Here is a 121,896-nt window from a genome sequence, read left to right on the forward strand (position 1 = left end):
TGCTTTGAATGAGACAGCTACGAGCTTTAACATGTGTAGATTGGTTCCAGAATTTTGCTACGGACATTTATGTTGCTACCAAGCAGTTAAGCAAACGGAAAAAGTCTGAGCGATTATAATAAATTATTTTTTTCCACCATTACAAACTGAGACAAAAAGGAAACAGTTAAATGAGAAATCAGAGTGGTACCGTGTTTAAGAAAATACTGTGTGCGCAAACAGTAAAATTCCTCACTTCGTTGAACACCAAAGTCCAGTGTTTGTAAGTCAAAGTCAGGTGATTATTGCTCTGTCTTAATGTCAGCCACTGCCCCAGTCACACACACTAAGTCCTTTTTATAGCCTCCGATTACATTAAGCATATTCTCTTCCACTCGCCCAATCGCACTCGCTCGACGAGTAAACAAATCAAAGTCATCGGTGAGTTTTTTATACCTTGGTGGCAACTTTTCATTACCCAAAGATTGTAAATCATCTGAGTGGTTTTTCAAAATTTACTCGTTCAGCGAATACCCACTCCCTGCGTGAGTGACATCGGCGAGACTCTGAACGAGTTACCTCTTCTACGGCTATCTCCTGCTGGCCGTCGGTGCTGAACGGACTAAGTTTTAACTGGTTTGAAAAGTTAAAGTCCAACTTACTCACTTCTGAGGCTAAGTCCAATGTGCAGGTCGTTGTGATGTCGCGCAGTGACGTTGCTAGATGATGTGATGACAGGCAGCATTATGGCAGGGCTCAGCTCTCCGTAGACTGTGTAGATTCTAGGCAAACCTGGCTCTTATATACTCCCTCAGCTGGTATCGACTTCGTGGGAGAACCCTCCAGAAACATGGAGTTACTTCCACGCCTCTAAGGGAGGGTGGAAGGGTGGTGAGGTCAGGTGATTAGTCATGTGGTTCGCCTTTCAATTCCACACCTCGGGCGCGCCTTGAAGTCGCTGTGTATGAAGCATGCTTGAGGGTTAGGCAACCAGAAGTACCTTACTATCCTGCCGATGATGTCACATCCAGGGGCTAACTCACAGAACATCGTTACAATCGGTATTACGTTGCAGGCGGAAAACCAACTGCAACAACCCGACCAGCACGACTTACTATGTCAATCATCTGGAGGAGCATATGGCACTCATACATAATCAAGCGCGTAAGAACCTCCGATGAGCAACAAACCGAATGAAGACGAGGTATAACCTGAAGGCTAACTCGACTGGCTATCAGGAAGGCGATTTGGAGTGGCTGTACAACCCGAAGCGAAGAAAGGACATGTATACTAAGCTTCAAGAGGCATGGAAAGGCCCATATTAAGTGCTGAAATGGATAAATGATGTGGTCTATCGCATCCAGGGGGGAAAAGAGGACGAATGAAAGTGGTACATTTGTACCGATTGAGAGAATATGCGAGTTATTTATAAACATACATTAATTGTGGTGATCTAATTAGTAACGTATATAGGCCTATTAGTAGTAAATGAAATGGTGTAAAAATTAATTGGGCTATCATTGCGAGCCTGATTTTCCCCACTCGCAACTATATATACACAGGTCACAGAAACACAGTAAGGCAGACTGGCAGCTATGTTCAACGAGCAGTGTTTTCTGCTTCCCACCACCACTGTTTACATGTGAAGGCTTTCACCAGGGGACAGCATGGGCCGGTCCATGCACCCGCCTTCGATAAGGGATCTACCAAGTAGACGATCAACTACCATATTGCACCTTAAGACATTCGCCGCGTCTTTACTAGAACCAGAGACATAGCCATGTCATATAATATGCTATATTTTTTTCGTATCCGGAGATTACGGAAATTCACATAATCCTACCAGAATTTAGAACCAAAACCAATAAAACCCAAAATAATTTCAGTGTTTCTGTTGTGTGGCAGATATGAATTCAGTGTATTATATTGGATCCTGTAGGTTTATGCTTAAACACAATGGCCTTACTGGGTTTTAGTAGTTCCTGATATGACAAATTTACCATAAAATCATAATAATTAACATGTTGGCCTCTGTTATATTTTCTCCTTTTCACGCATGCCCTTTTTCTTACTGAGCGTCCATTCTCCTATTTTAATGCGTACCCAAAATATTTTTCTAGGCTTCGTTTTAGCTTCTCGGGTCCTCTCTTCAAGTCTTATTTCTCAAGCTCAGCTAGTATGAGCCATCTTTTGATTTCACTTGCAGTTTGTTAGTGTCGTATCTTAGCTCCCTACGATTGTGCTTCTTTTTTTTTAGTCGTGAGCTTCTTCATGTAAGCTGACTTCATTTAAGTTCGCCTCTCAGCCATGCCTTGTTCCTCGGTTTTCCTCATGTCCAGCCACTATCCAAGGTTTTAATGTAAGTCATGTGCTTTGTCTTTTCGATTCATGTTCTAAGTTCTATTTGGCTTGCCTCTTTTAAGAATCCTGCAATCTATTTATTTTTCTCCGACTCCCATTTGGATGCCGAAAAGTTCTGAGATCTTGCCTGTAAACTTAACATTGACTTGATCTCGGTCAGGGAATCTTTGATCAAGAGCATACCCGGAATTTCATTTGGGTAGGGTGGTGGGTATAACCACTTTGTTCGCTGTTTGCTTTCAAATTCATTTCACAATTCATCCCTTCTGTGTGTGCCCTTGTCTTTGATAATGTTTATATTCTTATGGTACCAGTCAATTTGTTCCAGAATATTTATCACAGATAGCCTGTCTATTAAGCCATAGGATTTCTTGAAGTTTTCGAAAGTTATATTAAGGTATTTCTCTTAAATTGGCTAACAGGCAAGAACAAAATCTCTTTGCAATTGTTAACATCTGTTTTGGAGGCTTTCTCGTATCGGGTGTGTATGAGGGCTGATTTCCTGTCACCAAGCACTTAAAATTTGCCAAATCTCTTCTAAGTATTTTGTTAAAGACTTAAGCGAGGCTTCGTTAGCCTTCTTCCGAATTTCCGCCACAATGGAATCCTCTTCTGGGGCTATGTTTTTTTTTTACACGCGAGATTGATAGCGCGCTCTGTCTTAGCTTGGTGGTTCGTATACTGGTTTCATTATGATGTTTTGTGCTTTTTCAAAGTTTACGATCTGTGGTTCGCATTTCAGAAAATTACCAAAGCATTTTTGTCAGCAGTTTTCAATCCTCAAGGTTTTTATAAGCGACTTTCCCCATTTATTCTTTAAGTGTAGTTTTGGGATTTTTTTATTTGTATTTGTTGAGATAATTTTTGAAGGTTTTGTGTTAGTCCCTCGTGATTACACAGCAGGTTACCCTCACCCTTCCTGCGAATAGGGACTTTCAAATATCGACTCAGGCGCATGTCAGACAAAATAAATAAATACCACTAGCGCCCCCTACCTGCCATTCTCGGAACATAGATGGAGGCCGTCAGTAAATGACAAGATGGCCGCCTACTGCAGACGAAATGGTCTCTTCGTAACTGTGATAGTGCATTTTTTCCACAGCAAAAGGGAATAATCTCGAAGGTGTGAGAATTGTTAAAACTACTATGCAGTTCTCGGGGGATCACAAGCATCTCGAAGTGATCAAGCAGGTCAATGAGCTTGATTATAACTTTTAAAATGTCGCGAAGAATGAATGGTTCAACAATTTCAATTTAGGTGATAAATGGAGTCCTGCACCAAGTCAGAAAAATTGGGTGTGAGTTATGAGAACAAAATGTTTACATCCGAGTGTGACAGTTAAATAATTTAACGACTTTTAAGAGGTGATTAGATCCATGAGTGCAGGGACGAAAAATCAGTATGATTATATGGAAAAAGGGGGGGGGGGGGTGAAATTACATTTATCTTTCTCTTTTCACAGTTACGATTTTGCAAACGCAAGCGAGCATTACACTGGGGGCTTTTTAATTCCAGGGGGCTGGCCCCTCTCTGCCCCTTTTTCCATATTTACGCCCATGCATTAGTGTGTGTAGACAGAGGATCTTTCAAGTTATTGTAGAGAAAATGTGTACTGATTTAAAAAAAAACAAAAGTGAACATAAAATAACCAAGATTAAAATATTTTCGAGACATTGTTAGTTTGTAAACAGTAGCTTTGGCTGTGTAAATAACCATGATAATAGGCGTGTTTGGGTGGATTCATTAATTAATTAGGAAAAGCGACACTGAGACCTTTCCATAGTTTTAAATGTAAGTCAGGTGTGGATCCAGACAACATCATTGGGGGTAGTGGGTGGGGAGTGACTTATGTTACAAAGTCAATTGCTACTTCGTACATTTATTTAACGTTTTAAAGGTGTATCATTTGCTTACATTCACATAAAGTGTGTTTTTAATGATACCTACTTAAATAAGATTTGTTGTTATTTTACTGTAGGTATTTTTGACGAATAAAGAAGCTTTATTGGGGAGGGAAAATTATTGGCCTCACCCTACCCAGGATCCGCCCATGAGGTACGTATTGGGTATTTAGACTTGCCCCGGAGGTCATTAGAGCGCACACACGGGCGCATACATCCCCAAGCAGGCATGTTGTAACACTGTAATAACCGTCGCTACATTTGTCTAGTGGTTTCAGAAAACCCATTGAAAAAAAAACTCAGAATGGACGGCCTGTGATTTGAGGCTGGGTGCTCTAGCTTACGAGTCTAGCGTTCTACCATTTAGCCACGTCACTCACTTACCAGCATGCTGCAAGCAATAAACATATAAAAGAAAAAGCTACAGTTAACGGAAAGTTAGTGATGATCAGTTATTTAAAGTTGCAGCCAAAACAACAAACGCTGAAGCTGTCTGGTGGTGCTGACCAGAAGCTTGTAGTTGCAGCTACATCAACAGCACATTCCTCCAAATGTTCGTTCATTTTTCGTTACGCTAGCAAAAGTGTTTGAATTTCATGGTGATGGATTCCATTTTGCTGCAACCTTTGTCTTTTGGTAGGTTTTTTTCTAGTAGGACGCCGATATCTCGTTTGCGACAGTGTGTCCCAAATCATGGTTATTTGTTTAATGCAGGAAAAAAGAGAACCCCGCCTTTTAAATGTTTAGGTTGCTAAATTATTTGTGTGCTTTTATTGAGAGCAACATAATCAAGATGTGTCCGTACACTTGCTGAACAATAAAAACTGTTCAATCCAGCACGGCATTTTCCCTGGTTTCAGTGGTCAGACCACTCGTCTCCCACCAAGTACACCCGGGTTCAATTCCCGACAGTTCTAACCTGAATATTTCCACTAGTGGACATTGCTGCGAGCCTGTGGGTTTTCTCGAGGTACTCACATTTCCCCATCCATTCATTCTTGCAATCGTCTTTCATCATGTATAGTCGACGAGACATTAAGTCCTGATTCATTGATGCATTTCAGGTTTTATTTCGGGGAACGCACATTGATTCTTATCGAGGATGTTTTATAAGCATAAGTTAAAATTATTTAATTTTTCAAGTATTGTTTTGAATTAGTTTTTCCTTAAAACTTTCCTCTTACAATTAGAAATGTTTAATGTATTCTGGAGTTGATTGTGTGTTATCATCCAGAATCAACAGTGAATTAATATCGCCTTACATATGATTGTAACGATGTTCTGTTTGTACACTGAGCGAACGTTATAAAATAAGTATAATAAAGTCAATCAAAATATATTTAATGTTAATGCCCAAGCTTATAAATCAAAATGGAAGGTGATCTATATGCAAACGAAATGACCCGGCTTTACGTTGAGTTCACGAAGAAACAATTGTGAGTGCTAATGTATTGTCCCCATCCTCCCCACATTGTCAAAGCATATGTTCAAAACAAGCTCAATTGCTCTCTGATGAATTTTTTTTTGGTTACAAATTTTATCATGAAACACGGCTCAATTTTTAATGTATCATTTGCGAGGTCCAATGATAATAAAACATAGGACGTAACACTAAATGCAGCCAATAAAAGTTGTAATTAGCAAAGAACAGCTGCCCCAGTTCTATATTCTTTATCTACAATTAACTTTTATTTGGTTAAAATACGTAATCTAAGTAAAGAAACACAAACAATGCAGTTTGCACAGGCACTTTATTTATATATATATTCCATAAAATAACAACTTTAACATATCATTTGGGAACAATCACTTTACGTATTAATGACAATTAAAGGCTAGTATGAACAACCATACTGATTATTTATGACTTGAGTCAAACTATTTTCTCCCTGATATTGTTGCTTCTACACACGTAGATACTTATAACATACATTTCACATCTGGATAATCCTATGGTGCGTTTGCGTGGACGATGGCTTTTGGTGCGAGACCTGGATTCGAATCCCGGAAAAGGCTAAAAGTGTGCGCCGTTTTAAGGTGCTGGATAGATACTGTCCGCGCAAACATGTTTGCGGGTGAAAACTCGTGGTGCGTGGCATTAATCGCCACAGGAAATATTTATTAGTTAATATTTTTGTAACACTCTGTAAACAGCCGTACCGTCACGAATGTCACCTAAGATTAACCGTAAAAATATCATATGAAGGCAAAAAAATATTTTCCATCACCTAACATGAGCCTCCAGAGATAAAGAACGACAGGTCAATACACAGATCAAAAAATGAACAAAGGTCCTAGCAGTGAAAAAGTCATCGTAAAAATGACGGAAACTAACATAATCACTTAAACCAGATACTTTCAAAACAAATAAATTAGGATATTTTTGTGGTAGGTCATGTTTTTCAAAATTATTTATTGTCAATTTTACATTAGCTATTAGACTGCAAAATGCCCTGTGTATTGTGTCGTTCGTTATTTTCGCAGGCTCATGTTAGGTAACGGAAAAGTTCATTAAAATGTATATGATAGCCACACATAAGCACCGCCACGAAGCTTGGAAGATATGTCAATTAACAATGACATTGAAAAAACCGATAGGTGGGCTAGTAGAACGGCTAGCCGCCAAGATGTTTGTTCGGACAGTACGTGAAACAAGATCAGTCTACCGGCCATGAAGCAACGGCTCTAACAAGCTATAGTACAAGCAAAAGAAAACAGACGACATATTCACTATCACCGTATGTTCTCACTTCCTTACGATCCATGCTGAGTTAGATTTATTTCATATAAAATTGTAAGATGGTATATTTTGAAGTTTAGCATGTTTATAAAATGTGTACCTAATAGAATTTTAAAGGAAAAATCTTCCCATATTTGTCCGTGTCGCAATCAAATGACCTGAGCACACTGAATGTAGCTACCTAAAAAAAGGCTACAAATAAAAAATTACACTTAGAAATACATACTGTTATTTCCTATCATCTTATCACATCAGCTATCAGTGGCACATATATTATATAGGCCTTTACATGGATTTTACATATATATATATAAAATTATTAAGGATAAGGCAACTCACGTGCACAACACACAACATAATATACAGCATGACAATAGCATGAAATAATTAAAATAAATATATGAGCACGAAACAATCACACGTAGGATTTGCACACTGGAACCATAGACTGTAGACGGATGTACACAGGCGCGCCAGCTACGCAGTAGAAATGTCGTGGCCCCAACATTGAACGCTTACCTGCCAACAGAATTGTCGAAAACAAGTGTCATGGCGGACGCAGTTGAAGTTATAAAATATCATAGCACTTTGTATGTCTGACTTTCCAAGGAGCAAATGTCTGATATTTCATTATGTTCGGCGTCTAATCACAACTTATCATGTGATATCTGAAGAAGGCTGAGCTGGACAGTTCTGCTGGCAAGGCTGCAGGCGCGCGCAGAACACACGACCAGCCCTCGACGGACAGGGTCGCTCCTGCTCCCTCGAGGAACACGGGGTCGTCAGTGCGCCGGCGGCACGGCCTCGGCGCCACAAGTGTTCTTCCTGGTGAGGATGCTCTTGAGGTTGGCGACCTCGGAGGCGAGGCGCGCCAGCTCCGACTTGAGCTGCAGCTCGTCGCCGCCGCAGTCCAGCCCCAGCGAGATGCCCGAGTCGCGCTCGTCGCCGCTGCCCTCGGCGTCCCACGGCGGGCTGGCGCGCGCCGGCTCCTGCTTGATGCTCTGCAGCGCCAGCAGCGCGCTGGCCGCGTCCTTGTCGCCCAGGCGAGGCTTGTGGCGCAGCTTGTGCGGCAGGCTGTGTCCCAGACTGACGGCCGCCACAGGGTGTTCGTCGCCGCTGGACACCTCGTAGGGCGAAGGCGCGCGGCCGCGACTCAGGTTCAGCACGTCGCCACCGCCCTGCTGGAAGGGAGACGAGTGCAGCGGCGGCAGCGGGTAGGGGTAGGGGTAGGCCTCGGGCTCCGACATGGGGCTGGCCTCCATGGGCGGCTGTGGCGCTGGCTCGTGGTAGCGGGCGTAGGCCGCGGGCGGCGACACTAAGCCACCGCCCACCGGCTGGTGGATCACCGACGTGGGGATGGGGCTGGGCACTGGCGGGTACATGAGCGGCGGAGGCGGCGGAGGCGGCCCGCCCCCGAGCTTGGCGCGCTTGGTCACGTTGAGCACCTGCTCGCTGGTCGGCAGAGTCGCCATCACCTGCTCCACGCTCACCACGCTCTCGCCGCTGATGCCGAACTTGTCCTTGATGGCGGCGAGCTGCGCCTTCAGCACGTGGTTCTCCTTGCTGAGCTCGACGACGCGCGTCTCCAGGATCATGTCGTTGAAGCGCCGCTTCTCGCGGGACCGCTTGGCCGCCTCGTTGTTGCGTCGGCGCCGGTCCCAGTAGCTCTCGTCCTTCTTGTTGTCGGGGATGAACTCGCGCTGCTTGCGCTGCGAGAAGAGCTCCTTGCGCTTGAGGTGGCCGGCCAGGTCGAAGCCAGGGCCCGGCGAGAAGCCGTGCTCCAGGTCGGGCGAGGCTGGCCGCGAGCCCTCCACGGGGACGGCGCTGTTGTGCGCGTGGCTGCCAGGCATGCTGCAGTTCAGCTGCGGGGTTTCACCATTGACGGGCGAGCCGCTCTGCCGCGCCACGAACTCGGCTACCATAATTCGATGTCTCAGCACATCTGCAACAGCATGGGCCAAACAACACGTCAATGCTGGCTTTCACACTTACAACAAAGTCACAAAACTCCACCTAGAAACTAGCTAATTACAGGCTGGACATAGTAAACTTTACGAGCATTTATGTGCAATATAATGCATGGAGAAAAAACGTATATTTTGTACGTCCCAATATAATGTTTAGGAAAATGTACAGTATTTTGCTAGTGATGTTTCCAAGGAAATATTTCTGAAAACTATGCATGCATCGGCTCTACATGCAGTATATGTCATACATAATACCTCACGTTAGTCAATACACATCTGAGGAATTCAAGCACAATGTGCATTGCTGGAACCCAGAGCAGCCTACGACAAAAACCAACGTATAGGCCTTATACTATACTATACCTAGGGTAACAACCCTGGCAAGGAGTCCGTCTGGTTTACGTACATGCAGACGTGTTTCTGCGCCTACATGCATCGCCATGTAATTGTGGGAGCGGACTTATCAAGAGTCTGTCCGCAATGACACGCAATCAAGCAGCTGTCAATATGTCACGCTGTCATTTCGCTTAGCGGCGCGTCCAACACCAGCTGGCGTTGCAACTGGTGTTCTCTTACAGACATCATGTTGTCCAGTGCACAGCCCTGGGCTTCAGCTCCTTATGCCCCCAGCACATAATATATCTGAGACCGACTCTGCTATTGAATACAAGAATGTGTTTAAACTACCACAAGTCAGTGGGAGTTCACTGGAAGACCTAAATAAGAGATACAAACATTCAAACGATAGCTGTTTTAAAGGGGCCCGCCTAGTCAGGGCTGCATTTGTGTTGGTGTGGCGAGATGATAAGTGCGACGCTTGCTGGTGCTTCTAGCGCGGCATCGCCTCTGAATTGGCACGCAGTCTTCTCGTCGTGAACAGGCCAACTAGGAGACTGAGCGGTAACCATAACATTCAATGGCGGAGAAATGAAGATAAAGGTGTAATGCAAGTCCCTTGAGTGCTTTTAAGAATCTATATCGGCTGTTTCATTTCTAAAAATTATTCTGAAAACACGCGTTTTAGTCATTTTAACTTTTATAAAATACTGTAAGCACCCGAAATACGGAAACAGAACTACTCGTCCAACTTCAGCGAATTCTTAAGGGGAATTAGACCCCGCCATCTCGGATTTTCCATATTTTTGCTTTAATTATAATTTTAAAATATTTATTCCACTTTTTGGCATGTCAAGGCATAAATCATATTTCCCAGAACATCTATTCTTTGTTACCACACATTTACTAACAGGCTCTAGTCTGTTAAGCGCCGCGAGGAAATAACTAATTATTTTACGAGGGCGACTACAAATATCATGATAATCACACCAGTTCACAAGTTTTGACTTCAACAAGTAGCCAAAGCTAAGTCGTATGCCGTGTCAAACAAAAAAAAAAAAAAAAAAAAAAAAAAAAAATTACCACGGAAGCTTCATTGCAAGTGGTATAGAAATATTTGAAACTGCAGGATTGGTTTTTGTGAACAGGCGTCACTCGGATGTGTTGAGCGTGGCTACAGCTGCACGCTGAGAGCGTGAGCCACGCGGAAGAACAAGCAGGAGCGCCCGACCGTTAGTCCCCGCGATGACGTCAGCGCCGCTTGCTGGTCACGTGGTCGCCGCCACGACGTGACCCGGCGGTCACGTGGTGCGGTCCGCACGCAGCGACATTCACCCCGGTCCGCATTGTTTGGCCTCACGCTTCACAAGCAGTGGCGTAGCCAGGATTCGTGTATGGGGGGTGTTAAGCATGGACCCCCGTATTAAAGCGGGGGGGGGGGGGGGGGGGGGGGGGTACGGGGGTTCTCCCCCGGGAAAATTTGAATTTTAAGGTGTAAAACAGTGCTATTTTAGCAGTTTTCGGTAAAAATTTAATTAATTTTAATAAGAAATTTTTTTGAGTGATGAATAAGAAATTAATTAAAGATTTGGTGCTCAGGGGGGGGGGGTTGAACCCTAAACCCCCCCCCCCCCCCCCTCTGGCTACGCTCCTGTTCACAAGGCATAGCCGACGAGACTTTCACCACTACGTGATTGTAATTTTCCGTGAGCATTTGCAACAAGTGTTCTTTTTAAGAGGGTAGAATCCTAAATTAGTTTACTTCTAATATTTCATGTTTTTGCGCATGATTTAAAATAAATTTAGACGTGGCCATATTTTATTTTTTTATGAAAGGCTTTTTATACTAACCAACTCCTTCTTTTATAAATCTTTTATAAATTTGAAGACATATATTTTGTCAGTCCTAGCAAGTACTGAAAGCATAAAATCACGTGGTATACAAATTTGGATTAACCGTTCGTATGTAGCCTTCTTCTTGTAACTATTTCTAGAATATCATTCATTAAATCAATAAAAAATAGTTTTTTTCCATAACCTGAAAACTCATATTTCTATAGTTTTGAATAAAACTAATCTTTATTGATTTAATGAATGGTATACTAAAAATAGTTTCAAGACTAAGGATACATACGAATGGTTAATCTCATATTGTACACTAGATGATTTTGAATACATGCTAGGACTAACAACAATATGCCATTAGGTTCATAAAAACATAAAATAAGGACTTACTTAGTTAAAGAAAAAGCCTCTCATAAACATTTAAATGTAGTTATTTTAAATTTACTTAAAAACATGTGCGAAAACAAGAAACATTAGAAGCAAAATAATTTAGGATACTACCCCTTAAGTGATGTTTCCAAACAATTTCCAGATATTTTCCCATATTACTACGTTGTTTAGTATAAGTTCACAATTATTTTTTTTGCGAAATGCATAAAAAAGTATAGCCAATAGCTAGAGCTGTGAAGCGCGCGTCTTGTTCTGACGCAATTTAGACCATACAAAACTGTATGTGCACATACTAGTCGGTGTCATGTCTTCAAGGTTGTTGGCATGCTTTTATCCCCCCCCCACCCCCCCACCAGGTTGCATGGACTCGGTCGTTCGGTTTTTTTGCAAGATCACACTTGCTTGTAGCTATTCTAATACGTGACAAATTACCCATGATAAGAGACCGGACCAATTCTTGGGTTCATTTAGAGATCTGCTAAAACTAAAATAATTATAGCCTTGCGATTCTTAAGCTTTTCGCTCAATTTTAATCTGGACGACTCTGAGCCAATGAGGAACCCTCAACCAAAGAAGTATCGAATCACAGGCAAACCAGTTGAGACGACTCACAAGTCAGCAGCCAATGAACTGGCGTTATTTGCCCGAGTAAACAGAGGATTGCGTAGAATATTCTGTAGGTCATCGAAACCGCGAATTATAACTTATAAGACGTGTGAAAATAACAAAGGACAGGTACAGTCACTATATGGGAAGAACTGCGTGGAGGCCTCTAATGAGTTGATTTGGATTTGAGTCGCGACCATCCTAGTTGGCCTTGTCAACAAAGATTGTGGAGGTGTCACATTTATCACACTGACACACCAAGACTAGCTTACTTCCTTGAAGTGAAATTTAATGAAGTGATAAAATAAATAAAGGAAACTATAAGGAACTCCCGATTTGAAGAATGAAACAAAATATGGCGGTAACAGTGAAAATTAATTGATCCCCATATGTATATTGTAAATTTCTTTACTTTTTTCAATCTTTCCAATAATAATGACGGTTAACAGTAAAAATATTACGACTTAGTAACCTCCACAAGTAAGACAGGAAAGACATTAAAATTTAAAATGTATATGATACATATCATTAGAGGTACGGAAATTTCGCGGATTTATTGATCACAAGCTAGAATCAGGTAGTGCCTAGTAAAGAGAACACGAAGGTTATCATTTAGGAATCAGCCAATGGAAAAGCAAACGTTGGTAGAGCAAACATAAGACTTTGAATTTTAACCTGACGACGAACGGATTCGCGAAATTTCCGGGTCGCTACATGTAACTACAGTGATAGACGTATTCCAAATAGAAACACTGGTCTCCTAGACAGAAGCAGGTAATGAAAGGTCAGGAAACATCTTGTAAAACAGGAGTTTAGCCTAGCGGTAGAAATAGCAGAACTGTGCACGTCTACGGTCCCACCTTAACGTACTCGCAATCGATCCGCCGGTCCTTGATGGCTCGTCTTACAGAAGCCATTTATATGTTTGAGTTGACCCCGTCAGTGGGACAAGGTCTTCCCAACACATGTGGAATAAATGTACACAGTCGGAGCTCGGACTGTTGCTTAAACACGCCTCTAAACCATGTGGTTTATTACTCATATTCCAACGCGAGTGCCTACTTGAAGTAGGGCAACCCTGCCGATGACTACTCGCTCGGTATAGATCGAGGTTTAAATGTCGTAAGAACGCTGATAGCGAGTGGACGATTCGGTAACCATGTCATTGTTATTAACGGGATTACGCTTGAGAGAATTAAGCGTACAGAAAAATCTCGAGCTAATGAGAAACAGAAACGTTTTTGTTGTGTGTAGGTCGGTTCTATATTCATTTTACTTGAGAACATTTTTTTTGCCTTACTTGTTACGTGAAAATCGGCCTCCTGTACCTAATCTGGAATAAGGTGCAGACAAAAGTGTGTTGCCGTAGCCCTTGGCTACGTACAAGTTTAAAGCGTGATTTAGGCCTGAGTAGACGCAATTTATGTGTATAAGGGAGAGAATTGTGGGGTGACCTTGAATTCGGCCATTCACCCCGGCCAATATGTTTATTCTAATATGCGGTAGTTCTAGTTGGCCAGTCGCCATGTCGGAACACTCTTTCATCGAGCATAACCTTGACATTAGACCTGAAATGGACTGTATAAAGATAATTTCCAAATCCTAAACATAGTCAGCAAGTGTTTGCTTAAAAACTTTACAATTTTTTTATTATATTGATGATAAAATGCTATTCATTATTGATGTTTGTTTTTATTTTCTGATGTTTTGAGTAGCCTAAGAGAGCATAACATTGCGAGCTTTCTTTTCCCCCTGTTATTAAAATTGTACCACAGTATACCTAAATAAATACGTAACATTAAAATTATAAACAATTACCATGCACATCAAAAATACGTAATTAAAACAGTTTTGCTCTTAAATACAAAGTAACTTGTCAATGAAGGCATCACCTAACGTCCACGGCATGGTAATTAAAAAAAACTACACCACTCATCATTGAGCTGAGTTTACATACATCAGCTACCGACGATCCTGAGTCACTGCCAAGAGGATTGCTATATAGCTTAATAAACATTGAAAAGAACATTAGACCCAAAGAGTAAAGAGAGTCTTCACACTGGTATCACCTTAACGGTACTTACTAGGTATATCGACATATAAACTACTCTTGCTAAGTACTTTCATTTATGTACCTATATGGTAGAAAGTTAAATCACTTCTTGCTTAGATTATCACCTATTTTCGTGTTGCGGGTTTGACTGAGCCTTTATAATGCATCAGAGAAAAACTAAATGCATGTTTCATTTTCGTGGATAACTAAATTCGTCACAATACCACAGATTAGGTTTTTTATTTTAATTTCGCGGTAATCATAGTGTTACGAACTCTAGAGACAATACCGCGAGGAGCGCCAGTTTCGGATCTGGCTGGCGGCCACGCACGGCCACTGACGTCATACGCAGTCAATTGACGTAAGGCATACCACGCGTGCCTGGCCGGAATACAAGGGAACTTGCTACCCACAAACAAACACCCCCCCCCCCCCCCCTGCTTCACACGCACCGTCCCACCTCGGGCTATTGTCCCTTTAGTGGCCTGGGAATTTCGGACTTACAGAGGCCGCTGCGAGGAGTGGCGTGAATAATCGTCTCTGTTATGGGTGTTTCGGGCGTCGGGTCGGCCCTGGATGACGCGACACGTCACCGCAGCTCTCGTCCCTTCGAGAAGGACGCCACGGGTATATAAGTAACGACGCCGGCCATCGGCAGTGTTCCGAGGGTTCGGAGAGTTCTGAGAGATGAGAGGGTCTCCCCCTCGGGGAGTGATACTGGCGATACCCGTGCGATCAGCGAGAGGTGAAGAGGGCAAGTGGCCCTTGCTGAGCTAACCGGGCCTATCGGGAGGCGATACCTGCGAGACGGCCTGGCGAGCCAGTCGGGTGCGGACGAGTGATAGTTGAGAACTGTGCTGCGGCGCGGTGTGGGTGAGTGTGCGAAGTAAGCGGACAGAAGAGCGAGCCACTGTCGAGCCAAGCTCCAGTGGAAAGTGTTAATGTTTCAATGATCAGTGTAAGACTAATTGTTGTGTACACAAATCTGAGTGCAATAATTAAATTTATAGTGTAGACATTAGTAATAAATAAAACTGTACTAATGAATTGGGATATCCCTTACAAACCCAGTAGTTCTCCCCACATAAATCGTAACAATACAGTTAAATAGTGTTAGCCCTATTTCGTGGTATTTTGTGATCCTACAAGTACACAATTATATTAAAATGAAAACTGAAATTGGAGTGAATGAATTTTGAACAGTTGATATCGTAGCCTCATTTATTTGGCTGTAACCTCCATATGTAGGTTTACATATATGCATGGTAAAGCTTTCATGAATATCAATATAGTTAGAGAAAACAACAAATAGCTATATTATTTCCGGTTTCTCCGAGGTCTAGCTTTTAAAACACTATCATCTCGCCAAGGTGAGCAAGCCTTGAACCTTGCTCCGACCTTAGTTGATACAGACCTTGAAATGTTTCTTAAGTCAAGAGTACCTAATGTACTTTACCGAGATACATTGTGTTTAGAGATTGGCTGTAAATAAGATTTTCTCCTGTGACTCATTGGGGTTCAGTTACGAATTCATTTTATAAATAACTACAATTGAAATAACTATATAATGAATAAACAAATCTAATGTCTCACAAAAATATGTTAAATTTATAGATCTCTGCCGTTATGAAGTCACATTGCGAACGATAATTGTTATGACGTAACGAATTTTGACTCCAAGGTGGCATCTATACGTCTCTAACTCAGCAACACCCGTAATGTTATCTTATATTTTAATGTCGTTTTTGTTTCAGGAGAATTTGTACGAATGTTTCAATTTATTAGCATTGCATAGGTAGGTATAATGTTTTGTTGCTAATTTTGTCGTCAAATACTAGGTCTACATACTACACACCGTCTCCTATTATAAAAAGTCAGGTCGTATTTGCAACTAAAACCTTTCTTTGTTTATTTTGTTTGTTGTTACAGATGGAGCTGGAAAACGCATATTATTAACTTGTCTGGTCTAAAAATGTGTTCCTCAAAACGTGCACTCGGCAATAAATGGAAAGAGCAAGATGGCGGGCGGGTAATCGCGGTGTGGCGTAACAGCGTTGCGTAATGCGCGGCGCGGCCGGGTCGAGGTCTGGCTTGCGCAACGGCCGTAGTCGGGCGGCGCGCGCAGCCACGTGAGGCGGTTCACGTTGGTCCTTGCCGCGTCCTCCGGCTACACTTCCTCGCTGACTCGCTCCCAGGCGGCAAGGACGCAAGGTTAGCGGCTTGCGTAACTCGCCGCGTGCAGCGCTGCTCTCGCCCGTCCGCCATAGAGTACACACAGCGCTAGAACCCCGCTACTACACAACACTGACAACTTAACAAACATGAAGGCGGTTGTGTCACTGTTTTCAACGCACCGTAGGCTAAAAAATGAGGCGTAGTAATGTTGGTATGCAATAAATAGGCAAAAGTGTATCAAATCCTTATGTGGTGTAGCAGCACTGATTTAATGCACCCATAATACTTTATATAGCTAACATTACGTAGAAGATTGTTGTTTGGTCTTCTGTGCGTGTAGTATACAACATATTGTATACAATTTAAAAATTATATTGTTTCTCATATTCAAATGTAATAAAAATATTATGGTTGATTTAGTTTAAAATAAAGAGAGCTCTGAATGCCAAAATAAAAGCAAAATAAAATGGCTTGGAAAGTTTTATTTATTTTTCCAAGGAAGAATTTAGCGTGCAGGTACTGTAAAGACTGTTAACCCCAGGGCAGAATCAGCACGGATAGATATTGGAGAAACATATTGGCGGGCGTTACAGCATATTCTACGTCCCAATCAGGTTGAATATTTCTTTGTTCCTTTTATGTCCTTCGGCTTAATTTGTCACATGCTTCTCCAATAGGAACAGCAACCTAAAGTTCATTGAGTTTGGCGACTTTCAGTAACGAAGTGCACTGGATGCAAGAAGGAGAGAAATAAGAGGTGCATTGGTGAAACACTGGAACGAAATTGGTATCGCACGGGTTGAATCCCGGTGTGACCAATAAGTTTTCTGGAACCAGCCCAGACAAAGGCTAATGGCTACGAACGACACCTTCCCAACCCATTCCCTGCCTTGTGGTCGTTGTAAGCGCCGTCTCTTCATGACTTCACTGTCGATGAGACGTTACGCCCAATTGAGAGGGTACTTGATCGATACATCCGCGAGCGACCCGGGCCATTACCAGTCAGTTAATACTTGACTAAGCAAAGACAACATTTTGCGTCTTAGAACATGTCTTGTGCGACTGCGCTGTGAACATAAATGACTTAAACCAGTGAAATAATTTTCAACAGAACTTGAAATAATACGCTTCTTCGGACTGACGAATCAATGGATTTCAGTGAGAATCAACGCGTGAGGGGGTGGAATTTGTTGCAGAATGTGTCAGAGCTGTCGATTCATTGAAGAGATGACTTGGTAGGACCTCGTCGACTGACTGATTAGGTTGATTTGATCGAACTGTAGGAAGCTGTTGCTTGCGTGGGAGGAACTACGGACTAGAGCTATAGACGTGGCTACCCAATAACGTGAACACCGATAAAAGACGTGGCCTTGTTATTGACCATTGAGCACTCTAAAAACGCTTATTCACGTATAGAAAAGGTGAATCTAGCCTAGAGGGAAATAAATCCCCGAAATAATCGTGGCTGTACGCTATTCTTGTCTCGTGCGCACAAGGCTTTATATTTACACATAGACAAATATATTTCAATTCAATTGATGTGAACAATGTGTTGTTTGTATGTACAAAAACTATCGAAAGTTATGTTATTGTTATTGTTCGGCACAGAAACCAGGGAGCGCTAAGGGTTGGGAGCTGTATCATTGTGTTGTATATTCAAATGTAGCCCACGGATCTCATAAATGCGAATTCCAAAGTGAATCAATTAAGTACAGCCATGAAAATGGTCTGTTAATCTGAAGGTAGTCTCTGATGAGTTTTCGTCCAACATGTCACGGAACCACGTAGTCGCTCATTCATTATGGATTTAAACTGTGCTTCATCTGCTTTAGCAATCGGATCACCTAATATTTTTTTTTTAAATGATGTAGTCGATGTTTAGCCACAAAATACAGTCACGTGTTGTCAAGCCAAGAAGGAAACAGGAAAGGCAGTGTTCGAAATGATCAATTACAACAATTAGCTACTTCGTAATTTGTTATTTGGCAGGTTTCAACTCGAAAGCATTCTACATTCACGTATTTCGTTATCATGAAAACACTTCGCTAGATGTGGCTATTACTTAACTTTTTTACTCACATTTACACACACGTTATTAAAAAATTATCAATTTAATTATTCACTATTTTTATTTCACATCTGAGTTTTCGAAAAATTTTCAAAAAATGCTTTTAATTGCAATAAGCAACTTTTTAACTTTTAATTAATTAAATTACACAAACGCGTTTTTAATTCGAAGGTTAAAACCATATGGTGATTTCGTACTGAACAGAAACATTATACGAAAAGAAGTTATCACAAATTACGGGTCAACAGAATCTGCCAGTTCGAACACCGCCCGACGACTCCTGGCGAAGACGGCTAACTATTCGGGACAATGAGCCCGCAGGTTTTCCGCCTTCCATGACCACGGTTCCAGCAACTAACCTCTGTCGCCCGTCAGGAACACACACCACTTCAAAAGCCAGCGATTTCTGACAAAGCACGCGCTTATTGGGAACCGGTGAATCAGCGTGGAAAGTGTTGTGGAGCGTGGCCTCGGAGGGAGGGGTGGTAGCCTGCGCTCCCCCCTCCCAAGTCACATGGCCGCAGCTCCGCTTCTCCTCCTTGTGACGCAGGTGGGGGTAGCACGTGGCACCACAGCGCAGTGACCTAACCTAGCCTCGTGCCTCGCCCGCGGCTGGCCGCGTGTAAACCAGCAGGGGCCCCCACTTGAATTCTACTTTTAGTGTCCTTCCGCCACGTGTCTAGAGCACGAGCAACGAGCAAATCTAAAACAACTCGACTTACGTGGCTATCAGTTTTAAACATAGAACTTTATACACGAAGTTATGTCAGGGAACGGATTTTCTTTGTATGCCGCTAGCCTAACTGCGATTTACATCACGCAAAAAAAAAACTTTCATGTACCTACCCAGTTTACCAGCAGTGATATTTTATGGATGATTTAAAAAGTGATTTCTCCTTTAATCTCGCAACTTGGAAATGTGAATTTAAATTTAAAATTGGTTCATGTTAATTTATTTTCTACTAGCATTCGGTAGGGGACGCCCCTTGCTCGTTGTGAAACATTCCAATGCCAAATTATACGTTGAGCTTCTTATTTTTTAATTCATATAAAACAAGCAGTAACTAAACTTACTGTCCCCCAATTAAAAGTTACACTTTTGATAAGGAGTACAATTACTGCAACTGTATTGTAACCGCCTACGGTCGCTGGCTTGCTTCAAAGAGATGCAATTTACCACTTTAGTATTAAAAGAATGGTCACGTGACCAAATAATGGCTTGGGAAAAAAATCGATGACGCAATTTTTGTTATCTCCGGTTTTTTATTCTGTCAACTTCGACGCTGAAAAAATATCAGTTAAAATAACTAAACAGCTTTCAGTGTTGGTTCTATCGTGTATTAATTCTGTACACACACAAATTAAATTTAAATTAACAAACGTGTTTTATCGTAGCGAAGCTTCTTTCAAAGCTGTCACCAAAACAAAGCTATCACGCCATTTAACTAGAACTAGTGTCCTGAAGAATTAGTGATTTAGTTGAGAAGTAATATTCTTCTTTTTAGAATAACTATTTCACATTAAACTGTGTGTAACATGTCATTTTGTGTTGCTCGTGCGAAACAGCAAACAAGTAACGATCGAAGCATTTTAGTATGGAGTGTGACGAAACACGTAACCAGCAAAATGCCAATTGCAAAATCCCAAACCAGTAATTGGAACACGCCCTCAATTCATTCGTGTGCACGATAAACGCTCTGCTTAGACCTAAAGTGTCCTTACTCTTGGCCACATTCAACCCTATCACATGGCTAACCCTTCCCTTCTCCACTCCTTGTACTATTTATATCTCTTTCCTACAATGCATAACGTGCAAATGTTTATCTAAATATCACTGAATGGTATTCGAAGATTGGGTTATGTTAACACCGTAAACGGCCTTTATACTTCAGTAACTGCTTGGCGGAAACATAATTGTTCGATTCAAGGGGTTCTGGGTTTGAATCCCTGCTTAGTAAAAGGAGCGTGTTCCATTCTGGATAGGTACCTACATACGTTGTTAAAAAATAAGGCAGTTATATATTACAACATAGATAAGAAAGAGATATAATAAAAATGTAAGCATGGAAGATATGTAGAATGAGGGTAAAACGGCCTCATTTGCCAAATAGGTTTGAACGACTACCACGATACAATAAATAAATACCTTCCTAAATTATTAAAAGAAAACAATTAATAATTCACAAATTAAATAAAAATACAGAATATAACATGTATTAGTTAAAACGAAGATGCTGTAATAAATATTAAAAAAATACCTTCGCGTGCAATATTTAAATAATTTAAATTAACTGAAGTTATATTGGAATATAAAGTAAGCGCTACCTTTTATTTTTATGAAAATCTGAACATTAGAAAAATGATTAGTGTGATTGACGTCAAAGAGTTGCCTACTGACATAAAAGTGTAATTAACAAGAAGCATATAAATGATAAATGTCTTAGTTATTGTTAACTGTGGCATTTGCTATAGCGCGATGTTAAATTTCTATGTTTTATAATGTTTAACCTAATGCATGCTTTTTTTTTTTTTAGTATTCATTGATATTTGATTAGAGAAAGTCACACGAGACATCGCTATAGATCACACGAATTTCTTATACAGTACTGATTAAAATTAACTTCAAAACATAATATAATTTATCCCCGCATTATGGAAAAATTGTAGTGACAGATTAAATAATTAAAAAAACAAGTAATCGTAGACGTAATCAATGCTAATTTATATGCGCATCGTTTATTGCTACAGAGAACTGATGTTTGCAAAATGAGTACACAGCGCAGTTAGTTTGTTCTTTGTGGTGAGGCAAGGGGAAAAACACACGCACAACAAAGAAGCCGAATTCATGTGACGCGGTGGAGGTGGCTGTGACTAACCCATTTAGCTCTAATAATAGCCCCTATGGCTGGCTGTTGCACCATCCTCAAGACCAAAGATAATTTCTTTGTGGATGATGCAAGTCAACCTGAACGTCACTGCATCCGTCAGGGCTACGTGCGCCACTCATTGGCCTTAGTCACTTAGTCCCAGCGTGTCATCTCGTGACGCAGTCCAATGTGTGGGCGTTCGTCGTCGAGCCTACGTGCGAAAGCGAACATTTTATTTTAATAACTAGGGAAATTCTTTGAGTTACCATTACAGATTATAAAACTGTTTATACACCATAAAGTGACAAACAAGGATAGTTAAATAAAGCAAATACAAAACACGCAGTTTACCAAACCCTAGTATAACTTTACAACAATGCAGAAAAAAACAACCTACACAACAGAGAATTTTTCTTTAAAAATTAAAGAACATTATTAGTTAAAAAAATTTAAGTTAAACTCACCCGTTAGTTTTTCCTCAGATATTTCACTGCCAGTGTTCAGAATTAAAAATGCACAGCACTAAGTTTTAAACAACCAAGCCGAAAGAAAAATAAGGAAAAAGTTGGCGATATGTGTGTGTTTGAAGAACGCACAGGTACTAGCTGTCTGTAGTCACGTAGAGACACGCGCGACACAGTCCGCGAAACAAAGGAGCCAGCAATAGCACTCACGTAATAACACAACCTTGCTCGTCCACTTCCCGCGGGCAACTGCTCAACTACAGGCGGCTGTTGCGAGTTGTGGCGTCACCGCTCCTCAGTGCCGAGAAACTTCAATGTCGCGCGCGGTGGTTCCGCCTCCGGGGGAGGGGAGGGGGAAGTAGGGGAAGTAGGAGAAGGAGGGGAATAGGGGCCTGAAAGAAGGGGGGACTGCTGCCATGGCCCGAGAACACCCTTACTGAGTCACCAATCAACGCTGTGATAGGTCATCTATGCTGTGCATTACGTAAGCGAGAGCGTGTATGCGCGCGTGCGCTCATGCGCCATGTGTTTGTGTGTGTGTGTTTGTTTGCGCGCCTATGTGTGTGTTTGCAGTGTTACGTAAGCCCAGTCCCGTTTTCGCTTTGGACTTTTTGGATTCCCCGTGACGAACACGAACGAAGTTTCCCGAACGCGAGCCGAGCGAATAGATGCGCAATACAAGGTGACTGAACCGAATCATGAAAAACGAAAAGCGAACAAAGGAAACAAAGTGCGACAGCGGCTGGCAAGGTTATAAGGATGTTTAAGACAGGGAACTTTGATGTGGAGTGTTAGATTTAAGCGAAGGAGACTCTTTGTGATAGCGTTTTAATAAGAGCACTGGTGAAACATTCGTTAAACGCGTGCACTGAGATACAAACAGTTGAGCGCGTTGCTTGTTTTGATCTTATCTCAGAGTTATGTAAGTGATGCGGTAAAAATAGTATTATGGTTACATATGACTTGAACATGTTAAATCACTGTCCCTCTTCTTGACGAATGACCGCTCGAAGTCAATGCGTGATACTGCTCCACGTTTATGTGACTGGGCAAGCCTTGACAGTTAGGACCCAGCTCTTGGCGTCAATTATTTCATAAGCACTGAGAAACAGCCTCCATAATCTTTGGCGGTCATGCCGCCCAAATAATTTCCTTGCGTAACAAACGGTTAATTTTATCCATTCTTAACTTTTCGCTATTAGGTAATCTAGGAAATACAATGAACCATAACTGTGGTCATTACGGATTAGTTTTTATAACTCACTTAATAATTATTTTCTAGTGATGAAAAATATTTCGTAGTGGTTATATATACGATGTAGACTGTTGATGTAATAATTATTATAATATCGATTTAAAATGCCACGTTACGGTATTTAGTAGGCCTAAGAAATGATGGATATTTGAGACACCTAACTGAAGTTGGCAACTGACCTTGGTAATTCAAATTTTCTGTTGATTAAGAGTGTCCACTGTTATAGTGCCTATTTATTTAAATTTAACCATCTATTCCGTTGGAATTAAGCTGCGAATGACATTGGGAAGATTTAACGCAATAAAATGGTCGTAAGCTATGAGCGCGTCATAAATTTCTCGGCTACTCGTCAAACTTCACATGCTTGAAAGCGCGGGGGCGCTAATGGCGACTTCGGTTCGCGCTTCGCGTGTCTCGCAGCCTCTACGCGCAAGGCACTGACTGGTGTACAGTATTTACGTCAGTGACGTACCTCAATGGAACCTTTGAGTGCTGGCTTTGTGATTTTACGGAGGAATAATAAATATAGGTTAAAGGGTTATGCACCAGATTAAACCACTTAAATAAAGTGAGTAAAATTATTCATACCTGAAAACATTTGTAAAAAAACACTAGTTCCAACCATTTTTTACAGGACACATCAATATTAAAAGAAAAAAAACTATGAAGTCAAACGTGAAGCGTGAGTATAATATTCTAAAATGCTATTCGTAGTGAAACACTTGCCAGAGACCGTGAGCGCTTTTTAAATAGCGCTTTTTCATTTAAACCTTTGCACGTCGCTCAGCGAAATAGCAGCCAAGCGCGTCAACCGAAAACTAAAAAGGACCCGAGTTCATTAACTGTACTGTTTTGTCTGAAGGACTAAGGCATGGTGCTGACTTTGGTAAAGAAATGTTGTTGAAAGTGTAGTCAGTATTTTTTGCAGGGTTACGTACAGCAATGGCAGACTCACGCTGTATTCATCGTGTTTAACTATAAGTATTCAGAGATTTGTTTGTTTGGATTGGTTTATAAATGCCTCCAGTAGCACTCTTTGTGAACCATTGTACAAAAACATTGGACGAGTCACATCCACATGACACTTTCACACTATAGCATAGAAAGTAAAGACAAAAAATGCCTTTCTCCAGATTGAAATACTTTTTTTCCTATTTATCAGCGTCCTGCATGAGTGCCCCATGTGTAAGAAATACAGAAGGGTCGTAACAAACAAAGAGTTGGCACACTCTACGTTTTACTTCATAGATTTTGTTTTAAAGGTTTTACGTATAGATTTTTCTCGAAGAAGCTTTCTATGTAACATTTTAGATATAAAAATATTCTTTTTCTTGAGAATTTTTGAATTAAAACTCCCCGAACTACACAAAAATATTTTGACTTGCCATTCCCCCCCCCCCCCTTTTTTTTTTTAAACAAATATTTTTGGACAAAAAAATTGTAGTCTCAACAAATCCTTATATTTATTGATAACATTAAAAATATAGTAATTTGCGAGGGAAGGTCTTTTTTTAATTACTTACTGACGATAACTCTGTTGTAATGCACTATTTAATACGGAAAACTCACGAAGAATAGAATAAATAATAATAGAATACATTTAACATTTCTGTATTGCCGTGCCGTTTTACACGCTGCTTGCAACTCCACTTACTTTTGTTTTTGTTTGTATTCATTTATATTTGTTGTTGGTAATTGCCAAACAATGAAGAACGGTAGTCAACGCCGTTTTATAAAATATTTGGTACAGCATATGTTGTAACTAAAACAAATTTATTTATTTTAACGGATTATCCCCATAGAAGTGAGTACGGTTTGCTATGCCGCTGAAGTTGAACTCATCAGAAGTGTTAGCTACTGCTAAAATATTCCCTTTGTTTTTAAAATATAATTTAAGGAAGTCAGCAAACACTCTTGAGGTTTATTATACAGAAAACAAAGACCGAGCTCTTAATTCAAAGCATTTCAAACCCATTATGCAAATGAAAGCAATTTCTATAATTTAGCTCAAAGCATTTTTGCCGTGAATAACCACGCATTATTAAACACAGATTTAGAACAGATTTAGCTGGGTGCACAATTGAAAAAAATATCATTAGCAGTAACAGTATGTCGTGCGCACAAGATTTGACCGCCATGTTTTCGAACCTACTTACTGACTCTCAACAGCGCATAGGACGGTAGTGTGCATGGGAGAGAAATGAAATTTTTTCTGAGCCAGGCGCATGACGCACAGTAAATGAGAGTAGAGTTTGACACCATTTTGGCGGGATTAGAGAACGGTTTATATTCATCAAGCATATTGTGGCAAGAAATTGTCGAGATATTACACTGCGCAGGTGTAATTCCAGCTTTAAAAATTAATTAGGCTAATGCTATTACTTATAAAAAGTCACTAGCAACAAATGAAAATAAAAATGTTTCGTGGTTAAAATTATTTACTAAAAATTTTACATAACCGAAATTAATTTATATGGTGACAAACTGTATTCACAAATTGCTGTTCAGGTGTAACGGGATAATCATTTGGTGGTTAGTATAGCTATTGTTGACACTACCAATAGATGTCGGATACATATCGAAATTTCATTGGCTGAAATTAAAGCCGCGTTTTGAGGAAGCCAGTTGGCGTGCAAGTAGCTGGCGTCCTGCTATTGGGCGGCGTGAGCTCACGGGTCAGTAGCGCCATTCAACTGTCCCGAGGAGTAGCTTTGGTCGAGTAGCGCCCCCTCCTCCCCCAACCAGCCTCCCACGTGACCATTCCAGCTCCCAGTTTGCACTGCTCAGCCCGAACTGACAGTCTGGACTGAACTGAGGCCTTCCCCACACACGATCAGTAGGGGCGTGCATATTTCGCGAATAGATTCTGAGACTAGCTGAAAGTTAAAACAATGTATCATCGTTTGTGTGTCATGATTGGATGAGCTTCTTTCAGCTACATGTCGATTGTTCAACCACCAATCACAGCTATTCAGTGCGGAAGCAAACGCGTCCTGAATGGCTCGGCCAAATGAGGCAACGACTTCTCTCGCCGACGGCCGCCAATCACAATGAGGAAACAGCTGGTGCAGGTATACCTTGTTGCAGTCTAACAGGCGTTCTGATTTTTTCGCGAAAAATGCCTGCCCCTAACGATCAGTCTTGTGGTTTCTGTTGCTGTTGGATGTATCGTTTCATCGTAGAATATGGATGTTACATTTGCAATTGCACTTTTAGTTAGAAAAAGGAAAAAAAAATAGCAAAGCAACAAAGAGTATAAACAATGATGCCTGCCACGACACTCAGCTGATGGACTGATGTAGTGATTGTTTGGACTGGCTAGACGCTGTTCCCACCAGGGCCGAAGCCAGGAGTTTGTGAAGTAGGCGGTCCAGTATAACCATTATATCAATTTTTACGAGTAAGTATTCTTTATAATGTAAATTTTAAAATTTTAAAAAGAAAATTGTTTGTCACGCCCAAATCTCAGGAAATAATAGAATTTTAGTACTCTAACGTTTACGTATAGAGTTATGATGTAATCGTTTTGTTTGAGAAAAAATTCTGTAAATGTTATATTTTGTTTATTTTTATTTAATTGTTTTAATGCCTTGACCTTAAGTCAATTATTTGATTTCATCAAGACATGTCTTAAATACACTTTCATACACACATACATATATATGTGTGTGTTAAGTTTGTATGAAAGACATACACATGTGCAAATTGGCATGAAATATATACTCTAATTGGAAACACAATTCCTGCTGTTCCTGTGTAATATTGAGGAAATAGGTTAATGTTGCCCACTAAGAATTACAATAATATTTCAAAAATGGTATCTTTGTAACCTTATGTAGCTAAATTGCTGTTATTTTCTAATTCGGTTTCCGCACCCCAGGACCTCCCCTTTGTCTACGCTACTGTTCGGGCTCTCGAGCCGGCCTGCAGTCCGATTCGATGGAAAGTCATCAGTTCGTCAGTCCAAGAGTTCCGACTGATTAGACCACCGTCCTTGCACACACATGCCATTTTCGAGTGACAGTTCGGACTGATCGCGTACGGGGGCCTTAACGTTTGCCCACGGTCGAGCTAGTATGTAATAGTATATAGTATAGAGTATTATAAAATAGTTTCTCTTGCGACATGAAGTAGTGTCGGGGTACGCCACCTGGGATTTCAGCATCACGGCCGAAATCTTAGTGTTCTGGAAAATGCCGCCATTTTGATTTATAGAACTTTCCACCATCTTGAAAATCTTTCAAAATTACCAAAAATGTGTAAATTAAAAAATACATGATAATAAAAAAATTCATCGAGTCACGAGTCCTCGGTTCTAACCCAACGAGTGAAAATTTAATAATCCTTCCTCAATGTATCCACAAGCACAGACTGACCCCACTACTACTACTACCAAGGCATATATATTACTCCTACAAGTGTGACGTCACAGCATCCATATTAGATGCTGTTATATAGTATTCTCTTGCCGTTTTCCAGAGTGCGTTACCGCCATATTGGTTTATTTTTTACTCTCCAGAGTGCACTAACACCAACCACAGTTTGTCAGCTATCGTGACGTCCGCCATCTTGTCGGCCATCTTGATTTTCATTTATAAAAGCTGTAATTATCAACCAAATATTTCAGAAAAATTCTTTAAAATTCTTCAAAAATTACCTATTAATATATTCGTTAGATTGATTTCAGTCTTTGGTTCTAATATTGGTAGGTGCAGAAAGGTAGTTTTAGCTTAAAAACCTTATTCATTATTTGTCTTATTAAATATGGCCTCACCTAATGTTCATTGATGCTTGCAATAAAAAGCAGTGGTTCTGGAATCAATCCTACATGAGATAACAAGAAATAAAAAAAACACTTGGAAAAATAATATTTACTAACTAGCTGAAATACCTGGCGTTTCCCAGCCTTTGCGCAAAGTGAAAAGGCTTCACTGAAGGGAATACAGATGTTTTTTTTTTCTTTCAAAATCTCAGGTAGACAGTCAATTGCCTTTTATTTTCATCCAAGTTCAACTGTGAAATATTTCACCAAGCACAAATAAAACTGTAGAGCGATGAAGACAGTAATTTTCCTCTTATTTTGAACATCAAGAATGGCAAATTCAAGAAGTACCAAAATTCAGCTTTCAGGATAATGTTCGTATTTACTATTTAATTTATATATAATCTGATAAGTATAAACATGTTTTAGAAGATTTTGACTTATGTTTCCTGTTTCTCTAGCATTCTAGAACGTTCTCGAACGTTCCGGTACAGGAAGTCCCTTCGATGGTCCAGAACCGCCAGGAATATTACATAACATTCTCGAACATTCCGGAACCGGAAGTCCCTTCGGAGGTCCATAACCGTCTGGGACATTCTATAACATTATTGAATCTCCTGGAACATTCTATAACATGTTTGAACATTCTGGAAGATTATAGAACATTCTGGCCACTTCGGTACTTCATTCCCACCTGCTTCACCAACTTCCCATAACAAGTCCATTGGTGCGGTGCCATCTTTTGACATTCATATCTTCGAAAGCCAACCCCTGCAGTTCCAAACCCGTACCTTCTTCATGGGGTTAGAGGATGGATGGCTACCATACCATCTAACCCCTTTGGGGCCTGTGGGGCTGCGGGTGTGGGTGGCGGAGTTATAGCGGCACACGGACAAACCACGCTTACATTAATTATACATAATGATTAACATTCTACTCTACTTCAAATACAAGCAAGTATTGACCCTTAAGCGTTTCTCGATCCTCGCATTTGCTACCCACTAATTGACGTGAGATAGGAAACCCTATTATTCGTTATAGGATCGTCCATTACGTCGTTTGAACAACTTCTATAGCAAATACGTGTCGGGATGCATCGTAGGCTGAATCTCTTCTGCATAGTATACGCCGCGAATAGGCGCGTGGTCCAGATCTTCACGGTATAGCTGGTCCTGTTCTCCGATTCGCGAAAGTTGGTCAAACTTAGAAGTTCGGGACTCCAATTGGCAGTGAAGCCTTTCTTGAAGACGCCTTGCTGCTTTGAGGTTCGCACAATGTCGCCGACATTAGCTCAACACTTTCGGGTGTCATTCAAAAGCACGCCCTATATTCTGTGGGTCCTCTACTCGCAACTCGCTAAGTAATTTGGATGAGGTATCATGTGTGTTTCATCTTAATATTCTTTCTAACTCGTTTATGAGCCCCAATCATGATTCAGAAATAAATTCGTGGAACAGTTCATGTAATTTTAAATTTGTATCTCCTCGACACGTTGGCGATGAGCATCCCGCCATTTTTATGTTCAAACTGTAAAGCCAGTAATGTTACAATGCGTGAACCTACGTAAATTAAATGGAGAGGTCAGCTACTGTCCTCCAGAAACTGGGCGACAGCTATTGGTGTGTCAACTGGCTTCGTGAAAACTAAGCTTAACAGTAAGCTTTCAATTGTGAACCGATTTCGCAAAGGTCTTGTGCACAGTCGTGTGCATGGCTTTATATTAATACGCTCATGTTTTTTAATTGTAAACCAAGCTTAAGTCTATTACAGAAGACTAACTTATCTCTGAGATAAGCAATCACAGGCCTCAATGTCATTAACACATAGACCTTTAGCTCCCCACTTCATGAGATCGGCACACATACCATGCAAATAAATCCCAGCATCGCATCACAGACCTTTTGAAATGTGGGAACGCCAGATCACAAATTGTGTAACTTTCACACCATACTGCCAATTTCAGAGAATTCTTGATGAAATTTGTCATTCTTGTAGGAATAGAGCATGAATATAAATGAAATGTCACCAAATTCCAAATACTGTGCTTGGATGCATATTTTAAGCCTGTCCCTTTAATCACGAGGTCTCTAGACACCACACTTAGCAGGGACTTCTCTTCTCCAAGGTCAAATATCTTCATGAGCCAAAACTATTAAAAATAATAGTTTTACCCAATCTGAACCATAAAAGCTACAAAGACAATACTTACCATGTATAGGCAATAAATATGAAGTATATTACCTATGGACATCAAAATAATCCATCTACTAATCACGATTTAATTCCATTTCCTGTGTTTAATAAACCCATAAAGTTGCTTGTTTGAGACAGTTCACAAAACACATGACCTACAGAAATAATCAGTCGAAATCACAGCATGCAATCTCAATGCTGAGTTCATTACGCTAGCCACATCTCAATGCTTACTTGCTTTTTGCCGTCGCCCATACATCGATACTACACACATTTGATGCTGCCCACATTTTGACTCTATACGCAAATCTAGATACTACCCAAATCCCGGTGCTACTCACATCTTGGTGCTATCTATACCTCATTGCTACTCACGTCTCAATCCGTCTCTCACCTGCATACACAACTTACGTTTCTGTATTACTCACATCGGGATAGTGATACATTTTTCTGCTTTTCACATCTCTAGCTATACTTATATATCAACATTAACACCATTTAAATGTTACGTATCTCAACGCTTATATTATGTCGATGCTATACATATATCACTGATACTCTAACTAAAACACCAAACAGGCCTTGTTACTGCTGTCCAAATTTCGATGGCATGCATATCTAAATGCTACCCACAACCCTATGCTACTCACTTCTAAATGCTACTGAGATCTCGGCGCCCCCACATCACGATGTTACTAAAATCTTGACGCTATTTTTTATCTCTTTGTTACCCACATCTCAATGCTCGTCATTTCACGACACGTACGGCACAACACAGGACAAGGTTTGTATTATGGATCATATAAATTTATTACTGACTCCGTGACTCGCGAGTCACGACTCTCACTTCGCGGCTGTCGTATCGACTCGCGATTACACACGACGACTGGTCGATACGCGATACCTCGCTATCTCGCACGTGGAATGAGTGACGGTATCGCCACTTCCGGTTTAGCGCTCACACCGAGTACGTATGAGGGTTCGAGCCCCTGCTTGGGTAGTTTTTATAGTGACTATCGAAGCTGCGAGAAATAAACAAATGTATAATACAAATAATTAAATACAGGAAAACTTTAAGACATGTTTTGATTCGTTAAATTTTGTAATAAATTTTACCGAACTTTCCACCAACGCACTTAACAATTTGAAGTATCAATAAAAGATTATCTCATCTCTAAAAAGCCGCAGAATCTTGGAACGGAACATTTAATGTAGCATTAGCTGTTACAAGCAGGCTGCTTCTGTGTGAGAATTTGTTGCACTTAATATAAGCTAGGTTGTTAGCTAATATTCAATAACAATTAAATTGTTTCACATTCACCCCAACACAGTGTAGTTATCCCTAAACTATATAAAATAATTTCGGGAAATAAACAAAACCACAGCATTTTCAGCTCCACAGTGCTTAAAGCTGAAAAAATACACATATTTAATAACAAAAATACTTGTGAGATACTAAAATGTATTATTCTGTTGTAACCACAAAACATTAGGTAGGATTGATTGTGTGAAACAAATGTTTTGTAGCTGCCCACAACACATTTGCCACGGTGTGAACACTTTGAACCATTAAACAAAGTTTTTTTTTTTAGAATTATTTATTGCTCAAGAGCTATTGGTCATAACTTTAACTAATCATAAGTTTATTAGACACTTAAAAGTCTAGAAATTTGAAAAATATAAAGTGAATTGTTAAATAAAATGGTTTGAATTCGCTACATTTGTCTACGCCTGCGCATATCGATGTGAGAATCAATGAAACAGCATTGGGGCATGATGCAGAATCGTTTAACTATCGGTTAGTGACGTCACACAGCGTGCAGTGCGCCACGTAGGTCAAGCCAATGATGGAGCAAAGGGTGGCGGTTGTGGGACCCATGCCTGGTGACCAAAGTGCACCTCCTGGTGCGGAGTAGAGCAGCGAGATGGGTCATGGTCGTTGGGCCATCGGAGCTGCTCAAGAAGCTGCTGTGGGAAACGATGAAAGGTTGCGAGCAGGAGGGTGCAGATGGAGGAGAGACAATGAGAGGGAGCGGAGGCTCTCGTCCCTAATGTGGACAGGCTGGAGGAAAAGGTGTTGGAAGTGAGAGGTGTGAAGGACCTGAGGAGAAATCTTCAAAGGAGGTGGGGAAGTGGGGGAAGACTCCTTGCCACCGGGTGGAAGCTCAATTGCAACCGAATGTCAAAAAATCAAAAAGGTTAAAAAAAAAATTGCATACTAGATATACAAAAAATAGTTTACAGAATATCAAATCAAGGTTCGACTTTTTATTTTTTTTACAGATATGACACATCACTTTAAAATTTAGCAAAGTCACTCCTATGAAAAACGATTTCTTAGCTGTTCTCGAAACCATTGTGGACCGAAATGGCGTATTCCAGAGGGCGCGAGTTCGAATCCTGTTCCCCGAAGCACTCCAGGTGAATGTTGGGATGATCACTGGTAGGTCTTTTCTGGCCTGTTGTATGTTAGCGGCTCTAATGAGCTCGCTGTTCACGAGACATGAACCGTATAACTGATCCTGCCACACCTGAAACTTAGCCAGTTATAAAGCATTATGCATAGTACACTTTTTTTTCCTGTAGTCATTTCTGTGCTCGTTTTTCTCCGTGCCATTCAGGAGCGTAAGCAGAATTTCTTTTCGGAAGGGGAGATGTGGGGTGGCGATAGAACCAATTTTCCCACTATTTGTTTTCAAACTGTTTCCATTTGTCGGTGGAATTGATGGATTTGTTAGGATTTCGGGAGGGGATGTATCATTTCCTCTCTCCCCCATCCTCACCCCCCCCCCCCCCGGCCACACCGGCTAACGCCTCTGGTGACAATTATTACTGAACAATTTGATATTGTAACATTCTTTAACTGTAAGTACATCGTTTGGCAAGTCGGAATCACGCCGACTTCACGTAATATTCCGAACGACACAAATAAAACTTTCACGTACAATTTAACTTATTTATATCGAGCATCGTAATAAGATTTTTCACATTTGCACATTTAACTGCACTAAAAAAAGAAAAATGTCACGAAAATTATTATATTTCATGTGTTAAAGGCATGTTTGTGTTATAATCCCCTCTAGATTTTTGGTGTTCGGTAATTATTAAAAAAATGAAGACGTTCATATATTTTTGGTCAGTAAATGATGAAATTTTTTAAAAATTATTCTCGCTCAAATCATAAAACATTTTTCTTAGTAAAATATTTTAAGTCTTGGTTTACATCGTTTGTCATGTTTTTAAAATGTATTTAGTCGTAATAAAGTATTTCATTGTATTTGCGAAGACAAGTATGCAAGGAAAACATTTCTGCACTAGGCATGTTCGATAGTTGTGTTTGCGTGCACGTATCGGAGCTGCATATTGAGTACATTGATTAGAACTTATAATCTCTCAACTATTAGTGCACTTACTTGGTGGCGTATTTGAATTAGAGAATAAAATTGCATTTTCGAACATGTCTGTTGTATAAAGTCTCCTGAAACTCTGCTTTTCACAAAACTTTGGAAAACTTGGATAACCTCAAATATAAACCAGCTCGAGGTTGTCAGTTACCAAGCCAAAAAATTGCACAGCCCAAACACAGCTAGACGTTACTGTTTTGCAAACTGTGATTGGTATGACGTTCATAGATACATAAAACATAAATCACAAAAGCAGGGCATTTACGAGCTTTCCCTCAAGTGAACGTAAGTATTTCGTTACACAAGAATAAAGTAACAGGTCACGTTGAAATTTGCATGTCAATCTTACACGCATCTCGTCAATGTTTTACATTTTATCGTTTTTAACTTGTTACAGTATTTTGTATCACTTCTCTGTCTTATTTTTATACTTACAAAAATAATTTAAAAAATCCCAAAACAGCTGTACACTACATATGAATTTGGTAAATGAATAAATTATGTTATTCCTTCTAGTACCATCGTAAACAAGACTTATAATACGAGACAGACCTTAATTGGCTTGTTCTCGAAAAATATTTTATTTCCTAATTAATTTAGTTAAGATGTTTTAATTTTTACTACACCAAAAGTAATTTTTTTACTTATAGTATAAAACAATATTCAATTTAAAAACATTTTTTCAGCTGTAATTACACCTTTCTCAATAATTGTTTGTATCGGTTATTAACTCATGCTATCGTGACCTCGTTATTATACACATTGTACCTACTCATGCGCTACACCGTGTAGCTGAGAGCCTAACATTACCCCAGCCTTCTCATTGTTTCACTAATGGGTAGAGACCTGAAAAATTCGCAGATTCATTTCGTGACATGCTACAATTCAAATAATTATACCTTAGTGCTGCTTCTGCCATTGGTTCCCGGTTAATCTGGAGTAATGACGGCCAATTAGAGACCCTCACTCATAGAAGTGTCGAATCACAGGCCGCCCAGTCGAGACGACTCACAAGTCGCCCAGTCGAGACGACTCACAAGTCAACAGCCAATGAACAGTTGGCATTTTCCCGAGTGTGTAGAGGATAGTGGAGTCTATCCTGGAGGTCATTGTACCCGCGAATTTTTCCGGTCTCTACTAATGGGGCATAATTATACCGGCCCTACAAGTTATTTACTCAATAAACAAACAAGTCAAGTAAGTCATAACAGTCGGTAGGCTCTCCCTAGTCTAAAAAAAAAAAAAACATGTAAAAAGCGCGCTTTATAGCTGTTTTAATTTAACAGTGCATCGCAAGTGTTATACTATGGATGGCATTTTCATCTCTATTTCCTTGCCAACTTCCGAGACTTCAGTCCTCTAAACATCGCCTACTTGTCGTTGTGAATTTCTGAATCCATAGGTTAGCCACTCGTTGCATGGCAAACAAGATCAGCTTCCACTGAGCCAGCTGCATCCTTGAAAACCAGTCAGCGCCTCTTTTCTATGCTGTTCGCCTTCCGGAATTCACTCCTTGGAACGAAATGCAGAAGGCCTTTAATTCCCATCGATTTACTCTCTTGCTCTATGCTTTCAAAGGTGTCTTGTTTCGACCTGAATCAAAATTAATCTAAAACTAAACTGAGACTGAATATTCCTGGTTTCCTTTGTTTTTTGAGAACACAGTCAGAAGTTCTGGGAAGTGAAGTTCTTAGCTTCCTGTATTTAATTTTCCTTCTACATAGGAAAAAAAACAGACCGGCGCTGCAAGACGAGTGGACTCTTGCTTCACATTTTTACTTCCCTGGAAACCAACATAATTTTACTTAAATACAAGTAGAGATCATGTATTGGATATATCGTTCTTATGGCCTGCCAAGGTCACCCTTATGGCCTGGAGAGATCGCCCTTTTGGACTGGATAGGTCACCCTTATGGCCTGAAGAGGTCACCCTTATAGACTGGATAGTTCATCCTTATGGTCTGGAGAGATCGCCCTTATGGACTGAATTGGTCACCCTTATGGCCTGGAGGAGTCGCCCTTATTGACGAGAGGGGTTGACCTAATGGGCTGGAGAGGTCTCCTTGTTCCCTGGATAGGTCTCTTTATGTCCTGGAGAGGTCTCTTTATGTCCTGGAGAGGTCAACCTTATATCTTGGTGAGGTCGCCCTTATGTCCTAATGAGGTCTCCTTATGTCCTGGAGATGTCGACCTTATATCTTGGAGAGGTCTCCTTATGGCTTGGAGGGGTCACCCTTATGTCCTGGAGAGGTCGGTTTATATCTTGTATAGGTTTCCTTATGGCCTAGAGGGGTTGCCCTTATGGTCTGGAGAGGCCACACTTGGACACTCGTAGTGCTGAGGTGGTGTGTCTGTAGCCGAGGAGGTCTAGGCCACTGGCAGTCGTCCACATTTTCAACACCAGCCAGCCACACATGTACTGTTTCATGTGCCTCACTATTCAAGGTTGCCAGTTTTAAAACCTCATAATAAAGATATTTTCATTCTTGCATAAAAGTATGCTACATAGTTGAAAGCTTATTTTTATTTAGTCTTATATAAGAAAATACATCTCTGAATAGTCGGCAGTCTTATGTAATGCGATTAAACGTATACAGTACTTACAAAGGGTAGTGTCCGGACGTACAGTATAGCGTATTCGAGTGACGACTCACAGACGACTGAAACTCTGCGCCTGCGGGTCAACAGTCAAATGGGCAGCTGTCTCGAGGCCCACAAACGGGAGAGAGTAGACAGTAGCTGTGGCAGGTGGGTGCACCCATGAATTAGAGGTTCGACTCGAGGAATAGTCTTCCAGTGGGCGTATGTTCCATTCACGAAGGCACAGGTTCGTTAGCATGTTTCATCTTAATAAACTATTAGCCGCATCTTTGCATTTCAAATGGAAGCTCCGGCCTGCGGACAGGACCTACAGATGGTTATTGGCATGGGGTTCGGGCCCCTGGAATCAAAACGCCCCTCTCCGTGGGGGTCTAGAGATCAATTACCACGCCCCAAACTCTTAGGCCCCAGATTCAACCCCCCCCCTCCCTCCTTTTCGCCATTCCATTTGCGCCCCGGTTATCGAGTGTATTTTCTCACCCGAACACAGACGAGAGGATTGTTGTGAGTTTCTCTTCGCAAGCTAGCGGGAAACTGCCCACCAAGAGAGACAGCACAACGAAGAAAGAAGATAGTTGAACTTAAATGAAATTTATAAAATCAGGTGGTGCCCGGAGTCTCTGGTTTTTCCTAGAGCCAGGAATATTCCACGTACGCAGGCCAAGGGTGCTCATTGGCCGGTAGCGGTGTCAGAGGCTTCCCAGCCTTTGGACTTGGTTGTGCAAAATTTGTCTTTAGAGTCACGGACATTTCGCAGATTAATTTGTTGCCAGTCTAAAATTCACAATTCTATAAATATTATATCCACATATTCTTTCCTATTGGCTCATTCCTAGTTGTAGAACCTCCCCATCTATTGAATGGGTCGATGCGATTCGGTCAGTCTACTGCTAGCAGGTAGTTGACTGGTCCACAATTGTAGAGATTCAATCGTCAAAGCAATAGAGAGGTATACGTGTTTACAGTATTTTTTCTGGACAAAATTATCCGCGAAATTGCCATGTTTCTACTTCTCTTTGTTTATTGCCTGGTCAGGACAGTTCAGGGTGTTTCAAAGAGATGTGAGCCAGTCACCAGAGTAAAGGAGATGTATACGTGAATGAAGTCTATTTTGCTGCCGGATAAAACCTCATAATCAAGCCTATATTTGCTTGCAATGTAGCGCGGTCTTTAACAAAGTCTCGCAACCATCTTGGCGCAAACAAATTGCTTGGTAGATGAGGGCGTGAATGATATAGAGCGAGTTTGAGCTTAAAGGCACCATGCAGACATGTAGATACATAACTGTGTGGGCAAAATATTGGTTTCTCCCTATGACAGTGAAGCCCAGGACCAAATCAAGGCATTTTCCAGTTTTGTGGCATTTGTATTTTAATGTTGAATGTTTGTAGACATATTTTCTGGTGATGAAATGCAAATATAATATGACAAGAATGAGTTTCAAAGCAGTATTATTTATTAACGTAGAGGTTTAGTTGTGTCGTTATAGTTATGTTTACGTGTTTTATTTTACGGCAAGTGTCCTTGATGCTGAATGATGAAAGGAACTTGTGATGTGGTTGTGGGCACTTGCACGTTGGCCGCAGAAAATGGCTACTGAGCAGCCTTGGCCGAGCTCGTTTTCTGTGTTTGTTCTAAGGGGCGTGACGACTGGCGGCGGTGTTGCCAACAATTAAACAGTTTTCCAAAAAAAAAAACATTTAGTCTAAAATAACTAGAATAAAATCCCCAAACATTTATATTTCATTTAAAAAACTTATATATTTTTAACAATAATATAATTTATTATTAACAGGCACAGAAAACACCATCGGATCCATTTGTCGTAAACTAGTGAACTCAACTGCACATTAATGAACTTCCCCCTTCTTACTTCCTAACCCGAGTCGACCACCTTAAGCTCCTTGACTTCTATCAGAAAACATGCTTCATCTATCATCAATCTCTACAGAGGAACTGGACAAATTAGATGGTTCAATGACCTCTAGCAAGGGCGCAAATCTGTAGGATTCACTGAGGAGTGCCTGGCGATGGGCAATTAGGGTACGTTTGTCAACCCTCTTTCACCATTACGATTTTGCAAGCGGAATATATGCCTATAACCTCTAGGATAGAATCAAAAGTCCTATGCATACACGGGTAAATGTCACCTATCCACTGGCTGCTGACTTGTGTGGCGTCTCCATTTCTTTTATCGAGGGTTTCTCATTGGCTCATCGTTCTTCACACAAACTGTGAGTCAATAGCATATGTAGCATAGTGGTATAAATATTTCAATTTTAATATATCATGAAATTAATTCGGGAATATTTTTGGTCTTATCTATGTTCATGCCTCTCTCTTTATCTTACGTACTAATAAGTAATTAAATAAGCATTTATCTTACGTTAGCGCATTCCATTTTATCTGAACATTTCTGATACTTACTACGTGCTGTCTACTGCCGAGAAGGCATACATATGTTGTCATCTGGAGCACGTGTTACATGGCTATGTTTTAATTTGGTGCAGTTACAGAAAGGAATGGCTGTCAAGAGGTTAATTACAAATTGTTTGATACTAGCTGGAATGCAGCATATATCTGTGACTTCCATAAAAAACGCAAAGAATTTTTCAAGATTAGTTATTTATATCATCGCAAAAAAAAACAAATTGATTCCAACTATACAATATTTAAAAAAACGATTTCCTTCTAGCAACTATATGTACATTCCCCTAACAATAAAATCATTTAAAACAACCACTTTTTCCTCATCCAATTATTATTTCCCCAAACACAGGATGTCCATAAAAAATGTTTCAATTTCAATGGTTTATTAGAACAGTTTAATTTAAACTATAAACAACAAAACATTAGTCAAACTGAAGGTAAATTAACCTAGATTTTCTTACAGATGTTCAGTATATGCACCTTCAGTTATGTGGCACACATCCAACTTAAAGTCCAATTCTTCACACACTTTGGTTAACAAGTCCGGAGTAATGGAAGCAATAGCCTCTTCAATTCTGCGTATCAACTCTAACAAATCATTAGGAAAAATTCGTATGGTGGTATCTCAGGTGAACGTGGAGGCCAGCGAAAAGAGCTCTGTCGTCTCGACCATTACGACCAATCCAACGGTCATGGATTTAGACGTTCAACCACTCTCGTACAAAGAGATTCCAATGGGGAGGGGCTCCATTCTGTTGCCAAGTAAAGTTTACAGGTTCACCACTCTCTAATAATTGAGGGAATAGCCATTATTTCAACATAGTTGGCGTTGCAAGCGTGAAAACAACGAAGTAGTACTCGCTCATGCGTTTATCTAAAACTGTTTGAGTTACTCTTTAATTGTGATCTTGAACCAAAACTCTACAACGCTAACAGTTAATACTATTAAAATTTATAACTGGGACATTCTTTTATGGACTTACTGTATATTATTTATAACACCTAGCTGATCGTTTTCCCAACTAAATATGGCTTTATTTAGAAGAACCAGATGTGCCATTAGCAAATGGACGATCGTTTCCCCGACCACACATTACCAAGGACGAACCCAGTGGGGGATATACCCCCTTCCACCGAAATCTTAAAAAAAAAGTGAGCTAGTCTTACAGTACTTGCCATTGATGTGTAACATCTAACCTATTGTATCACAAACTGTTTATTAACACAACACGCATTTTAATACAACACTTATAATATTATTAAATAAATATTATATTTTATACCTTATTATTTCCCAACGTATTTATAACGTATTGGTATTAGAAAAGCCGCATGACAATGCGTTGCGGTGCTGTTCAAGACTACTGTTAGCGGAACGAACGGTAAACAGTTGTGCCTTCTTTCTCTTTCTCCCTTTCTTCCTCTCTTTTCAAACACCGTGGAAATGTTTGCACTCGCTGACAAGCGCCAACTGTAGGTCTAGCAGAAAAATTGAATGGCGCGCGTTTCTTTCTACTTCCTGTCACACATTACTGTCGCATTCACGAAATTACTCTCACCATATGCCATATACCGAGAGCGAAGATGTTTCACACACAAAACAAATACTAACACTACTATAAAACACCAAGGATGCTTTAACACTCTAAAACGTGCACAGTCGAGCTTCTTACTTGGGCACGGCTATAAATAGTCTTTATTATGGGGTGTTAAATTCTTAAGTTGATAAATATGTATATTTATAAATACATAAATACATTTATATACTGTCACACATAGTTGTTCTATATAAAACCATCAAAATTTATATTACACTATTAATGTACCTATATGCAACTCAAACATTTCTCATACACAACTAAAACTTTATGTACTCATATCTTTGAAGTATTCGTTTTAAGACAAAACTTGGAAAATTTTTTCCTTAATAAAATTGAACTATATTTCTGCTTAACAGGATGACACTATTGGTTGTTAAAAATAAGTACTTATATCACTTTTGCACTGGAGTGATTCATTGGTTCGTTGAAATTCTTAAATGTTTTTGTACCATTTTTGCTTCTGGGTACACTTTAGAGAAGGAGTTATTTTAAATCGTAAGATGGCTGTAACTTTTTAAGTATTTATTTTAGGGAAAAAACCGGTAAAATTGTTTTCCCTTAATAAACCTAACTATAATTCTGTTCAAGATGGTAAAATTGATTTCTCCAAATAAATTTGAAAAATGGCGGGTGCTTCTCCTTACTTCCTGTTACACATTTCCGTTCCTTGACTTATTCACATTCATGAAATTACTACCACCAAATACCGAGAGTTTAAAAAAAAATACAGTTCTACCATTCCCACAAACTAAAGGAAAGAATCTGAATGGAAACAACGGGCAAAGCGGTTATGTTCATCTGTCCCTCCCGAGATGAAATTCTGCGTACGCTTGACGTTATTCACGAGTACCAACCCTGGGTTGTGGCACGAGCAAGGTGGCAACACTGGCCTGTGTCACGGGGCCGCGAGGACTGCACACCACCGGCTGCGCATGCGCGGCGGGTCACGTGTCGCCGCGTGACGCAAGCAGCTGCCCGCTCGCAGACGCGGCGGCCCGAGGGCGGCACCAAGGTCGAATGCACGCGGCGCACCTCACGTGCCTTCTCTCGTGCCTCGTAATTGACCCGGGTGCACGTGCGTTACGCAACAACTAGCCTCGGCTTCCCTCCCCTCCCTTCCGACATCCCCCCACCACGGCGCCCAGCACGCCCTTCCCCCCTCGCTTGTCCTGGTCGAGGGGGCCTGTTAATCCAGTTGCTGGTCGCAACACGCGCAACTTATTTCTGCTCATGTAACGTTACCAGGTGCACAGAAAAGTACGGGGAATACCAGGAGAATTCGAACAAATCACATAATGTTTCTATGGACATACACCAGCAATGGCGTACGTCCATAAAATGTTCTAATCCAATCTTCCCCAGTGTAAGAAACATATCTGCAATATTCCCTGGCTATAACACAAAAATGTAGTATAATATTCCGCCGACGATTAGGCACATCATGAAATTACAATACATGAAGTATTACGAAGTTCGGTTGATTTTCCCACTTTCCGCAAAAACGCGGGCTTTTTTTTCCATAGCAAGCACGGAATTTAGTAAGGGAAATAAGTTTTCTGCATGTTTTCATACAGATTCGATATTTTTAAGCGAGTCAACGTCAGTAGTTATACAAATACGTGTTTCGAGATCTAACACGCGTTAACTTTGCTTCCCGGGCCATTTATTTGATCCGTCTGCATGGAGTGGCACGATGCGACCACTTTGATTTGAAAGGTCGGGGAAACTGAACTACTCCGGCTTAGAAAACTTGGAAAAGACAGAGAATGTTTGTATTAGCAGCTTGTAGCAACCCTGCTTATGCATCTAGCTTTGCTTTACACACGATGAAAAGATAAAACTGTCACTGCAAACTGAACAAGAACAGTTCAGCTACTTTCCTTATTTTAGTGTCACTGAACATTTCTTGCTACCTATATTTGACCTCCAGGCTGCAATCCACACTCGAGAAATGGTCAACAGTTCATTGGCCACCATCTTCTTCTTTTACTCGAGACGCACGAAATTGGCGCAAACCAGATTCTGCAAGGACGCGTCAAATTGCACACGGGTTGAATGAGCGCGCAGTTTTTCAAGGACAGCCTTGACGGTAATATATTATCACGAAATAATAGGGTGTCCACGTATTTATGTCACCCTCGTGAACTCGTGGTCAGACGTGGTCATTTATCGCGGTGAAATCTGACTGCTGGACTACGATTCACTTTGTTCATGTTCGCTACATGTCTTAAGCTAAGGCGCCACAGAGAATGGACTGGAGTTGACGTAACCTGACTTGAGTGCGGTAAGAAATTCCATTTGCTTGTTCTCTATGGGCGCAGCGCCACTGCAACCAGACAGGACTCGATATGACTGGAGTGGAGCGACAGGACTCACAGGTTGGCTTCGTTCCCGGGCGCAAACGAAACGGACTCAGATCCCCCCCCCCCCCCCCCCTTTAACAACACTATTCACGTGTGTGTTCTCCAGTTGCTGGCAGTATACACGTTGGCAAGATGGAAGGAACATCGGTAGAAGAACTTCTGACTGAATCTGTGCGTGTTAGTAAATTTAGGCATAATTCCGGTGATAAACGTTGTTTTGACATTATACTAATATTAAAAATATGGACAGAAATAGCTGTTTAATGCATAAATTAATGAGGTGGTAATTATTACTATTATTATTACAGGGCAGTTAATAGTGTTATCTTATTCCGTTTGTTTAGGTTTACAATTTTTATTCTTAGCCTGAAATTATCGTGGATTTATTTGATGTCACGTTAGAAATTACTGTAAAATACGTTTATTTCTGTGTTACGTTCACGATTGGTTAAAAAATTATTTGTCACACCCTGTATGACTGTGAGACAGTAATAAATAGTTTGCAGAAGAGCAATATAATAATGTGTAATTTTAGACTTAAGTTACCTTTACAATAAAAAACAAACAATAAACATTACAGAGCGTCCGAGTCTACAAACAACTTCAATTTTAAGCCTGACTCTCAATGAATCCGCAAAATATCCGGGCCTGTAATAATACCTACATGTGTTATAGTTATGTAATAGAATTTTATTTCAGGGGATATGGCCAAAACAATATGGACGAAGGTGCGGAATCCGTACCGAAGTAGTGTAAAACGTTTGAAAACTAATTTTAAAAGTTTTAACGAAGCTGCTTCTTTCGAGCCGTGGAAATATTCACAACAAATTGTATCTCTACAGACATACATGAAAGATAAGGTCAAACACACAAACGAGGATACATGCCGCCACTCTGAGGGAGACAACACAGAGGACATATCAAATGAAGTTGAAAACTGTATGTAGCCATGATCTGATGCTAGGTCTTAGCCTGCCGACGCTTCACAGAATGAGCAAAAAGTAAAAAAAAAAAACAATGCTTAGGTTTCCGAATTGGCTTGCGAGAATTAGAGTCAAAGGGCTCAAGAAAGAGACACAAAGAGACACATGGAGACGTGAATCGATGTAACATCCTGATATTCTCAAACTGATTTTCAACTCTATGTAGACGGCAACAGAAACACTTACACCAAACCTTCCGAAGGTTGTTTGCTGCTGTCTCCAAAGCTGGAGACCAGATGGAGATTCTGTCTTCGTCGACAGATCCACAAGTTGTAGTATCCTGATGTACACGCAGCTGTACAGAATTTCTAAACGCAACTCCTGCCAGTGAAAGTATGAGTGGGCTACCAATAAGTGACATTTTGACGTGACAACGTCTAATAAGTCGATGAACGCCGGCTGCACGCACGAAAAAGTGTCCCGTTACGCACATTGTTCCGTTACGCTGTGTCCCGTTACGCTCATTGTACGCTTGCGCCGCATCTATCTCTCTTCCACACGACTGTTTATAAAGTGAAATGAAAAGTTAATGTTGTTTTCATTGCTTATTACAACAATTTCGGCAATAAAGGTTAATTATTCTTGCATTTTAAAAACCTTATTTCTAGTTTAATTTCAACTATTTATTCTTTTATTATTAAAATAAAAATGATTCAATTTTATTCATAAAGTATGCAATCGTTTCATCAATGTTTTGTTACGACGTTGTCACGTTAAACTATCGTTCGTAAACCGACTTTACAGACAACCAATTTTTTGGAAGTTACATGGAAACTGTGCATAGTAAAGTTTAGTTTCTATGTCTTCTCTACCTCAACATATGTACGATTACTTATAATTAATTACGGTACTAAGGTTTTCAATGTTGTGTCGTTTCAGTAGATTTTTAAGTATTTCAACAATGTATGCGGACATTTTAAATTTTATAACTACACCGCCATTTATTGTATTATATTTTATTCTCTTAGTTTAGAATAACATTGTTTTTATTCTTGATGGTTTTCGTACTTTCTAAAACAATTATTCGATAGTAACACACTAGCTGAAAATTCTTCATTTCTGATTCGGATTCTGAACTCAAACCCAGAAGCACACGTCTGTTACACATCGTCACAGTTCGCATGCCTACCTCAGAATGAAGTGTTCATTCGGGTCTGTTGGCTGTGGCGCATAGCCGCCGTAGTGCGGTCCAGACATGTCCGGTCAAGTCGGGTCAAGTCAACTAAACTCCAGTCCACTCTCTGTGGCGCCTTAGCTTCAGTCACTGGCTGCGATTGACGAGAGGATCGTCCTGCGCTAGGCTGGGCCAATGAGGACCAAGTTACCAAGCTGCTGCATTACAGAACAACTATGATTTGCCCAAATAAAAAAAAAATTACACGTTTAAGTATTTTAATCACAAAAAATTGAACATTTAATTGTTTGGTAAACTTTATTGAAATAAAACTTGTCGTCATAAATCACAATCGCTATTTATATGACTAAGGACTTGAAAAAATCGCAAGGTTAAATTATCTTTATGATACGGTCCATAATCCTATATATAGTTACGCTCATCACTGTCTTAATGATCGCGTAACGCTGCAGGCTATATCATTTTTATTGCTCTTTGCTAACCTGTACCTCTTAGCATTGCGACCGAATCCGTGGCGCAATTCTGTTTTCCTGCGCTTACAGTGTTAACATTTTCATTACTCTTTGCTAACCTGTTCCTCCTAGTATTGCTGCAAAGATAATATTTTGGCGCAAAGATAATATTTTGTCTACATCATGGTGTTAGGTAAACCATTTTCCTGCACATCATCGGTGAGTTAAGTATCTTAAATGTATGATTCTGTGTGTTAGTTGATTTGTGTAATTCTGTGTGTGAATGATAATGTGGTTAACCATTATCTTCCCATATACATGACCATTATCTTTCCAAATGTATGCCCATTATCTTCCCTTATGTTGTTCTATGTTTGATTAATGTCATAAGGTAGATGAATGGTCTTTCCTTTTTTGTTGGTATCACTTTTATATGCAATGAAATATGAAGTACATATTTTATTTTTCAATATAGCTTCACACGTGGCTTTGTCACGACCAAAAGTTGCAAGTCAAGTGAAAGTGTATATTGAATCAATCAACAGCAAGGAAGATTATTGAATCGCGCTTGCAATATATTAAAATTAATTGAATTTTTGATAAATATTTCGTGCATATTAATTTAAAGCGTTTGATATAGGTATTCATCATTTTTCGACGGGTGCTTCAGGCGCCTTACAGATGACTAAAATTGCGTAAGGAATTAAATATTAAATTCAAATTTAATGAATATTTTTTTCAAGTTAAACGTCTTTGGGCGCGTTATGAAAAAAAAAATGATGAGATTGAATTTTTATGATGCACGCGCAGCATGCAACTAATAATTGCTAGATGAAATAAGGCTACATAAATAAAAAAAAATATGTACTTTTAAATCATATACCTGTACCTATTTTAGATAATGATATTGAATAGTGGTCCATATAATTAAAAACATTTTTATTGTAAATATTAGTGATAGAAATTGTGTTTATAAATTTTTCAAGTGTTTTTTATAAGTAAGGTTATGTTCCCGTAATTATTATTTATTTGCATTATAAATTATTACATTATTTTTTTAATTCAGTGTGTTTATTGAATTTTATTAACAATTAAAATTTATCTCGATTATTTAACTAAATTAAATAATTAATTTTATACGCGGATTTATAATAATATTTAATACTGTGTATTTAATCAAATTTATTAATTTGATTAAATTTAAACTTTACCAAAATTATTTATAATATCACTCCAGTAGGTTTTATTATTTTATTTCTATTAATTATTTACATGCAGAATTAAAGTTATTATTTCATTAAGGAAGGGCAGTGGCGTACCGTCGAGGAAGGACAGTGGCATACGCACGAGAAAGGACAGTGGCGTGCTCACGAGAAGGAGCAGAGGGGGGCTTAAGTAGCGTAGCAGTCACTCACTGACTTATCATACACAGTAAATTAGAAAATAAAATTCGGAAAATCGATTTATTTTCATTATTAATTAAAATTTATCTTGTTTATTTTACTAAATTAAAAACAAATAATTTTATAGACGTGTTTTTGTTAATATTGAATACTGAGTATTAATTTAATTTAATTTTTGGAACAGTGGGCGAATGGTCAGAACACTCGCCTCCCACAAAGGCGACCGGGGTTCGATTACCGACGGGGTCAAACTCGGATTTTCGCAAGTGGGAAACGTGGCGGACGTTACCGTGGCCTGTGGTTTTTTTTTCGGGGTACTCCCGTTTCCCCCACCATTTCATTCTTTCGCTGCTCCATAACAATCTCGTCTCGCCTCACGCATTATCCAGGCTGGCCGGAACGACAGGCCTGTCCCTCGGGTAGGGCAGCCGGCTCCTGTGAGTGTCAGCCCCGCTACATCCATGCTGACCCTGCCTCAGGGGGAAACTACGTGTCGATTTTCGTTTTCATTTCAAAATAGTTCAGTGTCTTAAATAAAAAACATGGATAACTTCCAACGCGCGTACGTAAGTACACACTCCTTTTTCCCCCCTTATACTTTAGCCAGTTAATATCACTGATCTAAAGCATCATCAAGAATCGTTTGTATATTTGATCATTATTTTTTATTCTTCGATGCTCTTGATCTTACCTTGCGTATATGCCCATTTTCTTCCCTTATGTCGCTCTGTGTTTTAATGATCTTTCCTTTGTGTTATTCTGTGTTTAAATGATTTATGTGATTGGATGTTTGAATGGTCTTTCCTTTTTGGTTGGTATGATCTTAATATGCAATGAAATATGAACTATCCTATATATAGTTACGCTCATCACTGACTCACTGACTCTGACCTTGGAGACAGGCGTATCGTGAAGCATAAATATTGGCCTACTCCATAGAGATGTATATAAAATAGAAAATGGAAGTGTAACAATAGAGTAACATTTGAAATACCGCTACATAAGTAGAACACGCCTTATTTATTAAATTAAAGTGTTTGTTATATTAATCATTTTTCAATGGGCGACTTAGGCACCTTACGAATAACTATGGATGTAATCAGGGGCGCAACAACTAAATTTCCAAAGGGGGGGGCAATATACCTTTTTATAAATCATCATCGATCCCCCCTATTGAAGCTGGTAGTCCGGGGGTCCTCCCCCGGGAAAATTTGTATTTCAAGGTGGAAAATGGTGCTATTTAAGCAGTTTTATTATCTAAAAATTGATTACACAGCACTTTCTTTGCCCCCGTTTGCCCCTAATTCAAGGTTTCAGAAGGGGGGGGGGGAGGCAAAATACCCTTGCCCCCTTGTTGTTGCGCCCCTGCATGTAATAACTAAAACAGGCTTATATCTCAGAAAGTTTAGCTCTAAACGAAAAACGGTGAACGTTTTTCCTTATTTGGAAATCTAAGTTTGCGTCACTAGAAATCTTTTGATAATATTTTGCATTCTGTACTTATGCCCTTTCGAAAATCTTTGTTTTTATTTTTTTATATGCTTATTTCATTGAAGTTTATAATTTTGTTAAAAAAACGTTTATTTTGTCTTTTTTGTATCTAATTTATGTTTTTATGCCCGAAAGTTTTTTTTGGTAGATCTGATTTTTTGTTTTTACGCCCTTTCGAATTTTTAATCTGATATTCTTCTTGTGTGGTCACTTATTTCTTGCTGCTTAAATTATCAGTAAATAGTACAAATGTACTTTATATATATTAATATAATTCTTTGTCGAATAAATTTTTATCATTTCATTTACATATATCATAAATAATTTTCATTTGCACAATATTAAAAGAAATTGAATTTTTGATACAAATTTTTGTGCATACTAAATTTAAGGTTTTATTATATTCATCATTTTTCAACGGGAGCCTTAGGTGCCTGACAACCTCCAAGTAAATATAGCCTACATGTGGAGACCGGCAAAATTCGCGGATTCATTTCGCGAAGGCTATAAGCCAAACCCGTTTACATTCTTCCTGCTTCTGTGATTGGACCACGGTTTATCAGGTCTCCGAGCCAATGAGAAACACTCAACGAAAGAAGCATCAAATCTCAGGCAATACAGATTACAAGTTTCACACGTCAGTAGCCAATGAGCAGGTGACATTTTCCCGAGTAGGTAGAGGACTGTGGAGTCTATCCTAACGGTCACTGAAACAGCGAATTTTTCCAGTTTATATGTATAACGTCTGTGGGAAGCATATGTAGTCTACCTAAAATTCGTATTTTTATTGTTGCTAGATCGATGGACACTGGGAAAATTCGCGAATTAATTTCGCGGCAGGCTGAAATTCAAATATGTGTACCTTTGTGCTGCATCCGCAGTTGGCTCGCAGTTTACACGTTCTCTGTTTTAATGATAAACTAGCAACCGAACAAGTGCCGAATCACTGGCTAGCCAGTCGAGACACACAGGCAGCAGCCAATGAGCAGACGGCAGCAGCCCGAGGATGGAAAGGACTGCGGAGTCTGTCTTGCAGGTCAATGAACCCGCAGAATGTCCGGTCACTCCAGATGGGTCACAACCCTCGCCATGATTCACAACGAACAATAACGAGCGCCGAGTCTGACTTAAAGAGGTGCCAAACCCGATAAAATCCTGGAGGTCCTTTAGTTATGAGTAGGGACAGGCATTTTTCACGAATAAATCTGGACGCATATTAGACTGCAACAATGTATACCCGCACCAGCGGTTTCTTCCTTGTGATTGGCGGCCGTCTGCGAGAGAAGTCGCCTTATTTGACCGAGCCACTCAAGACGCATTTGCTTTCGCACTGAATTACTCTGATTGGTGTTGTAACACTAGACATGTACCTGAAAGAAATTCGCCCAATCACGAAACAGAGACAGTGCTGCAGTATTTTAACTTATATAACTAGAGACCTACAAAATTCGCGGATTCATTTGGTGATAGGCTAGAATTCAAACACATATACCTCTTAGATAATTTTGCTATTGGCTTACTGTTCATCTGGACGAATCTCAACCAGTTATAAACCCTCAACCAAAGAAGAATCGAATCACAGACAAACCAGCTGAGACGACTTACAAGTCGGCAGCCAATGAACTTGCGTTATTTTCCCGAGTGTACTGGGGTATGTGAAGTCTATCCTGAAGGCCATCGAAATCGCGAATTTTGCAGGTCTCTACTTATAAATATTCTCGGAATCTTGTCACGAAATATGCGTGGCCCTAGTTATGAGCCTTTCTGCATAAACAAGCGACTTCAAACCTTACACATACCTTTCTCTTTACCTTACGTTTTGCTAAATGGTAGACGTCTACCCTAGTGGCTTAACCTGAAATAGCTGTTCTTGAAGATGGCGGCTGCATTGCTTGTCAAAACGTTGGTATAAACTTCGGTTATTCATAAAGCTGCTTTCCCCTTCCAAATAGCTGAGTAATCATTGTCGGAAAACAGCAAAAATGACTTTTATAACTCGACTTCTTCACTTGATAACAACCACTGTCTTATCAACTGTTATCTACAATAAAGACTTTGGACGCCTATTTTCGAATTCTTAGTTGATTACGTACGAATGGAATGTTTATGATTCCGACTCACATGCACGGACGAAAACAAAGTAAACGTGGGATAGAATGCGAAGCATTCCGAAAATCACGAAGCTAACCACATTTATTTTTCTCAACGTGATACAGGGAACTGTTGATCAGGAAGTTGGTATTTAGTGTTTGTTAGTAATATCTGTGGCAGGCGTGGACCAAGAGCAGAACCATTGCCTAGTTGCGCTGGGTTTGGGCCGCTTGGCGCATTAATCGCGTCATATCAAACCGTGCTTGTGGGTACAGTCGTAGCTTTAACGCCACTAATGCGCGAAATTATTCTCGGCACATTTTTAGGGTCATTTACTTTTCCGAAGACATGCATTGACCAGCGTGTATTCAAACTTTTAGCAATTTCTGTGTTTCGTGGCTGGCTGGGTTTCTTTCAGTTCCATGTTCACTGTCAGCACACGAACCACAGCCATCCAGCGCGGAAGCAAACGCAACCTGAATGGCCCGGCCAAATAGGGCAATGGTTCCTTTTGCAGACGGCCGCCAATTACAAGGAAACAATCGCTAGTGCAGGCATACCTTTTTGCAGTCCATACAGCGATCAAATTTTATCGCGAAATATAAATGCCCCTACAAATGTACCTCACGCTAAAACAGATCTTCGATCTCGCAATGTCGATCACGTTACGTCACAGGAAGCCACCCATTTAAGCCTGTTTTCCTTCTTTGATCGTTTTTTTTGGTGCCCAAATTCGTCTATTTTTTCTCCACCTTCTTCGTCTATGCTGTCTCCTTTGATTTTTCATAGATAAAAATTTATCTGTTTCAACTTCCCTCGATGTTTATCACTTTGAATATTAATTTCGTTGTTTCGTCTCATATTTTGTGCCCACTGGATAAATAGTTTCAACTGAGTTATCTGTGTTGTATCCATGTATATATTCCCGTGTTTCTGTGTGTAGTATAGGAATGGGGCTCCGAGAACATGGAGCTGGAGCGAAGATTGAGTATGGGGTCAATGACCGTCCGCTATGACATCACGGTGGCCATCTAAGATGACCTTTACCTTCAAAATTCCTCAAAATTGAAACAAAATGACTTAAAATTCAGAAAAATTTCTCTAATTCGAGGTGAAAATTCCTGTTTTAGGAATAATTTTACGTTTTCATTTCAGAAAAATTTTAAAAAAATCGAAATGTCCTCATTGAGGCATACGTTCCCCATTGGGAAGTCTGCAATAAGCCTCTGGTGGGGAGCTTTGACCTTAACCTTGACATCGACCGCCACCGTGGGACCTTTCGTTACTTCTGTTATATTGTAAATCCGTAATTATTATCCGGTTTTAACGAGAAAATGTTTAAAAATTATAAAAAAATATTTATAAAATTTAAATAAAAATAATTCCGGCATCTTGGATTATGACGTCAAAGCCGCCATCTTGGATGTTACACTTTTCGTTACGCTCGCTATCGTGTATTCTAGAACACTGAACGTTTTCGTCACGATTGCTATCTTTTATGTATATAACGTCATAGATGAATTTTCGTTACGGTTGCCATTTTACAAATCCGTAATTATTATCCAATTTAAAAGGGAATTTTTTTTAATTAATAAAAAAATTTCATGAATAAAATATTATTAAAAAATTACACCATTTTAAAAACTGGCCGCCATCTTGAAAATCCGTAATAAATATTAGATCTAAACAGGAAAAAATTAAAATTAATTAAAAAATTCATTTAATTACATTTGAATAAAACACAATTGCTTCATGGAATCCTCTTTTTTAACCAGGCGAGGGTGATCGATTAAAAATGACGACGAATTCTTCCTCCACACAAGCCTCCGGCAGACTGATCTCCAACCACTAATTCCAAAGCAGATATTACGTCAGTCAGTATGACTTCATGACAGCCATCTTGTTTTCGTCTGCTGAAAACCGCCGTCTTGGATCTGACATATTGCTTTCGTCTCCTAGAGTGCGCTGCTGACATGTTAGTTTAAATTTTGTGAGCTAGAGTGCAGGAATAATTTATTACTGTGGCGTTCGCCATAGTTTTACTTGCAAAAATATATAGTTTTTTAAATTTTTACTCACGTAACTACTTACTCTCTAAATATGAAACTGCTAAAACTACTGCTAATCAGTGGAATTTCTTTGGAAAACTATTGAAAATACTCCATGTTGACTCTGTATGTCAGTCTTAACAATTTCCAGTGAAATTTCATTAATTTGCAGTAGTTTTAACATTTTCATATTTAGAAGGTATGTTTACACGTGCAAGATCTATCTCTTAAAAACTTTTATTATTATTTTCATTTTTGAATATTTATACAAACACAAAAATACTTGCTCGTTATAAATGTATAAATACAGGATAGTATAAAAATGTCAAATCAGCTAGCAGGTCCTGAAAGCAAGCCACCAACCAAGATGAAATATAAGAAATAACTAGCAGGTCCTGAAAGCAAGCCACGAAACAAAATGAAATATAAGAAATAACCCTTTATTCAAAGTAATAACCAACGTTCTGTCCATACGAAAAAAAAAGTAAAGAGAAAATTCATTACAGTCCTAAAACCAGAATATTTGTTGGATAGCTTTCAAATAGCACCTAAATTTTGGGTCGTATTTGAATAAATATTTGTATGACGGTAAAGAACAGTACAGTTTAAGACATTGGGTATTTTATATTTTTAATTTCCCGGGAAGTTCTCGTGAAACGGTTTTTTTTTTTTTTTTTTTTTTTCGAATTCCCTCAATATTGCTTAAAAATAGATACATCTAGCCATTCTGCGTGAAAATACTACTCATATACTAGCTAAAAGAATATTGTAATAAATATATTGATAATCGAATTTAAGTTGGTGAAAAAATGTTGTTTTAGCCGAGACAATAATGTTTTCAGGGTATGTCTTAAATCTCTTTGAACCCTATTTATTATAATGCGTTTTTGACAAAAATTATACTTACTCAAATACTACAAATTCTTTTTCTGGGTTTAGTGTAATTTCTGCGGCTGAAAGGGAATAAAAAGTGTATAGACAGATTTCACAATATTTTGCTTGAGAACATGAGGTTATAGAACATGATTAGTCAGTAAGGTAAAATCAAATCATAATTCTTCAAATAATATTTCAGCCATCATTCATTTATTATTTTGGTAAAGAAATCAATTAAATTGATTTTCATTGTCGATTTGGAAAACTTGAAAAAAAAAAGTTGTGCCTGAAAATCAATGATGCGGCCTGACGTGTGAATGGGATATTCACAATCTCGGCTGGTTTATGCAGTTTTCGCAAGACTTGCTTGCAAAACTCGTCAGGCAAGGAAGTCCGTGAAGGAGGTCGCTTCACTCGGCGACAATAAACCCGTCGCTGCGTTCAGCAAATTAGTTTCAGGGAGCTTAGGGAGGCATTTTAAATTTCAGTCTTAATTTTAAATTATTTGTTTTTTCAAGACGAACTTAAAATAGCGCATAGGTCAAACATTGGCTGCAATTCAAAACTTGGATTTCCACTTAACTGTGACTAGGTGGACACTAATTGTGCTTCATGTTAAAACATTAAATGTACATTAATTTTAATGAACAGTTGTCAAATAATTTTTTTTCTGGTTCTATAGGTTTCGTAATTTTACTGCCTTTTTCACACACAATTATTGATCCACAAAATTGAGATAATTGTCTTCAATTCACATAAAAATAATTAGACTTTGTAATTCATGCCAAAATTTGTTTTCCTGGCCTACAAATGCAGGCCTGCAAAACTCTGGGGATATTTTACTATAGGGAAAATGTCAGTCAAAGCTCATTATCGCTCTAAAATACTAATCTTTTAACGTGAAACAAAAAATTTATTTGCAATAGACACATGAAGAGTTTATTAAGGCTCAGCTTATCCATCATGTTGTGCTTTTTTTTATGTGGATATACTTGAAAACTGAGAATATAAAAGTTGCAGCAAAACAAAAAGTAACAACAATTTTATAGCCATGATTAGAATATGATATGAAAAAAAAAATAGTTAGTCATACTTGCCTGTCTTTTTAAAACTAACAAATATAACTGGTAACAAATATCAGGCAAAAATATTTTGCAACAAAACATGATATTCCGTGCTTAAGGTAAAGGCACCTATTATGGGACCCCTTTTAAATAAAATTCATATATTTTTATTAAGTGAACATAAATTAACATTTCACGCATAATAAATCACTTTATATGTTTAACTATAAAATGCAATACATACATATTGTTTTAAAATAATAAATTTATGTCCTCTGCAAAAAACGGAAGACACTGCACTTTTCCAAAGGAAAAAAAAGGTTTCCTAATATGGGACACATTATTTCTTTATCCTCTTTTGGCAATGAGGACACACAAAGTGACTGTCAGTGGCACCACAATGTTCATGAGCCCAACGACAGCAGACAGTACACTGTATCCACTGTTCGCCATGTATTTCATCTGAAAATATGCATCCACAGAAGAGGCATTCAGCATCGTTGTCTTCTTCACCAGAGCTATCTGATAAGATGTCGAAATCATCATCCGACTCGTCGTTGCTGGATTGTTCCATTAATTTTCTTGTACAACATCGTGATCTTGACTTTTGTGTGTTGGCAGAAGGTTTTTGTCAGGGTTTTATGACATTTCCCTGCAGCTTCTTTTTTTATTTTTTGCTGTTGTAGCTCTTTCCAAACTCTTCAGGAGATCGGATTTGTAAGGCGATGAGGTTATTACAGATGCTTTGCCACATCTTCGGCTTTATAAATTTGCTGAAAGACTAGGAAGTGGCTTAATGTCTTTAGGAGAGATAGGTGTGATGTCCATAGTTTAAGCAGGACTAGCATCAGAAGGCCCTGTGCCAGAAAAATGTGGGCAATCCATAGGCAGAACAGGCTGAGAATTAGATGGTCCTGCACCAGTTGATGTGTCATTCGAAGTGGCGATGATAGTTGCACTGGTATGAACATCTCTATCAGGAATTTCGTGACAACTGTGAATTACAAAGTCACAATCACGAAACGCATCACTGTTGAATGGGTAAAATCCTGTTTAACGGAATGCATTGACTGCTATTTCCATTGTTGCAGCTCGTTGATATGCTGAACTGAACAACTTTGCAACCAAGAGTGGTGTTACAATACGGTTAGGGTTGTTTCTTAAAGAAGCCTGTATTTCTGAGGCATAATAGGTTTTCAGTGGTTTCATGAAGCCTACATCCAGTGGCTGCATTTTGTGTGAACTGTGAGGAGGGATAAAAATGAATGATACGTGGTTCTCTCTAGCCAATCGTATCACATCAACATTTCTGGTGTGTGAGTAGTGGCCATCGAGAACAAGAAGAACAGGGTCTTCAAGTGATGGCTATGTATATTCAAAAAATGATCAAACCACTTTGTGAACAAATCCCCCTGAATCCACCCAGAAGGGTGGCACCCCCAAATAGAACCAGCTGGTGCCCCATCCATGAGTTCTATTTTCATATTTTTCCTTGGCCACACTATCAATGGAGGGACAAAATAACCAACTGCATTCATGCAAGTAACGACTGTTATGAGTGACCCTCTCTCAGCTGATGTCAGTGCAGCTACTTCTCGTTTTACTTTCAGGGATATTACCTTCTCAGCTCTGTGCTGTACCACAGTTACCCCAGTCGCGTCAACATTGTACAACCTGTGAGGACGGCCTTTAATTTTGTCAAATTCAGTTACATAGAGCCCAAAAAATGTTTTCACATTTTCAGAACTGAAACCTTTTACTCTGGCGTGAGAAATGCCTTGGGGAACTCTTAATGACAACTGTGGATGACGCTTTAAGAAAGACCCCATTCACTTCTTACCAGCTGATTTATTTTTTCTGAGAATGGGTGTTTGATACCATTAGCAATGGCTAGTTGGAAGGCCATCCTTTTAATATCACATTTCCTCAACCCATAAAACCTTTTATCCATCTCAATGAAGTACGGTACGAGTTCATTTTCTAGTTTACAGCTTAATGTAGGCCTTCTTCCTAATGGCACATTTACCAAATCATCAGTACGCAATTCAGTATTTTTCATATAACTTTCCACTGTGCTTTTTGATACACCAAAATGTTTCGCTGCTGACTTGTAACCCATAGTACCTGTTTGTACAGCTTTGACAGCTAGGATCATCTGCTCCTTGTCCATTTCTTCCTTTTCGGATTTCGGCTAGGATCCCTCTAAAAGCAAAACATTAATATGAAAGGTAAAAATAAAGTTCAAATCAATGTCATTTTAGGCAAAGAAAACTGTTAATCTATGCCTATGAATTAATATCCTAAGTCCAGCATTACTTATGAAATATGTCATTACAGTTTGTTAATAACGAGAATTATATTGCTATACATTAGATATGAAGCAATTTAAGTACATTATAACATAATAAATCATCATTGTGTTGTAACAAGGCGATAGTTAATTGATACTCTCATGTTTAAATGCATAACACTTTATTTAGCAGGAAGCTCTTAATATGAGACCCGGTTCCTAATATGAGATAGTATCCCATAAAAGGGTACTCTGTAGGTCTCATAATAGGAGCCATCAATACGGAACAAAAGTGATTGTGTTGCAGATACAAAAAGTGCACGAAACACAATCTAACTAGCATGCACATAACCACTCATCTATATAGCAATCAGCATGTATGAATGTTATAACAAGTAACCTTACCTTGATTTATATGTAAGCCGTTTCTGTTATCTCGGTGGAAAACTCGATAGCTCGTAAAACACAAAATCGGTAACCACGCTTGTCTGCACATTCGCTCGCTAATGAAAACAATACACACGCAAGAAAACGTTCCCTACACCGAGTTAGTGTATTGTCCGCTAGAGTTGAGGAGCTCCCGGCTGAGAAAGTCTAGGGTCCCATATTAGGAAAGGTCTCATAATAGGTGCTTTTACCTTATACTATAAAATACCTGAAGAAATAGAACTAGTATTACACAATTAGACACGAAAATTAAATAACTCAACGTCGCGGATGAAACACAGCCTTAAATGGTATTCTTAAATTTTTTTTACCAAAAATTGAGTAATTTTAAAGATTAAAAAATAGCTATATATCCGGCTATGCGTATCTTCCGATAGCAAGGTTACAAAGTAGGATACAACAGGAAGGGTTTCCGCAGGTGTACAGTTGTTGATTTTTCGTCACTAAGTGTGTCACGGGTGTGAAAAGGCACGCAAGTGATGATAATAACGACTTACGCGCTTTTTTACACCCATGCTATTAGACTAAGTCAATATCTGTTGAAAATATTAGTGGCAGAGCAACAAATGCAAGGGAGGTATCGAGTTGAAATTTTATAACATCTCTTGAGTAAAAGTAATGAAATCAACATGGCGCGTGAGACCGAGCCTCAAGAAGAAGCCGTAAACACGTGATGGATAGCCTATAGTTCACAGGGATGAAAGCCACAACCACAACCCAAACAGTTCCGAAGTTCACTGAAAGAAATAATGTTAGGTTAGGTTAAGTTCGGGCAGTGTAATAAATAATAGTTCTTTATTTTTCCGGGAAGGTATGTTAGGTTTGGTTAGGTTTGGTTAGCATTATTTAAAATACTCTATTACCAAAAAGCGGCTCCAAACGGGAGGCGGTAGGGGCGGTAGGGGCGGTAGGGGCGATATCACCTCCCAAGCCCGATTTTATTTTATTTTGGAGGGTATTTTTATGTTTACTAAAATACTTAAATACCAGTGATGAACTTTTCTTTCTTGAAAAGTTGCATGATAGTTTGTAAGTTCAGGATTTGGGACCACAAATTTGTAAATGTTCCAAGGACAATCACTGAATTATTTATTGTCATGATTTGCAGCTGCATCCTTCTTTGCATGAAAGCCCCTTCCGAAAAGTGTTCCTGCTATAACCGTAAAACATGTTTTTTTTTTCTCGAGCGATCGGCAAACTCCGGAGAACTTCGGAACCGTTCGTGGCTCTCATCCCTGTGAAGCGTGGGTTTGCCACACGTGATCCACGTGCTCTAAGACGGCGCAGCTCGTGTTGTGTTTGTTACCCAAGCTGTTACCGCGGTGCTCGCCCGCAGCGCTGGTCCGAAGCGGGGCGCGCGCTTTTCCCCGCGGTCCCGTCGAGCGAACAAGTAGGCCGCTCTCTCCAGCTCTGACCTCCCGCCAAAGAACCGTAACAGCAAGGTCAGCCAGCTAACCTTCCGCTAGGTCCACTTCCTGCAGCCAGCTCGCGGGGAATTAGGACACGCCGCCCTCGCTACTCGCTACTCGCTACTCGCTACTCGTGGCTGCAGGACCAAGGTTAGCGAATAGTCTCTTCTGGAGGTGGTAGGTGGTTACAAAACCACCAAGTTATATCTAATATCTAAAAAAAAAAGCGTTTTATATAGTACCAAAATCCTGCATACTTATTCGTGGTCATTGTTTAGTTTCTTTCCTTCGTGGTAATACATTTTATATCTGCATTCTCAAAACAATTGATTTTTATGGCCATTTAGGACAGCATTTTCGTTGTTATTTTTATCTTACATATTCTTATTGTTTTCTCAAGAGTCTCTCGTCTCGGGGAATTTTTTTGCTGTTTTTTAAATCGCATCCAACAATTTGCCGGCCCCTTATTATATTTTCGACACGAATTCAATTAGAATTTTCAAGTTAAATAGCAACTAAAACCAGGGAAAGTATTCACGTGCGTGAAACTATAAACACCTTCCATAAAAAAAAAAACAATATCAAGTGTAACAGTGTGACCACCCTTTCGAATGGTTTCATGTATGTCCACAATAAAGGTGGTCATTTCGGTGCACTAGAATGAAAGAGTTTCACAACAACTGAGTGTGCAAAGATACAAAGGAACGATCTCTAGGTTATCGGAAATACGCAGCCCTCCACCCCCCGCCGCCTGCGCAGAAGCATGTGAGCTCGCCTGCCCGGGCGCGCAGCCGTGTCAGTTCCAGGCGAACACGCGCCGAGCACGAGCGGGGACGCACCACAACGCCGAAATACCACAACGCCTAAATGCCAAATTGACCACAACGCCGACAGCTAGAAAAATGCTGTGTACCACAACGCCGAATTACCACAACGCTGAAATACACTAACGCCGAAAAATGTCATTGCAGGACTGCCACATAGGTTAGGTTAGGTTAGACTAGGTTAGGTTAGACTAGGTTAGGTTAGACTAGGTTAGGTTAGACTAGGTTAGGTTAGACTAGGTTAGGCTAGGTTAGGTTAGGTAGGCTATGATATGCTAGGTTAAGTTAGGTTAGGTTATATTACGCTAGGTTAGGTTAGGTAAGGTTAGGTTTGATTGTGGTATTTCGGCGTTGTGGTACACACACAAATTCATTCAGTTGTTATTTCGGCGTTGTGGTACACAGCAGTTTTCTAGCTGTCGGCGTTGCGGTCAATTTTGACATTCGGCATTATGGTATTTCTGCGTTGTGTTAACGACCAGCACGAGCTGTCCGTGTTCACGAATAGCATTTCAGGCTCCGGCTCACACGCAATGTTACGTTTCTTTTCCCCTTAATTTTCTCGCCGTTACTATTGCTATACATTTCAACACGATACCTCCGTTGCTAAAATGTTATAACTTAAAAAAATAGTTTCATTATTAGGTAATAAGAAAACTGTATTTAATTAATTGGGCTCTTTATTCCAGGCCTGTTTTCCCACTCCAAACAATATACATGTGTGGGAAAGTATCGCCGTGCCGTCTTGCAGGCTGAAGTCATAGGCCTAGATCAGATAAAACAAGGTCCGTAAGATAATAACATTTGTTTTTCTTTGTTAGCGTTTTAACACGTGATGACTATTTGTCTAATCTTGCACGGCCCACATGGGTTTCTAAGATTAGGGTTATTATCGCGGCCACTCTGTCCCTTGAACCCTCATGTCGTAATTTTTTTGCTGTAATTTTAGGTTAGTTCAATGAGAAAAATATATGGTTGAGGACTGAGCGAACCAAAATTCATTATGCGCAACCCTCTCAGACTGTAAATAGAGATATGAAGTACTGTATAAGTGTTTCTTAAACATTTTCTGTGCACGGGTCATTCTGTTTTTGGTATACGGAAGTTTTGCCGCCGCTACCTTGTGATCCTGTTACACAACTGGTCGGCCTCAGTGCTTGTGCCACACATGTTGTGGTCAGAAGCCGAGACCTCGACATGTCCCAGCTGGCGAGACCCTAGGTCCTAGCGACGCCGGAGTCTCTGCGCCTTGGAACCTGGTGCAAGCCCTTCCTCGGCATTTACCTCGGCCCCCAAGTGCGCGTCTTTGCAATCCAGCACACGCGTTCCCTTCTCGAAACAAATCCAACTGTACGTTCCTATGACCACACAGCGGGTGAAAGTCATGATAATTCTTCTTTTCTTCCCACGAAGAAGACCTCAAAATTTTTAATCCCTGCTTCTTTGAATAAAATAGTTTAATGTCGCGACTGTAATATTATTAATGAGTGGTAGACACCGTTTAAAAGAAGAGAGTAGATTTTGGAATAAAAAAAGTTAACTCAAAAGTAACTACGAATTTTATCTTTCATTCCTGCTGGCTTATTTGTTTTCCAGTTCAGTAGCTCTTAAAAAATGAATACAACCGTATTTACGATTTTTTTTTATTATTCGCTCGCTAATTTACCGTGATAAAGTAAACACGGAAACCATCGCAGAAGAAAGAAGAAACGCTGCAAAAGAGCACGATGATCAACATTCAAGTGATCGAGGACAGGTACGGCTTGTGTCCTTGGCCGAAGAGTGCACTCAAGGTAAGGTAGTTACGTAGCCTTGCTTTGAATTCGAAACAGAAGCGTTGTGATGTAACAGTTTGGATGGAGTTTTCAAAGCTTCGTAGTTAGCTCAGTAAAGATAAGGATACTTATTTTGTACTAAAGTTTCAAAAACATTTCTGTAACACTGCAGAAACATTATAACTTTTAGGGATTCGGAAATTTTCCAGATTCAATGACGTGACGATGGTTCTGTGTTTTCTTTAGCCTTAGTCACTTTTTCACATACTGCTATCCTTCAGAAAGGAATCGAGCATTCAGTTTCTGTTGGTTTGTTATTGGCTTAGATTACTTTAAGAGCGTTAAAAAACAACCATGACCTAATAGAAGGTGTTCCAAAAACATACACGTGCTTGGGTTTTAAAATGTCATTAAAATAATCCGCGGAATTTGCGGGTCATAATTACAAATTTTCAGTAATTGTTTCTGAAATGTTTCTGCAACAATGTACGCGTGCATGATTTGGGCATGTCTGGTGTTAGAAACTGGTAGATCATGAGAGTTCACATCAGACCATTGCTGCCAACCAAGGCGATATTAGGTCACTCATGTAATCTCTAATTACAAGAAATGCAGATTTGGTGCCATTAAGTAAGCGGAGCTACGCAGATATGACAACTTTCAGCGAATTGTTTTATAGGTAACACTTTTCCGGTCTGGATGGATATTGTAACAAGTACATATTTTTTTTTTTTAGTAATTAATTATTTAACTCCAATTTACTGGCCTTTGTGACATACAAATAAGCTGTAGAATTAAATTCTAACTTTTTCTGTAAAGTTTTTTTATACTTGTATAATTGTATGTAATAATTCAACAGTCATTCATGTAATACAATCTCATAGCAGAATTATATGAACTTCGAATTTCAAGCTTGATTCCCTGTTTCCCTCGCCTTGTTTTGTTCAAAACAACTTACAAAATTATCGCTAAAAATTAAATAATAATAATCCCTTGCATGTAAAGGAAAAATATTTTGTAATTATATTGCAACAAAAAATTACTGTCTTTCTACTAAAAAAAAGTATGCCAACAGGGTTTCATGGATGTCCGTAATAACAGTAAAAACAACTGAAACATATTGAGCACAATAGTTATCACCACGATTAATTAGCCTACATACATAATACTAAATATCATAATAATGTGTGAATTCCAATTAATGCTATGTTTTTTTCAGTATTTCATTCTCAATGAATGGTTAATTATTTCCCCAAGATAGTACGTGTTTCAATATAAAAAAATTTACTTAGCAGTGTCTTAGTTTTGTGATTTAATTTTTTTCTTTGTTTTTGGAACACAATAAATAAAATTAAAAAGCAATTTTGACAGATGTTTATGAAAAAACTAGGCCAACTCTGGAAAAGTGCTATCTAGTTAAATAAATATGAATTCTGATTCACAACATTTATGTCACAAAGATGTAAAGGAATGATATGGAAGCAATCAAATTACATTAAGATCAGGTTTTAATTCATATAAACTTTAGGTATATTTTATTTTTATCAGCCACTGCTACTGTGAAAAATAAGTTTAAAAATTAAAAAAAATATATATAAGTAAGTAGAAGTGGATGTAACATACATATGATTTAAGGATTTTTTAAATCCGATAAACCGTAGAAACGAAAGTAAATTAAATGAAAATGGTAACAATGTTTGGCAATTTTTCTATTTTAGAATGTTTGTGTCACTGATGTGACAGCAACATTTTGCTCAGGTAATGACGGGGGTAAAACAAAATAATTTCGGCTCGCCTTCAGGTGCAGGTAGATTCCGATGTTCATATTGCTCTACAATGGACCAAAAAAGGCCAAAATAAATTTTAACCTTATTTTACCGCTTGCAGAAAGAGTTGGTCGTATCAAAATTTGTTTCAGACAAAAGTCTTACATAATATTTTAAGGCACACAATAAATTTGAACGAATTTGATACTGCACCTACTTAAGGGAGTTACGAATTATGTTGAATTTATAGCTCTACTTTTCCCACCCCCTTGACCTAATGTTTATAGTGTTATCTAAAAAGCTTAAAAAAAATATTAGTGATAGTCTTAGGAAGTATAAAATTTTAAAACAGATGCAGCATTTTTTATATCAAGGATATTATAGCGTTTTTTCAATTTTTCAAAACTTTTCCGATTTTGCCCATAAACGACTTGGCGGAGATTATTCATCTCTATATTTTATGTATCAGTATGGAATTAATTTGCGCAAACTTGGCAGTTATCATCACCATGAAACAGTGATATAAACAATATATTAGCTTTAACGAAGAGGTAAGAAGTTTATTCACGGGGATCGGGGTAGTTTTGATTCGAAATCTTAGGTAAGCCGTGTTTTCCTTCTTATTTTGGTCACAAGTCAATTGAGTAAAATTTTACCAAACGTAAATAAAATTGTAGAGTTTATTTAGATAAAAAAAAACATTCTTATATATATCGTTTATTATATAGCTTGAGGGTGCGTAAAGTTTTTCTTTTCTTTATCCAGCGTCTAAATATAAGAAAGAAATTTTCTCTTAGTTTAAATGTTACGTGTGCAAACTTTCATCAAGAAATAGTCAAATTAAGCTTTAAGGGGGTGGTAATAGGGAATGGGAGTGGTTTTCCCTAGCATCTACACAGAGATCACCCTCTTGTTTTGAAGGACAGTCGTGCAAAATTTCAACAAGCTCGGAGTAAAATAGAAGATTTGTTTGAAAAATAGCAGTCACTGAACAAATATTCTTTGTGTATTTATAGATATTTCAAACGTTTATATAAGAAAGTATAAACTCCTGAGCTCTATATAGATAGCACCACGGTGCTACTTCCGCAATATTTGCATTTAATGTTAGGTTTCATGGTCCCTGGACCTGAAACACGCAGCAGCTCGAACCGGCCCTCGAGGTCACGACACGAGCTCGCCCCAGCGCCTCGGGACACTGCTTGCCGTCGTCCTCCGGGCGCGTAGTTCCTCGCCTTGGGCTCCGAGGTGGTGTGCGTAAGAACCTGTCCACAGGGACCTCCAGCGAGCTCAGGGAGTCAGCTTCCTCCAGACACAACACTCGGTGCGGGCAGTACCAGCCGCAGGTTCAGGCTCCAGACTGGACCAAGCAGTTCCATACGTGAGCAAGCACTTTCCTGTCTCCAGTGACCTCCAGCGGGCTCCCAGCTCAGGGAGTTAGCTTCCTCCAGACGTTTTCCGGTCACGACCCTCCAGACACAACACTCGGTGCGAGCAGTACCAGCCGCTGGCCTTGTCTGCAGAATGGTCTAGCTGTTGGCTTGTTGGCCGACACCAATTCAGATCCTGGGTTGTACTTTCCTTGGTCGACAATTCTCCTTATTTATTACTGGCTCATGTTCATCTTGGTCGAATAGACTGATTCAGAAAATCTAAAAATCTAAATGTGGCACTAATTGAATCTCCGACTAATAGCAATAGCTCTCCGAAAAAAAAATCTACCTCTGGAAGTAGCAGATCAGCTCGTACTCACGCAATTTCGGCTTGTGCAAACTCACTGGGGCTTGCATGTATTTACTTGTCCATTTATTTAATGTGCACAGCAGCAACAAGGAGATCTGATAGTTGAAGGCACTAATGATGAAATGCTATATAAACATTACTTTGATTACTCGGCACTATTGGGTCAACGGTTATGGCAATTATGACCAATAAATAACAATTTTGTTAGTGAAATATTTAATTTGACATAAATTGAGGTTTTAAAAATTCAGTAGCCTAGGGTTAAAAAAATTCAAATTGTAACTTGCAGAAAATATTTTTTGGTTGAAGTTATTGCAGTTAAAACAAGCACCAACGACATGTTTGTCGACATGAAAATCTGCATTGCTAGAAAAATAATCACATGAAATGTTATTATATGTAGTTTTTCCTGTTATTAATCGTTTAATTTAATGTTGTCAATTTTACTTTTTATTATTTTTATTAGCATATAATGATGTCTGAAGCTGCTAAGTGTTGAAATAATAATGTAATGAAACTTCACGTTGGATGAGTAGTGTGAGTTTTTATTTTTTATTTATTGAGTTTTTCTCGCGAAGTTAACGCAAAACGCTCTTTCGTACACTTAACCACATTAAAATTATGAAATTAGCCCATAAAAAATAAAATTGACAATATATGGCTGTATATGAAACATAATAGTCAGAGCTGACATTATTTGATGAAATGAACTGTGAAGATGCGACAATAATCTTAGTTTGTTTATTTACAGACTAGCAAGAGATTGTAGGTACAATTCAGACAGTGTTATCTGCTCTTTCTCTCGCGATAATGATACCATTGATGATCGAACACGCGCTCGTTAGTGTCAGCTGAAGGTTAAGCAACCCCCGTTGTTGTGCTGCCTTCCTGCTGTTCAAGGCGCTGATGAATTTGCTTTGTTGGTGGGTAGCCATATGTTGCAAACGACCGTAACGCAGCCGCGTTGCGCAATCAAACATGTGGACGGGACTCGTTGCAGCGTTGCGTGTCCAAACTTGACTCGAAGATAAGCAACAGGCTCGATCCGTCATCTGTCGGTATTTCGCTGTCACATCAAAGGAAAATTAACGTTTCGACAGAAGAACTAGTGTGGACGGGTGGCGTGTCATCCTTCGTTTTTCGGCCCAATTGAAGACAGAAACAAAATTCGAATTCCGTCGGATGTATTCTCGTAAAGTTCTTGTACAGTCCGCTCACTGTCTGAAACTTCAAATCTGCCAACAAACTCGAACCACCGTACAGCTCCCTACTTGTAAATACTTTTGACTTCCACCAACAAGGTGACTTTCTTCTTCCACCTTCTTGTAAGCGTGAGGTTTATAAAAATGTATGCGGTCGCTGCAAGTTGACCTCCGCTCACGGCTACTGATAAACTGCCCTTCTGGTGTATCTACGGGACGTAACATTTGTTTTTGATACGGATACGCTGTAACGGATGAATGGCACTGTGGGAATTCCAACATCATGGCACCGTGACGTGTCACGGGGTTATGCGGGGCGATGACACGCAACACATAACATGCAACACATGGACACCCACCTTTAAACATTACAGGATATTCTCTGAATTTTTTTAAAGCAGGATTTGCCTCAAATGAACGAGGAATTTTCGGTAGCTACAGATAACTGGATCTTCATACAAACTTCACAGGGTTCCGACTTCGCATTAAATTGTAAATAGGACAAACACGCACGGGTAAGTAAAGAAGAGTGTTTTTGCTGCAGACTCAATAAATTTGTTTACAGTTTTTTATACTCCGAGATGATTATATTGTGACCAAGTTTAAAGTAAGTAAACCCAGTACCTGTAAATTTGTGAAGAATCGTGAAAAAATTGTAATCGCCGTTTTTCGTAAATTTAAGGTGAAAATTTTAAAGATTGTAGCAGGTCCTATCTTCTAACAACATATGCGGATAACGTTCAAGAATGGGAGACAAATTATTTAGGGATACTTACGTCGAAATCAGCAGTTAAATTTGTTATGCCGATGATGAAAGATAAATTTTGTTTTCACAGAGTAATAACATTCAGCGTAATATGAACACATGTGTATTCAAATACTTGAATGTGTGGCCAAGTGTGTAGCTGGATGCTGAAGGTACCATGGTTCAGAGTCTCTTGGACCTAGGGAAGATGTAAAGAAAACTGCAGAACTCGTTGGACTACAATTGGCGAATAAACATACTATAGTATGTAGGGCTGTCCTGTACTACGGAGATTTTTGGCCCATAATTTTGAAATAGGCCTTATAGTAATCGTAAAGTACATCTGATGATTCCAAAAAGTAGTCTTTCTGGTTAAAAGACTTGATTGAATTGTGTCTTGAAGTGCAATGCTAGTTTGGTCCTATAGTATACTTGTGATACGGAGACTTTGGGTTTATATGTATATTTGGCTTTCTGTGGTAGGATGATTTTAACCACGCAATTGTCCCTCTAGTGTGCAAAACGCGTGCCTATTATTGCTCTAGAGCGTGTGCAATGCCGAGTATTGCATAGGAAGACTCCAGCTGTTCGGAGACGCTTGGTAAATAAGCTGGCAGTTGCCTCTGTTGTGGCCATGTGGCGCATCGCGTGCGTGCCAATAGGATGCCTAATGAAGGTTTTATTAATTAGTCGGGTAGTTTCCCTGTATAGAGTCCTTGTCTGTAGTGAGGATTCGCAGTATGCTCGTCAAAATGTAATGGAAGAATGAATTTTAATTTTTTTTAGCCTAAATTACTTGTTTATAAACTCACCGAGAATATTACCAATAATTAACCATGGACCCATAGGTTTCAGTACTTATGTATTGTTAAAAATATTTTTATATAATATTTGGATTTGTTTTCTGAATTATTATATGATATTTACGGATTTTCAATATGGCAGCGTCTAATAAGGAATTAAGGAACATGAGAATCATCCAGTAATTTAATATTCTGATTGTTTGCATTTTAAAGAGTTTTTGGAATTTTTCCGATTTTTTTGGGTGATTTTAAAATATATTCAATATGGCGGTCACGTGGCCGACAAGATGGCATTCGGTAAGATGTCTGACGATCTGGTGATTGACACTGGTGCGCTCTAGCGGGTAACCAGTGAAGCATGGTGGTCGACACTAGCATAATCTAATAGACGAAAAGAGGATCCAATGTGGTGTAGGGATGGTCAACAAATGCCTCAGAACCAGTAGATCTACAGAGGCCATATCTATCATAGTCACATATTTGTGTTTAAACTTAAATCGCCGCAACGATGCAAATACGGCAACATGTGACATGCCCATTACGACACCCATTTTCATGCTGATACTAACATGACGAAACTCCCTGTCGTTATGACTCAAACTTTCAGTAGGTACGGCTCTCATAGTACGCCACTGACTCACATAAGGCTACCAACATTCGGTTATTTGTATTCACTAGCATACCGTATTTTTTGTAACACATTCCCGAATAAACGTCACCTTTCAGATTGTCAGCAGTCAAGTAACAATGGACGACTTAAGTACCACCCTCTGACGTCATGGTGCAAGGAAGCATTTATTATTTCTTTCCGTTCAAGCTTTTAAATAATGGTACGATATTGTTCCCTTCCTCATTGTAAGATTTCATGTTTTAAGCCTGAAATAGCATTTCACGCCTTTCCAAGAAAAATGTTTTAAATGTTGGCAAATAAAAGTTTGCAGGGACGATCGCTCAAGTCAAATTCTCAGCGGACATGCGTGTGTGGCATATGCCAAAAAAAAACACAGCTTAATCGTAAAAATTGTACACGTCAACACCTGCAGTACGCCCTAGGATTAGTATTTATGGATTATATTGGCTTTGCCGTAAAAATAGAGATACATAAGCCTGAAAATGATATTTCTGAGTTGAATGTTAAAACGATTTTAACTATAATTTTCTTTTTCGATATTTTCCTCGTTTCACAGTTTCCCGGGACTGTATCGCCTTACCCACTATTATGTATTTCAGAATTCAATAGGAATTTCGAACTACCATTTTTGGGGTAAATCAAAGAACATTAGAAGTACTCAAATATTCCCTTTTATTTTCTTCTTAGAAAGACCATGACTCTCCTGATTATCTTATTAATTTAAGCGAGTGTCTGCAAATACACAATGGAAAGAGGGTAAAACAAAAACAAATCTTTTTAGTAGCATGCGCTTCTCAGTAAACAATGTTAGGGCAGGCAACTTTTTGATTTATCAGAAATTAACAGTATAGAAAAGAAGAAGGGAATTCCTATATTCAAGATATTTGAGTTAAAATTACATTCAAATGCCTGTGTAGGACGAGAGTTCTTTAAGCCATTATAAATCAATATCGAATTTAATAATATTGTTACCAAACTATAATGTGGGGTTAACTGGGTTCGTAATGGATTGGCCAATTAAGTTTTATTACCGTTTTATTAATTACTAATATTTACATTATTAATAAACGATTGATCTTAAAAATGTCTTATAACCAATAACTAGCACTTAAAATTGTTTATTCGCGAGTCGCTCAATGTCTGTCAAGTTCCACAGTCCGCATTCCTCGCTGGAGCAAGGCTCAACAGTAGATCGCCCCCTTACCTCGCACCTGTCATCCCGGGGCGACCCGACGCCCGAAAAGTCCAGAAGGGTAGCGTCCATTCACGATGCTCTGCGCGCAATTCCCAAGGCCGCTCAGCAAGAGATAACAGCGCCGAGGGAGGATGATGCTGGGGGAGCGGAGGGTTGTAGAGGGGGGGAGGGGGTAGCGACGACCCTTGTAATCCGACCAGGCGCGCGTGGCATGCTTACGTCAGCGGACCGCACGTGGTACGGCGCGTGACACCTGTGGCCGTGCAGGGCTGCCAGCCAGCTCTGAACCTGGTATCGTGATCTGCTTTCTCGCGTTTGTAACAGTACTTTGGAGGCGTCCATTAATTACATGAGGCGCTTTGAGAGATTTTTTATACCCCCCATCCTACCCTTGGTGAGATGTGAAATTTGGCTCGACCCCCTCCTCTCTCCCTAATCTCACGTGATATTTTTCAAAATCCGTATTTTTAGTGTAAATACGTTAATATGTGCTTGATTGCATTGGATTTATTTAAAAAAAAAAAACACACACAATTTGCTTAATTATTTTTATTTAAGACTAGTTAAGACTAGTATTTAAGACAGAACTTAGTCTAGAATCACAGTGTGAAAATCGAACAATAAAATACTTAAAAAAGGAACTACTAAAATTTGTAAAAGAATTCTCATTCTAATTCAGTCCACGGGGACTCATGTGTGGTCTCAAGAGTAACTTTGTGGCGTTTGCATTACCGCGATAAATATTATTGTGTAGGATTTAGCTGTATTTTAGGGGAGAAACATTTTTAAATTAATTTAACTCAGCTTTCTCGCAATTTTACACTTTTTTTTTTGGGGGGGGGGGGGGGGATTACATTATATTTGCTGAGACCCCGCTTCTCCCTCACAAGAGATTGGGTGAGATTCAGCTCGACACCCTCCCCCCCTAAACGCCTCACGTAATTTAATACTTCAATTTACTTTTTACTTTGTTTCTATTTAAATTATAAATTAAATTATTTATGTTTTCAACAAATCTTAGGCCAAAACTCTAAAGAAACAACACTGTTCCGAGCAAATAGACGTAGGGACGCATCCCTGAAATCTGGAGTTTCGTGAACGCATGTTGGGAGAACTGGTGAGAACTCGTTAGCAACGTAAAGATGGCCGCGTTCCCTGCGATGCACTTTTAGTGGAGCCCTTAGCTAAGGATCCATTAGGCTTGTTTTCGGGTGCAGTCTTGTTGTCTACTACCAGTTTTCTATCTACCTCAAAACGTACATAGGTAGGTTACATTTACAAGTTTACTAATAATTCTCATAGATAGATGTAGTGATCTACTCGAAGTAGGATCATAAACAAATGTATGCAGGAACTAAACAAAAATTACTATTACCAGTATATAAATTAAATAGGTTATGTTGCCAAATCTTAGATGATGTTTCCAAATCTGGTTTTTTTACAAGCGTGCATGTACCAACTTCACTTGTCACATGCACTTAACCTTATACTTGCTAGTGACAAATTTAGAACATTTTTGTGAAGCAGCTGTTTGTAAGAAATTGTAATTACAAGAGCTTAATTTTTACAATTGTTATCAGTAAGACTCGTACATTTGTGAAATCGACACTAGGGAGAGTGTTGGATTTTTCCGTTACTCCACGTTTTAAGAAATTTTTCGGGAATTTACTATGCTGATGTTTCAGCATTATAATATATTTATTTAGAAAAAATAAAATTCAAACAAAATTTGTAATATTTGTTAACTTACCTAAAACTTTATAACATAAGTTAAGGCTTGTATTAATCCACTGTGTTGGGATTATATTTCCACATAACTGTCCTTTGTTTTATTACAATTCCATACGGAAGTTTCACTGCATGAGAATTGCTGTTGTTTAAAGGTCAAGAAAATATTCATAATTAGGGACACCGGTATTTCGCGAATACATTTCGTGTCAAGGTATTTCACAAAATACTGTAGCTTTTCTCCTGTGGTTATTGGCTGAGGTCGGTGAGAGGTGTCGTCCCGCTCTTGACGGGGCCAATGAGAATGTGGTCACCGTACTGCTGCACCCTCACAATTTGCCATGACTCTTAGAAAAAGCTACAGTGTTTTGTGAAATACCTTGACATGAAATGAAATGGCGAAATTCAGGTGTCCCTATTCATAATTAATATATTTGCTTGACTTAAACATACAACTTAACTTGGTCCCGGTGACGAGATATTTCTTACATAAAGAACTGGAATACATCCGTGCACGGCGCTATTTGTGTTGCCGTATCTATTGCTCGCTGTCGGCGAGGCGTGGACTGCGTCACGTGGCCCCCAGCGGCGACCAGTCGCGGCGAGGCGCGCCTCGTGTCTCGGCCGCTGGTTGGTTGCGCAACGCGACGACGCCGGACACACGCCCAGCAGGGTTGCCAGTGTTGCCAGCTCGACCAACCTCCCGCAGTGGCGAGCGAAATGCTCAAGTTCGCGAGTTCAGTGACTTTCAGGAGAGAATCCACAGTCCTCCCGACTACCGGGCTGATGCCGTCTGCTCATTGGCTGTTGGCTGTGAGCGTGTATCGACTGGCTTGCCTGGGATTGGGCACTTTTTCAGTTGCTAATTTATACAGACCTGCAAAATTCGCGTATTCATTTCGCGATAGGATAGAGTCCAAATACTTTTGACATTATTTTGCTTCAGTGATTGGGCCACAGTTTATCTGAAGGACTCTGGGCCAATGAAAAATCTTTAACAGAAGAATTAGCGAATCACGATCATTCCAGTCAACAGGTGTTACGAGTCGGTAACCAATCAGCAGATGTAATTTGCACGAGTACATAGAGGATCATGGTGTCTATCCTTAAGGGATTTGAAATCGCGAATTTTACAGGTCTCTACTAATTTCTCATTGCCACCAACTAAGCTACATCAGTTTGAATTTCAGCCTGCCACGAAATGAATTCGCGAATTATTCCCGTGTCCATCAGTAGGCCTACATTTGATGTGAAATTTACCCAACGTTTCCCTAAGCTACTGTTGGAGGTCGTCCACGGCGATCCAGCGACACTAGCAGACACGCACGTGTGTCTGCAGACTTGTACATCTGCTGCATTGGGTCGGCCCAGAGACTAGTCGGGAGGCCAGTCATTGCCTTCAGCACGACGGAGGTGAAGGGGCAGCACAACGCACGGTCCTGACGCCGACTGGGACTCGAACCCAGGACCCTTGGCTAACCAGCCAGACGCACCAACATGGAGGTCGTCAGAGACACGGTGAGCTGAAGCCGTGAATAGCGTACAGCCACGATTATTTCGGGGATTTATTTCCCTCTAGGCTGGATTCACCTTTTCTATACATGAATAAGCGTTTTTAGAGTGCTCAATGGTCAATAACAAGGCCATGTCTTATCGGGGTTCACGTTATTGGGTAGCCACGTGGGACCGGGAGTACCTGAGGACAGCCCGCATAGCCGTGACGCAGCGAAGCGACGTTCTCTGGACTTCAGATTATTACTTATTTTTTCCTTCGTACGCCACGTGGATTTTACCCAGAACTAGATATACACTTTTATCCATAGTGTTTATAAGCACTGTCACGTGTACATGATTTACACCATCCCAGTGAACGTCCCGAAGTAAAAAAAAAAAACATTTGGAATATAAAAGACAAATATTTAAATATTGGCCTGAACAGTTTCATTCAAATAAGTGACTACTTGCCTGCCAGTTCAGCTGGGGTTTAAATACACGATCTGCACATTAAAATTAAAAGCATTTATTTAAAAATTTCCTGAGATAAACTTATGAATATTTTAATAAAAGTGACTTGGTTAGGAAATGAATAAGTATTTATGTTTTGGTATTTAATTATTCATGTCTTTACTTGTTGCCAACAAAATGTCAAAACGTTATTCCTAATCGGTATAAATATTGGTCACAGAAAATAAACGTAACCGTCAAATGAAAAAAAAAATGCCGTGATTTAAGAAAATAGATCAATAATAACCATTCATCATTTTTGAAACCTGGCTACTCATTGTGGCAATCGGTTGAAATTTTTAGTGTAAAATTACGATTCCGATGATTTGTGTTGTTACTTACATACTGAGAATACTTGAAACTGTTGATCATATTTTTGTGACTTATCAGTAGTTACAGTTGGTTAAGGTCCATTTTTTTAAGTGAGAAGAAAATTTAATTTAAAATTTAGGGTAGCATTATCAAATTGAGTGAAAATTATTTAATGATCTTTATATTTACATAAAAACACACTTACATATCTTATCAATACGTTTTCTGCTATCTTTGTACGTAGGCTGCTGAACAGATTAGTTGAAAAATTTTTAAACTTCTAATCAAGAAAATAATTTTCAATGTATTCTGGTGTATTTAGTAACTGGGCAGACTGGTACTCTCCCTTTCCTTTACCTAAATTAAAAATTGCATAAGCATACTGATACAATAATTGCTGTTTGCGGACTGATTATGGACTCTGTAATCACTCAAAATCTAATCGACACTGGATGATAAGGGTCACGAGTCATCCCAGACAACGAACGAACGCCAAACGAACGACGAGTGGGAATCCCACCAGGCAGTTAACATCGAGCCAGTTAGGCGTCAGATAAAGATGGCAAACCGAACTAAAACAGCGAACACAGATCTGGAATATAAAATGTCGAGATTTAAAAATTTTAACTGCCAATGAAATAATGATTTTAGCCAAGCAAACATTGTAACAGACGAAGATAAGCAAAAGGTATGGTTTTATGTCACCCGGTTGTGCACTAAGGGTTAAGGTGACGGGACCTCTAAGATCGTAGTGGACTCCAAGCCACCTAGTCACTGACTCAGAGCTCATGAATTTGACTCATGGTGGGAGTGGGGATCGAGGCTGTGACGCTCGCCACATGAGTGGGACGGTTAGAAATCATGGCCACCGAGTGTTCGTACAGATCGCAGACATACAATGTTCAACAAAACAGCAACACGAACAAAAATAATGAACAAACCTACATAATATGTATGATACAACAATACCGAACAACGAGAGAACACAATAGAAACTGCTTCAACTGTAAATTTTTTTACATGTTTGGCAGCTGATGAAGTCCACTAGAATCCTCGTTGTAGTCCTACAACACCATTGCAATATAAATGCTTTCACAATGGTTCATAACGCCGAATGATGTAAGGTGCTTAAAACTCCACTGATTTGGAGCTGTTTCACGTGAGACTAACATGAAATCTTAAAGCAAGTTCACACTTATACATCCCCACAATCACAATAAGAGATTGGCTTGCATTCCTGTCGAGTCACCTCGAGTTCGGGTCCTCCTAATTGCCCACGCCCGGCACTCCTGTCTGGTGAACTGCCCAATAGGAGAAGCAGTCGGGCTTCAGAACCACGAGCTGCTCCACCTCGATTGGATCACATGTGTCGGTGTGCTGTGAGATGTGATGTCATGCACTGCAATACGGTGTGATCATCTTTCTGCAGTTCGCACACATCTTGTGAGCCAAACAGCTTGCCACTGGCTGCGGCAAGAAGAGATGGGGCCAGACCTACAAGAACTCAAGGTGGAGATACTGATCGTGTCACAACTCCCCACCAGCTAGCACGACCGGTGCGAGTGACTGGCCTGATCCCATGACTGGCCATCGATAAGAGATAAACACCACGGTTTCTACGCCCCACCGTTACACCATCTAGCCACGAGCGCCCATCAACAAGCCGCAACAAAGTGTCACAACAGCAGGACTCCCGCAAGACGTCAGTCAGCTTGCTCACCTCTTCGGTGAAGCTGACGGACACTGTCGTTGGACCATGTAGGTGCGCTGTTGGTCAAGTAGTTGCCAACATGTCATTTGTGATGCTGCAAGTGAAATATTGTGCATTTGCTAACTCATTTGTGTGTAACATCAAGAGTAGTGCTGAATCTCGTCGTTTAATATCATTTGGGACTCTGCAATACTTGATTGTTTTGCTAAACATTATATTCCACCATTTATGATGTACATTACAACTTAATACTACAATAAAACATCTGGCAAATAGTTTTAAAGGAATGTCTTTGTGCAATGGCATTCTTCATTACCGCGTGGTTGCGAGTGTAGATACAACTGCAATATAATTTTTTTTTGTAAATAGAAAACAAATATTCATGTGAAATTGCATATATTTGTACGTTTTTACATTTGTACGTTTGTACGTTTACACGAAAACAACTGCATCACTACAAAATAGTGTTCGTAGTAATACTGGGTTTGGATTCTTGCCCGTGCATTAATGCTTTGTGTTGTCCCAGTACTTCCAATAGTCAAAGTTATTTGTAAACCATTCCCTGAATAGCTTTCCAGAATTAACTGCACACATTAATAAGCATAAATAACAAACAAAATAAAGTCTAATTATTGGATATTCGATTATCTTTTCTATGGTTTAAAAAAAATAAGTTTTAATGAAATATCAATTAAAATATAAAATTATGTGCCAATGTTCGTAAGAAACACTCGATATTGTCCTGAAAAACATATATAATATATGCAAAAATAACCATAGCTATGTGTTGTACGAAGTTACAATATTATTCTTGTAGTATTTCAGAATATTTCTTGGCAACTGGTTTCCAAAGTAACCTTTTTTAAATATTTTTTTTCTGTCTGGCGTGCGAGGCAGGTCTGCCAACAGCTCGTAGCAATCAAGTGGGTAACTTCCCTGCGAACACTGCCGTGCTTCATCAAATATCTCGCCAGCACCCACCAGTCAGCTTCGAACCAAACAATCCGCATACATGCGTGGTCTCAGGGACGCAACCAATGGAAGGACACTAGGGCTCATGCCTTCCCCAAACCCTCAATCGTTACTGGGGAAAGCCAAGTACATAATATAAATATTGATTTTCACAAATTACTGGTTATCAATTATTTATTTTACTCGGAACATGTTAACATATCGAACTGTGCAAAGTTTCACTAACAGAATGTCTGATTTTTCCCACCAGCTTACACTGAATACCCAGATTTCAAGGGCACAAATAGTGGGAGGTTTGGTTTTATTCCTAGTTAAGATAGAAAACGGCATGACGTAATGGGCCGACGAACGTAAACCTTGTGTGGATAGTGCGACTGTTGACTTTTATTAACGCGTGACGTGGCCATAACTGTATGATGGTGATGTGGGAACCTCCCAAAATAAAATTCCGGCTGCGCCCGTTGCGTGGCTTGCACCTGCTCTTACCACTTACCTGTGCTCGCACGAGGTGTGTGGCGTCTAATCTCGCTGAATACTGATGTACCTCAAGCCAAAACAGATCTTCGCTCCAGCTATATCGAGCAGGTCACAAGGAGCAGGGGCGTACACAGGGGGGAGATGGGGGATATCCCTCCCGAAATCCTAAAATACCATCATTCTAACTAACAAACTTGAAGGCAAACAGTGGGAAAAGTGATTCTATGCCCACACTCCCGCCCCCGTACTGAAATTTTGCGTTCTCTCTTGATAGGGAGTCACCCATTTCGGCATGTTTTTCTTCTTCTTTGGTCGTAATTTTTTTTTAGTGCCAACATCCGTCTGTTTTTCTCCACCTTCTTCATCTATGCTGTCTCCATTGATTTTTACAGAGATTTGAAAATACCTATTCCAACGCCCCTCGATGTTTATCAGTTTGATTCCTAATTTCGTTGTTTCGTCTCATTTTTGTGCCCACTGACTAAATAGATTCAGCTGATTTCTCTGTGTTGTTTCAATGTATATTTTCCCCTGTTTCTGTGTGTGCTCATGTCAAATCCCGAAGGTTGTGTGGTTGTTCATTAAAGAGGCCTGCAGATAAACACACATTCTGTAAGTCTCAACCAATGTGGCAGCACCGGGAGTTCCTGATAAGAACGGAGGCTTACAGGTTGACGCATGTAAGCGAGATCGACTTACTTCCATGTTCCTCCGGACGGTTTCTCACTCGACGTGTTGACACACTGTTGGGGTTAAAAAGAGAACTTAGTGACCGAGATCGATAGAATGATGTTCCGCTCTGTAAGTTGACGAGTTTGAATTCCAGAAAAGCTATAGTTGCAGCTGAGTGTGTAGTTTGTGATGAAGATTCAAGTGAGTAAAGAATGTGGGGTGATCTGTCTCTGCCCTTCTTCACATTTCCTACCCACGGTTATGAAAATAATAAAACTTAAATAACGATGTCAAGTACAACAAAAAGTTAATTTAAGATAGAGTAGTTAGCCGTTTTAAATAATGCTGTCTCGCATTATTATACACAAACTTTTTAATACTCTTGTTTTTGAAGGTTTGCAGTCATACAATATCTTAAATACATATAAATTAAATAATCATTACATTTTGTTTACAAGTTTAAAATGCGGTTTGTTACAGCCAGAGGTCTTGTTTTTTTTAATAAAATACCACATATTACATTACTGCTTGATTAAGCATGTACGTAAAGTTTTTAAATTACTGATAACTTGAGAGGGCTTTCGTCTGTCAAAATATTTTGCACCCGCAAATTAATTACCGACGGTTTGTTTTGGAGCTGACTTCTCATGCAGCAACAGCCATACAATGCTGAGTTCATCGGTTAACTTGTTGTGCAATGCGTTGTTATCTTCCACATTTGGAAGGTCGAACAGTACGTGTTGCACGAAGTGTTGTGAATCATATAAAATTACGCAACAACAGCAAAGATATGGACGTTTCAAGAAACACACTCCTTTGCTTCAAATTCTACGTGAGAAGCAAAACTTGTCAAACCGACCAGGCAATGTCTTAGGTGTCGAGCGTCGAGGGGTATACTTAAAACTACCTACACCACACGCGCTTCATTAAGTGGCGTGAACCAAACAACATTAGGTGATGTAGAGTTCCATCAAAATAATTGGGTCGTACATAAAGTTAATTCCTCGGAAAAGGTGGCAGCGGTAAAGTCGCTGTTACCTTATCTCTCGAATTTGTTTTTTCCTGACAAAAAAACAACTAGCGTTAATGGGAGTTAATTTCCTCCAAAACTATGAGCCACCAAATGCTGAGATGAAATACTTATCGCTCTTTGAATAAAATGTTAATGGGAGTCCACGTATTTAATGGATGTGGGTCTTTCAAATATTTGAAACTAAAAATTAAGTCCTGAGATACCCGTTCCTGCTTTTTTTTTCCTTCGGGAAAAGAGGAAACGCATGCCAATAAGGTAGCACGGGTTTGTTATCTCTAGATTAATGTTCTGACCTTTCGTTTTTAATGTCAAAGAATAACGTTTTTAAAGCTTTGATAACAATCAGATACGTTATTTGAAACGACCCGCCAAACAACAACAGCTCTAACATTCGCCCAACTTACATCTCGGAACACGCACTCTGTCGTTCGAGAAAGCATTTTGCCAGTAACTTTTGAACATCGTAAGGTCTGTGCGTGACAGTTACTTTAACCTTAGTCTTTGTCTCGACATCTACAGGATAACTGAAACATTGGAAACTATAGTGGGAAATTACAAAAAACTTAATTTACACTGAACTTTCATGTGGTTCTCCACAAAAATATTGTGTCAATATAAAACTCACCATATATTTTGTGTCGGCAACAAAGCCATTTTGAACAGTTCAAGAGGTAGCTTACTGGTGACAGAAAAGTTTTTTTGTAACTAAAAAAAATTTCTTTGTTGATACTACAACATTATCGAGGTTTTGGTGAATGTGCATCAAATTGTGGATAAAAGTGAAATGATATTACTTAAATAATGTATACAAGTTCAATGTTACTATCATTAATTTTTATTATGGCAGCTAGTTATAAGTAATTAAGGAACGCGAAAAGTAATCTGGTAAATTAATTTTCTGATTTTTTTAAAGAATTTTTAGATTTTTTTTGTCAATATTTATGGATTTTCAAGATGATGGCTAATATTCCCAACAAGATGGTGGTCAGTATTGTATGTACCGATCTAGTGATTGACACTAGTGTGTTCTAGCGCTCAACAAGAGAAGCAAAACGGTGACTAGCCAATTCTAGCATAAAAAAAGAGAATCCAATATACCACCGTGACGTCACAATGATAGTTATATATGATTTGATTAGAGGAGTACTAGTGGGGATCAGTATTTTAATAGAGATTGTAGGGGAAAAAAGTCTCCTCTTTTTTAAGTGCATTCACTGAGAATCGAGTTAGGAACTTTCGAAGTACGTGACGAAAATGAGTTTTATATTGTAAATTTTTAAAAATATGTTTGAGATATTTATCAAATTTTTCAGCTAACTTTTGTATTCATCGGCTTAGAATCGGAGACGCTCTAAGTCATTGGCGTGACTGATTATATATCAAATATTTGTTATGCAGTTTAGAATTTTATAAATTTATTTACCTTTATTAATTCTATTAAATAATTCTAGCGGACTCTAATAGGGTGGCCGGGCTCAATGTCAAAGCTCATTCAATATGGTCGTCATGATGTCGGTGTGGTCGTGACATGGAGATCGTGACGTCGCGTCGGAGCAGCCGTGACGTCACTCAAGGTCGAGGACGCCAGCACCAACACCGCATGTCACATTTCCAATTAATTTGCGTTCTGTGAGCATACTTGCCTGATAATGAAGAGCTCAAAGGTAGAATCCAGTTGGTCTGAGTGAGACAGACAGAGAGGATAATAAGTAATTTACATTAATTTAATAAAATAACTTCAATAAATGCTAGTACATTTCGAATTTCACTATCTGTCTCACTCTAACTCACGTCAAATGGCCTCACAGTCTATCTCACACAAACTAACTGAATCAAAGCTTTAAATAGTATTTATTATCGGTAACAGTACTAATATTATTTTGAAATATGGTCATTTTGGGGGGGAAAAATATGTTATTTTTTTTTAAAAGAGGTTACTGTTGTACCTTAAATGAGCTGTCATCTAAAATAACTTGCTAAGTTAGTTTATTGCAATTTTTACTGCATTAGGTATGCTAATAAAAATGATTTTTCCCCCAAAAGTAGGTATAGCATATTTATTTTATTTTGAGTTGTTATCAATAGTAGGGTTATTCAGGATTGTTTAGCAAACATTTTAACAGTATAATATGGAAATTTATAGTCAGATAATCTAAAAAACTTTTGGTGCAGTGTGAGAATTCTTTTTAAATTTTTGGGAAAAAATGCTTAAAACTCGAAAACAAAATTTTTTTTTTTAATACAGAAACGTCATTAATTGGTCTATCAACTGTTCTCTGTCTGACGTTGGTTCTGGGACATCTCGTGTATAAATTGTTTGCGTTTTTTTGAATATTATTGTGTTGCTAGATGATGGAAAAAATGTAACATTGATTGAAATATATCTGTTATGTCATCTGAAGATGATAAGCTTTTTTTTTGTGATAATGGTTACATTTCCAAGTACTGATAATATGGTGGTTACATGAAATATTTCAGTGTGGCCTTGTGAATTGCTGTAACAGAAATTTCATCTAAGAAAAATCTCTCGTCATTTCGCCAGAAGATGGTTCACGTGTGTTACGTTACGTAATGAATAGAGGCAGGTATTTTTCGCGAAAAAATCGGAATGCTTATTAGATTGCAACAATGTATATCTACACCAGTGGTTTCTTCTTTGTGGTTGGCGGCCGTCTGCGAAAGAAGTCGTTGCCTTATTTGACCGAGCCACTCAGGACGCGTTTGCTTCCATATTGAATTATTGTGATTGGTTGTACTGACATTATACATGTACCTGAAAGAAACTCACCCAATCACGAAACCCTGAAAATGCTACAGTTTTAACTTTCAACTAGTCTCGGAATCTTTTCGCGAAACGTGCATGCCCCTAGTAATGAATTAAAGTGTTCATTGAGTCGAGACTTCACAGCCAGCAGCCAATGAGCAGACGGCATCAGCATTGAGAATGTCAGCTGAACTGCAGACTCGCTGCTTGTGGAGGCAGCGCTACCGCTGCGCTGTTGCCAGATGTAGCTATCTCGCTGCCTCGCATGGCAACGCAGCACACGTCGCTATCTTGCGTCCCACTCATTTGCCGGCTCATGCCTACGGCGACGTTTTCGCTGCTGCTGGTGCGTGCGTGCGTTTCATTCTCAGGTTCAGTGGCGTGAACGCATTCTTTTTCAAACTTTAGTCTATATTTCGTGTGTTAGATGGCATTTCCCCAGTGATGGCTACTTTCCAAACAACTCTTGCTTACTCAAGTTTACATTTTCCCCTTATAATCACTTGCATGCCCCAAGGGCGTCGCCAGCCGATGGCCTATGGGGGGGGGGGGGAAGTTGTGGGAAAAGTATGTATTTTTTTTTGCATTTGGCAACAATATTTTTAAATCTCTATGGCTCTATGGGGGGCAGCTGCCCCCCCCCCCTACTCCCCCCCTACTCCCCCCCCCCCTGGCGACGCCCTTGGCTTGCCCCACAAAAAAACAAACACTATAAAAATGACAATTTTACAAAGACACTATTTGGAACCTAGTTGCCAAAATATTTTTTTCCTAAAACTATAAATATGACCGTGTAAATTTGCAGTCAAAGCCTGGGCCAATGAGAACGTAGCGCTTACACGAGCGTTCGCGATCATCCAATAGTCAGAGCCACAGTTTTTTTCACGTGTTCTTTTTTCTACACTCTAAAAACAACTGCCCTGCAATGTAAAAAAAAAATTCGTAAGATTACATAAATTATATTTTAGTAATTTTACATTTTGTTGTGTAAATTTGAAAAACTATTACCTACAATAATTGTTTTAATTTTGCACAAATGTTTCTAGAAAATCAAATTGTGCTACAGGCTTCTGTAAATATACACGAATGTAGGCCTATATCTGTTATTACAATAACTAACGTGTTAAATTATACATTTGAATGTAGAGATGAAATTACACATACAACCAGTGTAACATTAATCAGTGTCCTTTTTTTTACAGTACACTGTAATTGAAGATACTCACACATGCGTCATTGTTAAAATGCAAAATATATGTCAGAGTAACTTTACAACTACGAACGAACTGAAAGAAAAATGTATTTTGTAATTTGATACTGAAAAAAACACCATTGTTTTCATAAGTTTACGAAAGTGATACTCCCATTACTTAATGCGATATTAGTGTGCCCTATGAACGAGAGGTAATACGCTAGACTGACAATCCGTAAGCCATGGGTTATATACTCCAATAATTCACTCAGATTGCCAGAAATTAGAAGTGTTTACTTGAGCAATTAAAAGTTATAAAATTAAAAATTGCTCTGAAGTAAACATTGTTCATTAACAGCTAGGTAAACGATACCAAAATAAAATATATTTGTAAGTATTATAAATTAACATGTTCATTATTTATGTATATTTACTCAACAATGAAGTAATATTAATGGACATCTTTGGTAAATATACACATGCACGCATATATGAATTTATATATGACGGAGTAAAAATATATCAACAGCTACGATATGTTTACGAAACAATAGCAAATGTACTTTTACACTTCAGAATGTATTTTTAATTGAACCAAGAGGAAAAATACATAAACACGTGTTGGTGCATGATTAGGTTTATTACTCTACGATCGGTGGAGACAGTGCTGTCACATATTTTTTCTCTAAAATTACACAGTTTTTTTACAGTATATATATATATACATACATACACACACACACACACACACACACACACACACACTCAAACCACTCACTGTCAGAGTCTTCTCATACTTTTGAACATGGTTGTCTGGTTTTCGCCGTGTATTTACCAGCCCGGGATCGCATCGTCTAGGTAGAGACCGGAAAAATTGGAGGATTAATTTCGCGATAGGCTATAGGCAAAACCCTTTTATTTTTTTTCCTGTTTCCGTGATTGGAGCACAGTTTATCAGAAGGACTCCAAGCCAATGAAAAACCCTCAACCAAGGAACTATCAATATAAATCGAAAATATTCGCGGATTTATTTATTGATAGGCTAGAATCTTTGATTGGGCTCCAGTTTCCCTGGAGAGCGAAAGATTAAACTATATAATGAAATGTCTCCGATAAAAAGAATACTTGAAAAAATATTAAACCCCAGCTTGGACCTGATTTTTGAAAGGAATTTTATTAAAAAACTGCCAACCTTGTTCAAATTCATTAAAATGTTAATACTATATAGTTTCCGCACATGTTAGATGACTATGAATTATTAAGTATTAAAGGATAGTTGCACTACTATAAAGTTGTATTTTTTATTACCTATGCGAATTCATGGAAATTCATTTTTTAACAAACTTAATTAATTGAATATTACTTTGAGTAAAAATAGATGATCATAGCCCTACTTAGTATGAAATAATCAATACAATGGACTGAGCTATGTATTTAATAATACTATAGTAATACGATAAACAAATAAAATGTATTCATGTTTATATTAGCTTAAAGCACAATTGTTTGGTCCAGTAATCTGTAATTTTGAAAAAAAAAAAATTTAAAAAAATTTACTCTCGAGTTTTGAACCACATAACTTCGGCTTATTCACTCCGCACTATATATAACCACTGCGCTACAAAGCCTGACAGCAGATTGTATGGAGAATATGTATTAAAATTGTTTAATACCAGTATCCTTAGGTTTTTAAAGCTGGAAATTACTCTTTACTATGATTATTTTCGTTTACCAAATATATTACAGGGTAGTTTTACCATCATAAAGATTCATTTGACACCATTTGACACAGTAATACGTTTTGTATGTCCCCTAATATTTATGAAAGAGACTATGTAAGGATTTATGTTCATAAACGTGAGTCCGCCATCTTCCTTAGAAAATTGCGTTGCATGGTGCAAGCGCATCGTAAAAATTCACTATCATAATTTTTCCATAACGCGCCTAAAGAATAATATCTCCAAAAAATTATTTTCTTTCTCTGTGTGAATGTTCAACAGATGTAAGCATGATGCAGCCTAAATATTAATAAGAACACCGGGAACTTAAATGCACACAACGTCTGCGTCTTTAAAAGTTTTCGGAACATTTCTCTTCAAATATGGCCGTCGAAAATACAAGCCAAAACGCAAGCAAGTTGGAAGTTGAACAATACTCGCGCTGCTTTGTTGCATCTTGCGTAGTTTATGAATCTGTACTCCAAAATGTGATTGCCGAACAGTTTGCGTGTTGTGTTTCTTTGCGCTCTTGCCTTTTCTTACGTAGACTGTGAACTATACCCAAGCCTATGTGCATAATCGTGTGACTTGAAACCCTACTGCATGGAAGCCACTAGACTAGACGCAAGAAAAAACACAACAGAGATCGCGAAGTGCGGCTACTTCCGGCGCCGGCCGCAGGACGCAGGGCGCTGGCGTCGCCGCAACGAGGTCGCTGCTCGCCCCACTTGTCGCCATCGAGGTCAGTGTGTCGCTCCCGCCATCTTGCGCTCTCCAGTTCCTGCCTTCTCCTTGTACAGTTATCCAGCCAAGTGTCCGGCACGACACGTCTTCCCGAGTGCTGTACCTTGTTGCAGTCGCTCACGGTGATTGGTCGCCAGAGACACGGTTATTGACCTGGGTATCAAAGTAGACGTGAAGCACATTCATTGATCGGACTACAGTGCTCTTGACACGCCCTTGGCGACCCTGAGCGAGGTAATAAACAAGGGAAATAAGTGGTTACCCAATCGCGTGAAACCTGCCAAAATATGCGACATTGTTATCGACCAGTCAACACTCTAATGTAATAAGGCTTGTTACATATAGGCAAGTTGAGACTAGCCTGGAGCGAAACTTATCCGTCGAAAAAAGCGTGGCTCTGTTTATCGCGGAAAAACTGGACTTTTCGCGAGGCTTCAATGCTCTTTGTTCTCGTGTGTGAACTCCATTACCAAACTGGCTCCACCCGGTAAAAGAAGTTTTTTTGGCTCTCAGATGGACCAATGAGAACGCGGTTGGTGCGTTACAGAACTTCCGTGATTCGTCCGAAAATAACTATGCCATGCGAAACATATTTCTTCCTGACGAAAAAAGGAAAATAATTTACAATTTTTGTAAACTCTCTTGACCCAAAATATTCTCGCCATAATCATAATCTCTGACTATAGCATATCCCAAGGATGAATGTACTCTCCCGACAAATAACTTTATTAACTTTTTAGTATGAAATTGCTGAACATTTTGCGTGTTGTGTTTTTTGCGCTCTTGCTTTCCTTACGTAGACTGTGAAGGCTTTCTAGTCCATGTCGTTCTCGTTATGGGGAGATCCCAAAATGGATGAAAATGCGAAGTTGACATATAAATATGGAAAGTAAAAAGAATATTTATCGATTTTTTTTAATTTTATAAAAATACTGACGAAGTTATTATAAGATGAGCTGCAAAGCACCAAACACCAGCAAGGGCTTACATCTGAACACATCTTGGAGACGGTGCTCATGGGGACAGCTTGTGATCTCCCTCATGGTATATCAGTTAACTTTTGCCAACGGTTACTTCTTGCACTGTTGGCTATTATCACAGCGCACAAGCATGAAAAAAAAAAATAACTTCGGGATACTATTTATGCTAAGCAAAACTTGCCAAATGAATGTAGGAAAATACGTACGTAAAACTTCGTTCAACCGGCCCTCGTTGATCCGTTTCTCTGAATAATCCGGATCAAATTTGTAAATACATATGTTATTTAATGTTCACATAAAATTTTTTAACTAAGTTAGCAAGAACCTAACAATAAGTACGCCAAATATTCACTTTTTAGTTTGATTCAATGTACAGTTTCTGCATAGATATAGATTATATAAATAAAATGTTTTTTGTTGAGTTCCAGAAAGCGCACCAGCTGACAAACATCATGACGCACTTGGAGCGTTAGTCAGCTCCACACGACTCCAGCTGAATTAGTAATGATAAAGCTTTTGCGTCACCTGCGTCATTCAAACACCATATGGGTAATTCTCATGAAATCTCGAAATTAGATAAAAAAATTAATAACAAATATTTTAATTAAATTGAATTTTTCTGTCAATTTTGTAGTAGGCTACTTATGTAACTAGATTGTACTAATATAGTAGTTCCAAGAATAAACTTATTTCAAGCGAATGAAAGAATGATTTAAAAACTTAAAAGTGAGGGAATGACGACTAATGTGAGGGAATCTTTCTTCCCGGGACACATCCTGGAATTCTCATCTTTTTCTAAAAAATTTGTAACGTCTAGTTTAATTTTTATCAGTTGTACATGTAATTTCCTAGATGCGCTCTTTTTGTAGGTCTCATGTTTAAAAAAAGTTTTTTATAAATGCAGTAATTTATACTTTTTCAGAAGGTCGGGATTTAGAATGTCGTAGAATTTCTTCTTCTCACTATGTATTTTTTTTTTCAAATGTGTGTAGTTGTCTTTTAGTTGTTTAGTAATAACTTCCGAAAAAATAAGCTTCTTTTCACTATCTTATAAAATAGAACGTTTTATAAAAGTTAGCTACAGGAGACGATTGAACGGTTTTGGTTTGCCTTTGACATCTTTTACGATGTTTATAATTGTTTCTTGATTCTTCTTTCAAACTTTTCTCAAACCTGGCTATTTTCGCATATTGTATTGCTCTGTGCCTTTTTAGTTGCAAACTTCTCTGAGCAGCTACCTAGCCTTGACGTATCTTGAAAAATGGGTTGTATAGTAGGTCCTGAATTAGAAGGAAGGTTTTTTTTTATTTTGAGAGCCTTGTCAAATTCTTACGGATTTTTGATTTTTGGTCTCCAAATGTTTTGCTATTTTTCTTCCAATTTTTTTCTCTTTAGTTTTTTTTTTCTGGAACTCATAACTGATATAGATTACACTTGGCCTTCCTCTTTTTTCCAGGTATTTAGCCCTTGCATTTTGGCGAAGTTTGGCTAAACTCTCAGGATTGAACTTCACTTTTTCTCGGCGCTTCCTATCGTATTCTTTCTTTTTTAATTTTGCTTCTGTATCAGATTTCTATTTTCTTGCCATTTTTTTTGTCCTAAAACTAGGGTAAAAAAAGATAGATTCAAGGATTACATTAGCAAAGAAATAAAAATGCCAAGTTAGACTAGTTTAGAAGTCATTAACTCATAAATCGTCATTCCCTCATTTCAAATTGAAATGAGGGAATGACGGTGAGGGAATGACGAAATGAAACATACCCTAACAAATTTTTGCTACATACCTTTTGCTACACCTGATTTTTTGTGTAAGTTTAATATCTCTAATGACCTACTTCACAGTGCTATTAATATTTAGATATAGTAATTAACTCTGTTTTTATTCAATGTGAGGGAATGATGGCTGAAAATGTAATCTTTGAATAATTTTCATATAATATTTTTGCTACACAGATACTCTAACACGCATAAGACAAACTGGCCATTTGTAAAAATTAACAGTACTGCCAACTATCAAAAACCAATAAAAACGATTATGAATAATTGAAAGTGCGTTCATGTATCGACTGTTGGTAAAGGTGTGAGGGAATGATGTTTTTTAATGGGACACGTGTAAAAAAATGTATTTGAAAACTTGTAAATTACTTTTTATTCCAAATTCAAATAATGTTTAAAAATCTGTTGTATTTTTAATCGATTAGTCGAATTCACAAATAAAAATCTTTTTAAAATTTGTATTTAAAAATTTGAAAGTATTACAATCTAGAGTCTGAGACATAGTGAGGAAATGATTTTCAGGGTACTATATATTTATTATTTTTAAAGGTGCCCTTACGGTTCAAAAATTATAACCAACACTATTACCCTAAGTAATGTGCTTTTCAAGGAAAAAATAATTACCAACATATGTCAAATAGTTTTTTATAAAAACTCTAAGGACAAGAATTTCGAGATTTCATGAGAATTACCCATATATGTTTGAAACAGAAGACAGTGGACAAATTCTTTGTGAAAAAATGATGTGAAGAGTTACTTGTATATTCTTTTAATATCTTGTAAATAATATAGGGTATGTATACTAAATATTTTTGTTACAAAAATTAGTTTTTTTATTGTAATAAACGGTAAGTATGCTTTAATAAACGGTAAGTGTGCTTATTTAAGGATTTTGTTTTACTTATTACCCATATTACCCAAATTAGCCGGATTTTTTATTGTCCGGATTTTCTTTGGTCCCAGTGAGTCCAGATAGACGAGATTTAACCACCAATACAGAGGCGGGTCAGGGGAAAGGTTGAGCGGTAAGACCACTCGCCATTGGGAAACGTGGCGGACGTTTCTAAGCCGGTGGGTTTCCCTCACCAATTAACTCCGTTACTGCTTCAGTCTCGTTGTTTTGTCCGTCATCGTCTGTAATGCCCTCGACGGAATTGCAGAGTACAGGCGCAGGAGTGCAACGGTCACTGATACAGACGCACCGTAACTATTGCACGCCATTTCAATCTTTCCCTTCTTCATGTGTTTCAACTAGCTGTCTATTTACGTTATTTTTTTTTTTTTTGGCGAGTCACTATTCCGTTTTAAGTGTAACTTGCCCGAGCGTTTAAGCCGAAGCGCTTGTTTACAAAACAGTTCATAAATTCAAATCGTAAATGATCCGCACTTAAAATAAAGTCATTTATGAGATTGATTCTTAAATTAATTATCATTACTGCGTTTTCACTCAGACCTTAGCACAGTTTGTGCATTTATTTGTTCTGGCTCAAGAAAAGTGACCTAGGGACAAAATTATAAACGCTCGTTATTTCCAGCTGGTTCGAAGAGACACGGTTCACTGGGGCAGCTTGGGTCAGAGACGTGACGTCACGAGGTCGCTTGCACCCACCAGTAAGCAGTGTCTCATGGACAGAGGCAGTGGCGTAGCGCGGACTAGCTACGAGGCCAAAGCCCGTTGCCAGTTTGAAATAAGAAAGTAAATATACAGTTCAGTTCCTACCCCTCACCAGATATTTCACAACTGCGTGTGCCTATAACACATAACACTCTTAGAGATTATAGGTGGATGCATGTGAAAGCTGTGCTATTAAATGTGTTCAGGCCTCACATTTTCTATGTGCATATGACACTTCTTTAGGGACCAGAAAAGGTTCAAACAAAACTATTATTCTTACAAGTCCTCTTTCGAGGAAGTTGGCGTCTAACACTTTCGCCGTTGTTCTGGTCGATTATTATAAGCAAACACTTTGTTGGCATGACCTTTGTGTGTACAGAGGTGATGTATGTACATGTAAGTGTTTGTTTGTGTATGTAAATATATTTTTTAAGTCTCTAACAATGTACTGCATTGTGATATTCTTCGGAGGCGAGAGAAATCTATCTTCGTTTGTTCAGCTATAGAAAAACACGTTTAATTGTACATTTACTTTCAATTCAAAATACTAATTTTGTAGTAGTATATTTTGGCCGGTCTGATGCCCGGGTTCTAGGTGTGGAGGCGGAGACACTTTCTGCCATCTTGAATTGGGACGTTACGACTGCCATTTTTTGTGTCAAATTCCTCAAAAATCCTCAAAAATGACAAAACTCCTACAAATTTCATATTTTTGATATTCCTATTTTTAAGGAAAATTTCCCGTTTTTCCCTCAAAAATTTAAAAATTTTACATTCGGAATGCTTAAAAAAACTTTTGCCTTTGAAAAAACCCCAAATTCCCCTTAGGGGCTTAAATTCCCCGTCGTCTAGCCACCCTAAAACGCTGAGGTCATGACCTTGACTTTGACCGTAAACTTGAATTTCTTTAATTTTTGACCAAAATATTACAAAAATAATTCCAAAAAATATAAAAAGCATTGCTTACTTCAAATGTTTAGATACGCAATTCATCCCAGTCCTCGGTTAGATTCCCGGCGAGAATAAAAAATAATAATTTATACATAAAAAATTAAAAAATTCTTAATTATAATTTAAATAAAATTATAATAAATATCGCTTACGTTACACCAGCCATCTTGGATTCTAGGAACGTTGAAATTTTCGTTACGCCCGCCATCTTGGAAATTTGTAAATATTATTAGATTTTTTTGTGAAAAATTAAAATTAAATAATAAGTTTGATTAAATTTAAAAAAATAATTCCATCATGGAGTACTCGGTTCGAACACGGCAAGGGCTATCGATTAAAAATGACGACGGATACTTCCTCCACTCAAGACACCGGCAGACTGACCTCCAACCACTGATGCCAAGGCAGATATTACGTCAGTCAGTATTATGTCATGACAGCCTTCTTGTTTTCGCCTACTGGAGACCGCCATTTGGATTCGACATATTGTTTTCGTCTGCTAGAGTGCAGGAATCATTTATTACTGTGGCGTCCACCATATTGTCATTTGGGCGCCCTCTTGAAATTCTCTAATTATTAAGCTAGAAATTCAAGGAAAATTCAAAAAATCATTAAAAATTATAACTTGTTAAAATAATGATTGATTCGTTTGATTTCTGTTCTTGGTTCGATTCTTGCAAGAATGACAGGTTCGAGAAAAAAAAAACAAAATTACAAATAAAAAATTTATTACAGAAATTCGACAAGTACAAAAACAAACAAAGTACTAACTTTTCTCGATGTCTACAGTCTTCTTAGAAGGCGAAGCGAGTTATTTGCATGCCTTGAAATGTGTTTACATTTCCACATGTAAGTCGATTATCCAGCTACGTCCTTTCGGTGACCATGCACATCAGTCGGTTGGCCAGACACGCACTACCAGTCGGTTGGAAAGGCTATCAAGTCCAGTTGGTGGCAAGATACGCCAAGTCGGTGGCCAAACACGTCTATTCAGTGGCCAGGAACACATGTCCAGTAGGTGAACCGCCATGTCCAGTTTGGTTGCCTAGGAATGTCAGATAGGTTGGTCAGACACGCATGTCCAGACGATTGGTTAGGCTAGCTCCTCAAGTCGGTGACAATTTACGCCCAGTCGGTAGCTAGGCACGTCTATTCAGTGGCCAGGCACACATTTCCAGCTAACAAATCAAGTTGATGGCAAGGTATGCCCAGTCGGCAGCCAGGCAAGTCTAATCTGTGGCCAGGAACGCATGTCCAGTAGGTGGCCAGCCACATACAGTTGGTAGCCAGACGAATCCAGTAGGTGGTCAAACACTTCAAGTCAGTAGCCAATAGGTATTTTTCGTGGATACTTGGCTCCACGTGGTGGCGTGTGGCTCGGGTTGAACCCCGCCATGCTGCAGGGATAGGATGGTCACGGCAGTAGGGACCCGCCTGCGCCTGATGCCACTCCGACTTGCTGGCATCTAGTAAGGGAGTATTTGGGCAGAGGGCAACACAACGGAGTTTGAGTTTATTGTTGTGCACCGTGCCATGGGCCATATTCGAAAAAAAAATATTGTTCTTTCTTGTATGTATTATTAATTTAATTACTTGTGTAAATCAGTATTGTTAAACAATGTTATGTGAGTATTGTTTTATCTATGTAAGTAAATATTTCTACTGGTATAATGCTTTTCACGCTTTATTTTGACATGGGTAATTAATTATTGGTCACAAATAATAATTTGATTAACTAAGTCACACGCCGTATTATAGTTACGAGCTCATGAGTGTGTAAATATGTTAAGTTCAACTAAGAGGCGTGAATATTTCTCGATCGGAGTGTAGCTGTGGTTGACTGTGGCTCAACAAAGTAGCATTGAGCTAGGTCCTATTCGTATGCCATGTTGTCACTTTCACATACCAGATACCTACCTCAGACTACACACGTCCATTTGGACAGTTATTTCAGCTGCACAAACTACCTAATTATCTGCCAGCTTCAGGTTTAAGAATTATTTAAAATAAAACTTTGTTTTAAATTTACGAGAAAAAATTGTTAGTACATTTTTAATTCAAAGAATTTACAATTTATTTTTTTGTGTGGAAAAGAGTTATTTCATTTGGGATCATACCTGCTTCCTTACTATTCTCAATTATTATCTCTTGTTCTATTAAAAATTATTAGTAATTTATCTCTATCCATTTTTAATAAGCAAGAAGTTTCACTCCTGTCGCGTGTGGACTCCATGCATACATTTTTATTAGGCTTAGTAAAAACGTAGAAAGCAGTAAGCAGCGTGGAAAATGATTCGTCATTATATATATATATATATATATATATATATGTATATGTATGTATATATATATATATATATAGTGCACGAACCTTACGCACCAATTTGAGGATCTGATGCCATAGTAGTGAACCACGTAAATATTCTTAAATTTTGAAAAATTGAGTTTAATTTTAGACCATAACGGTATTTTACATCAGTAATTTCTAATTATAAAATAAATAGTCAGAAATAATTGGTACATGGTTAAATTTTAAATAAAAGGTAAAAAGTTGGTTAATCTCGTGGTGTACGAGTTTTTGTGCCCATATTCGGTATTAAGTTTAATAAAATTTTATGGTATCTTACATTTTAAACAATAATAAATTATGAAAATATTTATAAAGTAAGCATTTATCGGATGATTAGAAGAATTAAGCTTCTTCGTTTTGGAAGTAAATGTTTTGTAGATTTAACTCACGTCTATTATCACTGTGCGGGGTTGCCATCCCCAAAACTACTTCAAGCTGGACTACAACTCCGCGCGAAGTCAAACTGACTGATAAGCGTCCTTTATCGACCAACCAGATAACTAGTGGCAGCTTAAATTAACAACGGGCCTGGGGCTTAACCAATTATAAACTTAATATGAATTCGTTTAAACCCGAGAGAAACAATTTTAATGAAGTTATCGCTCGTTGCACCCTGAAAATGGCACAAATGTATGTAGGGACACCGGAAAAGCATCGATACTTTTCGATGTAGAGTAGTTTTCTTTCGATAATGATGCTTTCGTATTCGATAGGATTTAATCGATACTTTTACCTATATGTGTCCTTTTTCGCAAGTATCGTATCGAATGAATTTGAACTAATTAATTTTTTTCTGTATGTGTCAGTTACTCAAAGTTAGATTGCTTACTTACTTATTTATTTAAAACAATGAAACAGTGAGTGAGTGTGAGCGAAACAATGCTTCTTTCACCAACATTGGTTTCCTTCGCTTATATTGTTAACTTGTTTGTTTGGTTAAACGTAGTGATATATGTACTCGGTTTTATTTAAAATTTAAAATATTTTACAAGTTTAGTTATTTATTAGTTAATATGAAAAATCACCGATAAATATTTGAGAAAAAGTATATTTACATCAAGGTATCGATACTTTTATCCGATAACATTTACGATACTTTTCTTTCGAAACCACTCGTTAGTACAATATTGATAACTTTTAATTCGATTCCATGTCCCTAGATGTATAAAAGGCTGTCGTTTCTTAAGTCAAAGTACTCAGGGAGGGAGCCGGTCTCAGAGGTCTGGGGTCAGAGGTCACGACTTCTAGCGCTAGGGTCGTGGGTTTGCGTCCTACCTCGGGCATGCCTGCTTTCAGAATTAGTTCCCAAACCATCCCCAACCAGACCTGCCAACGTACGGTAATAACATAAAAAAATTATCTTTATTATAATTTGATTTAGAAATGATATAAAAATTTGTTATTAAATTTTAATTAGCTCCCGATTGATAAAATAAAATAACTTGAAAAAGGGTTGGTCGGGGGGGAAAGAAGACAGAAAAGCTAAACGATATTTTCTTCTGGGACGTTGAGTGAGGCAAGCAAAGTTAGGAAAGTAAAGCTCAAGTAAGGCGAGTAAACGCCTACAAGGTTGGCAGCCATTCAAGCATGGATACCGACAGGGATGCGTATGACTGGGCTAGCTGGGTGTTCGATCCAATACATCGATTCAATCAATCGCATAGAGTTCGTCGTGAATACAGGGAGTCCCAGCAGCCTGCAGTGCTAGCAAAACAGATCGGCGGAATCGAGCGCTGGAGTCTGGCCGAGGAGAGAAAGTGGTCCATGACTTCGACACAGGTCACAGCGAACCAGCACTTAACACTTGCCAGCAATACCGTCACCTTGAAATTCGACACCCCAGTAGTACCAATCGACCTACCTGAAAACCAAAACGTCAATTTGTGAAGTTTTTCAAGAACATTCCCTTAAGCTTCATCGAAATTGCATGGTTTTGGACATCCTCACAACATTTCCATTTTGTGACCAAATATGTCTCAAAATTTAAAATGAACCAAAATGCGCCTTTCCTCATTTAAGTGTCCTTTTTTTTGATGGAAAATTTATTTTCATTTAAAAATCTGGGCGTTCCGATAACAAGTCTAGCCCTTGCTTAATTTCGGTAAGTGCGTTAGTTTGGCCGGAACTGCAAAAGGCTACACTTGTAGTGATTAGAGCAGATAAGTGACCAAATTAGGAAAGAATTGCAAATTAAGACTTACAAACGAAAACATTTGAAGTTAATGAATTGGAGAAATACATCCTTTACCCTATCTCACGACTTTACTAAACGGTCATACTTTAGCTTGAAGTTTTGTAATTGAGGCAAAATAAACAAATGTAATTACTCTATGTGATCAACTAACAAAGATATTTATTATATGTGTTTTATTTGACAACAAGCTGACCTTAATTAAACATGGCCAGCTTATTAATAGTACTTTATGCCTACTAAATAGGACTGTAACTTAACGTAGCATATCATCTCTCTTGACAAAATACTGTTACGAGTAAGAAAACACGTTCGAAAAGGATAAATTAATTAACTGAATACAGTTTTTTTACCTAATATTTACTCCAAAAGTTATAAAAAATAAATAGTAAATTCACAAATTCATCCCTCTTTTATAAGGTAAAAAATTTACTCTCCCCACTGGAGCGAGGCTCGACATTGGCTCTCACGACTACTCGTCTCTTATCGCGCACCTCTGTCCCAACACACTGCGTCTCACTACTCACTCGTCCGCCGCACACCCACCACAGTCCTGGATGATTCGGTCCCCGATGCACCAGTCTTCGTGCACATAGTCCGTCGCTCGTCGTCCACCTTCTCTCACCAAGGGGTCACTCGCACTCTTCACTTCACTGCCTCGGAGGCTGGCGTCACCGTTTTTATAACCCTCATGCCTCTTCTGGAATGGTCTCGCACCCTTCAAAGTGTCGTGTCATCAGTGTCGACTTGACAACCGAAGCTCCCAGAACAAAGGCGTTCTAGTTATGCCACTTCATGCAGTCGGGGCTCTGTAAACGTGTCGAACCCTCCATAACCGCAGAGAGATATCCGGTTCAACAAGAAAGCGCCGAGGAAGGGGGGAGCGGGGGGAATGGGTAGCGAGGCACAGTTGGTAATCGGATTAGGCATGTAGCAGTAATGGAGCGCGCCCCACCCACGGGCTAGAGGGCCAGCTGGCTTGCTACCCGGGCCGCTATCCCACCCCACGGCGCCACTTCCAGTATACCCGTAACAATACATATTAAAGTTTAATTTTGTAATACTTTAGATAGTGACAGAAAACTACAAGGACTTTAAACTGATTGTTGAAACCAGAATAAACTAACAGGGAAGGATTCAATACAGGTGAAGACATCGGGGCTTCAAAAATGTTTGTTTCTGCCATGAGAATGAACGATAGTTACCGTCGCCATAGTCTGTTTACATTTCAATAAAACACGGTGGAATAGTACTGCTACGTACGAAATGTAACACATAGCACATGCCTCAGGTAAACTTTACAAAATTAATGGGATATTAGTGTTTGGGTACTTTATATACTGTGCTAGCTAACTAAAAACCAATAACACTGTTTTATTTATTTTAAAATATTTATTAAACCATGTTCAACACACTACTCAGCACAAGAAATAGTAATTACTGACTCGTCGAATTTCCAGAGGAAAGAACTGTTTACACAAAGCAGAGAAGAAAGATGGCGCTGAACACTTTCACAAGTAGTTTCGACTATCTACCTCGGCTTGACAAAGCGGAGCAGACCTACTATCACGAGCGCGGGAAAGTACCTATCACACGGTGAAAGTATTGTAATTTTAGTTACTATGAAAGCAAGTCTCGGGTTTTTATAATTATTAATCGCTGTGTAAAGAGCCCTAAAGCCGGGTTTATAAAGAATGCAAGGAACGCAACGACGTAACAGCGCAACTCGCAACCAATGCAAATTATAAATCACTGACGCCACAAGACGTCACCAATCCTACAACCTGAAACAGCAAAGCAGTAAAGAATTAATTTATTCCCCGGGCTTCTATATATGTAATTCAAGTTTATCATGAAAATTGTTAATAATTAGACTAACAATGGTATGGGTGAAAAAGTTGAACAAGTGAAAACATTATATATATAAAAGTTATATATAATAGTTAGTAAAATTTCGTGACCTTCTATACATATAACGTCTGCGTATTTATAAGTTTTCGGAACACTCCACTTCAAATATGGAAGGCGGAAACGCAAGCCGAAACGCAAGCCGAAACGCAAGAAGTTGACAGTTGGCCGAAGCTTGCGTTGCGTTTTTGCGTCTGGCGTAGTTTATAAACGGGTATATTGAACTTTTAGCACCTTGCATTTCTTGCGTATTTTATAAACCTGGCCTAAAGCCTTGCAAAAAAAAATATTTTTTCTTTGCAAAGAGTAGGTAACTTGAACGTGTGCAGGTGCTTATGATGATTATCATATTTGGTTTTGCTATACTGTCAAGTTTTATGAATATATTTAAAATTTCATAATGAAGTATTTATACAGTGAAGTTCAACCAAAAACAAGATATGTTCGACATAACTGAACAATTACACACCAAGTGATGAAAGTAAGCTAACATTGGTCTGTGATTAACGTTATCTCAGAAGTGGTGTGACGAGATTACATAGGAATCGGAAATGACGTGTCCGCACGGGCCGAGAAGACGCAGGGGAAAGTAGGCGTGCGGTGGCTGGTATGCCTGGTGTCAGTCACCTCAGGAGCCACTGGGAGAGGGCGAACAGAGGGCTGTCGACTGGAGAACTCTGGCGACGTGACATGGAAAGCACGCCAACCTTAGCGCTCGGAACCAGCCCACCACATTGTGTTCCCTGGAGGTTTCTCACAATCCCCTCTCCGCGCGCCAACCTTTCTCGCCCTGACCCTGATACTTGGCGACACATCCTGAATGGCGAAAGTCAACGACCTGGTTGAGGAACACGAGCGGGCTGCAGGGTTTCTGACGTGGCGTTAGGTAATTGTAGCACAGAGCGCAGCTTTCACCACGGCCAGGGTTGCACAGCGCCAGCGGGGCGGCACTGCTGAGGCTGTGCTACTCACCGCCAATGCGACTACTCTGCGCGTTGTCTGCGTAGCAGTAGCAGTGACCTCCAAGTTGTCGCGCGAGTCAACGTCAACGACAGTGTTTTTACTTTTAGGTTTTACAATTTAAATACCCATTCAAAAAAATTCAAAACTAAAAAAAAAAAACAGCCATTTTCGCCATCTTAACGCTGACATATATATCCTTGCATAGCAGCCAACTTCTAGGCAAACCTATCGGGCATCACACTTATGCAAGAAGTATGACACACATGAAGCAAACGCGATAAATTAGTCGCCAAATACTATGCTCTACAAAATAATTTAAAATCACTCATATACAGACACTTGCTAATCCATCCACTATGCAATAAAATAGATATAATTGCAAGCCATTTAATATTTAAAAAGCTAAGATAAGTTAAATGATTTATATTTGTCTTAGGAACTTTAAAAAATGTGTACCATCTTATTATATGAGCAACATGAGCGATATTTATCGTACTAAACACTGATACACACAATATTTCACACGTGCCATGAAGTTTCTGTTTCCGTTTTAAATAAATAACACTCCGTGATTTCGTAACTAGACTTTTAAATCAAAAATAATTACAGAAAAAATCGCAATACTTGGCAGCACTGAATGTAGGCAAGCACGTGTGATGTTTGTTAGGACTGTTGTAGCCAGCCCAAAGCAGAGTGTCCAGTAGTGTTCCAGTAGCAAGGCTGTGCCACTGGTAGTTTGCTAGATTACTGCCAAGCGTTCACTTGCTTCAGCAACCAGACAAGACCTCCGAGCTTGTAGCGGTCTCCAAACAACATGTGGCAACTCGGTGACCTTCTAAACATGACTGCGACGGATTGGCTTTCTTGTTCAACAAACACACTTGTCTCTTTTCACTTCAACTGTAACAGGACAGTATTAAGCATTATAATTGTATCCTTGGAGTTGCTGAAACCCTTTGTAACACAATATTATCTAAATAAACATGTATCATTGTCGCGATATCTCTCGAACAGTTAAGATTACTTAATACTCACGAGTTTGTTTTAATTATAGCAAGTATTATGCCAAATATAATCGCTGTTAACAATCCGTGCTTATGTCCAAAACGATTAATGATTTTTTTAATGTAATGTTTTATTTGATGTTCTACTGTTGAAGCAGATACGCAAGCTTGACTCTGCAGCGGACAAGTGACAGTCAAAGTGTTCCGACTAGACGCGCACAGTGAGAAAATCGCGACACCCAGATTGCCAGATGTCAAGCCAAGTGGAACTGGGCCCTTGACTCGCAACCAGCGGCACTAAGCAAGCTAAAAAAAACTACCACTTGGGTCCATGTGATACAGACAAGAGTCAGAGGCTTGGTTACACTGAGCGAGCTCTATAACTTGGTCCTTGACAACCAACTAGTGGAACCTCAGCGAGATGTAAGCACCTCCCAAATAGATCCATGTGATTCAAACAAGAGCCAAAGGCTTGTTTACACTGAGGTAGCTCTGTAACTAGGATCTTGCCTCTCGACAGCATCACCTCAACGAGCTGGAAGCAACTTCCAGGTTTGGTCCATGTGGATGCGAACAAAAAGCAAAGGCTTAGTTACACTATGCATGATCTATAACTCGGCTCTTGACTCCCAAACAATGGCACCTCAGCGAACTGGAAGAATCCCCAGGTAGATCCATGTGGATATGAACAAGTGTCAAAGACTTTATTACACTGAGTGAGCTCAATAACTCTGTCCTTGACTCACAACTGGCAGCGAGCTGGAAGAACTCCCAGGTGGGTCAATGTGATGCAAACGAGAGTCAGAGGCTTGGTTATACTGAGCGAGCTCTATAACTCGGTCACTCGCTCCTATCTAGAGGCACGTCAGAGAGCTGGAAGAAACTCCCAGGTGCGTCCATGTAATGCAATCAAGAGTCAAGGCTTGGTTACAATTAGTAAGTTCTATAAATCGGTCCTTGACTTCCGACTAGTGGAACCTCAGTGAGCAGAAAACAACTCGCAAGGTGGGGCCATGTGAATGCGAACTACAGTCAAAGGCATGGTTACACTAAGCGAGCTCTATAACTCGGCTCTAGAATCCCAACTAGCGGCACCTCAGTGAATAGGAAACAACATCCAGGTGGTTTTTTCTATGCGGACCGAACCAAAGTTAAAGGGTTGGTTATACTGACAAGCTCTATGACTCGGGCCAGGTCTTCAGACTAGCATCACATCAGTTAACTGGAAGCAACTCCCCGGCTGGGACCATGTGGATTCGAACCAGAGGCAAGGCTTTGTTACACGGAGAGATCTCTATAACTCGGCCCTTGTGTCCCGATTAGTGTCACCTCATCAAGCTGGAAGCTACTCCCAGGTGGTTACATGGAGAACCCTCTAACATAGTTCTTCACTCGCAATTATGATAACTCAAAGAGCTGGAAGCAACTACCAGGTGGGTCCATGTGGATCCAAACTAGAGGCCAAGGCTTGGTTACACTGAGCATGCTCTATAATTCTTCTTCACTCGCGATTATGGCAACTCAGCGACCATGAAACAACTCCCCAGTGGGTCCATGTAAATGCGAACCAGAGGTCAAGACTTAGTTATTCTGAGCGAGTTCTATAACTTGGTTCTTGAATCCCGACTAGCAGCACCTCAGGTAGCTGGAAACAACTCTCAGGTAAGCCCATGTAGATGTGAAACAGAGACAAAGCTTCGTTACACTGAGCGAGCTCTATAAATCGGTTCTTCACTCGTGGCTAATGCAACATAGCGATTTGTATACAACTCACAGGTGGGTCCATGTGGATACGAACAAAAGGCAAAGGCTTGGTTACACTGAGCGAGCTCTATATCTCAGCCCCTGACTCGCTAATGGTAGCATCTCAGAGAGTTTGAAGCAACTCCGAGGTGGGTCCACATGAATGTGAACCAAAGGCAAAGTCTTGGTTTCACTGAGCGAGCTCTATATCTCTGCCTCTGGCTCGCGACTTGCCGCAACTCAGGGAGATGGAAGCAACTCCCATGTGTTTCATGTGGATGAAAACCAGTGTCAAAGTCTTGGTTATCCTGAGCGAACTCCTTGACTCGCGGCTAGCTACAATTCAGTGAACTGTAAGCAATTCCCAAGTGGGTCCATGTGAGTAGTATATAAAAGTATGTCCGGGGCTAGGCTTCAGGCTGTGGTTCTATGGTGCCGGCCACCATCTTTGATTGTGATGTAAAGTGACATTTTGTTGTCAAAATTTCCCATTTTTTTTCCTCTCAAAATGACTCAAAATCTTTTTAAAAAAAACAATAATAACTCGATTTCAAGGGAAAAATTCCCATTTTTAGGGTTTATTTCCCATTTTTATCCCTCAAAAAATCCAGAGGAGCCAAAATTCCTCAGAGCAAGCCATTTTTCTCAGAGAGTTGCCATTTTACTCAGAAGACCAATATTGCCCTTGAACATAAACTTGAAAATCTTCATTTTTGACCAAACCATTCCGAAAAAATTCCAATAAATATAGAAAAAAATATTTTCAATATTTAGTTATCTAATATATTTCGGTCCATAGTTCAACTTCCTGTGGATGCACTAGTAAAAATAATAACAATAGTTCCTTCCTCACTAATGTCTTCATTCAAACTGACCCAGCCCCCCAAAAAACTATAAAGGCATATATTAATTCCACATAATGACATCATCACGGCCATCTTGGATCCACCATCTTGTTTTCGTCTGCTAGAATTCGCTGCCTCCATGTTTATTTATTTTTTACGCACTAGAGTGCAGTAGTGTCAATCAGACCATCAACTATATTCACATTTACAATTTTGTCGGCCATCGTGGCCACCATTTTGAATATCTGTAAATACTAACATAAAAATTCAGAAAAAACTCCCAAAGTTAAGTTTAAAAATATTATATATATTTTTAAATTATTGATTTGATCGATTTAATTTCTCAATTCGATCCTTTGTCGATACAAAAAGGTAATTTTGGGTTAAAAATATTTATTTAATTGAATATCACCTCAATTTAATATTATACCATAAAAGTGACAGTTAAAAAAATAAAACACTGTTTTACAAATTGTTTTTATTATATAAATTCTACTCTTATACAAAACCAAAGAATACACATCTTAAACATAGTTCATTCAATTCCACATGATTTTGGAACCAGTCCTTTGCATGTATTTTCAGGGAATCTTTTCACAACACTTGATTACCATATCTACCTCACCTGCATCCCACTGGAGCCACATTTTTCGAGCAAAATGCTTCATGATGTTTACGATTGCTACAATGCACAAAAGTCTTATCGCAATAAATGCAACAGTATCGAAGCATACTCGATGATAATCTCAACAATACAGGTAGATGATGAGGTTGGTGCCTTTTTCGGTACTGTAGACATCAAGGTTCCCTTGGCTGGCATTAACTGCGCTCGCTAAGGTCTCCTCTAGCATTGCCAGTGCCGTTGGAACACCTTCCACCGGAATATCCATGCTCGTTGGCATCGCAGACACCAGGATATTTGTTGATGATGGAGTTGACACTACTGTTGTTTTAGGTGATAGGTCAGACTGAACCGAAGATGTTTCAACTACGATGGTACGGATACCATTAAGGTCTTCATGGTTGATGCTACTGTAGCTATCAAGTCCGAGTAAGGATTAACACTGTGGAATAACCATTAGTAGGAGGGTCTGTCATCACTCTTCCACAAGCAAAGTCGAACTTAAGAGTCACAACCCAGGCAAGGCATTTAAAATCCACGCCCGGAAGCCCAGTGATACTGTGGAGCCAATGACTTTTCACTTTGTACCTTTACATATTTTGTCATGCTTTTTGAGATGGTCAGGATGACAGATTGTTTCAACACATTTTTTTACACAGCAAAGAGTTTTATAGTGGTTTTATATTTTATAGTAGTTTTATATTTTAAAAGTGGTATATTTTACGGTACTTTGCATTGAACAAGTTCGTAAAGACCTTGACACAGAGGTTACAATTAGGTCCTGGTGGTTGTGCAACTAGTCCTTTGCAATACTTAACATGCCTTTTCAAGTTTCTATAGTGGATAAACATCTAACAACACATGCTTCACAGGTATGTAACAAAGTCAGAGTTTTTACAATTGCATATCACACATCCATGCAAATTCATGATTATGTTAATTCTACAGAAGGCTCAGTTTGGTGATGGAATATTACCAGTTGATAATGATTTCATCATTGAAGTCACTGCAGCTGATGATATGGATGCCATCGAGTTCTCAAGAATAGTCAATGAACTTATGCACTAGACTAGTCAAACCAGACGAGCCACACTCCACCAAATATACAGGTAAACTAGAGTCCCTGCCACTTGGAACTCATGTATATACGCACAGCGACTGATATGATATGTGAGTCAAAACAATAACCATTTTCATTAATACTTGAAAAAAAATATTTCCAGTCATTTATTTAAATATAATAGTTTTATTGCACATGAAATTTAGATTGACCTATCAGATTCAAACAAGTCCCACAGCATTCAAAACTCAATGCGAATACTAAAGGACCAAGCATTCCTGAATTATGTTTTACGCATACTACGGGATCTAAAGTACTTGAAGCAGAAAATCTTCAGTCCTGATTACAGACTTGACTCCACACCATAAACAAAAATGACACAAATTTGGCAAAAAAGGACAAACATCTGTTTCATACTAACTTACTTTTGTAAGTAAAATAACCACTGAATGAAATGTTGCAATACACTCCTCAGCAGCGATGTCTTCATTTCCTTAAGAACTTTGAAGCTTAAAAAAAATCTTACGAAATAAAATTTGTTATATTTAAACTAATTATTTTTCTTATTTCACAAATTAATTATTCTGTGTTATACCGCATATTCCAAAATTAATTACCTCAAGTAAAAGTAGTCTTATAAAAGTAATTGCTGACCATAATTCATCAGCACATTTTACAGAATATTATTTGTATGTCAATAAATTTTGAGACACATAGACCAGCAGACACTTAAGGTTGCGAATAAGCCCAACTTAAACGATGTTTAATTTCTGCCATATCTTCTGTCATGCCCATGGGTATGAAAGAGTGAATTCTAATTTATGTAACCTGGGGAATGGATTTTTGTAATTTTATTTTCTATACTCACTTGCAAAATTGCATCGAAGTTGTCTTAATATTGTTAAGAGCGTTTATGGGAAGCAAAGCCGTAATGCGTGCCAGGTACCTGAGTGGGCCTTCCCGCGGTAGTCTGGCCTGGCAGCCCCACACGGTCACTGACATCACGTGCGCATACCTTTAGGGATTAGGGCGGCCCAACATCGTCCACCCCCTGTCACTCTCCCTCCTTCAAGGCGCTGTCATATATCCCTTAGTGGCCTAGGAATTCTGCGGGTTTACAGAGGCCACCGCGTGGATTGGCGTGACTCCGACGCATTTCTGGATGCTTCGATCGTCGGGTCCGCCCGAGATGACGCGACACGTCACAACCACTCCAGTCCATTCCAGAAAGGCGGCCAACTGGTATAAAAGCGACGACGCCGACCTCAGCGGGAGTTGAGTTCCGAAAGGAGTGAATTGAAGTGCGAGTTCAGCTAAGAGAACGAGAGACGCTCCTCTCCCCTTGCGAGTGGCGTGACGAGGAGTGACGGGACAGTGCGAGTGCGACTGAGTGGCGCGAGACTGTGTGTATGGACTAGTGCGAGGTAAGGGGCGAACCACTGTTGAGCCTAGCTCCAGTGAGGAGTGTGAACTGTGGACTGGACAGATATTTAGTAATTTGTGAACATACTTTAACTGTGGTGAATTAAATATTAATGTAAATATCAGCAGCAAATAAAATTGTATTAAATTAATTGGGCTATCTTTTCAAACCCCAGTTATCGCCCCACACAGTACTCGTAACAATATATAAAAAAATATTATGTGAAATTTTTGACTTTATGAAATTTCATTTTCCTGCTAGGCTATTTTTAATATCCAGTGATATTAAATAAAAAGAATTTAAAGGAATTGGGGTTTGATTTAATGTAGGTTTTTATGATGATAAAATTACATGCAATTATTCAATTCATCTAGATAATTTACAGCAATAATTGTGCTCATTTAACGTTACGAGTTCAAAAAGCTACCGAGTTTAATAGTTTTAAATTTTGATTAATCACTTATTTATTAAAGTAGTTTAGGAAATTGTACAAAAAATTATTTTGCCAACTGAGACAAATGAACAAGTATATTTTAACATAATAGTAACACCCATCATTCTTACATTTTAGTGAAATACAACCAGATCGCTTTCCCATTCAACAGGGGTGCACTTCCTATAAAAAATTCGTTTATCCATCAATAATGTATGGAAATTTATTTACTTACAAACATAGGCGTATTCAGTTATTGAGTTAATTTTTTATTCAAGGTATAAGTAACAAATAAAGGCTATGCAGTATGAAATAACAGAACTAAAGGACTTAACTATGTATTAAAAAAAAATATTACCGTAAATATATACACAAAATATTAATAAATCATTTTTTCTTTAAGTACAGTTTTATACGGCAATATTAATTCATATAAAAAAATTTAATTAGTTTTTTTTTCCTGGTGAACAGGATTCGAATCAAATCAAAAAGTACTGATATTAATTTGGAACTGCACGCTTTGACACTGCGGTATAGAAGCATAATCTCAGATGAAATGTTGTTGATTGGCTATCTATATAATGCCAGATTTCTAAAGTATTTTTTTTTAATTAGTGATTAGTACTCTTTACTATGCATGTACTCGAGAATAGTTTTGCTAGTATAAATTTTCATTTGGCACACCAATACGATTAGTGCGTACCCGGTGTATGCGCGCGCGTGTGTGTGTTTCTGCTGCAGCACGTGGGTCCGCCGTGTTGACGACTTCGGTTCGGCGGTAGCGATGACGGGTTCTCGCGCCTGTGAGCTTCATTGTGGTGTTCTCAGATACCAGCGACAAGTAACAGACGGGAGTTCGACCCCACATAGTCGATCACGACAACATATCGTCAATTTCCAAGCTCCTGTGCACGAGGCTACAATCACTGGCCGAATGAATGAACTGGTCAAATGGAACAATCCGCAGGCACTTCCATCCGGGGAGCTTGTAAAATGACGCACTGGTTGTAGAGAGCGCCCGTGGCTTGTAGTCAGTATCAGAGAACACGACGACACGCCCCGCAGGCGGAAAACCCGACAACACTCACGGCTACCGACTACTCGTAGTGCGCGTTTCAGGATCGATCCCCTGGTATAGTAACTCCCAAGTGGGTCCTTCTGGATACCAACCAGAGGCAAGGCTCAGTTACACTGAGCGACCTTTATAACTCAGCCCTTGACTCGCGACTCAGCGAATTGGAAAGCAACTCTCAGCTGGGTGCGTTCATGTGGTTGCGGACCAGAGGCAAAAGCTTGGTTACACTGAGCGACCTCTGTAATTTGTAGAGTCCCGGAAATTTCGCGGATTCCTCTGGCCTTAGGATAGAATTCAAAGTTATAGGTGTGCTCGACCCATGTTTACTTCCCCATTGGTTGATTTCTTGGCGAGAACATTTTTATCCTTGTTATTTGGCACTACCTGATCCGCTTACTTCTCTCCTAGCTGGGCATCGTTGGCTTAATGTCATAGAGGGGCGTGTCCAAATAACTGCGGTCCAATCATGAACACAGTGCGACAGTGTGGAGGTTAACATTCTAGCTTGCGACTAAATGAATGCGCGAAAATTCCGTGGCTCTAATAATTTGGCCATTGACTCACAACTAGTGGCACTTCACAATACAGGAAGAAACTCCCAGGTGGGTCCTTTTGGATGCGATCCAGAGGCAAAGCCTGGGTTTCACTGAGCAAGCCGCATGTAAGCTAGTATAACTGCCGTCTTGCTCAGTGGACTCAACGGAAGGTTATGTTATTTTTTTTTTTTTGGCTCTCGTTGTTTTACCAATTTTTTTCTTAGCTGTTTTATTTTTATTTGAAATGCAATCAAACAATAACAAAGTCTTATAATGTTTTTTTTTTTTTCATCAGTTTCGTCCTTCAACTCTTTTTCAATTCTCAGTCGACCAATAAACACATAGCGATAGAAAGCGAGTAGCGTGAAATGTGTTCGCCTTCGTCTGCTGATGCTTAGCGAATGGCGAGTAAACAATCTACGATAAACGAACCCAGTGCTTTAAAATGTGGAAATATTATTTAATGATTAAGAATAGTTTTCATGGGGTTTTAAACAAAATGTTTACTCTTAATCTAGTTATTATTATGTTTACAATTTATTTTTATTATAACTGAACTGAACTAATGCTTTATTATATGAAAGCGCGTTGTTTTATAACAGGCGCGTATTTAACATTTAATTGTATTCGCGTTAGTATTATTTTCCTCACTACCCTTACTTTTTGAATTACTTAATGTGTTAACTTTTTTTGATGAAGATAATTTTCGCTCTGGTCCCAACAACCCAACAAAAGTAAATTTTGTACAACGAGGAAAAAAAATTGATTCATTATTTTTGAGCTATAAATATTATGTAATAAAGTGATTAAAAAAGAAGTTAGCCTTTTAATGTAAAGTTTAAAAAACGAAGTCCAGATTTCTTGGTACACAAGAAAACTTATCAAGAACTTCTTCATCGCTTAATTTTAAATATCTACGAATTGAAATAAAAGCTAGTCAATCAAGCCTAGTTTCCGATGTGGTATTTCTTAAGTAAGTCTTCAGTCTTCTTAAGCTTGATAAGCTTTTTTCCACGGTTGCAAAAGGAACAACCAGAACTGCTAGTAGTTTCAAAAGAATATAAATGTTAGGTAAGAAAGTTTTGTCCCATTTTTATAGAGAACTAATGGCTGTTTTGGAATGAATTTCAGAATTTTCCTGACCACTTTTTTTTTTTCCACAGCATAAACTCACTTTGCACGGCCTCTTTATGAGAAAAATATTCTTCGTATGAATTGAAAGCAGCTTCCAATGTAGGCTACATAAATCTGTTTGGGTACAAAATTCTGGAAGGATGTGTTGTAAGGATGCAACTGTTTCCTTGTGAGATTCAAAGCGTTTCTTCAGTGAATTACAAAAATTATCAAGGTAAGGTACATCAATAGCTCATCGATAGTATTCTTCTTCTGGCCACTGTCACGATGACCTCTTACTGCTATTTGCTGCCTTCCCGCAAAATCTTATAGTTTGTATCCTAGGGATCAGTCATTTTCATTTATTTTTTTCGGTATCCAAAATTCTTTGAGCATTGACTTGTTTGATAACTGTGTTACTAATGCCCCTGTTACTTGGTGATCTCCTTTTCCTACACTTTTGGAGTGCGAAAATATTACACAATATTTACATAACAATTACAGATTTTTCTTCAGAATAAGCTAACCACTCAAATTCTTCTAGCCATTTCATTTGAAACGATCGAGTATAGTTTTAACTATAACTACTAGAAGTAGAAGGAAATTTGTATACAGATTGAGGTTTCCAAACATTTTATTCATTTGTTAACAAACGAATGGAATTGCTTTGATAATAGTTTCCAATATCATAGATATTTTTTCTTACTTAGTTGAAGTACCCCGAAACTGGGTCTGGATCAACGGTACTGGTATTTGCGACACCAGAAGAAACATTGTCACTGGCACAGACAACTTCAGCACTGTCAATAACAGTCCTATTTACAATCTGTTTTTTGTAAAAAAAAAATTTTGAATAGATGCTTTTCTGTTAATTATGAATTTAATTGACTTAATAACCAATTATGATTCCAGAACACAAAATGCAGATGATCGCAGATACACAGCTATTAATAAGCTCACTAACTCAATAAACATAAACTTGATAGGCAAGCAGAGAAAACCAAATATGTTGGGAAAACGTTAACACACGAGCTAACCGCATAAGAATGAACCATAGAAATGGGAAGGTATAGAACGGAAAGTCCAGTGTTAACCACTGAAGACAAGTTTCAGCGCTCCAAGCGGAAGGGCAGTGAAGTAACTCTTAGGCAGCACGCGCAAGAAAGGCACATTTTTACACTAATTTGTTTATTTTTGCCGCGCCTACACACATACACCGAACATACACCAACACACACACACATAGGCACTCGTTTGGAAACAATTAACCTACTTTGGCCGGTGATTTCAGCTGAAAAATTGTTATAACCCAAGGAAGAGAATTGTTGATACACAATAAGTTGCATGGTGTATTCATGAATGTGTTTGTTTTGATTATAACTTCAGTATTACTTTTGAAAGTCTAGATGTTCTTTGTAATATCTTTCCAACAAAGTATCACTTTGTCTGAAGAAAAAAAAAACTCATGCTCAACCACGAAACCAATACATTATTATCGTCTAAAAACATTGTAGTTAGTTATTGTCATAGTTTAGTTTTCTTAACAATAAAAGTTTTGTAGTGATTCATGAACATTATCCTGCATTATTAACTGTTAAGCTTTCCATGAGGGAATGTCTTCATGTGATGATGCATTGTAGTGTATACAACTACTTATTACTTTAAATATTTTATTCTGATTTAGGTTGGGAGGGGGTGGTGTTTGCCTGGCCCCCCTGTCCCCCACCCCGTATGTACGCCCTTGGCTGGGAAGACCCCGTGTATACGCCCTTGGCTGGGAAGACCCCGTATATACGCCCTTGGCTGGGAAGACCCCGTATGTACGCCCTTGGCTGGGAAGACCCCGTATATACGCCCTTGGCTGGGAAGACCCCGTATATACGCCCTTAGCTGGGAAGACCCCGTATGTACGCCCTTGGCTGGGAAGACCCCGTATGTACGCCCTTGGCTGGGAAGACCCCGTATGTACGCCCTTGGCTGGGAAGACCCCGTATATACGCCCTTGGCTGGGAAGACCCCGTATGTACGCCCTTGGCTGGGAAGACCCCGTATGTACGCCCTTGGCTGGGAAGACCCCGTATATACGCCCTTGGCTGGGAAGACCCCGTATGTACGCCCTTGGCTGGGAAGACCCCGTATATACGCCCTTGGCTGGGAAGACCCCGTATATAAGCCCTTGGCTGGGAAGACCCCGTATATACGCCCTTGGCTGGGAAGACCCCGTATGTACGCCCTTGGCTGGGAAGACCCCGTATGTACGCCCTTGGCTGGGAAGACCCCGTATATACGCCCTTGGCTGGGAAGACCCCGTATGTACGCCCTTGGCTGGGAAGACCCCGTATGTACGCCCTTGGCTGGGAAGACCCCGTATGTACGCTCTTGGCTGGGAAGACCCCGTATATACGCCCTTGGCTGGGAAGACCCCGTATGTACGCCCTTGGCTGGGAAGACCCCGTATGTACGCCCTTGGCTGGGAAGACCCCGTATGTACGCCCTTGGCTGGGAAGACCCCGTATGTACGCCCTTGGCTGGGAAGACCCCGTATGTACGCCCTTGGCTGGGAAGACCCCGTATATACGCCCTTGGCTGGGAAGACCCCGTATGTACGCCCTTGGCTGGGAAGACCCCGTATGTACGCCCTTGGCTGGGAAGACCCCGTATATACGCCCTTGGCTGGGAAGACCCCGTATGTACGCCCTTGGCTGGGAAGACCCCGTATATACGCCCTTGGCTGGGAAGACCCCGTATATACGCCCTTGGCTGGGAAGACCCCGTATGTACGCCCTTGGCTGGGAAGACCCGTATGTACGCCCTTGGCTGGGAAGACCCCGTATGTACGCCCTTGGCTGGGAAGACCCCGTATATACGCCCTTGGCTGGGAAGACCCCGTATGTACGCCCTTGGCTGGGAAGACCCCGTATGTACGCCCTTGGCTGGGAAGACCCCGTATATACGCCCTTGGCTGGGAAGACCCCGTATGTACGCCCTTGGCTGGGAAGACCCCGTATGTACGCCCTTGGCTGGGAAGACCCGTATGTACGCCCTTGGCTGGGAAGACCCCGTATGTACGCCCTTGGCTGGGAAGACGGGACGTGGGTTCGCGGCGAGAGGTCGGTGACAAGTGACTGCGGGCTTCGACCAGGAGATGACGTCAGCGCTACGCTCGCCGGCTCGCAACCGTTCCTCCAGTCATCAGCCGCGCCCCGGCTCGACCAGTGCAGTGGAGAGCAACCGAGGCCATCACCTTAACCTTTAACAGTTTTACGAACCCCACAATTTAAACATTCCCGACAAAACTATACTGACGCTCGTCAATCCGGAAGAATCGCTAATCCGGCAGGCCGTGATTTCGAACATACCGGATTAGAGAGCTTGTACTGTAGTTTGTTACACTATGTTTACAAATCATTCACCTTCAAAACAGCAAATACTAGTTTCTGCTTTTTGATAGCGTCACAGTAATGACGCCTCAAGGCGGTAGAATCCTATTCTTTTTTTTGCTCAAAATATTTAATTTTTCTGCACATGATTAAATTAATTAATAACATAACAAAATTTAATTGTTTATAACAGGTATTTTCTAATTAACAAATCATTTTTAAAAGTTTTTTTAATGAACTTAATAACATACTTTTATGTCTATCGTATCTACTGTAAGCAAGGCATCATGTGGTATACCGTTTTGGATCAACCGTTCGGGTAAAGACTTCAAACACTTTATTTTAAGTAGATCATTCAATAATTAATACATATTTGTTTATCCAAACCCCTGAAACCCTAAAATTTAATTTTCTCTTTTTATGTTTGTTTTTGTTTAGGCAGCAAAAAGCTACATACGAACGATTTATCCATAATTGTATACAACATGATCCCATACTTACAATACATGCTAGGACCAACTTAAAAAGTTAACAAAAACCCTTAAATAAGTACGTGTTTAGAAGAAAATGCCTTTCATAAACAGGTTTTAATTCAATATCACGTTCAAAACACGAAATACTCGTAGCAAACTAGGCTACCGCCCCCTTGAGCTACAAGATCCGTAATCGACTTGCCGCGGATTGCGCTAGCGCCGTTGGCGGCACTGGCAGGTCGACCACTCCACGGTGGAAAATGAGAAAGTTTTGCGGCCGCGTCACGTTGGCCATCCTTGCCTGAACTTCTTTCACCTGCGCCGCTCACTAGCTTTCCACTGGCTTGCTTTCAGGGTCGGGGACCTTGGCGGCGGAGCTGCGCGCTGGCCTACTTCTGCCACCGAGTGTAGTCATCCGCCGAGGCGCGTCGTTCTCACCACCGGAGAACCAGCGAGTGGGAGGGAGACGCCATGTTGCTTTCAACAGTTTTTATGTCATGACGATTTCTTAACGTTATTTGCCTTTGATAAAGCAGAGACCCTACGTTAAGAGATTGTCAAATAACATAACAAATTATTACATTATTACACATATATTACTAAAAATGTCAATGACTTCACAAGCGAAACAATTTTGAGCACTTCAGGCATTCCACTTTATTATGAAAATATCCTTTAACGAAGCCTATATTGAAAAATTAAACGGGATGAAATTGTTATGGCCTAAAAACTGTTGAAACCACGATGGCGTCGTCTGGTTCCTACTTCTCCCCCTTAAATGGGTATTTTGAGGCGCTCGCAACGAGCGCTATGAGTAATGGTGACGTAAGTTTTTTTTTCCTTTTCAATTGTAACTCGTTTAGAGTTTCACGAATGTGTTCAATTAAAATCATGAAAAATATCTGTTAATTTCTACGTATTACTAATATCCTTATCTTAAAACTGTTCATTGTTTGCGAAATCTGATCGAGGTAGTTGTTTGCGAACCGCTTGGAGCGCTGAACACAGCCGCAGATGCCAACATGGGAGTTGCCTGTCTTCATGTCCTATCTGCTGTCTATGCTGATGCCCCGGCCGCCCTCTAAATACTGCGCATTAAATAAACGCAGAATAAAGAAAACAAGTCGGTAGCGGCAGATCCTCTCTCTAATCAGTTCACAGGCTTTCGGGGCCATAGTTTGGGCATTGAATATATATATATACACATATATACGTATACATATATATACACATATATACGTATACATATATATATATACATATATGTACACATATACATATATATTCAATGGTTTGGGTTGACTCGGTTGCTGGGTTACGTCATTGGGGGATTTAGGATTTTCGTTGGTAAAGAAGATTGTGTGAAATCATGTGTCACGCAACTACAGGTGACTAAGATAGGGACCACTTCTTCTATGTTCCATTGTTTCCTCTGGCAACGGAACAAAATAAAACAATTTCTAACTAATTTTAATAACCTACAAACGCAACAACTTATTAATTTGAAGCTGGATTTTAAACGTTTCGAAATAATCAAGGAACTAGGATGAAAACAAAAGTCAACAAATACCATGACTTTAAGAAGATATTTGAGAAATGTGAAACATTGCTTGAAGAAAATTTTTTTACGAAGAAAATTTTACTTTTGAACTGTAGAAATTATTCCTATAGTTCGTCAACTAAGAAATGGGACACTTTGTATAATGCATTTAATATATTCTTAACTGTCGAATGAAAAAAGTGATTGATGGACAAAGAGAATAGTGCAGTAGCTTGATATGTTGAAATTGAGCCACTCAAATGTGCAGGCTTGTAGAGAAAAAAGTAAAATGTGGGCTCCAGATTTTTTCAACCCTCGAAAATTTTTGAAATCATATTTTAAAGAAACTTTAGAATCAAGCATATTTCTGAAAATATTTCTGTGCTAACTGGGGTTTTAATCTCCTGGAATGTTTATGCATGTGAACAGTATCACAGGCAAGACATGTATATAGGCTTAGTTAGCGAGTGTACACACATGGGGAGAAATAATAAAGGTACTGAATTATTTCAGAGATGACAGTATCGTTGTTTCTGCTGCTTTGATTCTAAGATATTTACAAAACTAAGTCTGATATCTTCAATATTAAGGTACTTTGCGAAAAAGTTAAAGCGTAAGTTTTGGTTAAACGAATAGTTACCTACATGGTCTCCAATTTTATTAAAATTCAAACATTAATAATCATAATTTTAAAATACACAAATACGTTCAATTTTATCTAGTGTGCACTGGAAGATCTTATTACAATAACCTTTACGCACTTAAAGAAAATACTGTCAGTAAATCAAGAAAAACGACTTTACCACTTCTAGTGCTGAAGAAAGTAGGCTAATTAGTTTTATTATGTACTTTATTTTACTACTATAAATAATTATTTTCAACGAAACTTTCGAGTTTATAATTTCCAAAATATTACTGTACTTGATTTTTGTATATAATCAAATAAATTTCATTATTTAAAATTTATTTGGACAGATATCGTAGGCGTGTTAGTAATTATTTTTATTATACAAAAAAATAAGCTTTACACTTATTATTTACAGTTGTGTCTTATACAATTCGAGCTTAAATTAACTACACATGTTAAGTCAACATATCTAGATGAAAAAATGAGTACTTAAACGTACACGTAGGTAACGGTAAAGGTATATGTTTAGGAGAAACAAAATTGATTAAAAATGTGCTGCGCAACTACAAACAAATAGTAACAAAAGTAAATACAACTTATGATGGAGCCATCAAATTCCTTATTATATTACTCACAGATATATAGGGTTTATTCGTGTTATTTTAAAGTACATATAGCCTTAATTTTAACACTGCAAATGCATTTCATCAATTTCAGATTGTATTGCATGTAACCTAGGTATGCTTATGCTTACGTAATACAAGGGCAAAGCTATTAAAATGCCTCTTTTAACACAGCATTTTAACGTTAATATTAATTGGCAGTGTTTCTAATGTGCTAGAAAATGTGACAGAAACAAGCTGTCATACAGTAAAATAATGCTTTGGACGGTTTGATTTTGATGCAATCTTCACTTTTAACAACGTCGCATCTTTTCATTTTGCGTCAGCGCATTACAGATTATACATCCTCAGCGACACATTTCATGTCCTTTTGAGTTGGCATGCTATAAGTCCCACTTAAACGTTGCCTGGAATCATGACTTCTGACCAAACAAATAAATAATACATTTAGATAATAACTAAGTATTTAATTGAAGATAGTATTACAAAGATTGTGAAATTTTAACCATCAAAGACCAGTCAGTACACGTGGCCTTAAATATAATTCCCTGAAATGTATGCTAGTCAAATCACATCACCTAGCAGATTTTTTAATCAATTTTGTTTCCTGGACATTCTCTACGCAAATACTTGGATGGTTCATTACCACTGACTACGTCATATTCATTCCCCTATCTTCTTGCGTTATGATAATTGTATCGTGTACTGTATACTCTAATTATAAAACTGTTGCAACCACCGCAAATCAGTGACACTCGACAGCACCAATAACGTCGCTGCCTACAAAACGTAGAGCCTAAGATTCAACAGATGTTACACTTGCTCCAGCATAGAACAAATCAAAACGATAAACCCACCACGCTGTGCTCTTCCATGATGTCTTTCTTCCCAGATCGCTGCCTGCATCGGAACTTGTATGGAAAACGTTAGTGGAGAGGAACGGTTTGTGAAACGGCTGCGCTGTTTTCACGGGCGTGAATGCATTTTTTTTTCTTATATGTACTGAAGTTCCTCTGACTAGTGGGATTAATTCAACAATCAGTGCATATGAGACCAGAATATATATTTTACAAATAACAAATTTTGGACACGGTCACTAAAAATTTTCAGTATTAAACACACTTACGTTTTAATAGGTGTATACCTATTGCAGTAATTTTCTGTGAATGTAAATATACGCATTTTTTTTACTACTTCAATTAGTAAATTTATAAAAGCCACCATAGCGAAGAAATATTTTTTAAATGAATTTTGTCCACGTAAACCTATACCTGTTAATCGATGATTCTACTCTTAAATAGAAGCAGTTTTTGGGAAAGTTCAATCTTTAATGATAGTTTGACCTGGTGGACATTCAAAGATTCTAACTTAAGACCCATGGGACCCAAACTAAGATCTCGAGGAAATTTTGTGATCATTCACTACCGTGATAAGAAACAGAGTAATACCTGGGTCAGCGTTAGTGTTTTTCACACACACGCACACACATATAACTATGTAATTCACACGTTGGTTATAGTTATTAAAGATGTACACGTGTTCGTGTTTTGTTTAAACCATATCCGACCGACAACTTTGGCTGCAGGTTCATCACGACAAATATAGTTGAAAACCTCTATACTACTGATGATCTAAAGTGCTTCCCGAGTTTCGTATACGTCTTTGAGGATGGAGCAGTTGAACAACACTTTAATTTAAAATATAATGATAAAATATTTATTTAACATAGAACATTGTGTTTAGTTAAACAAAGTTCTACAATCATTGCGAATTTTGTAGTTGTCGAGCAATTATTTCATTGAAATAATAGAAAAAAAGTCACAGTTCAAAAAAAATTGTTGAAAATAAAGATGTTACCCCCAGTTATTTAAATAAATTGATTTTGCGATAGCGATAAAAATCGCAGCGGTTGTAGAACTTCACTCAATTAAACATGATCCAGACGCTAAGTGGTCCATAGTAAACACTCTCTCTATTATTTACAATGTAAATGTTGTTCAGCTTCAGCTTCAAAGACGTATACCAGCCTCGGTACTCAATTCAAACCATAAATCGTAAAGACTTATTTTGTCATGATGCACCTGCAGCCAAAGTTTTTTGGTCGAATCCAGACTCATTCTGTACATAATTGCACAAAGTATAATTATATAATGATATTACATATTACAATATAAAGTAAATAAACGATGCTATGAGGAATTTTACGGAATGTTCTTCAGTGTATTTCAGTGTATTCAATATTCGGACGGGTTCAATGAACTCTATCGTTCCCTATCGTACATGATATTTTTAATCAGCTGTCATTACAAAGTCTTTGAAAACTTGCGATTGGAACGGTTCGTTGAAGCCCAGCCTAACAAGGGATGTATTTGTTGTAGTGAGGCTGGTTAATCCAGCATGGTATAGCCTCTAAGTGCAATGATCTGAATTAGCGCGCACTATTCTCGTCATGCTAAAAGCAACCCTGATATTGGTGCAGTAACCATAACGTTATGTGGCAGAGAAATGAAGATAAAGGCGTGTTTCAAGTCACTTGAGTGATTTCAACAATCTTAAGCGGAAGTTTCATCCCTAATTTCACACGTTTCGTTCATTTACCACTATTTCTAAAACTTATCTACACTGCATTTTACAAGTCTTACATTCCAGGGTAACATTGGTGCTCAGTGGTGGCTTCAGAATTTGCGGGGCGCTAGGTCGTGATAACTTTTGCGGGTCTCTGATATTTTGGACAGAGGCCTTACCATAAATCCCCAGAGAAAAGGCTGGAATTTTGAAGAATAAACTATTTTTAACAACGTCTTAAGTCAACCATGATCTCAATTTTCAACGATGGTAATTCTAAATTATTTTTATGTTAAAATATACACTTAAATAAAAATATAACGATCAATTAGGTGTTTCTAAATACTAAAATTTACGTGAACGTTGTGTAACGAAAAGTATTCTAAGTTTAAAGACAAACATTTTATAATACTAGTGCATTAGTAACAGAAGGTCCGGTGCGAAACCATGCTAGTTCCGGGGGGGGGGGGGGGCCGCTAGGCGCTGGGTCCTGATAGGCGCGGGGTCCTGCTAGGCGCGGGGTCCTGCTAGGCGCGGGGCCCTGGTAGGTGCGGGGCCCTGTTAGTCACGGAAACCTGCTAGGCGCAGGGTCCTTCTAGGCGCGGGATCCTGCTAGGCGCGGGGTCCTGCTAGGCACGGGACCCTGGTAGGTGCGGGGCCCTGTTAGTCACGGAAACCTGCTAGGCGCAGGGTCCTGCTAGGCGCGGGGTCCTGCTAGGCGCGGGGTCCTGCTAGGCGCGGGGCCCTGGTAGGTGCGGGGCCCTGTTAGTCACGGAAACCTGCTAGGCGCAGGGTCCTGCTAGGCGCGGGATCCTGCTAGGCGCGGGGTCCAGCTAGGCACGGGGCCCTGGTAGGTGCGGGGCCCTGTTAGTCACGGAAACCTGCTAGGCGCAGGGTCCTGCTAGGCGCGGGGTCCTGCTAGGCGCGGGGTCCTGCTAGGCGCGGGGCCCTGGTAGGTGCGGGGCCCTGTTAGTCACGGAAACCTGCTAGGCGCAGGGTCCTGCTAGGCGCGGGATCCTGCTAGGCGCGGGGTCGTGCTAGGCACGGAGCCCTGGTAGGTGCGGGGCCCTGTTAGTGACGGAAACCTGCTAGGCGCAGGGTCCTGCTAGGCGCGGGGTCCTGCTAGGCGCGGGGTCCTGCTAGGCGCGGGGCCCTGGTAGGTGCGGGGCCCTGTTAGTCACGGAAACCTGCTAGGCGCAGGGTCCTGCTAGGCGCGGGATCCTGCTAGGCGCGGAGTCCAGCTAGGCACGGGGCCCTGGTAGGTGCGGGGCCCTGTTAGTCACGGAAACCTGCTAGGCGCAGGGTCATGCTAGGCGCGGGATCCTGCTAGGCGCGGGGTCCTGCTAGGCACGGGGCCCTGCTAGGCACGGGGTCCTGCTAGGCACGGGGCCCTGGTAGGTGCGGGGCCCTGTTAGTCACGGAAACCTGCTAGGCGCAGGGTCCTGCTAGGCGCGGGATCCTGCTAGGCGCGGGGTCCAGCTAGGCACGGGGCCCTGGTAGGTGCGGGGCCCTGTTAGTCACGGAAACATGCTAGGCGCAGGGTCCTGCTAGGCGCGGGGTCCTGCTAGGCGCGGGGTCCTGCTAGGCGCGGGGCCCTGGTAGGTGCGGGGAGTAGTATACGAATGTATGTTCTGGCACTGGCTTCTGGCTGTGGAGCGGGGAGCCGAGCCACATCTCTGACGTCACGTCCATCTCTGACGTCACGGCGGCCATCTTGGACTCAAAAATTCCTCAAAATTCCTCAAAATTGACTCAAAATAACTCAAAAATTCCCGTTTTAAGAAAAAATTTCCCGTTTTCGAGGGAAAAATTCCCGATCCGAGGGAAAATTTCCCATTTTATTCCTCAAAAATCCCAGCGGCTGAAAATTCCTAAAACTGGCTTAAGCATCCTTAACTCAAGCCAGCGTTAAGCCATTTATAGGATTATGACGTCACCGTTGCAATTTTCGTTACGCCCACCATCTTGAAAATCCGCAATTTTTATGTTAGAAAATCGGGAAAAATTTTAAAAATCATTAAAAAAATTATTTGATCGAATTAAATAAAAACCTTAAAAACCACTGTTGCAGTTATCGTTACGGTCGCCATCATGGATTGTGACGTCACGGCGGCCATCTTGGATAAGCGTAACGGGACTCAGCGTAACGGGACACAACGTAACGGGACACAACGTAACGGGACATAACGTAACGGGACAAGTAGATCATGGAGGCCATCTTGGATCCGCCATTTTGGATGACATCATTTTGTTTTCTAGAAAATTCCGGCGATGTGTTGTCCGCCATATTGGATGATGACGTCACCGTTGCAATTATCGTTATGGTCGCCATCTTGAAATTTAGACGCCATCTTAAAAATCCGCAATTTTTATGTTAGAAAATCGGGAAAAAAATTTAAAAATCATTAAAAAATTATTTAATCGAATAAATAATAAAAATCTTAAAAACCACTGTTGCAGTTATCGTTACGGTCGCCATTTTGGATTATATAAATGATTCATATTTCGTTACACCCGCCATCTTGGTTGAGTACCATGTCATTCTTACACTTTACGTTATGACCACCATATTGGATCCTATTAATGTTGCAATTAATGGTATGGTCGCCATCTTGAAATTTAGACGCCATCTTGGAAATCCGTAATTTTTATGTTAGAAAATCGGGAAAAATTCCAAAATTCATCAAAAAATTAACTTAATAGAATTCTGATTGATTATATCGATTCCCGTCCTTGGTTCGAAACCGGTGAGGGCAAAAAAAAATAAGATCCTTCCTCCACAGAAGCCACCTACAGACTGACCTACCACCACCAATAACAAGGTATTTACCATCAGCTGGTATGATGTCATGTCCGCCATCTTGTCTTTGTCTGCTGGAGGCAACCATCTTGTTTTCGTCTGCTAGAGTGTGCTGGAGACATGTTAGTATAATGTTCTGTTCTCCATACCTTTGACCTTGTATATTGACATTAAACTTAGACCTTGAACTTTGACCTTGACCTTGAACTTTGACCTTGACCTTGAACTTTGACCTTGACCTTGAACTTTGACCTTGACCTTGAGCTTTGACCTTGACCTTGAACTTTGACCTTGACCTTTAAATTTGACCTTGACCTTGAACTTTGACTTGGCCTTTGACCTTGACCGTGAACTTTGACCTTGACCTTAAACTTTGACCTTGACCTTGAACTTTGACCTTGACCTTGATTTCCATCACGGATCCGTCATTTTATGTTCAGTACATGCTAGTGGTCATTGCCACCATCATGTTTTCGTCTGCTGGAGGACATCATATTGTGTGTACTCGTCTTACCATCATGATAGTTTTATTCTAACATGCCACAGTGCAGTAATCATTTATTATTACTGAGGTGCCCACCATCTTGAAATTTGACCGCCATCTTGAAATCATGTAATTATTTAGCTAGAAATGCGGGAAAAATTCCAATAGTCTCGAAAAAATCAATTATTAATTTACAAATTGAATCGATGGATCCCTGTCCACGGTTCGATTCTTGACCAGAGACAGTTGTAACTAATTATTAAATAAATGTTAGGATCTGTTTTCCATTACCTTTCGCGGAGTTTATTAATCATTCACTCTACGAAAATCAACTCAAGTCAATATACCGGACTAACGAATTAATACAGTGCCGATTAGCCTATTATGAAAGTCTAATTTTTCAATAATCTGAATAACATACAAGTCCTTCATGTACAAAGCCACACATATTTATCAATTGTCTTCAGTCCATGAGACCGAGTCATGTCATTATCAGACGTATAAGCTAGTATTTCAGGACCACATGACCTTCGTCGTTAGCTAATTATATTCAATTATTCCATCGTGACATTTTTATACATTCTAAAGGAGCAAGTAACCTTGAAAAATATTTTAGTAACACCAAGAGGTGATAAACTAGTAAATATTCAATCACTACATTTTGTACTACGCGCAATCAACAAAAAAGGAAGCACCAACAACGAAAAGACAGCACCACCATCGAAAAGACAGCTCATTTGGAAGCACCGACAACGAAAAGGCAGCACAGCCATCGTAAATACAGCACATTTGGAAGCACCGTCAACGAAAAGACAGCATCGACAACGAAAAGACAGAACATTTGGAAGCACCAACAACGAAAAGGCACCACATTAGGAAGCACCGACATCTAAAAGACAGCACCGCCATCGAAAAGGCAGCACATTTTGGAAGCACCGACAACGAAAAGGCAGCACCATCATCGTAAAGGCACGGACCGCAAGGCCGGGTCATGTCAATATCAGACATATAGACCATGAACTCAGTACACACAGGAAAAAGGAATGTACACGCAGTAAAACGGAACGTACACACAGTACACACAGGAAACGGAATGTACACGCAGGAAAACGGAACGTACACACAGTACACACAGGAAACGGAACGTACACACAGGAAAACGGAATATACACACAGGAAAACGGAACGTACACGCAGGAAAAACGGAATTTACACTCAGGAAAACGGAACGTACACGCAGTAAAACGGAATGTACACGCAGGAAAAACGGAACGTACACGCAGGAAAAACGGAATGTACACGCAGGAAAACGGGAGGTATACGCAGGAAAACGGGAGGTACACGCAGGAAAACGGGAGGTATACGCAGGAAAACGGGAGGTACACGCAGGAAAACGGATCGTACACGCAGGAAAACGGAATGTTCACGCAGGAAAACGGATTGTACACGCAGGAAAACGGAATTTACACGCAGGAAAACGGAAGGTACACACAGTAAAACGGAACGTACACGCAGTAAAAACGGAACGTACACGCAGGAAAACGGAACGTACACGCTGGAAAACGGAACGTACACGCAGGAAAACGGAACGTACACGCAGAAAAACGGAATGTACACGCAGGAAAACGGAACGTACACGCAGGAAAACGGATCGTACACGCAGGAAAACGGAACGTACACGCAGGAAAACGGAATGTTCACGCAGGAAAACGGATCGTACACGCAGGAAAACGGAATTTACACACAGGAAAACAGAACGTTCACGCAGGAAAACGGATCGTACACGCAGGAAAATGGAACGTACACGCAGGAAAACGGAATGTTCACGCAGGAAAACGGATCGTACACGCAGGAAAACGGAATTTACACACAGGAAAACAGAACGTTCACGCAGGAAAACGGAACGTACACGCAGGAAAACGGAACGTACACGCAGGAAAACGGAACGTTCACACAGGAAACGGAACGTACACGCAGGAAACGGAATGATCTCAGGCTCCAAAATTCATTGGCTCCAATATTCATTGACTCCAATATTTATTGACTCCAATATTCATTTACTCCAATAAACATTGTCTCCAATAATCATTGGCTTCAATATTCATTGGCTCCATCAGTCATTGTCACCAACCGTCTTTTGGTTCCAAAAGTCTTTTGGCTCTAAATATATTTGGCTAGAATTCGTCGAGTCTAAGAGACTATGAAGCCACATGGCTACGAGTCTAAAATGATCTAGCTATTTACGAGTTATACACGGCTTGCGAGGCTAGAGCTACGAAGCTTCTAGTTCACAAGTTTACGTGACTGCGAGGATACAGGACTACAAGTCTACATGAGTACTTGACTACGAAGCTACTCGTCTACAAGGCTCCAATTGCAGCATCTGTCTTCGTCAGAATTTTCTCTTTTGCTCCAACTGCACCACCAGCATTATGTTATAAGATTACATGGTTACTTGCTTACATAGCCAGAAGTCTACGAGGCTCCATTACATCATGTCTACGCGACTACGAGCCATGAGGTTACGAGACTACGTGACTACGAATCTTCAAGTTGACGAGACTGCGAGGCTACAGAGCTACGAAGCCTCTAGAAAACGAGTTTACGTGTCTGCATGGAAACAGGAATACAAGTCTGCATGAGTTCTTGACTACGAAGCTACTCGTCTACAAGGCTCCAATTACTACATTTGACTTCGACGGAATTTTCTCTTTTGCTACATCTGCTCCATCAACATTATGTTATAAGATTAC

At 39.5% G+C, this 121,896-nt stretch overlaps 1 protein-coding gene and 1 long non-coding RNA gene across 3 annotated transcripts; one reads left to right on the forward strand and one right to left on the reverse strand.

The window, feature by feature from the left end:
- Positions 1 to 5,974: 5,974 nt before the first annotated feature.
- LOC134529552 (nuclear factor interleukin-3-regulated protein) lies at positions 5,975 to 22,064 on the reverse strand. 2 transcript variants are annotated; one of them, XM_063363769.1, is made up of 2 exons: positions 21,754 to 22,064; positions 5,975 to 8,924 (listed from the first exon to the last, which is right to left on the reverse strand). In XM_063363769.1, the coding sequence occupies exon 2, from the start codon at positions 8,902 to 8,904 to the stop codon at positions 7,765 to 7,767; it is 1,140 nt and encodes a 379-aa protein (XP_063219839.1). In that variant the 5' UTR covers positions 8,905 to 8,924; positions 21,754 to 22,064; the 3' UTR covers positions 5,975 to 7,764. The 2 variants fall into 2 exon arrangements, with proteins under 2 accessions (XP_063219839.1, XP_063219840.1); XM_063363770.1 differs by having other exon boundaries at positions 21,964 to 22,048.
- Positions 22,065 to 22,173: 109 nt separating this feature from the next.
- Positions 22,174 to 111,404, forward strand: LOC134529553 (uncharacterized). The gene is made up of 2 exons (XR_010074626.1): positions 22,174 to 22,237; positions 110,858 to 111,404. It is a non-coding gene; the product is annotated as an uncharacterized LOC134529553 (long non-coding RNA).
- Positions 111,405 to 121,896: the final 10,492 nt, after the last annotated feature.

The sequence above is a fragment of the Bacillus rossius genome, chromosome 2 (assembly GCF_032445375.1).
Source record: "Bacillus rossius redtenbacheri isolate Brsri chromosome 2, Brsri_v3, whole genome shotgun sequence".
Taxonomy (NCBI): Eukaryota; Metazoa; Arthropoda; class Insecta; order Phasmatodea; family Bacillidae; genus Bacillus; species Bacillus rossius.

Coding starts and splice junctions, on each gene's coding strand:
- LOC134529552 (XM_063363769.1), bottom strand. CDS start 8,904: ATGGTAGCCGAGTTCGTGGCGCGGCAGAGCGGCTCGCCCGTCAATGGT.